Source organism: Heterodontus francisci, chromosome 16 (assembly GCF_036365525.1).
Source record: "Heterodontus francisci isolate sHetFra1 chromosome 16, sHetFra1.hap1, whole genome shotgun sequence".
Classification (NCBI taxonomy): domain Eukaryota; kingdom Metazoa; phylum Chordata; class Chondrichthyes; order Heterodontiformes; family Heterodontidae; genus Heterodontus; species Heterodontus francisci.
The window spans coordinates 54259457-54403635 of NC_090386.1; the positions used below are offsets into that span (position 1 = coordinate 54259457).

General features: G+C 42.5%; 1 protein-coding gene across 4 annotated transcripts; it reads left to right on the plus strand.

Moving 5' to 3' along the window:
* The first annotated feature begins 16202 nt into the window (after positions 1-16202).
* LOC137378109 (beta-1,4-galactosyltransferase 5-like) lies at positions 16203-119596 on the plus strand. 4 transcript variants are annotated; one of them, XM_068048207.1, is made up of 9 exons: positions 16203-16283; positions 75282-75416; positions 83079-83189; positions 91936-92060; positions 95551-95667; positions 102428-102615; positions 103141-103263; positions 113922-114023; positions 116611-119596. In XM_068048207.1, exons 1-9 carry the CDS (start codon positions 16259-16261, stop codon positions 116756-116758), a joined length of 1074 nt encoding a protein of 357 aa, XP_067904308.1. In that variant the 5' UTR covers positions 16203-16258; the 3' UTR covers positions 116759-119596. The 4 variants fall into 4 exon arrangements, with proteins under 4 accessions (XP_067904308.1, XP_067904306.1, XP_067904309.1 ...); XM_068048205.1 differs by lacking the exon at positions 16203-16283 and adding an exon at positions 16352-16810; XM_068048206.1 differs by lacking the exon at positions 16203-16283 and adding an exon at positions 16353-16810 and having other exon boundaries at positions 75282-75410.
* The last annotated feature ends 24583 nt before the right edge of the window (positions 119597-144179 follow it).

Genomic DNA, 144179 nt, shown 5'->3' on the forward strand with positions numbered 1-144179 from the left:
TCATCACAGTTCACTATACTTCCAAGTTTTGTGTCATTTGCAGATTGTGAAATTGTGCCCTGTACACCCAAGTCCAAGTCATTAATTTATATCAAGAAAAGCAGGGGTCCAAACACCAACCCCTGGGGAACCCCAATGTAAATCTCTAGTCTGAGAAACAACTGGTTCCTGGCACTTAGCCAATTTTGAATCCATGCTGCCACTGTCTCTTTTATTCCGTGGGCTTAAACTTCGCTGGCAGGCCGAGTTTAAGGCACTTTACCAACCAACTTTTAGAAGTCCACATACACCCGTCAACTGCATCATCCTTACCAATGTTCTCTGTTTCCTCATTTAAAAAACTAATCAAGTTAGTTAAACAGGTTTTGTATTTAACAAATCTATGCTAGCTTTCCTTAATTATTTCAGCCAAGTGGCTGTTAATTTTGTACTGGAATATCTCTTCTAAAAGCATTTTCACCACCAAGGTTTAACTGACGGGACTATTGTTGCCAGGCTTATCCTTACACCAAAATAAAAGCAAAATACTGCGGATGCTGGAAATCTGAAATAAAAACAAGAAATGCTGGAAATACTCAGCAGGTCTGGCAGCATCTGTGGAGAGAGAAGCAGAGTTAACGTTTCAGGTCAGTGACCCTTCTTCAGAACTGCCGATAGTTTTCAATGAAAAGATCAAGAGCGGGTAAGAGGCCAGGGGGAGGGGTCCAGGTAGAGGGAGAATGTTGGAGGTGGATGAATGGGTCTACTGATCGGGGGAAGGACTCCTGGTCAAAGAAGTGAGCCTGGAGGCAGAGGCGACGGAAGAAGAGCTCAATGTCATGCCTAGATTGAAATTCATTGAAGTGGGAGCATAAGGGAATAAAACTGAGACCTTTTCTGAGTACAGAACATTCAGCGTCAGAGAGGGGGAGGTCAGAGGGTATAGTGAATACACGGCAAGGGGTCAGATCAGAAGGGGTGGGGTCAGAGGGAAGTTCTGAAGAAGGGTCACTGACCTGAAATGTAACTCTGCTTCTCTCTCCACAGATGCTGCCAGACCTGCTGAGTATTTCCAGCATTTCTTGTTTTTATTTCTTATCCTTACACCCATTTTTTGAACAAAGATTTAACATTTACAATTCTCCAGTTGTCTGGCACCATCCCTGTATCTAAGGAGGATTAGAAGATTATGGCCAGTACCTCCACAATTTCCACCCTTCTCTCAGCATTTATCAATTTTTAGCCAGTATCTCAACTGCCTCCTCTTTCACTATGCCTTTGACAGCATCTTCTTCCTTGGTAAAGACAGATGCATAGTACTCGTTTAATGCCTCAGCCATGCCCTCTGCCTCCATGCATAGACCTTTTTGTTCCAATCGACTCCACTCCTCCTCTTACTACCCTTTTACTATTCAAATGCCTATAGAAGACTTTTGAATTCCCTTTATGTTAGCTTTATGTCATACCCTCTCTTTGCCCCTCTCATTTCCTTTTTCACGTCCCCTCTGAGCTTTCTATATTCAGCCTGATTTTCACTTGTATTATCAACTTGACATCTGTCTAAAGCCCTCTTTATCGGCTTCATTTTAGTCTCTACCTCTTTTGTCATCTAGAGAGCTCTGGCTTTGTTTGCTTTACATTTTTCCCTCGTGGGAATGTACCTCGATTGTACCCAAACCATCTCCTCTATAAAGGTCACCCATTGTTCGTCTACAGCTTTGTCTGCCAATCTTTGATACCCATTTACCTAGGCTAGATCAGTTCTGAACTCACTGAAATTGGCCCTCCTCCAATTAAGTATTTTTACTTTAGATTGTTCTTTGTCCTTTTCCATAGCTTATCTAAACGTCATGATACTATGATCATTGTTCCCTAAATGTTCGCCTATTGACACTTGATCCACAGGGATCGAGTGGGCGAGTGGGACTGACTGAATAGCTCCGTGGGGAGCCAGCATGGACTCGATGGGCAGAATGGCCTCCTCCTGTGCTGTAAATGACTCTATGGCACGCTATGACACTTGACGCACCTCATTCCCCAGAACCAGTTCTAGCAATGCCTCTTCATTGGGCCGGAAACAAACTGATCAAGAAAATTCTCCTGAACACTCTTAAGAAACTTTCCCCCCTCTCTCCTCAATAGACTATTCATATCCCAGTCCACAGTAAGACAATTGAAGTCCCTCATTATCACTACTCTAGATTTTGTGCCTTTCTGTAATTTCTCCACAATTTTGCTCCCATATATCTTTCCCACTAGTTAGTGGCCTATAGAATACATTGTTGCTGGGTTTATTGTTACACCCTTTTTTGAACAAGGGTGTAACATTTGCAATTCTCCGGTCCTCTGACATGATCCCCATATCTAGAGAGGATTGAAAGATTGGCACCCTTATTGTTTCTTAACTAACAAAATAAATTAATTCCTAACCCATCTAGGACATCCTCTTTTTCCAGCACAGTAATATTTTCCTTAATCAATCCTGCAAACCCTGCTCTTTTCTGTCCTTCCCTATCTTTCTTGAACACCTTGTATCCAGGAATATTTAGTACCCACTCCTGCCCTTTTGTCAGCCATGTCTCCATTATCGCCACAACATCATATTCCCATGTGGCTATTAGCCCCTGCAGCTTGCCAACCTTATTTGCCATGCTTCATGCATTTACACACATGCACTGTAAACCTAATTTAGACCTTATTGCATTCTCTCTTCGTCTGACCCTATCTAAAACCTTACTATTACTCTAGTGTTATCTGTCTCTCCCAATCCTTGGTGCACTTTGTTTATCCTTTCTAACGCTACATCCTGGTGCCCATCTTCCTGCCAAATTAAATCCTCTTCAATAGTACTAGCAAACTACTCCGCAAGGACATTGGCCCCCGTTCTTTTGAGGTGCAACTCATCTGGCCTGTATAGGTCCCAGCTTCCCCAGAACCGGTCCCAATATCCCAGGAATCTAAAGCCCTCCCTCTCTCCAGCCACACATTCAAGTGCTCTATGCTCCTATTTCTATACTCACTTGCGCCTGACACCAGGAACAATGTAGACATTATTACCTTTGAGGTCCTGCTTCTTAATCTCTTTCCTAGCTTTCTCAAATCTGCCTGCAGGAACTCATCCCCCTTTCTACCTATGCCATTGGTACGGATATGAGCCACAACCTCTGGGTTGTTTATCCTTCTGCTCAGAATGCTCTGCAGCTGCTCAGTAACATCCTTGACGAGAGGATCAGGGAGACAACATATCATCCTAGATTTATGTCTGCAGCCACGAAAATGCCTGTCTGTTCCCATAACTAGTAAATCCCCTACCTCTATTGTTTTCCCAATCTTCTTGCTTTCCCCGCTGCACAGCTGTAGTGCTGTGGACTTGGCTGTGGCTGCACTCCCCAGAGGTACCATCGCCCTCACCAGTATTCAGAACTGAATACCGCTTAGGGAGCGAGATGCTCTCAGAAAACTCTTGGACTACCTGCCTGATCCTACTTGTCAGTCTGGTGGTCACTTGGCCCCTCTCTGCCTCCTCTCTTCTAAGCTGCAGAGTGACCACCTCCTGAAACGTACTATCCACAAAACTCTCAGTTTCACAGATGCACCACAGTGACAGCAGCTGCTGCTCAAGGTTTGAAACCAGCAGCTCAAGCTCTATCACCTGACGACCTACACATGTGTTTGTTCAGGACATGGGAGTGTCATGAAGTTTCCAAATGGAACAAGATGTGCATTCCTGGACTGAGATGCCCTGCCTTGCCTCTATTTATTAGTGTTACAACCAGGTGAGATAGGAGTCTAGGGGTTTCCTCTCAGCCTTTGCCTGGCCTAAACGTAACAGAGTTTAATTTTTATAAACACCGTGTTTTAGTTCCCCCTTAGTGAATCCTTGTTCACTGCTTTCCAATTGCAAGTCACAGAAATCAAATCAGACAGGTTTTCTTAGAATTAAACAAGAAAAGTGGAAGTTTATTAATCTTAAACTCTAATCTGGTTAACGACTACAAATACGCGACGCGACCACGGGAGCATGCATACACGATAAACGCACACGCAGATAGAGACAGAAAAAGTAGAACGAATAAAGGGGAAAAGTTTGAGGCAATATCTGGTAGTTATTTACAGTCCTTTAAGTTCAATGTGGAGTCTTTGGTTGCTGGTAAGTCTTGCTGTTTGTTGGGGCCCAGTGCACGCTTTAACTTGTTTGGATGTAGCAGTCTTTTCTCTCTTGAGGTTTAAGTGACTTCAGTGGGTCTGGAGGCTTGTGAGAAAGAGAGCCAGCCAGGAGAAAGGCTCTCTTGTTCCAGTTTCAGTTGCAATCTGCAGGCAAACCAAACTGTCTTGTGTCTAGTTCAAAAAGCTTGGACCAGCCAGTTAGTCATGTGACCAGCTGGCTTAACCAATCCTACGTTTGTGGATTCCAAAGCTCTCGGTGGGGGGGGGGGGGTGGCGGGGGTGGTGGCGTAGGACTGTCTCTTACCCCGACAAGATATGGATCACCATTGCCCAGCCCAATCTCTGTTAATTGAATCAGTGAGCAATTCTTTTGTCTCTCCAAGCACTGTCTCTCAGTATGCAAATGTCCTCCAGCCAAATGTCTGGTGATCTCTTTTGAAACAAGGAATTTCTTCACTCTAGCAAAAGTTTAAAATTAATGTTCACATGATGAAATTAAACACCTCATTCTTGGCAGGTGCAGGTCTTCATGACACCTCCACACCCAGCAGAATGAAATGCAATTTCTTTTAAAAAAGAGCATTTCATTAAAAGGGACTAGAGAAAAGCTAAGTACAGGAAAACGCACATGCATCTCTCTCATTCATTCAGAAATCCTAACAGTTGTTACAGCTTGTCTTTTCTTTGTAGTGTAGTATCTGTTCTTATCAGTACTTGCTTGGCGGAGGAGAAACCATGATCAGTGGCTTTTGATCCTGGTTATGCTTTGAGTAAAATGGCTATAACCAATCTTCGAGCTTCAGGCCAGGGAGTGCATAACACCGTTCGGGTGGTGGTGAAGGACAAGGAAGAAGATGCACCGGTTGATCGTACCTTCTTCATCAAGAAAATTCTCATCGATTGCTGTGGATTTCAAGCTATGGACATCTTCTGCCTGCAGGATTTCCCCAGCAGTGGGTATTTCGACGTGATGTTCAAGAATGTGGCGGGATGCATGAAGTTCCTGAAGGTGTTCAAGGAGAAAGGGAACCGGACGCCGCTGTCGATCCTCACAGTGGAGCCGCTCTTCACGCTTCCGTCACAACGTGACCGGGTGGTGACGATTCACCTCTACAACCCCCATATTCCTGTGGTGGATGTACTCACCTTTCTAGCCAGGTACGTTGAGGTGGCCGGCAGCAGCACTGATGTCAAGGACCCTTTTGGAATTTGGACCAGCAAGCGGCAGGTCAAGGTAACCTTGAAGGTCGATGCCAATGGAGCCATCATCCACCCTCCCTCCAGCTTCGCTATCGGGGGAAGTCGAGGCTTCTTGGTCTACGCTGGGCAGCCCAGAGTTTGTCGCACCTGTGGCAAATCTGGTCACGTGGCAGCTAACTGCAGCACGGTTGTCTGCAAGAACTGGAAGAAGGAAGGCCATCAGACCAAGGACTGTAAGCAGAGTAAGTGTTGCAACTTGTGCAGTGCGGCAGGCCACCTCTACAAAACCTGCCCCAAACGCTGCCTCAGTTATGCTCAGGCGGCAAGGTCCAAGGAAAGGCCAGGAGAAGGTATGACGAAGGCGTCCGGTACTGGAAAGGAGACAAGCAACCTTCTCAGCAGTGAGGAAAGTCTACCTGAGAAGGAGAAGAAAGGGGAGGCAGCTGAAACCAGCGACCCAGCACCTACCCTACGCCCGGAAACCCCTCCTCCACAGACAGAATCAATGGAGGAGGAGGCAGCAGATGGACAAACAGGTCAGTGGCAAGTGGTACAAAGGAAAACCACAAAGAAAAGACCTCCAAAAGCGGAACAGGCCACCACCCAAACCAGTGGCACGAAGAGGCTACCGTCTGAGACAGACTACAGCAGCTCCTCTTCACTGGACGAGGAAGTGCTGGAACGCCGGCACCTTCAAAAGAGGCGGCAGAAGTCAAAGGAGCTGGAAGATAAAGCCCCCCAACCCCCGAGAACTGGAAGCTGTGATGGGCCCGGCGTGCCCCAACCCCAAAGCGCCACACCTAGCGACATGGCCAGCGCATCCCAGCTCCAGGACACCTAGAGCAAAGACACGTCTGGCACACCTCAGCTCTGGGAAGCCGGGAGCAGTGATGTTTTCGAGGAGGAACAGAGGGGAACAGCAGATGGCAGCCCAATCCTTGCTGCCTACAAGAACCCCCCCCATGTCACCCCAGCGGAACAAACCCTGCATGAAAAAACCAGGAGGGTTGAGCCCAACGAACATGAAACAGCTTGCGTACACTATGGGCATGCAGGAACATCCCGAAGGACTGGGACCAGCAAGGACAAATGGTATGGGAAGCAACAACTAACTTTTTAAAAAATGCGTATAAGGATTGCTTCAATTAATGTGCGTAGCATTAAATGCACTACGCGATGTGTTTCAACCTTGGATTACCTCGCCAAGGTCAAAGCTGACTTACTGTTTCTGCAGGAGTGTGGAATACCACACCTCAGCACCTACAGGCAATGGTTGCGATGGTGGTCCCACGGGCCATTGATCAGGTCGGGGATAATGATTGCCGTTCCTCCGGCCTGGGTATTCTGCTGCGGGGAGGTAACTTCACCATCTCCGAAGTTAAGGAGGTGGTGGGCGGTTGCCTCCTCATAGCAGATGTAATGTACAACAATGTTCTGCTCCGGTTGATCAACGTGTACACCCCGATTCAATGCAGTGAGCGGCTGACCATCTTCCAGCAGCTCCCACTGCTGTCCAGGCTGGTCATCCTAGGCGGTGACTTCAACTGCATCACCGATGCAGCTGGACGATGCGGCAGAGATGACAGCAAGCTGGACGCTACGTCCAGATTCCTAATCGAAACAGTAAAAGATGCCAAACTGCACGATGTCTTCAGCAAACCTGCAGATGGAGCGCAGCGTAGATACACCTGGTCAAGATCGGACGGGTCTGCCTGTTCCAGGATTGACTTCCTGTTTGTGTCCCGTGCTGTCACGGTCAGATCCATCGACGTCAAGTCGGGTTCTTCTCCGACCATTGCCTCTTACTGACCGACTGTCACTTACAGGACAACCAGCGGGTTGGCAGGGGGTTATGGAAGCTCAATGCTACACTGCTAACCCCAGAGAACGTTGAGGGACTCAAAAGGGATTACAAAGGTTGGAGAACCGTGAAAACCCTCTTTGAGTCTCCAGTTCACTGGTGGGACGCGATCAAGGAGAATATCGAGGTTCTTTATCCTCAAAGGTGTTCAGAGGGCGAGAGAGAGACAGAGGGAAATGTCCCGACTCCAGAAAAGTATGCAAAATCTGCTCCCGTTGCAGTCGATGGGGGTCGAGGTCAAGGAGGACCTCCGTGAGGTGAAGAGCCAGCAGGCCTCGCTCTTTGCCATGGAGGCCTCCAAAATCATCTTCCGGTCCAGAGTCCGCTCCATTGAGCAGGATGAGACGTGCTCGCGTTACTTCTTCCAAAAGATACATAGAGAGTGGTCTGTTATCAGCAGCCTGAAGGAAGAGGATGGCTCGGCAAAGTCTTCGCAGTCCGACATACTAAGGATCAGCAAATCCTCTTATGCAGGGCTGTATGACGCGAAGCCCACAGACAGCAGAGCCTCCCAGTCCTTCCTGTCATCTATCACAGAGGTCTTAGATGACAGCAGGAGGGAGAGACTGGACAAGCCGCTAACTCTGGACGAGCTGACAAAGGCCATCAAGTCCTTTGAGACAAGTAAAACTCCCGGAAGTGATGGCTTACCGGTTGAGTTGTATTCGGCACTGTGGGACTGGGTCTGCCCAGACCTGCTGGAAGTATACGAGAGTATGCTCCTGGCCGGCAGCATGTCAGAATCCATGAGTAAAGGCATCATCACCCTCATCTATAAGCGGAAGGGGGAGAGGGCAGAAATCAGACATTGGAGGCCCATCTCACTGCTTAATGTTGACTACAAGATTCTGTCCAAAGTCATAGCCAGTCAAGTCAAGTCTGCTCTGGAGTTGGTGATCTACCCTGATCAGACCTGTACTGTACCCAGCAGGAAGATCTCTGATAGTCTCGCGCTACTCAGGGATACGATCGCCTATGTACGGGACAGGAGGGTGGACACCTGCCTCATCAGGAGAAGGCTTTTGACAGGATATTGCACACCTGCATGATGGATGTCCTTTCCAAAATGGGGTTTGGGGAGGGAATCTGCAATTGGATCAAACTGCTCTACACAAACATAAGTAGCGCAGTCTCAATCAATGGGTGGGAATCAGAAAGTTTCCCGATCCAATCTGGAGTCAGACAGGGCTGTCTTCTCTCCCCTGTCTTGTTTGTTTGCTGTATTGAACCCTTTGCTGAGTCTATTAGGAAGGATGTGAGCATAAGAGGGGTGACAATCCCAGGCAGCGGAGGCACTCAGGTAAAACCTCCCTGTACATGGATGACGTTGCCGTCTTCTGCTCAGATCCGCTGTCTGTGCGCAGACTGCTGAGCATCTGCAACCAGTTCGAACTGGCCTCGGGAGCCAAAGTTAACCATGGCAAGAGCGAGGCCATGTTCTTTGGGAACTGGGCTGACCGATCCTTTGTCCCCTTCACCATCAGGTCAGACTACCTGAAGGTGCTGGGGATATGGTTCGGAAGGGCCGGGTCGTGCACCAAAACCTGAGAGGAGCGAGTAGCCAGGGTACAACACAAGCTGAGCATGTGGGAGCAGCGATCACTCTCCATTGTGGGTAAGAACCTGGTCATCAGCTGCAAGGCGCTCACGTCATTGCTGTACGTGGCGCAGGTCTGGCTACCCCACTCCTGCGCTGTGGCGGTCACCCGAGCCATTTTCCGCTTCATCTGGGGATCCAAAATGGATCGGGTCCGGCGGGACACGATGTTCAAACCTCTGGATAAGGGCGGGAAAAATGTACCCAACATCGCCCTCATCCTGATGATTGCCTTTGTGTGCGGCTGCATCAAGCTGTGTGTAGACCTCCAGTACGCAAACTCCAAGTGTCACTACGTGCTGAGGTTCTATCTGTCCCCGGTGTTGCGAAGGATGGGCCTGGTCACATTGCGGCGGAACGCTCCATCCAGTTGGACTGTGCCACACCACCTATCCTTCGTGGAGCAATTTCTGCGGAAAAACACCTTTGACCACCGATCCATCAGGCAGTGGTCTGCACGGAATGTCCTCAAGGCCCTACGGGAAAAGGAGATGGTGGATCCTGTCGGATGTTTCCCCGAACAGACCACCAAAGTCATTTGGCGGAATGCCTCATCACCAGAACTTTCAAACAAGCACCAAGATGTAGCTTGGCTGGTGGTGAGAAGAGACCTCCCCGTCAGATCCTTCCTGCACGCCCGAAGTCTCACCCCCTCCGCACAATGCCCTCGAGGTGGCTGTGGTGGGGAAGAGATGGTTGCCCACCTCCTTCTGGAATGTGTCTTTGCAAAACAGGTGTGGAAAGAGATGCAGTGGTCGAGGTTCATCCCAAGCAGCTCTGTAACACAGGAGTCTGTGCTCTACGAGCTGTTCCCAGGGACGCACACCGAGATAAACATCAACTGCTGCTGGAGGACTATCAATTCGGTGAAAGAAGCCCTTTGGTCTGCGCAAAACTTGCTGGTCTTCCAGCGCAAAGAGTTGTCCACGACCGAATGTTGCAGACTGGCACATTCCAAGGTCCAGGACTATGTGCTGCGGGATGCACTAAAGCTTGGTGCAGCTGCAGCAAAGGCTCAATGGGGAAAGACCACTGTGTAAGGTCCCCCCACCAAGCTGAACAGAGGGGCTGATCCATGGAAAAGCCCTCGAACTGTATCGGGAACATTTTTGTTTGCTGTAAAATGTATATGGCATGAAAAATGAAATGGAAGGTTTGTGAGGCAACTCACTCCTGTATTGAAGGAAACTGACCTCCTTTGCACTGTTTCTATTTTTTTGACTTGGTGCTGTTTGGAACTGTTTTATTATGTATTTTTTTTTACAGATTTTTATGAATAAAGTATATTTTGGAAATAAAGAAAGTCCTTTCTTTGTAGCATTTCTGCTTTTAACTGCCCTTTGTGGCATCCCAATAAACATGTGATTTTTGGGGGAAGTTTTCCAGTTTGCACATTTGCATGACTGCCTTGGGTGTCTTTGTTCTTGTTGAGGCCTGCAGGGGGAGGGTTAGATTTAATTAGCTCTAACTGGGAGTGCTGCTCATGGGGGTCAGCAGTGGGCGGTTCTACTCTGAACTCTCTTTCAGTGCTTTGATGGGTCATGCAAGGGCTTTTCACCTTATGCGATGGTTGGTTCCCTTTTCTCCTGACTGTGGGGGTGGATTGTTTAATAATCTTCTCTTTGTCCTCTGGGACACTCCTGCTTGCAGGTATTTGTCCAGACTCTGCTGCACTCCCCTGTGGCACCTCAACTAGCTGAGGCATCATTCTCAGTTTCTCGGCCCTCCTGTATACTTTCTTTGTCTCTGCAGATTCCTATAAATGCTGTTAGCCACTCTGGTGGGGTGCTTCTAGTATCTGCATTTACATGGGAGGATGTGGGGTCTAACTTTTCAAATATTTTGGGGTTGGCTGACTGGACAGTAGGGGTTTCCATTTGGGATTCCTCCCAGACTTCCTTTAACCTGTCCTCTTGGTCTCTTTTTCCCCTTTCCTTTCTAACCTTGTGCCTGCCTGTCCCCTTTTGTTCTCGGCTGGGGTCCCTTACAGTTCACCAGCCCTCTGCTGGAGGGTGTTCCAAGACTTAGGGGTGCAGTTTTCACTGTAAGCTGGGGTTTCCCTTCAACTTGGCACCTGTGGCAACTCCTACAGTACTCCACCATATCTTTGTGGAGTTTTGGTTAGTCGAACTTCTGTCTTATGCGGGCTTTGGTTTGTCATATACCGACATGTACAGCTATTGTAGTCTCATGGTCCATTCTTGATATTTCTCTCCAGTACCACTAACTGGTGAACCACTGATCATTCCTTGCTCTCAGGTCTGTGAGGAGAACTCCATTTCCTCATCAGTACCTTATTCTTTAAATAGTAGCAATCAGGGCCTCCCTCTGCTTCACTGTCAGACTGGGCAGCCTGTGCTAGCTCTCTCAATACTGGGTCGGCGTGCTGAGCCTCAGCTAGGGAAAATCCATTTAACTCATTCCCTGGGTCTTCTAACTTTCCAAAGAAAGTCTCAGACAGACAGACCTCCTGGTCATCTGCCTGCAGTGCCAATTCAGTCTCCTCTAGGTTTGATCATGGCCTCATTCATTACAGATTCAGGGAAACTGCAGGGGACCCTATCTTGCCACTGCCCTGTCTCTCTGACCTCCTGTGGTCTCTCTTCCACTACTGGGGAAGCTACCACCTTCATCCCTGCTAGATCATTACCTAGGAGCAGGTCAACCCTGTCCACAGGCAAACTAGGGACAATCCCTACAGTCACCAGTCCTGAAACTAGGTCGCCCTCCAATACCATTCACCACCATTCTGGTATTTATTGCACTCTCTGGGGGAAAGGTCAGGCCTTTTCCCAGTAAAAGGGATCTAGTGACCCCTGTGTCCCTGAGAATTACCATGGGCTTGCTTGCCCCCACTCGAGGGGTATGGAGTTACTCTCCCTTCAGACATAAAATCCTGATAACCTTCGGGAATCCTATGAAATTTTCCTTCACTTTCAGCCGAAAGCTTCCTGGGTCTTACTCTTACTGCAGTTAAAGCCACAGCTTGTTCTGCTATGCTTTCCATTAGGTTCCCATTTCCTTCACTGGGCTGGTGTGACCTGATTAACCCTACAGGTGTTCCTTTTAATTTCCAGCAGTCAGCTCTTAGATGCCCTGCTTTATTACAATGGAAGCACACAGGTCTCCGGGTCTCGCTCCTACTTACAGCACCTTCCTTTTTGGCTGGACGATGGTCCCCTGTGTCTCCTGCTTTTCTTTCCCTCCCAGGACTGCTTGGACTTCTATCACTTTCCCACCCTTTGTTCTTTTCAGATTTGTGGGGTGATTAGGAAAGGTTTTCCTCTGGGAAACTGACTTATAAATGAGAGCAAACTCATCAGCCAGAACTGCTGCCTGCTGGGCTCTATGAACCTTCTGTTTCTGCATATATTTCCAAGTCAAGATGGTGTGTGAACTTGCAGATGGCAGTTTTCCCATGTGTGTGCTGCCGTTGTCCTTCTAGGTGGTTAGGTTTATGGGTATAGAAGGTGCTGCCAAAGAAGTCCTGGCGATTTTCTGCAGTGCATCTTGTAGGTGGAGCACACTGCTACTCCTGTGCGCATAGGTGCCAGGAATTAATGCTTAAGGTGGTGGATGGGGTGCCAATCAAAAACAGACTACTTTGTCCTGGATGTTGTCTGGCTTCTTGTGTGTTGTTGAGCTGCGTCTATCCAGGCAAGTGGGGAGTATTCCATCACATCCTGACTTGTGCCTTGTAGATTGTGGACATTCTTTGGGGAGTCAGAGGGTGAGGCACTCATCACGGAATAACCAACCTTGACCTGCTCTTATATGGTTGGTCCAGTTAAATTTCTGATCAATGGGTGGCACAGTGGCGCAGTGGTTAGCACCACAGTGTCACAGCTCCAGCGACCCGGGTTCAGTTCTGGGTACTGTCTGTGCGGAGTTTGAAAGTTCTCCCTGTGACTGCGTGGGTTTCCGCCGGGTGCTCCGGTTTCCTCCCACAGCCAAAGACTTGCAGGCTGATAGGTAAATTGGCTATTGTAAATTGCCCCTAGTATAGGTAGGTGGTAGGAGCATGGTGGGGATGGGGCAGGGAATATGGGGTTAATGTAGGATTAGTATAAATGGGTGGTTGTTGGTTGGCACAGACTCGGTGGGCCAAAGGGCCTGTTTCAGTCTCTAAATAGAAAAAAAAATAGAAACCCATAGATGTTGATGGTGGGGGTTTGATGATGGCAATCCTGTTAAATGTCAAGGGAGGGTGGTTAGACTCTTTCTTGTTGGAGATGTTCATTGCCTGGCACTTGTGTGGCATGAAGGTTACTTTGCCACTTATCAGCCTATGCCTGAGTGTTCTCTAGGTCTTGCTGCATGCAGGCAAGGGCTGCACCATCATCTGATGAGTTGTGAATGGAACTAAACACTGTGCAATCAACAGCGAATGTTCTCACTTCTATCTTACGATGGAGGGAACGTCATTGACAAAGCTGATAAAGATAATTGGGCCTAGGACACTACCCTGAGGAAATGCCCTTGATATCCTGGGCTGAGATGACTGGCATCCAGCATCCACAACCATCTTCCTTTGTGCTAAGTATGACTCCAACCAGTGGTTTTCCCCCAATTCCCACTGACTTCAATTTTAGTTGGGCTCCATGATGCCACACTCAGTCAAATACTGCCTGGATATCAAGGTCAGTCACTCTCACCTTACCTGTGGACTTCAGCTCTGTTTGGATCAAGGCATAATGAAGTCTGGAGCTGAATGGTCCCGGCAAAACCCAAACTAAACATTGGTGAGCAGGTTATTGGTGAGTAAGTGCCACTTGATAGCACTGTCAACAATCCCTTCCTTTGCTTTGCTGCTGATTGAGAGTAGGCTGACAATGCAGTAATTGGCTCGATTGGATTTGCCCTGCTTTTTGTGGACAGGACAATTTTGCACTTTGCGGCGAGATGCCAGTGTTGTAACTGTACTGGAACAGCTTGACAAGAGGCACAGCTAGTTCTGGAGCACATGTCTTCAGCAATTCAGTCAGGATGTTATGGGGGCCCATAGCCATTGCTCTATCCAGTGCACTCAGCCATTTCTTGATGATATTGTGGGGTGCATCAAATTAACTGAAGACTGGCTTCTAAGGTGCTGGAAACCTTAGGGGAAGGCTGAGATTGATCACCCACTCAGCTCTTCTGGCCGTAGATGGTTGCAAATGCTGCAGCCTTGTCTTTTACACTGAAATGCTTGGCTCCCCCCTAATTGAGGATGGGTATGCTCCTGGAGACACTTCCTCCTCCTGTTAGTTGTTTAATTGACTATAGGATGCTGCTTCTGTTGTTTTGCATGCATGTAGCCCTGTATTATAACTTAATCAGTTGGGCACCTCATTTTAAAGTATGCCTGGTGCTGCTTCTGGCATGCTCTTCTACAATCCTCGATGAACCAGCATTGGTCATCTGTGTTGATGGTAATGGTAGGATGAGGGATATACCAGGTTATGGTGGTATAAAATTCTGCTGCTGCTGATTGCCCACTGTGCTCATGGATGCTCAGATTTGAGCTACTATCTGTTCTGATTTGATCCCATTTAGCACAGTGGCAGTACCACATGACATGATGGATGGTGACCTTAGTGTGAAGAAGGGACTTTGTCTCTGCAAGGACTGCGCGGTGGTCATTCCTACCAATACTGCCACGGACAGATGCATCTGTGACAGGTAGATTGGTTAGGATAAGATCAAGTAGGTCTCATTCTTGTGTTGATTCTCTCACCAACTGCTGCAAGCCCAGTCTGGTAGCTATGTCCGACAGGACTCAGCCAGTTCAGTCATAGTGGTGCTGCTGAGCCACTCTTGGTGATGGACATTGAAGTCTCCCATCCAGAGTACATTCTGTGTCCTTGTTACTCTCAGTGCTTCTTCGAGTTTTGGCACAGGTCCTCAGATGTTCGTGAGGAGGATTTTGCAGCGTTGACTGGGCTGGGTTTGCCTTTGTCGTGTCCAGTGCCTCGGCCAATGCTGGGCGGTCCTTGCTGTTTGATTCTGAATTAGGCTTTTTCATAGCAGTTTGCTACAACTCGGTGGCTTGCTAGGCCATTTCAGAGGGCTGTTCAAGTTAACCGTATTGATCTGGAGTCCCATATCGGACAGACCTACTCCTGGAGCAGCTCTGCCAAAATATGAAGTTTTAAGTATGGAAGTTTTAGTCCTCTGTCTTGCTTGGGTAGTAGTGGTCAAGTATTTCATATAAGCGATCTCTTACCAGCCAATTGGAATTTTCAAGTGTGCACCTTTAGCTATGTGTTTAGTGCCTTTTTAAATGTTATACTACTATGGGCTATTTTTTTTACACAGTCGGAAGAAGTGCATGTTTGGCAGCCCTGTGGAAGGAAGAAGCATATAAAGAGTTGCTGTCCAGCCGACCTTCAAGTGTGACTGGTATTTTGAACTTTTAATCATGTTAATTTTATTGTTAAAGTAAAACAGAGGAGGCCGAGTGGTGGGATATGATCTTGCAGCGCCAGTTTTGTTGTGTTCTAAACCTGTCATTTTAGTGCATTGATACTGAACAAAGATCAAACTTTATCCTGAGTGAGGGATGGGGAAACCTCTGTGATAGGCATGGATGGGCTGTTTCTCTACACTTTCCAGTTTAGTGTGGTTTCAGCAGTGGTCTTTGAAGACCAGTAAGTAGAAATAAGTAAGTGGGCAGCACAGTGGCGCAGTGGTTAGCACTGCAGCCTCACAGCTCTAGGGACCCGGGTTCGATTCTGGGTACTGCCTGTGTGGACTTTGCAAGTTCTCCCTGTGTCTGCGTGGGTTTTCTCCGGGTGCTCCGGTTTCCTCCCACAAGCCAAAAGACTTGCAGGTTGATAGGTAAATTGTCACTAGTATAGGTAGGTGGTAGGGAAATATAAGGACAGGTGGGGATGTTTGGTAGGAATATGGGATTAGTGTAGGATTAGTATAAATGGGTGGTTGATGGTCGGCACAGACTCGGTGGGCCGAAGGGCGTGTTTCAGTGCTGTATCTCTAATCTATCTATTAGGAATGGGCCAAGTGAATAAATAACTCGTGGAAGGTTTTACCAAGTCGGCAATTGTTTTAAATGCTTTCCTTGCGAAACGATTCGTACGTTGCTGATGTTGAGATTATATTGAGACAGACTGAACGTCTGTATCCACTTTCACAAAGTAGATTCAGCCTGAATCACTATCAGGAGAGAGTCACGTTATGGAATGTAATTGTAGCTTGGTCCTGACGCATGGAACCAGAAAGGGCCACACCCGTGCTGTCGAAACAGGACATATTTGCTGGAGGCGCTTGCAGTCTATCAGCGAAATTGCACAAAAACCCTGCCCCACCCCAGGAACTCACTTGAGATCAGGGGAGTCAACCAATATCTTAAAAAAAATCCATGTGAAATAAAGCACGACCGGAACTAAAGCTGTTGCGCGATTTTTTTAAATTGTAGTTGTAGTATTGTCCTTCGTACTGAGTGAGGGAGGGCGATGCCGAGCCTTGAACCTTCAATAGGCAAGTTATATCAAAACAAAGAGTGCGATTTCACCATGGGAGTTGGGGGTTAAACAGAATGAAGGAAATATGTGTGTTTAAAATCAGCAACATTGTCCGAAACAGAATACACATTACTAAGCTGGAAAGTAATAATTCCTCATTTCTCTTTCGCCAAAGAGGGCGGCACCTACTCGGCCGGAAGTTAGCAAAAAAAAAAAAAATTGCTGGAGCAAGAGCTGCAATACCCTCTGCTTAAAGGCTGATTTCTCCTTATTCATGAGTGCGGTGATCAGCTTCCCTTTTGCCGCTATTTTATCGCGGACGCTCTCTTCCCCTCTCTTGAATAAGATCGCTTGGTTTCCCCGACCTCGTCACCATAGTGTGTTTTTTTTTCTCTAACGGGGGCGTCTGTAATTTTTCTACATTTATTTTAAAGCATAATATGAGAATTATACGCATCCCGAACCGCTCAGTGTTTGCTTTGTTATTTCTCTTCTCCTTGTCATCATCATTCCTCTACTTCATATATGTAGCGCCCGGATTAGGTGAGTGTCAGTTTTATTTTCTGTCTATATCTATATTGGTTTTGTCTTTCTGTGTCTCCGAGGTGATGGTGTCATTTGGGAGGTGGTGGGGTAACTGCTTTGCTGTTGTACATTCAGCTGACTGTCACATTCTCAGGCCCAGCGGGAGGGAGCTGGATCTTTTTGAGATGGAGAAAGAGAAATAACAAGACAGTCCCCTATTTGAGATTTTACCGGCAAACGACCAGAGGAGAGAAAGGGAATGAGAATTGAGTTTTTTTTAAAAAAAAGCTTTTTTACCACGGGGAGACTAATGCCGGTTTAGCGGAAGTGCTGCATGAATTGCCCACGAAACGGGAAAAGGCGCCCCAAGCAACAGTTTCACGTGTTGTTGAATGGGTTTATTTCAAAGACGGGTTTCATATAAAAATATACGCAAGTAGTTTTTTTTTAAGTTAGTGCCTGTCTTTATAATCATTCCCGCAAATTCAATTCTATTTTATTTCCACCCCACCGCCTGTGAGTTTTGCTTTTTCACAGTTGTGGATACTTTTTTGTATATTGTATCTACCTTCAGCAAACATTGTAATCAAGCATTCTTGGCTTACGTACGTTTTAAACTGGGAACAGTTGAATCACGTTGTTGAATTTCGCTACTTTCAAGAGACGATTTAGGCCTTTTAAAATGTTTTTAGTGGCTGTTGTGATGGTGCATTGAGTCATTCACAAACTCTGAGCTGCTACGTGAAATTGACTGGCTTAGTCGCTTGTCAGCTAAGAGAAATTTCCAGATCGCAGTTATTTCCTTCAGTAAACCATAGCCTGTAGTTGTACAGTTCTCACGTTTTCCCTGCTGGGATAGTAGCTTGGCTAGACACAACATGGATCATTGTGCAAACCAATACAAAATGTACTTGCAGAAAGGCCTTTCAACCTGCTCAAATCTAAACATTGTGGATATAGAGACATGAAAAGCTGACTTTATTCTGAATTTTAAAATGAGAATTCTTAATTTCATGAGTTCCATTTTAATTATAAGCATGGAATCCATATATGTCGACTGGCTCAGAAATATGCTTTTAAATAAATCATTCATTTTTATTGGAAGGGATATGAGCTGCTTATTTCCTCCTATCTGTTCTGAATTGAAGAACATAAGAAATGAAGAAGCACGAGTAGGCCATTTGGTTCCATGTACCTGCTCCTCTTATTGTGGCCCTAACTCCACTTTCCTGCCTGCTCTCCATAAACCTTAACTCCCTTATGGAACAAAAATGTGTTTAGTTCAGCCTTGAATATATTCAATGACCGAGCTGCCGTTCTCTCTGGGAAAGAGAATTCCAAAGATTAACAACCCTCTGAGAGAAGAAATTCCACCTCATCTCCATCTTAAATGGGAAATCTCCTATTTTGAACCATTGCCCCTAATTCTAGATCCTGTCATGAGGGGAAACATCCTTTCAGCCCCCTCGAATCTTTTATGTTTCAATAAGATCACGTCAGATTCTTCTAAACTCCAATGAATATAGGCCCAACCTGCTCAAACTTTTCTCATAAGGCAACCCCTTCATCCCAGGAATCAACCAAGTGAGCTTTCTCTGAACTGCCTCCAATGCAAATATATCTCTCCTTTAAATAGGGAGACCAAAACAGTACGCAGTATTCTAGTTGTGGTCTCGGCAATGCCCTGTATAGTTGTAGCAATACTTCTGTACTTTTCTACTCCATCACCCTTGCAATAAAGGCCAACATATTTAAAAAGCATATGTTTAGCAATGAGGTAGTATCTGATACAAATGTTGCTATTTAATTGAGGTCAGTCACAAAAGTTTTTATTCCTTATAAGTGTCTCAAATTCAAGGAATAATACAATTTGAATTTCTTTGGGAGAACTACCCATTAATAAACAAAGGAACAATAAAATCAGTTCATTGTAGTAAAACCAGGGAATAGCTGCATAGAGCGGCAAAGACTCATAATAAGGGAGAAGCGGCTTTTTTTTCTTTTTACAATAGCTTTATTTCAGCTTTTTAATTCTTTGTCAAGACTGTCTTTGCCTTTCCTGTTCTTTCTTGCCCCATTGGAGAAACTTCCATTCTGTAAGATGTCCATCTTTTCACTTTGTTTTAGTCATTTGAAATTTCTATCTCCATGATTTTGTGCACAATGCTTTGTTATAGTAATAATGGGGAAGTGTAGAGCTGTTTCATTGGGGGGGGAGGGGTATTAGAATACAATATTTCAACACAGTTGGTTAATGAGACAGACATTGTTCCATAATTAAAAAGAAAAATGGATGTGTATTTCAAAAAGAATACAAAAGAGTACAGAGAAATGGAGTTAGTGGTCAGCTCCAGTTGAAGTTAGAGGCTGTGTGCCAGATGCTGCGACTTGAGTCTCAAGTGTAGCCTGCAAAGGTGTCACCTAGAACTTGATGTGATGAGCTGATGAACTGAGTGACAACTCTTAATGAGCTATGCTTTCAGGTAATAGGATTTATGCTGAGAAATATAGTCATCAACACCTACTCCCACCATTTTATTCCTTACTTTCCTGAAGGTCTAAGGTACAGTTCTATAAGCACCAGCTGCCTGCCAATACTTTTTCAAATGGACAGTCTTCATATGAAGCTGGATCCTGATCAGAATGTTTGATCTTGAATCATTACTGTTTGACTTTGTCCTCGCCTATTATTCACATATTTCCTAAACTGGAGTTGCACCACTAGCTGATTTTATTTTTAAACCTATTTTTTTTTTCGTTTTACCCACCCTACCCTACTATAGAGACAGAGGTCAATTAATGGGTTCCAACAGCTCTTAGCTGCGATCCATTAATTCTACAAAACTAGGGATATTGCATAATGAAGCCTTTAATTATGAGTAAAGTTTCATGTGATTACAGTATACCATGTGTTTTCCATCAGAGATTGTTCCCCACTTAACCCAGTAGTGTTGTTAGCCACAGTGACTGATGAAGTGTGCTAAATTGAAAATGTTTATAGTTCAAAAAGATATTTCCAGCCATATGTTGATGTTGTCTATCATTAGTCTGGCCCTACTGTAGAGGTCCCTTCTCTCTGTTGCCTTCTCTAGCAATATGCCACTGTTTTGGATTTTATTGGGAAAGGTATATGAAAGGAAGCTATGAAGTTTTAAATATCTCCATTTTGTTCCTGCCTTTTTGAGACATAATAGTCAAGATTTTGCTTTGTATCATTGTCTGTTTGTCTTACCCCTGATGGCCATGTTTTGAATCTAGTTTTCATTGTTAATGCCGAGGTTACACCAGCTTTTTTAAAAAAAGGAACGACCAATTGTATCCAGGGCTCTGTTGAAGCAAATTTGCCCTAATGGCCCATTAGGACCGTTTAATAGTTTTCCATGCACTTCAAGAACTTGTATTGTACACCATACAAATGAATTTAACAATTCGATATGTTTGAAATTGTCTCTATAGAGCAACAGATCAAAGAAGTTTAATAGCATTTATTTCATTTTGAAAAGAAATAAATGCAGGGTATGGCAATGTGGGTTCAGTATTCCATTTCAGGCTGATAACATTTGCCTCACTAATTGATCATGCATTTTATTTCAGGGAATCTTTCTAATGTAGATGATGTGATATTCAGGCAGCCACCTAAAGTTGACAATGATATTGACACAGAGGCTGAGTTGGGTAGTGAAAGTATTTATAGGGTCTATGCAATTAATAATGTATGATTTCTTTGAGTTACGAGTTAAAAGTCATGTATCTAGAAAGACTTCTGATTGTATTTATCAAGAATGTTATCCCAATAAGATTATAGTAGTTGCATTTTTTTAAATTAGACTGCTCAGCTTGTCAGTTTAAAAAGCATCCCTAGGATTTGCTGTTCATATGCACAGAAGCCCCACTTATCATGAGCATAGAACTGTGCACTTGGGGCACCATAACTTGTTCCTCCTTAGCTTCACCACCGTCATCATAATCTGTGGTATAACTGCAATAATAGTTTGTGTAAAAAGAAGGGTGAAATGAAGTACCTATGCTTCATTATAAATCAGTTTTTGGAACTGGTGCAGTGGAAAGCTTGTTACTATAAGCATTGTTATTGAATATTCCATTGTACAAAAAGGTGTATCTTGATTCCATAACGCACACAACCCTATTCAAATAATTGTTGATAGTAATACAAAGCAGTTGGTGTTTAATCTTCGTGCCACTTTTTTGAGTTTGATACCAAGTTTTTAATTCCACCTTGTAACACATTGAATCTTGATGGAAGACCGAGCTTTGAGTTGCAGGGAGTGCTAGTGGTGACATTTTAAAATATCTTATTAGCTGGGGAATTGGCATACACCTCTAATCATTATATAGATACTATAGTATAATTCCACACCCATTGCTTTAATAGTCAGATCTACTGAAATTTGGCTAAATTGTGGCGAGTCGAAGAGACTTAGTAGTTGGCAGGAAAAAAGACAGAGGCGCAAGGGGAGAGCCAACTGTGCAACAGCCCCAACAAACAAATTTCTCTGCAGCACCTGTGGAAGAGCCTGTCACTCCAGAATTGGCCTTTATAGCCACTCCAGGCGCTGCTTCACAAACCACTGACCACCTCCAGGCGCGTATCCATTGTCTCTCGAGATAAGGAGGCCCAAAAGAAATTCCACACCCATTGCTTTAATAGTCAGATCTACTGAAATTTATGTTGGTTAGATGAGCCAGCAGAAATGCATCATCCTATAAAATGATATTGAAATGTACATAGCTATATCCTTGGTTTTGAAAATTTACAGTAAATGGGATTGATTTTTTATAAAGTGGAGTTGCAGTGCGAAAGCATACAGGGGGGAAAAGCATGATAAAATGTATTGAAATGTCAAAGCTCTTGCTGTTGCATATGAGCATATGAAAAGACCAACAGGTAAAGACTAGCTGATTTCTCAAGGCTGTCGCAAATAGTCATGACATCGTGACCCCAAACGATCTCTCCCATCTGCAGTCTTGTAAGCTCCTGGGAGAGGCAAGAAACAATATAAGTACCCTAGGTCCCCTCAGGGAAAAGAACGTCTGGAGACCTCACCCCTGCAAAAGGCATTCAAAATAAGCTCAGCAGATCAGTGACCATGATGTATATAACCAACATCTCACCGATCTTTTGTACGCAATATTAGCCATAATAAGGAATTTGTCCAGTTCCTTTTGAACTGTTGCATTGAATCTGTATTTGCCACCAGAAGTGGCAACTTGTTTAGTTCAGTTTAGAGATATAGCACTGAAACAGGCCCTTCGGCCCACCGAGCCTGTGCCGACCATCAACCACCCATTTTATACTAATCCTACACTAATTCCACCTTACTACCACATCCCCACCTCTTCCTATATTTCCCTACCACCTACCTATACTAGGGACAATTTATAAAGGCCAATTAACCTATCAACCAGCAAGTCTTTGGCATGTGGGAGGAAACTGGAGCACCCGGAGGAAACCCACGCAGACACAGGCAGTACCCAGAATTGAACCCGGGTCGCTGGAGCTGTGAGGCTGCGGTGCTAACCACTGCGCCACTGTGCCGTCCACAGTTTTGAATGATAACCTTAAGCATAAAGAAAACACCTTGACAGCTAATCTAGCTGTATGCTTACTGTCATGAAATTGCTTCTGTTTTTGTTAAGTATATTTTTTGAGGAATTCGTAGTCAAACTGAAGAAATGTTGGGCCAGATGTTTTCCAAGAGAGTCATCAAGAGTATTTATTTGACAACAAAAATTACTGGTTCTCACGTGACTCGTTAAAAACAGCAACCCTGGTAACTGGGGAAGATGTGTGCAGAGAAGAGACAGGTCAGAAGGTGGACTTTTCTGTTTCCAGTTTCACTTTTGAATTGTTTGCAGTTGGAGAAGAGAACCTCCAAGAAGAGATAAAATAAAAAGGGAGAGAACTTCCAAGGAGAGAAGAGAATTCCCAAGGAAGGAAAGATGACCATAACCTAGCTCAGCTTTCCAGCACCCCTCTAAAAGACCCTGAGAAGTCCACTGTGTTATCTCATCTCCTCCTGTCTATGAAAAAAAGCCTGCAAAATTAATTCTCATTGCCGCCTGAAAAGAACTGTTCTAAAAGATCCCTGTGACCCATCTACGTGTATTCGGAGGCCAGACTGTTTGTCAGTTTTGGAACACAACATATCTCATCTGCTGTTTTCTTCAAGAATGAGCGAGTATTCAGCCCAAGTGCTTTTTATCTGTAAATGAGCTCTAAAACGCAAATCATTTTTTCCCAGTTAACGTGCGTGCGTGCAAACTTTAATATTTCAATCTGTTTATGCTTTACATCATTACTGGCTAAGACTTTTTTTATAATCCGATAATTTTGTTTAAAGAAACCTGGTTGGTGTGCTGTATTCTGGGGAAAAATGGAGTATATGATTGACTGTATCGGTAAGTGGGAAAATTTAGTTATATGTTATGACCTGTGAAGAAGTGGGACAAGAATAAACAGTGCATTCCTCCCGCCTCGGTTGTAACATTACATAGCGTATCCCCGTGACACTTGCATTTCAGTGCAATCATCAATTTTTATTCTTGTGGTGCATTTATGTTTTGATTGTATGAATCACCATTTTAAAAAAAAAAAGTTGTGTTTTGCAAATTTACTAGGTATTTTCTCAGAAGAATTTTTTTCCTTGGTATTATTTCTCAATGTTAAATTATGGCTTCCAGTATTTGCTCATTCAAGGAATCCAGGACTTTCCCACTTTTGACAACATTGCTTGGCACAGGCCAAACTGCTCCTTTTTAAAGTATATTCCTTAAAAATATAACCGTGGCCCAACTCCATTGTGATTGCATAAGAATTTACATTTATGTAACATATCACAACCTCCAGACATCTGTTTCACTGTTAATGAATTACAGTGTTCTTTGTGGCCATTGCTGTTAAGCAAACAAATGTGGCTGGCAATATGCAGCAAGGTCAAGCAAACAGAATAAATGAGCAGTTAATCTGCTTTCGGGTGGTGTTGGCTGAGGGATGAATGTTGGCCAGAACACTGCAGGAGCACTCTGTTCTTTTGAAGAATGCCGTGGGATCTTTTACATCCAGCTGAATAGTCAAATGGAGCCTCGGTCTAACATCCCATTTAAAGGTTGCTTGTGAAAATCGATTTTTAAGACCGGAAACCGGAATGGGATCATGTTGTGCGATTAAGCTACACCTGTTGCTTCCAATTCAGGCAGCATGCAAATTCTGTGCTTCTTGCTTATTTAAATGATTGTAGCATGTAGCTGATGCTATGCTGACGTGTGACCCCCACAAAATGGGGTGCAAAATGGTAAAGTTAACACAAGTTTAAGCTGGCCTGCAATACTTAGACATCCTGCACCCCTCAAAGTGGCAGTGTACTTTGAAGCAGGTACTGGAAGTCATTTAAAAAAAAAAATGGAGTTTGACCTGAGGAAAACACAAGAATGGCACAATATGGGAGCGAGCAGGCTCCAGGATTTTCCGACGATGCACTGAGGTCGTGGTTGAGAAGGTGAAAAGGTGGAGAGATGTCCTTTTAATCCGCAGGGGCTCAGACAAACTGAGAAGGCAGTGGAACTTGATAGCCGTGGCCATCAATGCTGGGAGTCCAGCCCCGAGGACCTGTATGCAGTGCTGGAAGAAGTTCAATGACCACACGTCTTCAAATGCATATCCCACCAACAACACCATTAGCCTTGCATACTGCTCAATGCATCATACCCTCCATCACTCATCTCATGATCTCTATCAGAACTCAAGCCATTCATAACTTCATGCAAGCACTTGCTGCAAAACTCACGCCCATATCTCGCATTCCACACGCTGCTAGCTAGTCAACTATGGCAGCCACATCTCCCAGATAGTTTGTACCACACACTGACACACTTTCCCCCTTTCGCAGGACATGGTAGCACATAACCAGTAGGGGACAGGCACTGCTTCATCTTCTGTCCGTCAAGAAGACTGTATTTTTATTGGGGCAACTATGTCCTGCGGTGGGACTGAAACCACTGAAGATATGCTCATACCTAATTCTCCTCCTCACTAAAGGTCTGCAAACGAAGCCCGACACATGTTGGGTCGGGTAGCAGGCCTTTACATCAGTACGTGGGTAAAGGCCGGCTACCCGATCCGACCCGACGACATGTAACTTCCGGTTCCGGCATTCGGGCTGGGGTCGGGTTTGCTTTGCAAGCATGCATCTCTTTTTGCGCCCCCAAGACTCACCATGATCCCAGCGTTGTACCTTTTCCCCTTGTCAGATATTCAGTAACTGCTACCTGGCCAGGCAGTGGTAGAAGAGCAGGAGGATAGTAGCACTTTTACTTGCGTATGAATGGAAAAGCTTCTAATGGGATGTCTAGTTTGATTGCCCATTCAATGGCCTGTTGAGATGCTGAGTGGAAAAAATGAGGTGCCTCCCACAACGAGTCTTAGTGGGCAAGTTGACGTGATATGTTCTGTGGTGTGGGACGCAGGTCCACAATCACACTTTGGGTCGTCCTTCATCTTCCATTTATGGAGCAGGTCGTCTCATTGTCCATTCCATGTGTGGATGCAATTGAGCTACCTCCACGGTTTGAGGTCGCTGACCTTAATCTCCTGCTGCTGGGTCAATGATGCAATTGTGTGTTTTCCCCTTTCCCTTTCCCTTTCCCTTTCCCTTCCTTCCGTTCGGATTGTGGGTTGATGTCAGCTGCATGAGTATTACCTACTGTTTCCCAGAGTGGCTGGCACAAGTGTGAACATTTTCCCGTCTTTTTTTTTAAAAGTTTCCTGTGCATGCAGAGGTCGGTGTTGCTCATGACTTTTTCCATCGCACGACACATGATGGCATTGCGTAGGATGGTAGATGAGACAGCACCGGGAATTACTCCATTGGAGTGGACTTAGTGTCTCTGACACTATCCTCCAAGGTGGCTTTTAGCTGCACATCTATGATCTTTGCAGTTGCAGTAAGGAGTCAGAGCAGTAATCCGCAGAAGTATCGGGTAAGGCCACTTCAAATGCGCTCAGCGATAGACTTTTTCAACATCTATGGTGGACATGCCTGGCACCAAATCCTGGAAGTTTGTCTATGCTAATGACATAGCATTGCTGATGCAGGCATCAATGCTGGAGGAAGCAAGGAGGAGGCTCACAAGTGACTGGAATGCTACCTCTGGTCCTGGTGCCTCCCTCACAATCCAGAGGCGATGGAACGTCAGCAGAACAATCTGAACAATAACGCAATGTCAGGAAAGAACTTTTCTTTCTATGGAAAATTACTAACCCCCCGCCCCACCAAACAACCAAAATACCTATCAGCCTCATCTCATCAACACTGGCCAAAAAGGGGAAGTCTGGTCCAGAAACACCTGGAACATTATGGGAGTACAATCAGAAGACTTCCCAGTCATCCTGCTGTGTGGAGAAGAAACAGTCACTCGCTCTCACACTCGCAGCGATCAGCTCAGATATTGACACTGAGGATAGCATAGAGGCAGGTGAGACCCTGGGCATGAGTGGCCTGCAGCCAGGGCAGTGGCGAAGGGTAGCACTAGTGCTAGCTCATAGGGCAGGATTGCATGCAGATTCTGTTGCTATGGAGGTTTGGTATGTACAGAAGGAGGCTGATGGGTATGCACACTGCTTGATGCATTGGCAGGCTTGCCTGAAAGACTAGTCAGTGTCTGAGTGTGGTGTCTGGTACCAACTTGGCTCCAAGCTCTGTGCCATTCTTCCCAGTGTAGAAGTAGTGGCCAACTTCATAAGAATACTTGTGGATCAAATGATGACAGTGTCAAATGGCTATCTCAGCTTCTATCCAGTCACAAGTAGAAGCTACCCATTTTGGGTGCTGCAGTGGAAGCTCCAACTGAAATAAGGCAAGCTCTGTTTTCTGCCATTGTAGCTGTGGATACCAGAGTTCAAAAAGACTTCCAGTGTGTCACAGAATTTTAGTGATCTGCTCTCCCACACATTTGCTCAGATTGCTGAGCCGCTGCCCTGGGGTGTGGCTGCTGCACTGTGCAGCACGAACCTACAGTCCTCTCTCAAAATGAAAGTGTTTGTCCTCTCACCACTGCCACTCTGCCAGTGGCCTTGCTGTTCCCTCTTGCCAGCTAGCCACCCCAGATTGCTGCTATCCTTGCTGAGATGGTGGAATCTAAACCCCAGCTTCTCGGGCCAGAAATGCCCAAGGTTCTCCGACAAGGCCATCTGTAGTCTTTCCCCACACATCTACCAGCCCTGCTCTATCCACTGGGGTAGCACTGCATATGAGAACTCATAGTAGTAAAGGCACAAAGAAGGCAGGATCTTAAGGAGTGTACAAGGGTGATTAGGTGACTTTTTTTTTTGCATACAAGATGGTATATTTAGAAATTTGGTTTGGGATGTTTGTAGTATGGTGTCTTTCATTATCAACATTGTGGCCAACAGGATGCTATGATGTTCAGTAACAAAGAAGGTAAGTTATGCAGCTGTTCAGGAATGGAGAATTGAGCTTGCGCTCACAGGTATTGTAGTCGGATGAGTCAATCGTGGACAGCCAGGCCAGAATTGGGCTGTATTGGTTGTCCTCTTCCTCTTTATTCCTATTTTATAAACTGGTGACGAGAGCTGTGCCTGCATGAAGTGGTGCTGCATGGAGCAGACCATCATGAATCTTGATGTGCGTTCTGCAGAGCTCTCGAGCAGTCCAGGCAGCTGAAGTATTCGTTCAGCACTCGAATGGTTAGCTTGGTCACCTTTTGTGTGTCAGCATAACGTTTGTTATGTGCCCGCTACCCACATATGTGTGGGTTGTGCACCAGAGTCACGAGTCAGGTGGTCAGCAGATAGCCTTTGCTGTCCATGCCTTTTGTCATGGTGGCTCAAATGCACATGATACAGTGGACTACTGCAGAATGAAGGCATCACGACTCCTGCTGGGAAACTGAGCTTTGACCTGCATAATATGCAACATGTGGTTGCATACCAGCTGGATGTTGAGGGAGTGGAATCCCTTATGGTTGCTGTACATTTCAGATTGACATGTAGCACCTGAAAACTGATGATTATGAAATCAATGGCATCTTGTACTGGGGAAGTGTACAATACTCGCAAAGCTAAGTACTTGTTCTGTCTGCTAGTCTCTGGCAAGTGAGCATAAAATTTAAATGGATTCGTTTGAATACGGATCCTCAGTGACTTGTCTTATGCGACGGAGGATGGTGAAAAGGGGGATGTTGCAAATATTGCCCTCTCCAACCTGGAAAGAGTCCGACACACGAGTTCGCGGCTACTGTCGCCTTCACAGTTCCTGGCACACCTGTCCTCCTGAGGCTGCAGTTGTGGCTGCAGCAAGTGGCAGATTTCAGCGAGGCCTTGGTCTGGCACACTGTTTCTCGTTGAGGTTGAGTTAGGAGAATTGCTCCTTGAAAAGTCTGGGCGATTTATGGCCTCCTGCAAAGAGCTTTTCCACCCCCCACCCCCCTCCATTTTTTCATTAACTTGTCCGGCTCTGTGTCACACTCCTCATTCTCCCTGTGTGCTGTAGTCCATGGGGAATACAAACTACTGGTCTCGTGTCTGGGAGCAAGTGGTCTGTGCAGAATACTTGAAGGCAGGACAAAGTTCTTCATGTGCTACGCCAATCCCTGTACACTTGAAAAGTTGCTAAAGAACTCTGATTTGCCCTCCCCTCCCCCCCCACCCCCAGGACCGCGACAGGGTTCCCCTTGTCCTCACTTTCCACCCCATCAGCCTCCATATCCAAAGGATCATCCTCCGCCACTTCCACCACCTCCAGCGTGATGCCACTACCAAACGCATCTTCCCCTCCCTTCCCCTTTCGGCATTCCGAAGGGATCATTCCCTCCGCGACACCCTGGCCCACTCCTCCATTACCCCCACCACCTTGTCCCTGTCCCAGGGCACCTTCCCCTGCAATCGCAGGAGATGTAATACCTGCCCATTTACCTCCTCTCTCCTCACTATCCCAGGCCCCAAACACTCCTTTCAGGTGAAGCAGCGATTTACTTGTACTTCTTTCAATGTAGTATACTGTATTCGCTGCTCACAATGTGGTCCCCTCTACATAGGGGAGAACAAACGCAGACTGGGTGAGGACTTTGCGGAACACCTCCGCTCAGTCCGAAAGCATGACCCTGAGCTTCTGGTGGCTTGCCATTTCAACACTCTCCCCCTCTTTCCCCTCCCCCCCCCCCCCCCCCCCCCCCCCAGCCTGCTCTCATGCTCACATCTCTGTCTTGGGATTGCTGCAGTGTTCCAGTGAACATCAACACAAGCTCGAGGAACAGCATCTCATTTACTGATTAGGCACACTACAGCCTGCTGGACTGAACATTGAATTCAATAATTTCAGAGCATGTTGGGGGCCCCCATTTTACTTTTATTTTTAGTTTTTTTTTGTGTTTATTTCATCTTGGTTTGTTCAGTTTGCCTACCCACTGTTTTTTTTCATGTTTGTACTTGTGGCTGTTCAGTTTTCAGTCCATTAACATCCTATCGGTACTAATGCTTTGTCTTTCAACACACCATTAATAAATTGTTTGCCTTTGCTCCATGACCACCTGATCGGTTATTCTCTGTGACCTTGTCCGATCTACACCTCTTTTGTTATCTCTTGCCCCACCCTGCTTTACTTGCTTTCACATTTCTAATATCTGCTAGTTCTGAAGAAGGGTCACTGACCTGAATGTTAACTCTGCTTCTTTCGCCACAGATGCTGCCAGACCTGCATATTTCCAGCATTTCTTTTTATTTCTGATTTCTACTGGCTGTTCCTGGGATTGTAGTAGTGCTTTGTGGTTTTCAATCAGCAATTAACCTGAAAGCAGTCGATCCTTTTTAAATAGTGCTGGTGGGAGATCCTTCTTGCTGAATGCGTGTTTAGCTGTGCAAGGTTGAGAAGATTTTGCTGGAGCATTGAGCTCCAAAAATGGCGGTGTGGTGTCAAATCTGCCTACCCTGCATGCTTCTGGCCGACGCTCCCTATGTGCCTGCTGACATCCTCAGCAAAATGCTGTCTGGTGCAGCCAGCACCAGAAGTGTGTGTGCTGTTGATTGCTATTTTGGAGGCAAGACAGCATCCGATACCTTCAACAATGCAGCAGTCTCTCAGCACTGGCCGGAATAGTCTGTCCTGGAGTGGAGCTTGGGGCTTGAACTGTGACCTTTTGATGCAGATCAGTAATCTACCAACTGAGCCAAAATAACATGCATTTAATTTTGCACGTTCGTTATCCATATAGCCTCTGAGTAAGCTTTTAAATCCAATACTGTATTACAAACAGCGTTTTGCTGTGGATTGACTGAAAACTCAGACTTTCATATCAAATTCAGTGTAGAATAGAGGGTGAGATAAAGACACAAATCTTGGGCTCGATTCAATCCAAATTGCAACCATTTAAAAGATTATAACACTATAGAGTCATCTGGGAAATTGATAACTATTACGGCTTTAGCAGTGCAAAAAATATTTCTAATGGTTTCAAATATCAAATATTCAAAGCTGATTATAAACCCTGAAGTTGATTTGGCATTAACATCGGATAAGTAGCTGTTTAAACTACTTCACTCTTTTAAATTACCTTTTAATATTGTTTGCAGACTCTAACTTCAGTAATTCAAATGCAGAATTTAAAACTTCAATCTATAATTGAAACCAGCTTGCTCTTTCAAAATGAACTTTGAAAAGCAAAGGTTCCAGTGACTATCGCTGCACAGTCTTGTGGAGATATCCCTGCAAATTATATCTCCAACTTTGCCCAATTCTTTACAGGCCAGTATGTCACCTCCCTGCGATATCTGTCAGCATATCCTAAAGTAACTGGCACTTGATAACGTGTTATGCGATGGTCAATTGGAATTACTGCAAAACTGTTATCTCTTGAAGTCACCATATCACTTGAATGGTGTCCGTATTGGGGAAAAAATAGGGTAACATCTAGTAGAATATATTTTTAACTTCATTTTGCATCCATTGTGAGGCAATTTGATAAATTGTCTCCTAAATTGCTGTTGGTTGTTCAGATGTTTGGCTTGCTCATAGCTCCATGTTCTCTTTAAGCAGAACAAAAGGTGTAAGTTGACCTGAAATAAATGTAAATTCCTCTGCAATTTTTTTTTTTAGAAATTGAAAACTCAGGGCTTTCTTTTAAATCTGAGTATCTCGCTCTCGATTACAGTTGATGAGTGTTATGATGCAGAATTGACAGAAGAACTAGAGGCGCCATGAGGGGAAACCATTTTTACACAATAAATGGCTGGGATTTAGAATGTGCTGCTTGATAGGATGGTGGGTATAGATTCAATAGCAACCTTCAAAAGGTAATTGGGTAAATAATTGAAAGAGAAAAAAATTACAGGGATAGAAAGAAAAAGCAGGACAGTGGACTGAATTAAATTGCTGTTCGAAAGAACTGGCACAGGGCTGGATGACCACCTCCTGTGCTGTGGTATTCTTTAACTGTATAATTGACTAGATGTTATTCCTGCAGGCATTGGACATTAATGCTCTCCAATACTCAGCATTCATTTTATAATAGACTGAAGTATCTGAAATGAATGTTTACTTATGTGGTATTTATCAGTGGCTGATGCATTGTCCATGATATGCTTGATCTTTGGTGATATTTGGCATTTGATTCAAAGGGTATGGAATTTTGTAATGGTGGATACATTGCACTTGATCTCATCTGCCCCAGTCCAGGAAGGAGAAAAAATTGAACAAGTTACCTACACTAATGAGTCTCCAATGTTTCTCTTGGAGTTGCTGCATTGAAGTCGAAATACTGAGTATTACTGTAATATTCCTCATAATATAACTGACTGAGGCTCATTGTCTAAACTCTTTCGTGTAGAATGGGAAACATGTAGTTTGATCTATATATAGGTTTTGAAGTTACTATCAATATTTCCCTGATAGGTGCCTTATTCTAATTGCTCAGTGAAATGGCTAACTTTTAGAATTATATTTTTAAGCATAAGATTAAGCTTATGATAGTGTTTTTAATTTGTGAATACTTTTTATATAAAGGGTAGGAGTCTGATTCTGTCATAACAAGTCACTGCATAATTGATTTGTCGGAGGCTTTTACGACTGTTGCTCTGATTTTCCTTTCCATTATTGAAGGGAGTAACTTGGCACTTTGACACAAGAATCTGATTGGAGCCAGGAGTTCACCATGTCTGTTTTAAGCATCTACTGTTGTCTAGATACTTCAGGGTGGGGGGTCTTGTGGGTAAATTGTCATTCATATCTTTAGTTAAATCCTCATGCCATCATTATTAACTTGAATGCACTATGAATTAAACTGGAGGTTATGTCTTTTTTTTTGTATAAATGCAGTGCTGTGCAAGGGCTATAGTAGTTCATCAAAGAGAAATAAAATCCACTCTAACCTTCAATTTATTATAGCGATTAAAAACTGCGGAGTGCTCTAACACCACCAGCTAAGCTTGGAAATTACAAGACTTTTTTTTTGTCTTGGATATAACTTTTGCTTTTTGTAAGATCAAAGATCCTTCAGATCAGTGAGTCATAATGGTAGTTGAAATGATTTGCGAATCCTACAGTTTTACTTTATTTTAATTCTCCCACACTGAAATGCCTTTTATGTTTTAGAAAAACCCATAGACCAGTTAATGCTAAATCCTGGCTTTCAAGTATTTGTACATAATACCTTCTTGGGATTTATATTTGAATAATTAACACTAAGTAAAAGCAGGAGTGCGCATGTACTGCAGGTACTCTAAATTCGTTGAAACATGAAATTGAAGTATACTTAAATATGATTAGGATAGATTATTGCATAGGTGTGTCGCCACTTGACTTGTTCAGACTCGGTGTTTTTTTCCTAATGTTGCCTCGTCCTATCCTTGCCCAAAATGTATGGGGGATTGGCTTGCTCGTCAGTTTAACAAGTATTTGGATATTGTTAAATGCCTATTCAAACATGCTGTTAGGATAAGAACAGCATTCCATTCTCGTGGAGAGACTCTATGTAAGTGAAGACTCTCTGAAATTAAGTATATACTTAAACTGCCATTGGCTGGGCTATATTAATATATCAACTTGCATCTGTATCAAAGGGAGACAGTGGCGTAGTGGTAATGTCATTGAATTAGTAATCCAGAGGCCCAGGCTAATCCCTTGGGAACACTGGTACAAATCCCACCATGGCAGCTGGTGGAATTTAAATTCAATTGATTAATCAATTCAGGTTAATTAAAATCTGGAATTGAGAACTAGTCTCAGTTTAATAGCACCATTACTATCATTGATTGCTGTAAAGACCCATCTGGTTTACTAATGTCACTCAGGAAAGGAAATCTGCCATCCTTGCTCAGTCTGGCCGACATGTGAGTCCAGACCTACAGCAATGTGGTTGACTTTTAACGGCCTTCTGAAATGGCCTAGCAAACCACTCAGTTGTCAAGGGCAATTAGGAATGGGTAACAAATGCTGGCTTTGCCAGCGACACCTACATCCCATGAAAGAATATTTTTTAAAAATCAAGTAGTCTTGTGTATTATGGCAGGACTAAGGAATTATAATAAACCAATAATTTGGCTTTATTGCACAACTTTTTGATAAACTTTCAAATCTTTATCATAGAGTTTGAAATACTTTAATTATTGAAGTTGTGACAAAAACCACACCTATCAAAAATGGGACATATTAATTTTGTCATATGGAACATTTTGAATTGTTACTGGATTTGAAATAACTTGTTTAAAGAGACCACAGCTGTGGCTGAAAACATGGCTGCTTATTTGCATTCTAAAAGACAGTTGAATAATGGAGACAATGGAACTGCTCCCTGGTTGACGATGGATTTTGATGAAGAGACATTGAATGTGGTAAAGGTGAGCATTCCACCCCCCCCCCCCTCCCCCACAGAGTGTCTGCCAAGCTTGGGGGGGAATCCACAAACCTCCGCTGGGCAGGTTGTTCCAAATAAGGAGCTAGTCACATGGCTCCATGCTGGCCAACATGGAGTTTTTTGAATTGTGCCCCACAGAAAGAGGACAGACTGCGACTGAACTTGAAGAAGAGAGCACTTATCTATTTCCCCCTCTCTCATGCAAAGTTCCAGGGACCCACGGAAGTAACTCTAGCCTCACAGGAGAAGACTCCTGCAGCCTTCTGGTACTAGCTAAATAAGTGAAAGTGTGCACTGTGCCCCAATAAGAACTGCAAGACTTAACTGCAAACAAAGGCTTTACACCGAATCCCAAAACGAGTAACTGAACTCCATATTATTTCAAACCTCACCTCTTTAATTCTTTCTCCTCTGTCTCTATTTGTGTGTGCGTTTGCTGCATACTTTTATAAGTTTTAACTGAATTAGAGTTTTAAAGTTAATAAACTTTTATACCTTTCTTGTTTAAATCTAAGAAAACCTGTCTGGTTGATTTCTTTACTATTACAATTAGAGGGCAGTGAGGGGAAGCTAAAAACATGGCGTTTTAAAAACTAAACCCTGTTACAGCCAAACTATGAATAGGCTGAGAGGGGAACCCTAGTCCCCATCCTCATCTGGTCATAACAATGTCCAATTATTTGTCTTTATCTGCCCCTCCACTTTCCACCTTTATCCCTTCCACAAATAAGTTCTACAGTGAGAAGAAAATTATCTGTGAACCAACTTATTTTTGTTACGTTGAAGTTCTGCTTTAAGCTATTTTTTCAAGTGGATGTTTCAAATAGCTTCCCCATCAGAAAATAGAATTTTCACTTGGGCATAATTGGCAATATTTGCACCCATTTAGAGAAGTTTTTCTTGTGTTTCCCCATACTTTTGCATAGTGCCAAATGCAAAATCTGCCGCGAACCCAGTACAATCGGGCAGTGTTTTAAAACATATTTTTTAATTGCTTTAATAATCTATTCCATAATATGTTTGAGTGGTAACAATGCAGTTTGATACAGCTGAAAATGGTTTTAACACAAAAATAAGGATTTTTAATCCGTGTCAATCCACCACCTGTAAGTAACACTAATTTTCGGTCATATTTTTTTTTTAAATAACAAAATGCCCGTCAATTTGGCATACAGTGGTTAGTTTCTTTTTTAAAAACTGACTTTCAAAAAGATTAAAATGTGACAGTTGCCCCTTATGCCCAAAGACCAGCTTAATTTTTAGAGCTCCCTTTGAAGGGGCCAAATTCCCAATGGTGATTGATTTATCCAGCAGGTGTGGGCAGTTTTGGGGATAGAGTCGGCACTACTAGCGCAAAAGCTGTGAAAACATGCACTGAACGTAACTTGTGCTTAAAATTCACGGTCTTTTGCACAGTTTATGCTACTTTGGGCAAAGTGCACAAAAAGAGTGCAACTGAACTGAAGCTCTACCCCAGAATGTGCGTCTATGTATAATATTTTAATGTAGATTTTTCATTGATTCATTCCAGAAGATTTGCTTTTATAATACTCAATTGCATTAATACTCAAGTCAAAGTAATTTGTTTAATTTTGTTGCTGTACTTGTCACAATTTGAGCATATTATGAGGTTAGGGAGGCATTTAATTGGCTTTCTTCACTAAACTGAAAAAGAACTATTTCCTCTAAAGAGGAAGATTAAGAAATTTGTAAGTATTTTAAAAATATATTTTGTAGCTCCTGAGCTACTGAACCTTTTTTAAAATTGCAGTAGTAAAATCGATGTCCATTGGGATGGGTTGGTGGGGGATGGGGAGGTCCACTGGGTGGAGTCATGTCTAGCACAAAAGAAGATGGTTGTTGGAGGACAATCATCTCATCTTGAAGATAGCTACAAGAGTTCCTTGGCAGTGTCCTGGATCAAACCATCTTCAGCTGCTTCATCAATGAACTTCCCTCCATCATAAAGTTAGAAGTGGGGGATGTTCACTGATTTGTGCAGTGTTGAGGTCCATTCATAACTCCTCATATAATGAAGCAGGTTATTCCTGTATGCAGCAAAATTGGTTCAACATTCAGGCTTGGAATGATGGGTGGCAAGTAACATTCGCCTCACATGTACCAGGAAAGTAACCACCTCCCTTTGACATTCAACAGCATTACCATCATCAAATTTCCTCCCAATAAACATCCTGGGGGGTCACCATTGACCAGAAATGTAACTGGACTAGCGACGTAAATACTGTGGCTGCAAGAGCAGGTCAAACTAGGTATGCTGCAGCAAGTGACTTGCCTCCTGACTCCCAAAGCCTTTCCACCGCATACAAGGCATAAGTCAGGAATGTGATGGAATACTCTCCACTTGCCTGGATGAGTGCAGCTGCAACAACACTCGAGAAGCTCGGCACCATCCAAGACCAAGTTGCTTGCTTGATCGGCACGCCATCCATCTCTTCAAACATTCACTTCACTGCTGCAACCTGGCTGCAATATGTATTATAGAATCTTCTTTGGCCTCCTTATCTCGAGAGACAATGGGTAAACGCCTGGAGGTGGTCAGTGGTGTGTGGAGCAGCGCCTGGAGTGGCTATAAAGGCCAATTCTAGAGTGACAGGCTCTTCCACAGGTGCTGCAGAAAAATTTGTTTGTCGGGGCTGTTACGCAGTTGGCTCTCCCCTTGCGCCTCTGTCTTTTTTCCTGCCAACTGCTAAGCCTCTTCGACTCGCCACACTTTAGCCCCACCTTTATGGCTGCCCGCCAGCTCTGGCGAACGCTGGCAACTGACTCCCACGACTTGTGATCAATGTCACAGGATTTCATGTCGCGTTTGCAGACGTCTTTAAAGCGGAGACATGGACGGCTGGTGGGTCTGATACCAGTGGCGAGCTCGCTGTACAATGTGTCTTTGGGGATCCTGCCATCTTCCATGCGGCTCACATGGCCAAGCCATCTCAAGCGCCGCTGACTCAGTAGTGTGTATAAGCTGGGGATGTTGGCCGCCTCGAGGACTTCTGTGTTGGAGATACGGTCCTGCCACCTGATGCCAAGTATTCTCCTCCGGAGGCAGCGAAGATGGAATGAATTGAGACGTCGCTCTTGGCTGACGTACGTTGTCCAGGCCTCGCTGCCATAGAGCAAGGTACTGAGGACACAGGCTTGATACACTCGGACTTTTGTGTTCCGTGTCAGCTGCAACAACACTCGAGAAGCTCAGCACCATCCAAGACCAAGTTGCCTGCTTGATCGGCACCCCATCCATCTCTTCAAACATTCACTTCACTGCTGCAACCTGGCTGCAATATGTATTACATAGAATACACAGCACAGAAACAGGCCATTTGGCTCAACTACTCCATGCTGCCATTTATGCTTCACTCCAGTCTCCTCCCATCCTTCCTCATCTAACTCTATCAGCATAATGCTTTATTCCCTTTTCCCTCATCTACTTAGCTATCTTCTCTTTAAATGCATCTGTGCTTTTTGCCCCAACTACCCCTGTGGTAGCAAGTTCCGCATTCTTGCAACTCTGGATGAAGAAGTTTCTTCTTGTAACATCTACAAGATGCACAGCAGCAACTTTGATAGCACTTCTTAAACCTGTGACTTCTACCACCTAGAAGGACATTCTCAGCAGGTACGTGGGAAAGCTGCCACTTCCAAGTTTCACACTCCATCCTGTTATGAAAATTTTTGTCCATCATTCCTGCAACTCCTTGCCTGTCAGAATATCTTCATCAAGACCGCAGTTGTTCAACAAGGTGCTTCATCACTTTCTTGAAGGCTATTAGGGATGGGCAATAAATGCTGACACACCCAGTGACACCCACATCCTGTGAATGAAATAATACAGAAATAAAAAGCATTTGAAAAATAGTTCTGTCAGTAGTATAGTTAGCATTTGGACACTTATTGGAAGGAAGATATTTAATTAGATAATTAATAATTCAGTACTGTTTCTTAGGCCAAAAATATTCTCTCATATGGGACTTTCACTTGTATGACTTTTACCCCAAATGTGTTCAAATTAATTCACGCCATACTGCAGGCAGTTGCTGACAGGTTGGCCACTTATTCTTTCTCTCTCCAGCCTCTCTTAATGTTACTGTCAAGCTGAACATTGGGATTGTTTTCACTTGTGGATGAACAGAATTTAACTAGTCATCAGAGTCACCTGTTAATGACTTTTTTTATGGGGGTCCCAATATAAGCAGTTAGTTCATGTAATTATCTGTTGTGATCATGACCTGGAAAAATATTGTCTGGCACATACGTATTTCCTTCCTCATAGGGTAATGGGCGTGTCACCTTTTTTTAAATTTCTTTTTAAAAAGTAATCTTTGCTCCAAAAATTCTAGTTCCCAATATTGCATCATTACCTGAGGGTTAAACTAAAAACAATCATTTTTTTTTTAATCTGCTTGATGCATGCATTTTTTTCCCTTTGGAAGAAAATGGCTGAATATTTGCAAATGATTGTAGTGATCCACTGCCATTTCCCCTTCCCAGTTTTAGCCAACTCTGAGATCCAGCAGTTATTGCTGTGAAATATTGAAAATGAGCATTTGTACTTGATTTTGTCCTGAGTTTTGTTTTTTGGCTCATTGGAGAACTAATTCAGCTGAAATCAAATTTAGAAGACCGATACATTTGAAATGAACTCTTTTTAGGATAAGGCCAGGTGCTTCTATTTTGTGATGTTGAGTAGCTTGCAGGATTGGTCTCTGGTACAAGTGCAAGGTTTATTAAATTTAATCGAATATCCTGAAGAAAAGTAGAGCCTTGACCACTACTTGCTGGTCTATGTGAGTAAGAACATTTGATTCCCTGAATTAGGAATAAAGTGTTAAATCCTCTTGTTAGAAGTTTAGATCTGCCATAAATGATCTCTGTTTAGTGGCATCATTTTCCATAAGCAGTTGGAGTGGCTTATGTTTATGGGACTTGACTCATGCTTTTTGTCTACTTGTATGATGGTGTGACCTGGAGGAGTAACAATGGATGCCCTTGCGACATGAACTTGTATTTCTTGAAACACTCTAACAGCTGATGAGTTTGACTTGGTGTAAATTATTATTAAGTGGGCTACGTTTCTCACAAGTGGCACGGCTTAATCCATAATAAAACACAGAATATTGAGCATCTGCCTTTTTCAAAATATACTGGACTCCTACCTTTTCATTGATTCTACCCTTTTTTAAAAAAGTGTTAAATAATGCTAAACTGATAACCAGAACCTAATTTTTTTTGTTACCATGCCACCTCCAGCCCCCTTTTATCTAATTATATCACGCTAGGCTGCAGCATCTAGCAGTGCACCCGAATTGATACAAAGGACTTTATTGACCTTTTTTATTTTCCAAAGTCCTGATTTTTTTTTTCTCTCAAAAACTGAATATGTTGGCAATACAGAGGCGTGTTTAATATTTTGAAAAAATAAAATTAACATCTTGGGGTGGAGGCTTTGCCATAATTTCATCCTATGTCATTTCAATTACTGCCATTGGGAGAGGGAAATTCGTACGGGGGAGGGAGGAGTGGGGAGAAAGAAATTAAATAATTGGCTTTTACACAGAGCTACAAATGCTGTTGGTTTTCCAACTACTTTTAAAGCTTTAGCATTTTGCATTGTTAGTAGAATGGAAATGACGTCCTACCCTCATTGACCTTCATTCTGCATTTTCTTTGTTTTAAAAAAAAATGTTAGGAATATAAAGTCCGTCAACATTTGAAAAGAGATTAGCAGTTTGGGTGGCAACTTTGTCATACTTTCAACCTGATGTGCTTCGTCTTGCTTTAATTAGCATCTGAATTGGAGATTAAGAAAATTGGCAATCCAACAGTCTACTACTATGGGCCTAGGCCAGATCCTATTTTGTGGTTTAATAAATTACTGGCAGGTATTTTGGGTGTATCAGTCTCCAGAACTCTGATACTGAGTGAAATTTTATCCTTTACTAGGTTTGAGGCTGGGTTCCAGTGTTTCTTCCTCAGGTCTGTTAAATTTTAAACTACTGAAATAATATTTTCCTTTTATTTATGAAGTAGTCATTTGCCTAATTTAACTTTTTTTGACTTTCAGTAGACTTAAATCAACTGCAGTGCCACAGCTCCAGTTCTTGCTTGGATATTTTCCTGTAGATTGGATACTGGTTTCGATAGTGATCCCTTTTTAAAAAATAATGCGACAAGGTGGTGTCAACAGTCAAATGCCCTCCAACTTGCATAACCTCATCTACACTATTTAAAAATGCATGCAGTGAGAGATTGTCTTCCAAGGAAGTGTGAAATCAGATTAATAAATTTCTTTGGCCTCATCTCGAAAGACAATGGGTGAGCGCCTGGAGGTGGTCAGTGATTGTGGAGCAGCGCCTGGAGTGGCTATAAAGGCCAATTCTAGAGTGACAGGCTCTTCCACAGGTGAGGCAGAAACATTTGTTTGTCGGGGCTGTTACGCAGTTGGCTCTCCCCTTGCGCCTCTGTCTTTTTTCCTGCCAACTACTAAGTCTCTTCGACTCGCCACACTTTAGCCCCGCCTTTATGGCTGCTCGCCAGCTCTGGTGAACGCTGGAAACTGACTCCCACGACATGTGATCAATGTCACAGGAATTCATGTCGCGTTTGCAGACGTCTTTAAAGCGGAGACATGGACGGCCGGTGGGTCTGATACCAGTGGCGAGCTCGCTGTACAATGTGTCTTTGGGGATCCTGCCATCTTCCATGCGGCTCACATGGCCAAGCCATCTCAAGTGCCGCTGACTCAGTAGTGTGTATAAGCTGGGGATGTTGGCCACCTCGAGGACTTCTGTGTTGGAGATACGGTCCTGCCACCTGATGCCAAGTATTCTCCGGAGGCAGCGAAGATGGAATGAATTGAGACGTCGCTCTTGGCTGACATACGTTGTCCAGGCCTCACTGCCATAGAGCAAGGTACTGAGGACACAGGCTTGATACACTCGGACTTTTGTGTTCCGTGTCAGTGCGCCATTTTCCCACGCTCTCTTGGCCAGTCTGGACATAGCAGTGGAAGCCTTTCCCATGCGCGTGTTGATTTCTGCATCTAGAGACAGGTTACTGGTGATAGTTGAGCCTAGGTAGGTGAACTCTTGAACCACTTCCAGAGCGTGGTCGCCAATATTGATGGATGGAGCATTTCTGACGTCCTGCCCCATGATGTTCGTTTTACTGAGGCTGATGGTTAGGCCAAATTCATCGCAGGCAGCCGCAAACCTGTCGATGAGACTCTGCAGGCACTCTTCAGTGTGAGATGTTAAAGCAGCATCGTCAGCAAAGAGGAGTTCCCTGATGAGGACTTTCCGTACTTTGGACTTCGCTCTTAGACGGGCAAGGTTGAACAACCTGCCCCCTGATCTTATGTGGAGGAAAATTCCTTCTTCCGAGGACTTGAACGCATGTGAAAGCAGTAGGGAGAAGAAAACCCCCCTCCCTCCACCCCTCCCCCTCGCATCCCCTCCTCCCACCGGCATCATCCTACACCTGTGTAGGGGCCCTCAGATTAACAAATACTTAACAATTATTCATATAACTTGAGGCAAAGTATAGATATTGACTAACAATGCACCAAAATTCTGGGATGCTGTTCAACCTAGATAAAAAGTCACAGGAACTCTTGCAGTGCTTTCACACAATTGGAGTTAATACGTGAAGCTACACTAATTGGAACATTTGAGTGACCATTATTTATGCATTGACATGCTTATTGACCACTATATTTATGCAATGTATAACTTTTACAATCAATTTTATATAAGCGTACTATTTGGGATTGAAAGATTAATTCCTTTTTTCATGGACTCTGGAGAATAAAAACATTAGCTCGTGAATTTTAAGACTGCTTAATGTTTTGTGGTTACTCTAGTTTTTCTCATCTCCTTCATGCCCTCTCTGAGCTCACCTTGTCCTTGAAACCCACCACCTGCTCTTTTGATCCTTTTCCCACTAAACTACTGACCACCCAACTTCCTCTCCTGGTCCCTATGTTAGCTGATATCAGTCCTGTCTCTTCTGGTGTTGTCCCTCTCCTTTAAATCTGTTGTCATCACCCCTCTCCTCAAAAAAAAACTAACCCTTGACCCCACTGTCCTTAAAACTACCGTCCTGTTTCCAACGTCCCTTTCCTCTCCAAAATCCTTGAAAATGTTGCCTCTCAAATCTGTTCCCATCTTTCCCAGAACTCCATGCTTGAATCCCTCAATCAGTTTTCCACCCCTTCCACAGGTAAAAGTTCCCTCCTCATCCTTCTCGACCTGTCTGCAGCCTTTGACACAGTTAACCGTACCATCATCCTCCAACACCTCTTCACTGTTGTCCCACTGAGTGGGACTGCGGGCAACAGTATAAGATTAGGTTCTAATTCAACACACCATTAACATATTGTTTGCCTTTGCTCCGTGACCTTTTGGTCAGCTATGTGGCCTGGTCCAATCTGCACCTTCTTCTTTGTTATCTCTTGTCCCACCCCCACCTCACATGTTTATAATCTGTGACTTTTCTAATATTTGTCAGTTCCGAAGAAGGGTCACTGACCCGAAACGTTAACTCTGCTTCTCTTTCCACAGATGCTGCCAGACCTGCTGAGTGATTCCAGCATTTCTTGTTTTTGTTGTATAAGATTAGTCAGTCTGTTCACAATCTTATTGTTACATTTGACCCAGAGATGACCACCTGATCTCATATTCACGCCATCAGTAAGACTGCCTCTTTCCACCTCTGTAACTTCATCCTGTACTAGCTGCTGAAAGTCTCATTGTGCCTTCGTTACCTCTAGACTGGACTATTCCAATGCACACCTGGCTGTTCTCTCACAATCTACCCTCTGTAAACTTGGTCATTCAAACACTGCTATCAGTGTCTTAACTCATGACAAATCCCGTTCACATATCACTCCTGTGCTTGCTGACCTGCTTTGGCTTCCAGTCAAGCAACATCTTGATTTTTAAAATTCTCGTGCTTGTTTTCAAATCTCTCTATGGTCTCGCCCCTCCTTATCCCTGAAATCTCCTCCAGCCTCACAACCCTCTGATATATGTGCTCCTCTAATTCTGGCTTCTTGTGCATCCTCGATTTTGATCGCTCCACTATTGGTGGCTGTGCCTTCAGTTGCCTAGACCCTAACGTCTGGAATTCCCTCCTTACACCTCACCAACTCTCCACCTTGCTTTCCTCCACTAAGACACTCCTTTAAAATCTACATCTTTGATCAAGCTTTTGGTCATCTGTCCTAATATCTCCTTATGTGGCTCCAGGTCCAGTGAAGCAAGTTAGGGTGTTTTATTACATTAAGAAAACTAGATAAATAAGTTGTTGTCTGGCAGATAAGTTACTGCATCTGCTGCTTCGTTTTTTGATAGCCAGAATTTGAACTGTTATTGTACACTGCAAATAATGGTTTCTCCCTTTCTTCCATCTCTCCTGCCACTCCAAATCTTTGCTATCTTAACTGAGATCAAATTACAAAAACATCAGGTGAAGCAAAACTTTTTAAATTCTCATCCTTGTTTTCAAATCCTTCCATGTCCTGGCCCTTCCCATTCTCTGGAACCTCTTGCTGAGGCCCTAAGCTCTGGCATTCCCTCTCTCTGCCTTTTCTTCCTTGACACTCCTCAAAACCTTCCTCTTTGATTGGGCCTTTGGTCATCTGCCCTAATATCACCTTGTGTGGCTCAGTATCAAATTTTATTAATGCCCCTCTGAAGCACCTTGGGATGTTTTATGGAGTTAAAAGTACTGTATATGCATGTATTTTCCATCTGCAAGCTTTACTGGTGCTGTTCTGCATTTAGCTGAGAAGAGGTGGGTAAGGTGCACTTTGATGCCCTTGAATTGGTGCTTTCAACATATCACATGATTTAACTGTAACTGACCCATTAAGCATTACAATTTCACTAAAGAAAAAAAAGAAAGACTTGCATTTATATAGTACCTTTCACTCCCTCAGTACTGCACTGGAGTGTCAGCATTGATTTTTGTGCTCAAGCCCTGGAGTGGGACTTAAACCCAAAAACTTGTGATTTAGAGGCAAGTAGACTACCAGCTGAGCCACAGCTGACACTATCTATTGCTCTTAATTTACAAATACATTCTGGCTTAATTTTCTTCCACATGATCTACCTTTTGTAGATCATTTTGAATTTAGGTAGATACCTGAGGGAAATACAACTGCTTGCTGCCTCTGCATCTGAAAATTATTCACTGATCAAAATCTCTTTGCTGAGAACCTAAAGGTTCGACTGAAATTTGGAGCTGAGGCTAGGGGGCTATTGTAACCAAAAGAACAAGAATATTAGCCAGTATCTTGCTTCATGCTGGCACTTAAGTCAACGATTCTCATATTACAGGGATCCAAAGTTTGCTCTATACGATACTACTATCCAAAAGTTAGTTTCTCCCCAGCAGCAACTGTGTATAAACTGCTTTGACACAATCTATTTAGAGCAAAGGTAGCTCCATAATTGTAGTGAAACCATATTTTTAGATTGCACTTGAATGTATATTAAATTAAATCTTGCACATACATGCAATTCCTGTCAAGTAACACATCAATACTTTCTCTTGTCAAACTCTGTCTCAATGAAATTCAACTATTTTGTTTTACTTTCTACCCGCGGAGTTCTCCACGGTCATGTTGTTTGTTCGCATCTGAGACCTTCCCTATTGTTAACAATGTGCAAATATATAAGAACAAAAGGCATCCATCCACTCCAACCTGCTGATGGCTGATGTGACTTTCGCCAATGAGAAAACCTAAATTATATATCTATAAATATTGTATTGAGGATTAGATTGGTATTTCCTGTCACCAGTTCTTTCAATAGATATCCTTGTCCTTAATTTATAATGGAGAATGCCTATGTAAACATATAATGTAAATACACTCCTACCAGTGCAGATCCTGCCACCCTACCACTGGCAAGTAAATATGGACACAACAATTTCTAATGGAAATGTAAAAATCAACCAAAGGAAAAACTATTAATGCTGCCTCTTAACATAAGTGAAGATTTTGTTTGTTTGTGGTTGAATTTCTAAGCTCCTGAGAAAAATATTTGAAGCAGAATTTATCTCTGCTTCCTCCACAATACTCGCTGATCTCATTTGGAGAGGAGACTTGTTGTCAAAATAAACAGACATCTTGAGCTGAATGCTAACATAGTTTCTAGTAAATACAAACTACCTGTAAATTGCTGAGCACTCCAACTGTAATCTGCTCCAATCCAGCCCAGTGTTCTGTAGACTTCAAAAATTGTAAAAACAACTTGTCGTTTTCTCCATGGAGATTAATGTTTGTGTTGTGAATCCTTTGCCAGACTGGAAGAGATTTCAGATGAACAGTGTTTAAAAATGAACTAAACAAAGGGAACAGTAAAGAAAATGTATTCTGGCACAGATTCATATGCACAAAAATTAAATAACCTGTAAAATTCTTGTGCAAACATCTCTTGTTTTCTCACTTAAGAGTGATTTAGCATGAGATTAAAGCAATAATAGAAATAAAAGATTCTGCCAAACATGACCTCTTCTGTCTACATGCACAACCCCAAGCTCCCTGTAGCTTAGTATTTCAATGACCCTTCCCTCTTGCGCTCTGAAGATCAACATCAGCTCCAGGACTTCTCTTTATCTTTTCTGTTAGGCACTTTGCAGCTCTCTGACCTTCATATTGACTTCAATAACTTGAGACCTTTGATAGTCTGCCCTTCCCCTTTAGCAGTAGGTGCTGACAGTGTGGTATTTGTGCAGGATTTTGAAGTGGGAGGTGGGACTGTTTGGTGCTCGGGGTTGGGATCCTTGTATATAAACATTGTGCTGAAGTGGCAGCCTGCACTTTGTGCCAACTTGCTTTTTCTCTTCCTGGCTTCTGTAGCCTACCACTTTGCCAGCTTTTTGTGCTTCCATTTCTATCTGCCTCTCATATCGTCATTGACCTACTTTGTTTCAATTCTTAATTTTTCTTGTGATATTTGCACAAGAGATTAGGAATCATATCACACTTGACACGTAACCATTTCCTGTATTCCATGTTTCCACTTTACAGCTCATAATGTTCCCATACATATGAGTGTGTGTGTTTCTCCCCATTCGTTTCGTTTATAAAAAAAAAATGCTGTTTTATCTGTATCTTTCAATTTTGATTGTGTCCGCAGCTGAAATGTTAACTTGCCTGTGTTCTCCAAAGAATCTGGCTGATATGTTGAGTGTCTGCAGCATTTTTTTTTCCTTGATTTTTTTCAACATTGTTCCCCTTTTTTCTTTAAATGAATCTACACAAAATTGTATTGTTACGACCAGGTGAGCAATGTGTCTAGGGGTCTCTTGCTGTCTTCACCTGGTCTTATTGTGACACGGTTTAATTTTAAACACTTGTGTTTTGAGCTCCCCCTTTGTGAATCCTTGTTCACAACTTTCCAATTATAAGTCAAATTAATGAGCACAACAGGCTTTCTTTGGTTTAAAGCAGAAAGAGGAAATTTATTAAACCTTAAACAAAACTCTAATACGGTTCATTCCTATAGATATACGATGCACTCACGTTCGCATGCACACACGATATAAACATGCAAAATAGGGACAGAAAAGAACAGAAGAAAAGATAACTAAAACGGTTTGAGGCAATATCTTGTTACTGTTTCTCGAGCTTGCTGTAGTCCTTGATTGAAGATATGGTCTTGCATTTCATTGGGGCCCAGTATTAGTCGTCTTAAAACCTTGTTTATGTAGGAAACCTTTTCTCTCCGAGTTTACGTGTCTTCAATGGTTTCAGTTCCCTGAGAGATAAGCAGGCAGAAGAGATCTTCTCAGTCCATGAGCACATGGCATTCTCCCTGGCAATTTCTTTGTTATTCTTTCATGGGATGTGGGCATCGCTGGCTAAGCCAGCATTTATTGCCCATTCCTAATTACCCTTGTGAAGGTGGTGGTGGTGGTGAGCTGCCTTCTTGAACAGCTGCAGTCCATGTGAGGTAGGTACACCCACAATGCTGTTAGGAAGGGAGTTCCAGGATTTTAACCCAGTGACAATGAAGGAATGGCAATATAGTTCCAAGTCAGGATGGTGTGTGACTTGGAGGGGAGCTTGCAGGTGGTGGTGTTCCCATGCATTTGCTGCCCTTGTCCTCCCAGTTGGTAGAGGTTGTAGGTTTGGAAGGTGCTGTCTAAGGAGCCTTGGTGCGTAGCTGCAGTGCATCTTGTAGATGACGCACACTGCTACCACTGTCGGTTGGTGGTGGAGGGAGTGAATGTTTTTGGATGGGGTGCCAATCAAGCGGGCTGCTTTGTCCTGGATGGTGTCTAGCTTCTTGAGTGTTGTTGGAGCTGCACTCATCCAGGCAAGAGGAGAGTATTCTATCAAATCCCTGACTTGTGCCTTGTGGATGGTGGACAGGCTTTGGGGAGTCAGGAGGTGAGTTACTCCACAGGATTCCAAGCCTCTGACCTGCTCTTGTAGCCACGGTATTTATATGGCTACTCCAGTTCAGTTTCTGGTCAATGGTAACCCCTAGGATGTTGATAGTGGGGGATTCAGTGATGGTAATGCCATTGAATGTCAAGGGGAGATGGTTAGGTTCTCTCTTGTTGGAGATGGTCATTGCCTGACACTTGTGTGGCGTGGATGTTATCTGCCACTTATCAGCCTAAGCCTGAATATTGTGCAGGTCTTGCTGCATTTCTACACTGACTGCTTCAGTATCTGAGGAGTGGCAAATGGTGCTGAACATTGTGCAATCATCGCACATCCCCACTTCTGACCTTATGATTGAAGGAAGGTCATTGATGAAGCAGCTAAAGATGGTTGGGCCTAGGACACTGCCCTGAGGAACTCCTTCAGTGATGTCCTGGAGCTGAGATGATTAACCTCCAACAATTACAACCATCTTCCTTTTTGCTATGTATGACTTCAACCAGCAGAGTGTTTTCCCCCCGATTCCCATTGACTGATTTCAGTTTTTCTAGGGCTCCTTGATGCCATACTCGGTCAAATGCTGCCTTAATGTCAAGGGCAGTCACTCTCACCTCACCTCTTGAATTCAGCTCTTTTGTCCATGTTTAGACCAAGGCTGTAATGAGGTTAGGAGCTGAGTGGCCCTGGCGGAACCCAAACTGAGCAGGTTAGTGTTAAGCAAGTGCTGCTTGATGACACTGTTGTTGACACCTTCCATCACTTTACTACTGAATGAGAGTAGACTGATGGGGCAGTATTTGGCCGGGTTGGATTTGTCCTGCTTTGTGTACAGGACATACTTGGGCAATTTTCCACATTTCCAGGTAGCTGTACTGGAACAGCTTGGCTAGGGGCATGGCAAGTTCTGGAGCACAGGTCTTCAGTACTATGGCTGGAATATTGTCAGGGCCCATAGCCTTTGCAGTATCTAGTGCCTTCAGTCGTTTCTTGATATCATGTGGCATCTGTGATGCTGGGGACTTCGGGAGGAGGCCGAGATGGATCATCAATTTGGCACTTCTGACTGAAGATTATTGCAGATGCTTCAGCCTTATCTTTCGCACTGATGTGCTGGGCTCCCCCATCATTAAGTATGGTGATATTTGTGGAGCCACCTCCTCCAGTTAGTTGTTTAATTGTCCACCACCATTCACGGTTGGATGTGGCAGGACTATGGAGCTTGGATCTGATCCAGTGGCTATGGGATTGCTTAGCTCTGTCTGTCGCATTCTGCTTATGCAGTTTGGCACAAAAGTCGTCCTGGGTTGTAGCTTCACCAGGTTGACACCTCCATTTTGAGGTATGCCTGGTGCTGCTCCTGGCATGCTCTCCTGCACTCTTCATTGAACCAGGATTGGTCTCCTGGCTTGATGGTAATGGTAGAGTGGGGGATATGCTGGGCCATGAGGTTACAGATTGTGGTTGAGTACCATTCTGCTGCTGATGGCCCACAGCGCCTCATGGATGCCCCATTTTGTATTGTTTAGTTTTAGTTTAGAGATACAGCACTGAAACAGGCCCTTCGGCCCACCGAGTCTGTGCCGACCATCAACCACCCATTTATACTAATCCTACACGAATCCCACATTCTTACCACATCCCCACCTGTCCCTATATTTCCCTACCACCTACCTATACTAGGGGCAATTTATAATGGCCAATTAACCTATCAAACTGCAAGTCTTTGGCATGTGGGAGGAAGCCGGAGCACCCGGAGGAAACCCATGCAGACACAGGGAGAACTTGCAAACTCCACACAGGCAGTACCCAGAATTGAACCCAGATCGCTGGAGCTGCGAGGCTGCGGTGCTAACCACTGTGCCACCCTAGATGTGTGCTAGATCTGTTCGAAATCTATCCCATTTAGCACAGTGGTCGTGCCACACAGCACGATGGAGGGTATCCTCAATGTGAAGGTGGGACTTTGTCTCCACAAGGACTGTGTGCTGGTCACTCCTACCGATTACAGTCGGGGACAGATGCATCTGCAGCAGGTAGGTTCGTGAGGATGAGGTCAAGTATGTTTTTCCCTCTTGGTTCCCTTACCACCTGCCACAGACCCAGTCTCGCAGCTATGTCCTTTAGGGCTCGGTCAGTAGTGATGTTTCCAAGCCACTCTTGGTGATGGACATTGAAGTCCCCTACCCAGAGTACATTCTGCGCTCTTGCCACCCTCAGTGCTTCCTCCAAGTAGTGTTCAACGTGGAGTACTGACTCATCAGCTGAAGGAGGGCGATAGGTGGTAATCAGCAGGAGGTTTCCTTGCCCATGTTTGACCTGATGCCATGAGACTTCATTGGGTCCGGAGTCGATGTTGAGGACTCCCAGGGCAACTCCTTCCCGACTGTATAGCACTGTGCCACCACCTCTGCTGGGTCTGTCCTGTCGGTGGGAAAGGACATACCCGGGGATGGTGATGGCAGTGTCTGGGACATTGTCTGTAAGGTATGATTCCGTGAGTATGACTGTGTCAGGCTGTTGTACCTTAATGTACCTTAAATGCCCCTTAGTTGAGAAGCTTTGTTTGAGGATTTAATGCTTCTAATCTTTGCTTTCAAAACCTCTCATTTTTATACTATTTCTAAGGTGTCATATGACCTCTTAGCATATAGGTGCTATCTTTCTGTGTGTTTTTCTTACTACCAAATATGGATTTTGAAAGCATCATGAACTGACACTCCACTTAATATTTTACTGGAAACACCCTGTTTTTTTTTCAAGTTGTGAACCATTATTTTTTTTAGAACATTACAGCGCAGTACAGGCCCTTCGGCCCTCGATATTGCGCCGACCTGTGAAACCATCTGACCTACACTATTCCATTTTCATCCATATGTCTATCCAATGACCACTTAAATGCCCTTAAAGTTGGCGAGTCTACTACTGTTGCAGGCAGGGCGTTCCACGCCCCTACTACTCTCTGAGTAAAGAAACTACCTCTGACATCTGTCCTATATCTATCACCCCTCAACATAAAGCTATGTCCCCTCGTGTTTGCCATCACCATCCGAGGAAAAAGACTCTCACTATCCACCCTATCTAACCCTCTGATTATCTTATATGTCTCTATTAAGTCACCTCTCCTCCTCCTTCTCTCTAATGAAAACAACCTCAAGTCCCTCAGCCTTTCCTTGTAAGACCTTCCCTCCATACCAGGCAACATCCTAGTAAATCTCCTCTGCACCCTTTCCATAGCTTCCACATCCTTCCTATAATGCGGTGACCAGAACTGCACGCAATACTCCAGGTGCGGTCAAAATGTTTATTATTGTGTTTACTTGACCTCTTCCTGTAACGCCATTTTCATTTATTTTATTTTCTATAATTGCCTTTTTAATGGTACCTTTAAAACAACCTCCGGAGCTGATTTGTCTGCATCAACAACACCATTAAACATTAAGTTTTATTGCTACCTCTTAGTGATGTCACACAGGATATTGTAATGTGTGTGTTTAATTTCCAATTCCCTGGCAACAGAATAGAATTTCTAACAGGGACCTTGAAATATTTAACTCTACCTTCTTAAAGGGGAATTTCAGTGAGTTCTGAAAAAGGACCATTTATTCAATCTTTAATTCTAAAAGGTGTAATATATTAACTATATCTAAATGCTACCTAATTAAGCCTATTATACCTAGATTCCATCACACTCCTGACTCCAAAGCCTGTCCACCATCTACAAGGCATATTCCAGGATTGTTATGGATACACTCCATTTGCGTGGATGAGTGCAGTGCTAGCAACACTCAAGAAGCTCGACAGCATTCAGGACGAAGCAGCCAGCTCGATCAGCACCCCATCTGCAACCTTAAACCTTCACTCCCTCCAACACTGGTGCAATGTGGCACCATCTACAACATGCACTGCAGCAATTCATCAAGGCTTCTTTAAAAACACCTTCCAAACCTGCGTCCTTTACCACCTAGAAGGATAAGGGCAGTAGGACATATGGAAACACCAGCATCTCTAAATTCCCTTTCATGCTGACTTGGAAACCTATCACTGTTCCTTTTATTATCGCTGTTTCAAAACCTTGGAACTCCCTACCTTACAGCGCTGTGGGAGTACCTTCAGTATACGGACTGCTGTATTTTAAGAAGGTTAACACATCATTGCAAACCTTGCTGGCGATTTAAAAACTTTTTTGCAAACCAACAAAATGTAGTGTCATGAAGACCCCACTTGCCAAGAATGAGGCATATTAATTTTGTCATATGAACATTAATTTTAAACTGTTGCTGGAATGAAGAAATCTCTTGTTTTAAAGAGATCAGCAGTGGCTGGAAAAATAATTGCATACTAAGAGACAGTGCCGGGAGACAAGAGAACTGCTCCCTGATCAATTAACCCAAATGGATTTTTGATCCAGACATTGAATGTGTAAGAAAGCCAGCATGCCAGGTGTCTGCTAAGGCTATCTCTCTCAGTCGCGCGCTCTCTGTCGCGCGCTCGCGCTTTCTGTCTTCCTCCCGCGCTGCCTGGTCCCCGAGGGAAAGGACTCCTATATCGAAACAAGTTTTAAAGCGTGCACTGGGGCCCAATGAAATGCCACGACTTAACGGCAATCCACATCCAACTCAAAGTACCTGAAATAAATCTCAGCTATTGCCTCAAACTTTTCCCCTTTATTCTTTCTACTGTTCTGTCTCTATCTGCGTGTGTGTTTATCACATACGCATGCTCGCATGGTCGCTTTGCATGTTCATAGTCATTAACCAAATTAGAGTTTAAGGTTAATAAACTTCCACCTTTCTTGTTTAAATCTAAGAAAACCTGTCTGGTTGATTCCTTTGCCTTACAATTGGAGAGCAGTGAACAAGGATTCACTGAGGGGGAGCTAAAAATACGATGTTAAAACTAAACCCTGTTATGGTCAAACCAGGCAAAGACTGAGAATGAACTCCTCGATCCCTTTCTCACCTGCTCATAACAGTAGGCTGATTTAAAATTTTCCTCTTTTGTTACTTGGCAAATGTCCATAATAGGATCCATGCTATCCAAGTTAATCAGACCAAGACCAACTATGTCGACAGAAAAAAAGTCTGACAGTTCTGTTTTTCTCAACTTCATTGACAATGCCAGCACTAACTCTTCTCAAAACAGTGATTGCCAATGCTGCACACATCCTATGAATTATGGATTAATTGTTTTTTTTAAGTTAAAAACTGAACTGGAGGACTTTTTTTCTTGGTCAGCATAGACCAAAGAGAGGCTCTTTTCAATGCAGGAGCCAAGAGCTTTCTCCTAGTTCAAACTCTGTCTCTACAATTTAAAACTACCCACATTGGCCAGCAGGGTAGTCATGTGACTGTTATAACCAATCCTGGCCTTGTGTATTGGGTGGGTCAGGGAATGGTCCTTTTGTCTACAAATACTGTCTGTTAATATGCAAAAATGTCTTTCCAGCCATGGGGCTTGGCAACCCATTGTATCAGGCCTTCTCCTCTTCCCAGCAACAATTTGAAATTTCATGTCCATGTGGTGAATTTAATGTGCCTCATTCTTGGCAGGTGGGGTTTGCATGACGGGGGTCACTAGAAAGTTTTTAGACTGAGCTTGAAAACAATTACTGGAAGGGACCTGTCTGCAGATAATTCCCCAGCTGGGGTTGATTTTGACTTGGAGATGTTTACAAAGAAGTGACAGGTCAAACTTTCTAGAGGTCAGGAGGCTTGACCTCTGGAATGTTTTTGGTTTCACTTTGAATTGTTACAAAAGGCAGTTGGGGATGAACAGTGGTTTGAAAAGGAGCTGGAGAAAACTTGCCAAGAAGAACAAACCACCCCAACCCAGCCTGTTCCAGCAGTTTGGAAAAACCCTGCCAGTTTTCCATCTTGTGAAGCTGAAAAGCAAGATGAGAAGCAGACTGAAACTGTGGGTGCATTGCTCCTGTAATGCCTGTGTCTGAAAATTCTGTCGCTGTATTTCCTGGAAGCCTAACCAAACTGATCTTCAACGTCGCCTGAAAAGAACTGTTCTAGGAAGATCCCAGTGATAGCCATTTATACACATTTGGAATGCCAAACCAAAACAAAGGACATCTTTCTGTATGTTCAAGAATTAGCAAGTACTTAACCCATTTTTTTTTTTGTCTTTTTGCTGTAACAGAGCTCTAAAACAAAAATCCCTTTATTTTTCTGGTTAACCGGGTGTGTGTGTGTGGCTAAGGTAAAAAGGGAACTTTAATATTTTAATCTGTGTGTTTATGCTTTACTTCATTACTGGTTAAGACTTGTTTTATAATCTGTAATTTTGTTGTTTATTAAAGAAACCTGGTTGGTGTGTTTTATTCTGGAATAAAAATAGAGTCTGTGATTGACCATATCAGTAAGTGGGGAAAAAATTTAAATGTATGGTGTGACCCATGGAGAAGTGGAACTAGAATAAACTGTGTACTCCTCCCTCCTTGGTCGTAACATATAATTGGGGTACTTTGCAGGATAACCCCACGCCGATAACGTATAATTGTAAGTAAAGTAATAATTGAAAAGAGAAAAAAAAAGGTTTCTTGGCAGTAAATTAAAGTTTACTGTACCGGAATGTGTATCAGTTGCTGCGACTTTTCTGTGGAAGGGGGACGTATCCCTGATTGATTTGAGACATTTAGCCATGGTTAAACTAAAGGATTTGGCAGAACTGTTGGTGTTACAGTTAAAACCAGGAGCTAAGAAAGCAGACATAATTGGAGTAATAGCACAACATTTTCAATTGGAAGAAGAAGAAAGCAGTCCAGAGGGTAGAGCAGTTGAATTAGCTAAAATTCAGTTACAGATGAGGCAGCTTGAACTTGACATAGAAAAAGAAATAGAAATGAGAAAACTTGAGCAGAAAAAAAATTGAGAAAACTTGAACTAGAATTTCAAAGAGAAGTAGAAGGGAGGGAATTTGAAGTTTAAAAAGCTGGAACTAAGATAATGAGGTGGCCTTGACTTCAAAGAAAATTCTGGTGAGGAAAGACCTGACTCCAGTCCAGGACTCAGCGGCGAGCTGTTTAAATTTGTGCAAGTTTGAGGAAAGGTGCATAGAAGCAAGATGAAGTGGCCAAAGGAAAGCTGGATACTGCCTATGCAAAGCAGGTTGATGGGCAGAGCTCATGAAGGTTATGCCATGATTTCTGAGGAGGCTTCTGCAGATTGAGATGGCAAAAAAGGCTATTTTGCTGCGTATGAGTTAGTCCCTGAGGTTTACCGGCAGAAGTTCCAGAACCTACAGAGATTGGCTGGACAGATTTGTATAGAATTTGAGAAGGTAAAACTAATTATTTTTGATCATTAGATACGGGCAGTAAAGGTAGAGGCCACTATGAGAATCTTGGGGAACTCATTCTCCTGGAAAAACTTAAAAATTCACTTCCTTCATTAGTAAGAGCCCATGTAGAGAACTAGAAAGTTTCAACAGCCAGACAGGCTGATGATTACGAGTTTGTTAATAAGCCCAAACCCTTTGTCCATCACCCCCACAAACTCCAGATGGATAGAAGATGGGAGGGTGAAAGGATGTCAAGTAGCCAGGAACAAGAAGGGACAGCTGGGAACGCCCCAGGATCTCCTCTTCAGGCCAGAAAGGAAGATGCTGAGGGTGGAAGTGAGGTCCGCAAACTTAATTACCTTTGTCACAAGGTGGGACACCTTTGTGCGGAATGCTTGAAGTTGCGGGGTAAACCCATGGGACTTATTGGAGTACTCAAAGACAATGTAGAGAAAGGGGCCCTGACCAAGAGTACAGCAGATCAGGCTATAGCTCTGACTGCAGCTGTAAGGCTAAATACAAAAACCACTGAGTGAATAAGATACCAGAGAGTTACAGGGAATTCTTGTCAAAAGGAAAAGTAACTCCTTATGTCTCAAGTGAGGCAGATAAGCCTATAATTATACTTGGGGTTACAAGAGCCACCCAAACGCTCTCTTGCTAGGGAAAGGCATAACATTTCCACCAGAGAGTGCACTGAATGCCAAGGTTTTAGTGAATGGCATTGGCGGGGTGTATATCGGGTGCATCTAGAGTGTGACCTAATGTCTGGAATGCTAATTATAGGAGTTGTCCATAGTTTGCCTGTAGATGGAGTTGATCATCTGCTGGGGAATTATTTGGCCGGAGCAAAGGTACTAGCTTCTCCAATAGCCATGGAAAAACCAATGAAATTCAAGAGATAGAACAGTTGCAGTAACCCAAGCAATGGCTAAACAAGTTCCATTGTTGGAGGTAAAGTTGGCACCACAGAGTACCTGAAACTTTCTTTGGGAATTTGGTTAATCCGAAGGAAATGTTTAAAAAGTCTCCTCTGATCAAGGCTCAGCAAGCCGATCCGGAGTTATAGTGGCGCAATCAGCTCTAACTGAAGCTGAGGCAAAAGGGAGTTCACGAAGGCTACTGTATTAAAGATAGGATTCTGATGAGGAAGTGGAGACCTGCAGATGAAGAATGGACCGTAGTTCATCAGATAGTGGTACCGCCAAAGTATTGCTGGGAACTATTTAGGATAGCTCATGAAATTCCTATAGCGGGACATGTGGGGATCCAGAAGACCTAATCATATATAAGTCAACATTTATACTGGCCTGGTATTTCCAAGGATGTGATGCAGTTTTGTAAAAGATGCCATATGTGCCAGATTGTGGGAAAACTACAACCTGCCATAAAACCGGCACACCTCATTCCCATACCAGTTTCTGGGGAACCATTTTAGTAGGATGTTGGATTTGTAGGACCTTTTACTGAAAAGAAAAAAGCCGGACACCAGTATATACTCACTATCAGGGATATGGCTACTCGGCTCCCAGAGGCCATCCCCTTGCGAGCAATTTCTGCTAAGGTAGCGGTAGAGAAGTTAACCCAGTTCTTCGCTAGATATAGATTACCGATTTGAGGTTCAGTCGGATCAAGGTTCCAATTTTGTGTCTTAAAATTTTTCAGGAAGTTATGGGTTATTTGGGTATAACACAGTTCAAATCTTCATTGTACCACCTACAGATACAAGGAACTTCAAAAAGGAACCATCAGACTCTCAAAACAATGATCAGGGCATACTGTTATGAATATCCCTATGATTGGGATAAAGGGCGAGAATTTTTTTTGCCACTAGGGTTTCAGCTAACGAGTCTACAGGTTTTAGTCCTTTTGGAATTAGTTTACAGACAGGAGATTAGAGATCCTCTAAAACTAAAGGGTTTTTTAGAACAGAGGGACCAATGTTCTGTGCTAGATTATGTATCTGTGTTCCAGGAACGGCTCATGAGAGCCTGCAAAGTGACTCAGGAACACCTAAAAGTTTCCCAAACAACCATGAAGAAATGGGCAGACAAGCATGCTAAGACCTGAACATTTCAACCTGGGAATGAGGTGTTCGTATTACTGCCTTTACAGGGTGAACTGTTGGAAGCATGGTTCAGTGGTCCATATAAAGTGGTCAGGAGGGTTGGTGGAGTAAATTATTTGATTGATACCCCAGATCGCCGGCAAAAGAATCAGCTGTGTACAATCAATATGTTGAAACAATATCATTTTCTAAGTCCTGAACTGAAATCACAGTCCCAAACTTGAGATCAGGAAGACTTCGTAAACCAGTTGTTGGACTTGATATATAGATATCATTGGAAGAAAAGTCAGTTGTTTTGCCAAGTGTGCATAATCTCAGAATTGTTTGCTTTTGAAGTCTAGTATACCTGTAAATAGTTTTTTTTTAAAAGGATGAAGCAGCATAATGTATTCTTATGTGATGACATCATTAAACATATGATCTAGCCACCTTGGTGTCTGTGCTACTTTACTAGTTTCTTCCAAAGGATAACCAAGTAGTGATGAGCAATTTTAAATTTGCCCTTGAGAGTGAGGCGAGAGATCGGGAGAAATTGCTTTGTGCAATAGGTTGATAAAGCATTCAAGTTTTTGTTGCTGCAAGAACTGATTGAGAGAGAGATCATTGCAATATGGCTAAAGGCCCTTCCTTTAATAGTGGAGGGTGGGATACAAAGTAGTCCAACTCGAGAATAAAATGGTTGGGCTGGAGTTGGGTGCAGAAAGGCTATGGAAGAGTGATGGCTAGGAGATTGATGTCAATGCGCTGACAAACAGGGACCACTGAGAAGTCATGGCAAATTTCAGCCGAGACACACCAAAAAGCATGCATGGTAGTGGGCTATAGTTCAGAGATTCAAACAGGCAATCCTGCTGATACTTGACGTGGGATTTGAGTCAGCTCAGTGAACCAGCACCGAGTTGGCACACTAAGAAGTTAAGGAGAAAGGTGGAATTGAGCTCAGTTGTGAAAGTTCTGTTGAGAACCAGAAAGACAGCCTCAGTCTTACCAACGTTTACTTGGGAAGAAATCCTGGTTCCTGCATGATTTCAGGTCACCTGTAAATAGAACATTTTTCAAATTTATTTTCTGGATCTGTTGACAATTGCAACATTATATTCTGATACTGAAGCAGGTTTATGATCATCCAGCTCATCTATAATATGCTAATATCTGCATGCACCTCTGTCCACTTTTACTATTATAACTTGCTGTGTCCATACTTGGAATGGAACCTGCCTGTGTAAAACTTATGCTGTAACTACATCCAGCACTATTTGTGATGCTGCAGTGCTTTGGTTTTGCATCTGCCAGCTTCTCAATTTGCACAGTAGAGAAATTCCTATCCTTGACCAATACTACTGCACTTCCTGATTTGACCCTCATTGGTACTTTTGGCCTCAGTTAAGGGAGCTGAATGCTTGCTAAGCTGAACAACCACACTACGATTTTCATTGCCCAGCTTCCACAACATTACACACACGAAGCATTTGATTATTTACTGACACAAATGTAATGTAACAAAGCACCAAATCAATAACTCCTCCCATGTTTGAATATTTCCTGGAATGTGTTTTAATGTTGCCCCACCTCCCAGTTATGAGGCCACCTCAACACATGCTTTGTCAGATTTCTGATCCGCAACCCCTGCATGTGACTCTCCTGTGAATCTAATCTCCTGAAAGAAAACTCCAGATTAAAATGTTCTTTTAAATTGTGCTGAGTCCCCCTTCATAGTAAAATGGGTAAGTTTGCTAAAACATGACATTCGTTTAGATGACCACAATGAACGGGACCCCAATTCTCAATTCCACAAGACATGCAAAGGAATGTCGTTGGATTTTGTCCTTATTTCATATCATGACATTACCCCATTGGTCCAACATGCTTTGCATTATTTCTTTCAGCCTATTCATTCACCACTTCACATACATTGGGGAAATACCCCCTCTTCCCTCCCCAACCACCCCCCTCCCCCATCACCATTTCCATCCCACTGTTCTTCTTGATCTGTATATTCATTCCCTAGCCTTGTCTAATACTGCCTAATATGCCTCATAGAGCCTTAATACAGCCATTTCCATAATCCTGGCCCAGATCTCCAGCTCAGTTTTCTGGTCCTTGCCCTCTCCCAGTATTTTCAAAAACATACTCTCACTGCCAGTTTTTCTCTTTCTTTTACCAGAAGAAATGATAAATGCAATGCACAATGTGATCTGGAAGGTTGAAGAAAGCTGATTCAATCATAACTTTCAAAGAGGAATTGATAAATACTTGAAGGGGAAAAAATGCAGGTTTATGGACAAGAGAGCAGGGTAGCGGGACTAATTGGATATCTCATTCAGAGTCAGCACAGGCATGTGGAGCAAATGGTGGCCTCCTGTGCTGTAAGATGCAATGAAATGGAGGGAGAAAAATTGGTAACAGAACCCAAAATTTGAAGACCCAAATGCAACTATCCGTGCCCAGTGAGGAAATTATGCAATAATTCATTCTAACTGTCTGAGACTGTGCATAAAGCAGTGAGAACAAAAAGTAGCAGTATGCAAGGGGTGCATGTTGTGTGATTGCGTTGAAGAATGATGTCCCTTTTAAAATCTTAGTATGCTAACGAGCTAAGTACCAGGATGTAGTCAGAGGCAACAGTAACAGGTAGAGGCAGGTTCTGTTAATAGAACCTGCACTATATATACTTGTTAGCTGTTAATAAACCTGTTTGAGATCTTCAACCAACTGGACTCCATGCATTTCATTTATGGTGCATCAGACAACATAAAGAACTCATTATATGGTGGCAGCTCCTCATTACAGTTTACACAGTGGGTGAAAGGAGACTAAGGGAAGGAAAAGCTTTCAGGAGAAAAGAAAAAGGGCATAAAGGCAAACTGTGTTCAAGCAGCTTTCGAGACCAAGTGTTAGAACCAAAGCAAGAAAAGGGACAGCAGGAAGTGGACAGCAGCGCACAATCTGAGTTTCAGGAAGATGGAAATTTTAAATTTTGCTTCGAGAAATGTTTTGGGAAATCAATTGATTTTATTAAATGTCTAATATTTGTTTCATTTTATTTTCCTTCTCACCAATGAGGTTGAATTAAGTACATTTCATGCAATGCCTGGCCTCTTGAAGCCTTTAATAATATAAAAATGAAAAACCTGGCCTACTGGAAGTTTCTATTTAAACAAGTCTGTTCTGATTTTAGTTACTGCAATTAATTTTGTAGAAATTGTTCAGGTTGTAGTGATACTGAGTTCAGTTGATAAACTAGAAAATGCTTCAGACATGTGGGTAGAAGTTTTCATTTACATCAGTTATATTGGTGCAATATAGCAGGCAAAATTTGCCAAGCCATCATAAGATCAGGGAATTTTAAACAGAAGTGAATTTCTTGATATATTTTGCAATCTTTTGCATTTGCTCAACATTCAGTTGGTTGGAATTGAGCCCCTCCCCACCCACAAGACTGGATACTCCCCAGCTCAACATTTCGAGATTCAACTGATTGTGCTGGTCAGAGAAGGCTTTTCAAATTGTCCTCATTTTCTTAGGCACACATTTTAAAAGTTTTCGATGCCAAACAATATTTAATTTACGAGTCAATGTTCAAAGTGTGCACAGGGAGAGGAATGGACACTTCTTATCTCCTAAAATAAGCATTGTTACTACCACTGAAAATGCGTTTAATGAAACTGCCAACAGGTTACCACACCTGAATACATCAAGAAATACCTTTTTAGTGGAAAGGCAAAAAAAGAAACTGAATCTATTGCACTACCCAATTGCACTAGTTCATGTAAGATTTTGTTTGTGGTTTTGCAAATAAATTTTCGTGGAAACTTGAGCTGTAACCTAACCAGCACAATTTCAAGTGCACTTTGTGTGTAATTTCCCGATTGCATGTGGTGTTTACTGATCAGTCCATTTCAACTGTGTCTGCCAGAGTGGAAGGAACATGAAAGTTCCTACATTAGACTATGGATAGATATTTTCACTCATGATAGATAATGTCCTGTTCCCATGACTCAATTCTCACTAAATTGCTAAACTTTCCTTCCTGTAAAAATTTCAGGACATTTTAAACACAAATGAATTATATGCAACCACTCTTGTGCTTTTTGAAATCTTTTTACCAATTGAATTTCTCTCCAAGTACTGTCTTCCTCGCCTCAAAAAAAAACCTTAACCTTCGGTTCTATTTTTAAAAATTATTTCATGGGCATGGGTGTCGCTGGCAAGGGCAATTGGGAATGGGCAACAAATGCTGGCCTTGCAAGTGACACCCACATCCCATGAAAGAATAGAAAAAAAATGTATAAATGCAAGTTGTTGTCTGCTTTTAATTATGTACTTAATGCTGCATTAGGAGATTATATGTCTTATTACACAAACTCTGCTGTTTGGTACCATCCCAGTGGTCCTACATGTTTTGATAGTAAAAATTAGAAGGCAAATTGTTTGGAGTTTAGTCGATTGGAAATAATCAACCGGCAGATAATTTTTGTGATGTGCAAAAAAGCTTAACACAAGATTGCTTTAATCAAAAAGGTGTTAGAAATTTTCCAGTCAGTCAGCATTAGGACACTTCTGTCCACTCTAGAATATTGAAAATTGTGTTCATAGTTGAACAAAATGCATTAGAAGCAATTACTTTGCATATTAAATATTTACAGTTTTAAAAGTACATTGAGTATTGCATACTTTTGAGTTATCCAGCAGTTCTGAAGTGATAGGTTAATTTAAAGGAGTAGCAGCTTTGAAACCTTATGGTTGCTTATTGGGTGGTAGAATGTAGAAGAGAAACTAAGGTATGAATAAATTTCCCAAAGATTGTCGTCTTGAGAATTAAATGCAGGAGAAAATTTGCAAGGTATTGATTGTTGCAGAAGACTGAAGACAAATGTTGACAAACATTACTAATCCTTTATTAAGCAGCAAAAAGGTATTTGATGTAGTTTTATCAATCTAAATTTTTAGTGTGTGTATTGCAGGGGCTGAAGAAATGTTGCATGTGTTAGATGTAGTGAGGCAATCTAAGTTTTTCTTTTAGATGTGGAAAGATGGTTTCAGTGGGTTCCATCATTTGAATCTAATGTCTTGTTAAAGACCATATTGGACATAGTTTCCTTGTGCAGCTGAAAAGCACAGCAACAGATTTTAAGGTTGACATCTGATTTTAAAAAAATAAACAATTCTAAGATCCAAGTATTTCTAGATTAAAAATAAAACACAACACCTTACTTGTGAAGCTAGCACTACGGTTAAATTCTCGAATGCTGGAACAGTCAGTAAATGGTGTTAGTTTTTCAGCTCACCAATTTAACAACTTAAGCACAATTAGGTGATTTAGCTAATTGATAGCAATTGCAATCACCTGCAACCAATATGATGGGTATGTTGTGTCTAAGACTTAATATAACACTCGTTACACAGCAAAAAGGGATGACTGACAAGTAGAGTATACCAGTCCAGTTTGGGCAGGATGGCTGACACATCTCGTTTTCTCTCTCCTCAGTATCTCGTGTTTTCATGACTTCTCAAACTATCCAAGAATGTTAACATGGATCTACCCTTTGGAGCTTCCCTCCAATGCCTACCTCAATGGTTCCCTTATACTTTTTTCACGGGTGAACCTGGGTTTTATATTTATAGGACTTGATACAAAATGCCCAATAGTATGTTGAGTTTTTTTTTCTAAAGCCCATCCTTATGTTATCCACTTTCCGTGAGCTTCTAGAGCCTTTGCACATAGCTTCTGTCGTTGATTAACCAGGCCCCAACATCATCATCCCTTATCCCATCCTATACTGTTCCCCATGATCAATTCCACGACTCCCTCAAAATATCCCATCTCAGGCCTTCAAACTGACTTTGTCAGGGGCTTTGTTATTTGTGTTTGCTTGTTAGAAGTTATTTATGGCCTAAGTTATTCATAAGCATGGTTTAAAGAGCTGTTCATAATGGCTATGCAGTCTAACTGTTCTAATTCTTTATCAGACTGTTGAACCATAAGGTGATTCATTCAAGTAATTTCTGTTCTATTTCGACACACTAACTTTAGCTTTTACTTTCAAGCAAGCATATTAATTAGGCAAGGTTAACTGAAAATCTAACATAGCTTTGAAGTATGATTATTTGTTTTAAGTATCTGTCCAGTTTAGGCACTAACCTAATCCTCTATCTATTTCAAGATGATTTTATATATCGTGTGTAGGTGTATACCTACTAGGCATATTAATTTCTAACAATAGAAAATGCTACAACCCGGGGAGAAAGGTATCTAGGGGTCCCTCTCAGCCTTCACCTGGTCTGACCGCAACAGGGTTTAATTTTAACCACACAGTGTTATTTTTAGCGAATTTTTGTGAATTCTTGTTCATCGCTTTCCAATTTATAAGGCAAAGAAGCCAGCACAAACAGGCTTTCTTAAGTTTAAAGAAGAAAGTTGAAATTTATTGAACTTCAACTCTAATTCGGTTAACGTCTACGGATACAAGCCACGCCCCACGCTAGCATGCATATGCGATACACACATGCAAATAGTGACAGAAAAGAGCAGAAGAAAAATAAAGTGGAAAAGTTTGAGGCAATAGCTGAAGATTTGTTGTTATGGTTCTTCGAGCTCACTGTAGAGTCCTTGATTGTTGGTAGATCTTGCTTTTCATTGGGGCCCAGTATTATTCTTAAACCTTGTTTGCTATAGGAGACTTTTCTCTCTTGGAGTTCATGTGTCTTCCGTGGATTCAGAGACTTGTGAGAAAGAGATGGGAGCAGACAGGAGAGATCTTCAGTCCAGCAGCAAACAGCCTTTCTGCCCAAACTGTTGGTTTGTACAAATTCAAAAACTCAGGTTGCCCAACAGGTTAGTCATATGACTAGCTGGTTTGACCATGTCCGTTTGTGTATTTGGCCATCTTAGCAGTCAACCTGGAATGCAAGCTCCCCCACCTTCAATGTCTGGTGATCAAAAGTCCATTGTGGGTTGAATGTCAGGGAATGGCTGCTCTGTCCTTCCAAACACTGTTAATATGCAAATGTCCTTTCCAGCCACAGCTGATCTATTCAAGTCCTCTCTTAACTCCAGTAACAGTTTAAAATCAATGTGCCCTGTTTATGGCAGGTGGGGGCCTAGCGGAATGAAATGCGATTTGAGAAAAGCGCATTTCGTTAAAAAGGTTGCAAAAAAATTTAAGATACAGAAAAACCCATGCATTTCTCTCATTCATTCCAAGTCATTCATAAATCCTAAAACCTATTACAGCCTGTCTTCTCTTGGTGCCAGTACTGCTTTAATTGCTCCCTTTTTGGCATCCCAACAAACATATGGTTTTCTTTGGGAGGTTTCTCTTCCGTTTGTCCATTTCCATGGCTGCCTAGGGTCTTTGTTCCTGCTGAGTTAATAACAAAAAAAGTCAGTAGAGGGTGGGTCTATCCTGAACTCTTTCAGTGCTTTGCTGAGTCATGCAAAGGCTTTTGACTTCAGGGGATGGGCGGTTAGCTTTTTTTCTGACTGTGGAGGAGGATTCTTTGCTAATCTTCCCTTTGTCCTCTGGGATACTCCTGCCTACAGGTATTTGTGCAGTCTCTATTGCACTCCTCTGTGACACTTTGACTAGGTGAAGCATCACCCTCACTGTTTCTGCAGGTTCCTCCTGTAAATGCTGTTAACAACTTTGGTGGAGTCTGCACTTACATAGGGAGATGTGGGGTCTAATTTTTCACATTAGTCGGGGTTGGCTGACGGGACAGTCAGGGTTTCCATCCGGGATTCCTTCCAGACTTCCTTTAACCTGCTCTCTTGGTCAATTTTTCCCCTTCTCTGTCTAACCTTTTGCCAGCCTTGTGCCTGCCTGTCCCTTTTTGTTCCCGGCGGGGATCGCTTACAGTTCACCAGTTCTCTGTTGGAGGGTCCTCCTAACAGTGGTACAGGACTTAGGGGTGCTGGTTTCACTGTATGTTGGGGTTTCCCCTCAACCTGGCACGTATGGCAACTCCTGCAGTACTCCTCCAAATCTTTGTGGAGGTTTGCCCAGTCAAACTGCTGTCTTATGCGGGCTTTGGTTTTTTGTATACCGTCATGTACAGCCACTGTAGTCTGGTGGAGCCCTTCTTAATATTTCTCTCTGGTACCTCTGTGGCACCATTAACAGGTGAATTACTGCCCAGTCCTTGCTCTCAGGTCTGTGAGGAGAACTCCATTTCCTCATCAGTACCTCATTCTTTAAATAGTAGCAATCAGGGACACCCTCTGCTTCACTTTCAGCCCGTTCTAACTCTCTCAATAATGGGTTGGCTCGCTGAGCCTCAGCTAGGGAAAATCCATTTAATTCATTCCCTGGGTCTCCTAACTTTCCAAAGAGAGTCTTGGACAGGCAGACCGCATGGTCATCTGCCTGCAGTGCCAATGCAATCTTCTCTGGGGGGAGCTGGTTTGATCATGGCCTGATCCACTACACATTCAGAGAAACTGCAGGGGTCCGTGGCCTGCCACTGCCCTGTCTCTCGGACCTCCTGCGGTCTTTCTTTCACTACTTGGGGGGGCTATCATCTTCACCCCTGCTAGATCGTTACCTAAGAGCAGGTCAACCCCATCCACAGGCAAACTAGGTCGCCAGTCCCGAAACTAGGTCGCACTCTAGGTGCACCTGTGTACAGGTACAGGCATACACTGCCCTCCAATACCATTCACCACCATTCTGGTGTTCCCTGCACCCCTGTGTCCCTGAGAATTACTATGGGCTTGTTTGCCTCACTCGAGGGGTATGGTGTTACTTTCCCTTCAGATACAAAACTCTGATGGCCTTCAGAAATCCTATTAAATTTTCCTGCACTTGTAGCTGTAAGCTTCCTGGGTCTCGCTCTTAGTGCAGTTAAAGCCACAGCTTGTTCTCCTGTGCTTTCCATCAGGGTCCTGTCTTCACCTGAGTGGGTGTGCCCTGATTAACCCTACCTGTTTTCCCTTTAATTTCCAGCAGTCAGCTTTTAAATGCCCTGCTTTATTACAGTGGAAGCACACAGGTCTCAGGGTCTCACTCTTGCTCATAGCACCTTCATTTTTGGCTAGAGGAGGGCCCTGTGTCTCCTGCTTTCTTTCTCTCCCAGGACTGCTTGGGCTCCTTTCCACTGTTTGTCCTTGTCAGATTTGTGGGGGTGATTAGGAAAGATTTTCCCCTAGGAAACCGACTTATAAGTTAAAGCAAACTCATCGGCCAGAACTGCTGCTTGCCTGGCTCTCTGAATCCACTGCTCCTCTACATGGGTCCTTATGGAGAGTGGGAGAGAGTGTTTAAATTCCTCTAATAGAATTACTTCTCTGAGATTCTCATAACTGAGCTGCACCTTAAGAGCCCTCAGCCACTGGTCAAAAACCAGCTGCTTACTTCTTTCAAACTCCAGATAAGTTTGATTAGCTTGCTTCTTGAGGGTTCTAAACTTTTAGCGATAGGCTTTGGGTGTTAATTCATATGCCCCGAGGATAGCATTTTTGGTCAGTTCATAATTTGATGAACTGTCCTCTGGCAACGGGGAATAAAACTCGTGGGCTTTTCCAGTTAGCTTGCTTTGCAGTAAAAGAGGCCAGATCTCAGCTGGCCACTTTAGCTGCCTTGCCAGTTTGTCAAAAGGACACAAAACATCTTCTACATCCTCCTCATTGAATCTTGGAATTAGTTGAGCTAGTTTGAACAATTTTGTGCCCAGTGCTAAATTATGCTGCTCCATGTTGGCCATGCTTTCACTGCAGTTACTCTGTCGCCCCTTAGTTAACTCAAGCTGCTTCAGCTCTCTTTCTTTGCATTCTTTCTGAAACCCTCTCCCCCCCCCTCTTTCCTCAAATTCAAGTTTCCTCTGTTCCAATTGTACCTTTGCAAACACTACCCTGTCGGAGTCTGCTTCTAACTCTGTTTCTGCTTCTGATTGAATGGAAAAATGGTTGGCCACTAACCTTAGGAGTTCAGACTTCCGAGCCTTGCCACGTACAGTGATCCCACACTGCTCAGCCATTTTCCTCAACTTTTTTTTATTCATTCATGGGATGTATGCGTCACTGGCTAGGCCAGCATTTATTGCCCATCCCTAAGTGATCTTCCGATGGTGGTGGTGAGCTGCCACCTTGAACTGCTGCAGTCCTCCACAGACAGTGCTTTTAACTTATCCCAAGTTACTTCACCCTGGCTTGGAGAGCTACCAGCTTCAGTTGCAGACATGTTAGTATACAATCACACACAACCACAAGAAAACCTGTATTGAAATTATGCTTTTTTTTTTGTTGGGTACAATTTGGCTTCCCACTTCCAAATTTTCTTGTTTGTCTGTGGGTCAATTCCGGATGCTAGCACCCAAATTTCTGTTCCGACACGGTGAGAAAGGTGTCTAGGGGTCCCTCTGACCCTTCACCTGGTTTTACCACAACCGGGTTTAATTTTAAATGCACTGTTTTTTTTAGCTCTCCCCCCCCCTTGGTGAATCCTTGTTCACTGCTTTCCAATTATAAGGCAAAGAAACCAGTACAAACAGGCTTTCTTAGGTTTAAGGGAGAAAAGTTGAAACTTATTAAACTTAAATGCTAATTTGGTTAATGCCTACAGATGCAAGCCACGCCCCACTCTAGCATGCATACGCGATGCACACATGCAAATAGAGACAGAAAAATGAAGTGCAACGGTTTGAGGCAATATCTGAAGAGTTGTTACGGTTCTTTGAGCTCACTGTAGAATCCTTGATTGTAGGTTGATCTTGCTTTACATTGGGGCCCAGTATTCTTCATAAACCTTGCTTGCTGCAGGAGACTTTTTTCTCTTCGGATTTTTTTTATTCATTCATGGGATGTGGGCTTCTCTGGCTAGGCCAGCATTTATTGCCCATCCCTAATTGCCCTTGAGAAAGTGGTGGTGGGCTGCCTTTTTGAACCGTTGCAGTCTATGTGGGGTAGGTACACCCACAGTGCTGTTAAGAAGGGAGTTCCAGAATTTTGACCCAGCGACACTGAAGGAATGGTGATATAGTTCCAAGTCAGGATATTGTGTGTCTTGAAGGGGAACTTGCAGGTGGTGGTGTTCCCATGCTTTTGCTGCCCTTGTCCTTCTAAGTTGTAGAGGTCTCTGGTTTGGAAGTTGCTGTCTAAGGGGTCTTGGTGCGTTGCTGCAGTGCATCTTGTAGATGGTACACACTGCTGCCACTGTGCATCATGGTGAAGGGAGTGAATGGCACCCCACCCACAAACAATTAAGTGGGCTGCTTTGTCCTGTGCTGAGCTTCGAGTGTTGTTGGAGTTGCACCCATCCAGGCAAGTATTCCCTCACACTCCTGACTGTGCCTTGTAGATGGTGGACAGGCTTTGGGGAGAAAGGAAGTGAGCTACTTGCTGCAGGATTCCTAGCCTCTGACCTGCTCTTGCAGCCACGGTATTTATGTGGCTACTCCAGTTCAGTTTCCGGTCAATGGTCACCCCTAGGATGTTGATAGTGGGGGATTCAGCGATCGTAATGCCATTGAATGTCAAGGGGAGATGGTTAGATTCTCTCTCGTTGGAGATGGTCATTGCCTGGCACTTGTGTGGCGCGAATGTTACTTGCTACTTATAAGCCCAAGCCATTGATATTGTCCAGGTCTTGCTGTGTTTCTACACGGACTGCTTCAGTACGTGAGGAGTCGCGAATGGTGCTGAACATTGTGCAGTCATCAGCGAACATCCCCGCTTCTGACATTATGATTGAAGGAAGGTCATTGATGAAGCAGCTGACGATGGTTAGGCCTAGAACACTACCTGAGGAACTCCAACGATGATGTCCTGCAGTTGGGTTGAATGTCATGGAATGGCTGCTTTGTCCTTCCAAGCAGTCTCTGTTAATGTGCAAATGTCCTTTCCAGCCACGGCTGAACTGTTCAACAATCCTTTCTTAACTCCAATAACAGTTTAAAATCAATGTGCCATGTTCTTGGCAGGTGGGGGCCTAGCATGACAAAAAGCTCTTTGGAAAAACTATTGCCTGGATTTTGCAGTAGGAATAACAATGAGGCGATCAGTGCTCACATTTATTAGCGTAAATTGAAAAGCAACTTTTTTTCATCTCCCTTTTTATACATGATTTTACATTGAAGTAAATATTCTAAGTTACACTTCCTAATTTAGACTGAGTGCATCAGTAAGCATTCGTCAATCTGACATGCTGTTGCTTGCACTGTTCACACATGTCCCAGATCCTCTGTAGAGGGCGGTGCCTTCTATCAGACTTGCGAAAGCCCAGAAAAAATTTGCAGGCAGCTGCAAGTGTAATGAATGATTGATCATTTTGCTGCTGACCATAAAATCCAGGCTATAGACTTCATATAGATAGAAATAATTCTAATTTCACAATTGCTAGTACTGTCAGTGGTAATTCAACACGGCTAGTTTTTTTTTAACGGCTGCTTATGGCTTTTAGGTGGTCATTGACAATATGCATTTTTTTTTTACCTCATGAATAGTTAAAGGTGTTTAAGTTTGATCATCTTTCTCTTTATAATTTGCATAATACCTCTAGAAAAAACAATTCTACACAGATATTGTATAAGAAAGGTTTTGATTTTATTCAGCATCTTATCCCAATTTGCCTCAAAATGCTTTACATATAGTCAGTACTCGACATGTGGTGTTTGCAATTAAAGGCAAATGTGGCAGTGTTACAAATTGAGTCTGCATTAGAAATGGGTTCCAATGTCACCAACCATTCTAATTTGGCTAGTAACTTTTTTTTTACCCAATATCTAATTAAATAATGGCATGGCCCAGAGACATGACAATAACACCTGTCATGTGCACTGAAAATTGTAACCTATGCATGCCACCACCTGTACTTCTGCAATAGCACGTTAATGAAACAAGTCCAATTGTAAATTAACTTTTATGAATGAATGCAATACAGTTTTCACAACAAGGTTCAGTAAGTGTTCTGTTGCTCCTTGTATATGAAACACAAAATGTGGTTCTTCCCTTTTAGCATGGGCCACCTTAAAGTTAACAGTTTCTTATTGGCACTTTTCTTCAGAGATCTCTCATTTTCATTACTTGACTCTCAAATCTGCTCAGTTCTTTCAGTGAATAAGAAAGACACAAGTTTGACTTCTGATCCTCAGTCCCATATGTTGGGGATTGGCTTTCTAAGTTGCCAACCAAAGTTATCAAATTGAATGCAAAACACCCTCCTGTTCTTTCTCGTCTCATATGCAGCTAACACGTCCTGTTGAGCGTCACAGATTAAAGTCTGTGCACTGAACAACAGTACCAGAGGTTGTCTTGTACCTATGGAGTCAATATTTTTCCAGTGGTGAAGAGGAAAACTAAGATGTACCTTCAGTACTAGATTTGTTGTATACACAAAATGGGAAATACAATAAAGAATTTGAATGCAAGGTTTCCTTACTATGTTCACCGACGTGCAAATTAGTAGCAGTGTTTTCCTACATCAGAAAGTGACTACACTTAATAGTTAATTGCCTATAAGCAGCTGTGAAAGGGCCTTATCCCCTGCTTTTCCCAAAACCTTTTTACAGCAAACGATACCAATTGCAGTCTGTTTACAGGTACTGGACTGAATAGCAATAGAGATAAATTGAGCTATTTAAAACTTGGCACATAGTTTTATAGCTTAACAATGATGAATTCACTTCTCCCAATTTTAACAGGCTTTACCCTTTATAAAGTGTATTTTTAAACAGGAGATTCTGAAACTGATTTAAATACCATTTTGTGTTTCCTGTTTGGCCTGTATCAGGCAATAGAGTAACCTTCTTCATGTTCCTACCTTTCACTAGTTCAACGTTTCAAATTGAAATCCATACTTTGCACTTGGTGGCAAACTTGCATGCACAAGGTCATGCATGATACTATTTTGAATAGAAGTTGGAAAGCACATGATTTGAGACTTAGCCGGAAATTTGATGGAAATGTGCCACTTATAATAAAAAAAAAAGTGTTATTGTACAAATACATTTTTAAAGATCTAGTAATGGTGAGTCCATTGCAGTACTACCTGTGATATTTCAATAAGTCTGCATTCCATGGAAACAGGCCACATTTTGAAAAGATGCTGTGTGGTAGAGGGGAAAAATCATAAGCTGTAGAGGCAATAGAATGGAATAATGAAGTCACCAGGTCCAGTCCGGTCCACAAATTGGTATCATTATAGTTCACATTTAAGATTTCGTCCAGTGTGCTACAAACTGTATCCTTCAACTCCTCATGAATCTTATCAGCAATCATTCCTAGACTGTAACTTATGAACAAAGCCATGAGGTCAGCATGTTGGTAGAATAGAAACCGTGTCTAAAATTACTTCATGTGTGTTTAGTTAATACAGACATTCTTAAAAAAAAATTTTTATACTTCAGATATTCAAGGTCAGGCATATTAGTACAGACCAATTAAAAACTTTCCACTCTGGAGATCCAGTGTTAATATCAAATTCCCTCTGGTAAGAGCTAAATTCCTTTTGCCATTCTCCACCAATATGCCTCATCATGCATTGCCTGTTTACAACCTTTGTTAGCAAGCATTCTGACTATATTAAATCAAACGCAACTATTAATGCAAGAGCAAAGTATTACAAATGCTGAAAATCTTCAGGTTTAACAACTCTGTTTTTCTCTCAACAGATGCTAATGTTTCTGGTCGGTGACACTTCTTCATTTCTGACAAAGGGTCACTGACCTGAAACATCAGAATTGACTAAGGGTCATCAACATGAAATGTTCACTATTTCCTCCCAACAGATGAACCAGACCTGCTGAGTATTCCCAGCATTTCTGTTTTTTTTTAAAACACAACCATTATTTACTTGCAAGTGCAAAATGTCATCACCATTGTCTATTCTGTTTCAGTACAATAGAGTGCAACAGGAAATATAATTAATTCTATAAAATATTAGTTGTACTTGTGTATGTAATGGCTTCGTTAGCCCTCCTAACTTGGCTGTGTGTTTTTTTTAACTTAATGTAGGTTGCTTTTTATCCGATACCATACTTGGACATTTTTTAACCGTGTTATGTTTTGTAGCATATTGGTGTGACTGGCAAATGCCGCAAGTTAATATGTAAATAGGACTTTGATCACTAGGCCCAGAGCTTTCCACTTCTGCACTGCCATCTCTCAATATTCCTGTCCATTAAAATGTATTAGTCAGAAATTGTGGGCTGGTGAACACACAAATGGGAAAAATCCAGTCAGTATTTGTATCTGCTGATTAACTGTGGTAAATATTTCCTGTTAAGCATGTGTTTGAATAATATGAGGATACTTAGATAAAAGTACTTAATAGCAGTCACTGTATTTGAAGGGTTAGGTTGGAACGCATTCTGCTTTAGCCCTCCAATGGCTGAGAGTTTATCCAACCTCTAGCTGAGCTGGACAGACAAGGTAAAAACAGAGCTTAATTCCTGAATTGTGCTCCATTTGATGACCACAGCCTGGGCAGCAGTTATGGGTGGTACAACTAATCTCTCTGCTCAGGGTTACAGAAGGGGGAAGGTTGCTGAGGAAATCTAGGATAATATAATGGCCTGGATTTTGCATTGGGGGGAGGGGGTGAGGTTGATGGCGAGCTGTTAACGTTCGCTGTGAACCCCTCTGAAACTGACCACAACTCCCAGGATGTATCGCTTGTGCAGATTAGCACGGAAATCTTGTAGCTGCGGTCTGTCACTCAGTGTTCTGCCAAAGGCTGTGCTGTATGTAGCTCCCCTCCCCCCCCCCCCCCACCATCACTGAGCCAGCAATCATTAAAATCAGTGTGAATTTCCCCTTTCTCAGTCTCTTATTGCTGTTAGAAACCCCATAAAAAGTTACATGTTGTTCAATCAGGTGTAACCAGGTTTGTAATTGTGATGTGAGTAATAACTATTGCTGAACAACACAATTAGCCCTGGAAAAATAATTTTATATTCATGGCATGTTAAATGTCTTCACTATGATTTAGTTTTTTAAACTACATTTAACTTTTTTAACTATATTTCAGCTTCTAACTTCACCCCTACATGTATATCTTAATCTTGAAAATAAATTTACTTACAGCAACTTAGTGATTTTATTTTGAAGCGTTTCCTGGCTGGGTGCCTGTGTATAAAAGAAAAAATCCTTTACTATGACTGGCTGTTTGGATAGCTTGATGACATCACATTTCAGCTCCATACTGGGAATCCCCAATAAAGAACCATCTTGGATTGAAGACCAAAGTATGGAAAGTCCTCATCAGGGAGCTCCTCTTTGCTGACGATGCTGCATTAACATCCCATGCTGAAGAGTGTCTGCAGAGACTCATTGACTGGATTGTGGCTGCCTGCAACAAATTTGGCCTAACCATCAGCCTCAAGAAAACGAACATCATGGGACAGGACATCAGAAATGCTCCATCCATCAATATTGGCGACCACGCTCTGGAAGTGGTTCAAGAGTTCACCTACCTAGGCTCAACTATCACCAGTAACCTGTCTCTCAATGCAGAAATCAACAAGTGCATGGCAAAGGCGTCTGCTGCTATGTCCAGACTGGCCAAGACAGTGTGGGAAAATGGTGCACTGACATGGAACGCAAAAGTCCGAGTGTTTCAAGCCTGTGTCCTCAGTACCTTGCTGTATGGCAGCGAGGCCTGGACAACGTATGTCAGCCAAGAGCGACGTCTCAACTCATTCCATCTTCGCTGTCTCCAGAGAATCCTTGGCATCAGGTGGCAGGACTGTATCTCCAACACAGAAGTCCTCGAGGCGGCCAACATCCCCGGCATATACACCCTACTGAGCCAGCGGCGCTTAAGATGGCTTGGCCATGTGAGCTGCATGGAAGATGGCAGGATCTCCAAGGGTGCATTGTATAGCGAGCTTGTCACTGGTATCAGACCCACCGGCCGTCCATATCTCCGCTTTAAAGGCGTCTGCAAACGCGACATGAAGTCCTGTGACATTGACCACAAGTCGTGCGAGTCCGTTGCCAGTGATCGCCAGAGCTGGCGGACAGCCATAAAGGTGGGGCTAAAGAGTGGCGAGTCGAAGAGACTTAGTTGGCAGGAAAAAAGCCAGAAGTGCAAGGAGAGAGCCAACTGTGTAACAGCCCCAACAACCAATTTTATCTGCAGCGCCTGTGGAAGAGTCTGTCGGTCTCTAGAATTGGCCTTTATAGCCACTCCAGGCGCTGCTCCACAAACCACTGACCACCTCTAGGCGCTTACCCATTGTCTCTCGAGACAAGGAGGCCAAAGAAGAAAGAAGTCAGTTGCAGTACCACTGCATGGCAATACAGTTAAAGTTCCTGCTACAGAACTCACTAGATCTCTGGGTGAGGTTTACTTTGAGGTCAGCAGCGAGTGCCTTTGCTTCACCGCTGACTGCAAACTCCAGGCCATTAGAGAATGTAATACCAATGCTGAAACATAAAGCTGATGCACTGCACTGCATTGCTAACCACAACTCTGCATACAAGAACTCTGGCTTGATTGCTAATTATCTGATCTCTGTCTCCTCCGTTTATCAATACTCTTGCCCCTGGAAACAGTTTCTCCCTATCTATGCTATCAAAATCCTTAACTTTTGAGTGCTTATTAAATCTCCTGTTAACCTTCCCTTCTCTTTTAAGGTGTACAAACCCAGCAGCTTCTCCAGTCTCTCCACATAACGAATTCCTTCCTCCTTGGTGACATTCTGATAAATCTCCTCCTCCGCACCCTCCCCAAGGCCTTGACATCCTTTCTAAAGTTCATTGCCTAGAATTGGATACCATGCTCTAGCTGAGGCCTAACCAGTGATTTGTAAAGGTTTGCTATAACTTCCCTTGATTCTTGTTCCTTTTGTTTAATGCATGAGTTGGGTGTTACGTAACCTTTCTCATAAAGATTATTCATTGGCATGGAGAGGCAGTTCCCTTTTATAGTTTGGCCGTATTACCCCACTTTCAGGATGCCATCAGCTGTAGCCATAAATGCCCATTACAAAAATGATATAAACTCACTTAACAGGGAAGTGTTTGTTTCATGTTGATAACTACTGAGCTGATTGGTAATCTTAAACACACTTTTATTTAAGTGAATGCTTGCTGTTCCAAGATTCCTTCATTTTGAGGCAGTCCATCACACTGTATTGTTTTACAGTTAAACTATTCTCTGAGAATGGAGCTACCCTTTGTCCAAATGACTACATATATAATGAGGCTCATGATGCCATCAGATCTATTCTACAGAAAACTATTGGTAATCTGAAGTTATGCTTCTGTACCATGATATTCCAAGTGGAATTATAAGTTACTGTTAGCAGGATGCCTTGTATTGTGCGGACATTTTACTGTTTCAAGAAGTTCCCTGATGCCTGTCCAGAAGGCGGAAGGGGCACGAGGCCAGCAGGGTGATGAGACATCTGCAGAAACATCTCAAAGGATATAATTTTTTAAATATCTGCTTTGGTGACTGCAAGAACATTGCTTCTTGATGCATGCTCTTTTGAACCCTTTCAATCCTAATTTCTTCTCCTTGATGATTCCTTGATGCATTAAGAATTGGTGCCTTTTTCACCCCCTTTTTCTTTGTGCTTGCCTGTTCCTGGGTGTCTGCTCTTCTGTGGTTGCAGTTAGAACAATTGCAGATTCCTTTCCCTACAGCATTCATTTAGTTTGACTGAGATCAGGAATGTAATGTGTAGGGAGTCTGAAACTCAAACTTGCGCCCTGTTAGTCTACCTCTGTTTATGAATCTATTATATTAGATTGGAGTTTGCATCTTATTTTAATGAGGTACTCCATTTATTTCTAAATTCAACACTTGGCTGATTACGTTAATTGAACTGCAATTAACCGTTATGCAGTTTTGGTGAACTGTATTTAATTGTGTGATTTTTTTTTTCTTATCCAGTAAACACATATCTATTTATGATGCAAGCCCAAGGCATCATGATCAGAGAGAGTATGAAAACGATGGGATCCCAAATGTACGAGCAGGTGGTTCGTGGCACGTACGCCAAGATGAACAGCAGCCTTAATGGTACAGGTATTTATGCAGTAGCCATGGTAACATGAATTAAAGTGGAGAAATATATTCTACAAGTGCACGATAACTGGCTTCTGTTTAGCATCTATAAAAACACCTGAAAAAGAAAATTTGTTTAGCAGAATGTGGTATGTAAAATGTGGATATATTTTAATATTTCCCACCTTAGCAACTAATAGTATTTGTATTTAAAATTCAGTGATTTTTTTTTTGTAATCCATTAATATTTTACATATCTGAAGTGTTTCCATTTGTTTTACTTAGCAATTTTGCCTCAAAGTCTATTAAAGTAGTGATTCAAACTAAATACAGGTACATGAGCACCAAATCCAGGATGACACGTCAGAGTTCTGCAGTGTTGGAGGTGCCATCTTTTGGGTGATATGTTAAACCAAAGTGCTCTATGCCTGTTAAGGCTGATGTAAAAGATTCTGTGGCATTATTTGAAGAAGAGCTGCTGGAAGTCTCCATGTGATGGCCAACCAACACCAGTAAAAAAAAAAGTTTATTTTTTTATTTAGAGATACAGCACTGAAACAGGCCCTTCGGCCCACCAAGTCCGTGCCGACCAACAACCACCCATCTATACTAATCCGACATTCCCTACCATATCCCCACCATTCTCCTACCACCTACCTACACCAGGGGCAATTTACAATGACCCATTTACCTATCAACCTGCAAGTCTTTGGCTGTTGGAGGAAACCGGAGCACCCGGCGGAAACCCATGCGGTCACAGGGAGAACTTGCAAACTCCGCACAGGTAGTACTCAGAACTGAACCCGGGTCGCTGGAGCCGTGAGGCTGCAGTGCTCACCACTGTGCCGCCCTTGCTGGTCAGTCATCTCACTTGGCTGTTAATGACATATTGCTGTGTGCAAATGGCTATTGTTTTTGCCTTGATAAGTAACGACACTTCAAAAGTAATTTATTGGATGTAAGTGCTTTTGGAAGTTTGGAGGATGTGATGAGGTGTAAACAAATACAAGGTCAGTTTAGTTGCTCTGCAGAAGAGTTTATTACAGTCTGCTGAAGCTTGTAGTCAGTACTGAAGGGTGGCAGACCATAATGGCACAAATATTTTGTAAATGAAAGATATGCAACACTTCTTAGCACATTATTTCCCTGAGTGTTCTGGTTTTCATCAGCCATGTAATTTACTGGGAGAAGCCAAAAAAACCCTGGGCTAAAAAGGGGAAAAAAACTTTAAAAATTTCCTCTCAACCCCTCAAGTGATCAAAACTAGTCCAAGGGATCACATGGATCAAGTGTTACCTATAAATATATTTGACTTCCATATGATGTAATCTCTGCCCCTGTCAAGAACTGGTGCTACTGCCTCTTAAAGGCATGCAAATTGTCGGCACTTACCACACCAACAAATGCTGTATTTCTGAGGCTCACGACTCTATGGGGAAAAGAATCATTGCCGAACATCCAATTCATATGCCAATGGTTTCGTTACCTAAACCTAGTAGATTTTCTTTGGGCTGTTTTCCAACTTCATGTGAATGTCCACCTTCACTGGAGAAAATCTGAACCTGGATCAAAAAGTTGGCATGTTTATTCTGGTTGCCATCTGTAAACTCTGATGTGGATACTCTGTGGAACTTCTAATTTAATACAAATTACAAATGAAGTTACAGTCTGGAAAGTCATTAATCGAAGTGCTTATTTTTCACAAATAATTTCATTTTAAAACTGCATCCAATATTTCCATGCTCTAATAAAAAAAACATTTCATTGCTCAGTTTGTAAACCAAATTGGGGCGGGGAGTGTGTGTTGGAATTACTAATGCATGGTCTTTGTTGTAAAATGCAGTAGTGCTCCATATATGTTTCCAGGATTTGACCTCATGGCTGTGTATGAAGTTTGATATTGTATATGAATGCACTGTGCACCCAAATATATAAGTTATAATTCAGACATGGGGATTCGTGAACTTTATTGGCTGGTTCTGTATGACACTAAGCACCACCATTTGGCTATGACAAGGCAAAGCAGCCACTAAGTTATGGATTCAATTTCTCAGTATTGTGTTTCACAATTCCTTTTCTCAACTATACTTTAGTTGAGATTTTGCCCATATGCATCTGACAGGAAACATTACTGAAGAGCTTAAGCAAGATGTCACAATCATAGGCAATCCAAACTCTGTCTTTCCATTGATGATGCTGTATCTATTTCAATCCTCATCCTCGCCACAAACCATTCTGTTGGGGTGGGGGTGGGGGTGAGCAAAAATGCCGTTTTCAAGGACTCCAGGTCAATACAGTGAATTGGTTTGCCCACATATAAAAGACCAGGACCAATCAAGAACATGTCTTTTTACGTTAATCTTTCAGAATTGTTCATGCCTAGAAGTGCTGTCACCAGCTACCTAGGAATGCTTTAGAAATCAGTAGTCCTCCTGATCCCAATTCCTCTCTTCCTCAAAAGGTGGTGGAAGCAGAGTCTTTGAATATGTTTAAGGCAGAGGTAGATAGATTCTTGATAAGCAATGGGATGAAAGGTAAGCAAGGGGGTGAAAGGTTATCGGGGGTAGGCGGTAATGTGGAGAAATCAATTCAGCCATGAACTTATTGAATTTCGGAGCAGGCTTGAGAGGCCGAGTGGCCTACTCCTGCTTCTAATTTGTATGTTCGTATTGTATCTTTGAGATGAACTATAAATCCTACCATGTTCTCAACTAGAATGGATCAGTTTCCCCATAGGCACAAATTAATTCCATTTTATCATGTTGTGATTTGTGAACTGACTGGATCCTCTGATCAGATGGCTTTATTTCATATAACTAAGGGATTTCCTGAGGCCTGATGAACTGCCATTCCATTGGGATGATCTTAATTTAATTAACTAACAAACCTATTTGGGGAACAAATGAATTGTATTAATATATCTGCAGGTGGGAATCTTGTCTAGTTTCACACCTGCCAATTGTAATTGAATTAATTTGATTTATATATAAAAACTATTAAATTCTAAAGCTGTGCCTTCTATTAAAATTGAGATATTCAAAGCCACAACATTTGAAAATTCACTGAAATGTTGCATTTAACATCAACACCATTAAATAGCAATAGCTTTGAAAAGAGTTTTGTCCTTTCAAAAACAATTGTTTGAATTGTATGAGGTCTCTGAGAAAAATCCCTATTTGAAGGTAAATGACAATTTGAGAATAAAAATTGACAATTTACTGTTCAGAAACAAAACATGATCACATTTTTAAAAACGGAAATTCTTATCGTTGAAGACAATCTTATGAAGGGTAATTGTTTACAGTCTTGAATGCTTTTATGCTTGAATTTTTGTGGCTCATAACTAATATTTGATTTGGTTTGCAAACTAATTGATGTAGTGATATCCACCTTTTTTTGAGAATTTGGTAGTGTAGTGCGTTACATTCATTAAGCAGATTTCCACAAATGGAGTACTTGTTAATCCCTTGAATAAACAGCTGCAAAGATATAAGGTACTGCTACTGGATCATAAAGTAAAGGCACAATGAGAAAGTCAACAGCAGATTTAATCTCCTGATTAGTTAAGATTGTAAATTTTCTTCTGGAGTTGAAATCTTATCCTAATTCTTTCCGTCTGTTTACCATTCCTCCACTCCCTGAAATTGGTGTAAAAATCTAGGAGGCAAGATCTTGAAGGTAGCCTTGTGATGTGTACTTCCATCTAACATTGTACATTTTGGGGATATAGCTAATATTTTTCCAAGGTCCACCTACAGATGCAGCTATGCTACTCTGCACAATATTCTTAAAGAAGCCTAGCAGAAGGAATGTGACATGAGATATCAGGAAAGGAACTATGTTCCTCTGTTAACACTTCTGGTTGAAAGTCTCTGATAGAGCTATGTATTTGTTCCACTATGAAGGAGTTGTTCTTTATGGTAACCTGTTCAGAGAGTTCTCGCAAAGCATATACAAAAGCAACATAAAGGCTAAAGATCAGTGCAACCAAATCTCTTATGGCATTGGTCACATTCTGTCCCATCTCCAAGATGAAGTTGATGGATTCTGTCTCTGCTGAAACCTCTCATAGATTGAAATTTAACACTATGACTTCTGTACCATTTTAAGTATGCAAAACTGAGCCTTGGTTAACTAGAAATTTAATGTAAGAAGTAGGAGTAATGAACACAAATGCTCTTTGTATGTGGGAAGAGGTTTAAATTGCTTACAATATAACAACAAGCCTGTGATGCCACAATGGAGTAAATACAGCAGCTCAGATGAGCATGCCAACAGAAATCTATTACAGCCTTGCTAATCCTGCAGTCTGCATTTGATGTTCTATTGTGGTGCTGTGTCTGCTCACCTTTTTAGGGACTGGGTAATTGCTGGGTTTCAACCTACATACATCCTTGGTTCAGTCAGGTCTTATTCTGCTCCGTTCTGATGAAGGGTCACTGACCTGAAAATCTGCTACTCTCTCCACAGATGCTGCAAGACCTGCTGAATATTTCCAGCATTTCTTGTTGTTCTTCTGCGCAGAGTCTGTTTTTGTTTTACACACAGTCCAATACCTCCATAGATCAGGAAAAATAAATCTGTGTTGACCTGAATGAATTGTAGAATTGTTTGAAGACATAATGGGTATGAAAATTGAAGCAGAGGCACTCTCATTATTCTTTGCATCGCCTCTTTTTAGCTGACCTTGTTTGATCGGAGGATGTCTCTTTACAACATTTCATGTTAGCTAGGTTTCCCTCGTAGGTTAAAAGCAAAATACTGCAAATGCTGGAAATACTCAGCAGGACTCGCAGCATCTGTGGAGAGAGAAGCAGAGCGAACATTTCAGATCTGATGAAAGGTCACAGGTAGGAACAGAAAGTTACAAAGGGATATAGACAGATTAGTAAGAGAGGAAGTTATTGAAGTTGAATATCGAAGTGTGTGGCCATCCACTTTGGACCAAAGAAAGATGCATTTTCTAAATGGTGAGAAACTAGAAACTGTGGAAGAGCAAAGAAATTTACATGTCGAAGTACACAAATCTCAAAGCTATCTGACAAGTGCAAAAAGATGCTGCCAGACCTGCTGAGTATTTCCAGCACTTTGTTTTTATTCCCTTGTAGGGTTTTGTGTTTGGAATGCATTGTGCCTCCCAGAGATTATATTCCATTGTGATTTTTCACTTAGGCATTTGAGACCTTTTTTGGGTTGTTAATGTATGGACCTGACTTTTCCAAACTGGAGCAGGTCCCTTTTTGTGGTTCATCGAATTCCTTCCCAAGGGGCAACCTGATCAACTGCAGATAGTGGGTCATCAGATGATTCTGCTGCTTGATTTGAGTAGGCTACAAGCTGAATAAATGCAGGGCGTTTTGTTCCAAGGGTTCTGATTTCCAGGAGGTGAATCTATTGAAAGGCTGAACCAATATTTTAGTAAGCTTTCATGATAACTGTTCATGTTCTTGCATTTAAGAGATCTATTTTCTTTCTGACTAGCAAATGTGCCCAACAAAAATGGATTGGAATGGGACTAGGCCATTCAGCCCCTTGAGTTTGTACCACCATTTAGTTAGATCATGGCTGACCTGAACTAACTCCATTTCCCTGCCTTTGACACCCTTACCGAACAAAAAAAAACTATTGATCTCTGTCCTAAAAGTTTCAATTGACCAAGCATCCACAGCCTTTTAGGGGAAGAGTTCCAGATTTCTTTTACTCATTGTGTGAAGAAGTGCTTCCTAATTACACTCTTGAATAGCCTGGCTCTAATTATAAGATTGTTCTCCTTGTTCTGAATTCCTCTACCAGAGGAAATAGATTATTTTTATCTACTCTATCAAATCCTTTTTAGCATTTCAAATGCCTCAACTACATTATGTTACCCCACAATTTTCTATACTGCAGGGAAGAAGTCAAGTTGATATAACCCCTGGTATCATTCTGGTGAAGCTCGGCAGCACCTCCTCTAATGCCCATGCATACTTCCTGTGAAGTGATACCCAGAACTGAATGCAATATCCAGATGCAGTCTGACCAAGGCTTTGTATAAATTAAGTACAACCTCCTCCCCTATTCCAGTCCCCTTAAAGGTCAAAGCCAACTTTCCCTTAGCCACCTTGATTTCTTTTTTCACTTACCAAATAGTTTTGAGATGTGTGTACTTAGACAAGTAAATCTCTTTGCTCTTCCACAGTTTCTAGTTTCTCCCCATTTAGAAAATGCATCTTCCTTTGGTCCAAAGTGGATGAACTTCAATAACAGTTTTTCCTCTCCTAATCTATCTATATGCTTCTGTAACTTCCTGTTCCTACTTGTAATATTTTCTGTGCCTCCGAACTTGGTATCACCTGCAAAATTAGATATACAATTCACTATTCCTTCATGCAAGTCATTGTTTAAATATGGTTTAAAAAGTTGAGGCCCCGATACAGATCGATGGGGAAAACTACTTGTTATGTCCTGCCAATCAAAGTGCATACTCTTTGTCTCTCTCTTTGTCACCACCCAACTAACTTCTAACCCAAGATACAAGGTTGTCTCTGATTCTGTGCACTTTCATTTTTACCAGACTTTTTGTGTGAAGCCTTATTAGATAATACCATAGACACACTTGTATGCACCATATTAATAACCTCTGCAAAAAAAATCAATTCGTCATGTCTTGCCCTTCACAACTGTGCACTGTTTCATTCTAACCAGTTAAGTCACGAATCCCCGAATGACAGAAAATAATGTCCTGACAACTGACATTAGATTGACATCTATAATTGCCTAGCATCTCTCTCGCACTGTTCTTAAGTAATAGAGACATTAGCAATTTTCAAATCCAATGGCACAATTCCCAAATCAAGAGGGCTTTGGAGAGTATACTAATGCATCTGCAATTTCCTCACCACCTACCAATCTGGAGTGGAAACCATCAGATCCTGGGCACTAGATATAGGCAATAATTGTAGTATGTTAACTTGGTAATCAATAAACATCTACTTCGCCTTGCATTTTCCTAACTTAATGTAGAAAGTCCTAGTCCAAGAGTGTTGGAAGGAAAAAGAGAGCTCAACGGATTAGAAAAAAGTTACTGACCCTTTGACAGGATATTGCAGAATTTGAATTCTGTAGTTGGCGACCAGTCTTTGTGCCACCTTGTGAGTTTTATCTCTTCCCCACTCCCCCACACTGCTTACTTCCCCCAAAGAGGACTTGGAACACAGTGGTTTTCAGCATGCATTTGGCTCAGCCTCATCAGTAGAATGTGAATTGGGTGATGATAGTAATATTGCAGGAATAGAATTACCTAAAAATAGACCAATTTCACCATTTACACTCGAATGAGAGTGCCTTTTTGAGGAGCAGATTTATTCCAGACTATCCAAAAAAAAAAGTATTTTTCTCTACTTGTTAGCAAAAGGTCAACATGAACATCAAGCAGGGAAACATTGTTTATACTCGCGCCAAATCTTTGTAAACATAGCAGGTGGAGAAAAATAAACTCTTAATGCATTAGATTTCAAGGATATCAAAAATATCCCTTTCCACTTTCATTAAAACAAGGTATTTTGAATGGCAAGTAACAACATGTTTTAGATTTAATGTAACATTGATGCAATCCTGACTTTTTATACTGAGTATGTCTCTGCTGCAGCTTTTCTTGTGACATACCTGCTGAAAATCTCAAATCTACTGTGCTTTAACTTTTAGATTATCCAGATGATTTAAACCATAGTGAAACTTACCTACAAACCACATTTCTTCCTGAAAATTTTACCTATCAAGCAAACCTCGCCTGTCCTGAAAGACTTCCTTCTATGAGTGAGTATATGCACAAGTCAAGTTAGTGTAAATCCATTGATATATCAAATTACTGTTGGAGCTAACCTAAATAGGAATTATTTAATCCAAAGTTACAGCTGTTTTTCTCTAGTACAAAAGTACAATATCTGAGAATGGATTACAAACCCTTATATAATGGAATATATATGCATTGAAATCTGCAAATTGGTCACTGTATTGGATGTAATTTTAAATATTAACCAAAAAGGTTACATTTGTGTGTCTTGTATTGCTTGTGAAAACAAAATCACAAACTTGCTTCTTCCTTTTTAAGAGCTATTTTGGGCTTCCCTTTGACTGAATAAATTAATGTACCATATCCTATAGTATAAATCTCTACAGAGCAGGAAGCGGTCTAATTTGCTCCAAAAGGTTAGCGCAGCAGTGGTGTGCTGTAGTTGGTCGTGGGTGTTGGTTGGAGAGACAACAAAATTGCACAGGAGACATGCAAAGGTTTCCACTTGTATCTAAATAGTGTGCCTCAAAAGGTCCAAATGTGGCTGTATTTGTACTGGTAAGTAAGTTATATGGTGGTTGCTGCAGCTGTTAGAATGCAATCAAAAAGTCTTAGGCAGTCATTGAACTACCTACTTGGTCTTTCCAGATGCAGAGCAGCAGAATATTAGTTCCATGTTATGATTTTGTACAAAATATATGTCACTATTGGCATAAATGTGGTATAAAAGGTTTACAATGAAAAAGGTATAGATACCATCAACCCAAGCAATCATAGTAAGGGTTTGACTATAATTGGTTTTGATAAATTTATGTTCGCACAAAATGAGACAATTAGTTCATTTGATTTGCATGATTACCAAGTGTTTTTTTTCTTGTGCTATGGATGACACTGCCGAAGCAACATTTTATCTGCTATCCCTACATGCCCAAAGAAGGTGGGAAGCCATCTTTAACGGCTGCAATCCTTGCATTCATGGTAATCCCACATTGGTATCATACTTGAGGATTTTTACTCTGCAACAATGATGCTAATGGTGGTCTATGTCCAAATCTGGATGGTGAGAAATTTGGTGTTCCTGTGATCTTTCTGCTGTTGTCCCTTATTACTTGGAGAGGCTACAGGACTGAGAGGTGCTGTTGATGTGTTGGTGCAATGTATCTTGTAGATAATAGTACTGCAGCACAGCCTGCTATATATTAATGATTTGGACTTAAATGTGGGAGGCATGATTGGGAAATTTTCTGATGACACAAAAATTGGCTGTGTGGTAGATTCTTTCTTTTGGGCCTCCTTATCTCGAGAGACAATGGATACGCGCCTGGAGGTGGTCAGTGGTTTGTGAAGCAGCGCCTGGAGTGGCTATAAAGGCCAATTCTGGAGTGACAGGCTCTTCCACAGGTGCTGCAGAGAAATTTGTTTGTTGGGGCTGTTGCACAGTTGGCTCTCCCCTTGCGCCTCTGTCTTTTTTCCTGCCAACTACTAAGTCTCTTCGACTCGCCACAATTTAGCCCTGTCTTTATGGCTGCCTGCCAGCTCTGGCGAATGCTGGCAACTGACTCCCACGACTTGTGATCAATGTCACACGATTTCATGTCGCGTTTGCAGACGTCTTTATAACGGAGACATGGACGGCCGGTGGGTCTGATACCAGTGGCGAGCTCGCTGTACAATGTGTCTTTGGGGATCCTGCCATCTTCCATGCGGCTCACATGGCCAAGCCATCTCAAGCGCCGCTGACTCAGTAGTGTGTATAAGCTGGGGGTGTTGGCCGCTTCAAGGACTTCTGTGTTGGAGATATAGTCCTGCCACCTGATGCCAAGTATTCTCCGAAGGCAGCGAAGATGGAATGAATTGAGACGTCGCTCTTGGCTGGCATACGTTGTCCAGGCCTCGCTGCCGTAGAGCAAGGTACTGAGGACACAGGCCTGATACACTCGGACTTTTGTGTTCCGTGTCAGTGCGCCATTTTCCCACACTCTCTTGGCCAGTCTGGACATAGCAGTGGAAGCCTTACCCATGCGCTTGTTGATTTCTGCATCTAGAGACAGGTTACTGGTGATAGTTGAGCCTAGGTAGGTGAACTCTTGAACCACTTCCAGAGCGTGGTCGCCAATATTGATGGATGGAGCATTTCTGACATCCTGCCCCATGATGTTCGTTTTCTTGAGGCTGATGGTTAGGCCAAATTCATTGCAGGCAGACGCAAACCTGTCGATGAGACTCTGCAGGCATTCTTCAGTGTGAGATGTTAAAGCAGCATCGTCAGCAAAGAGGAGTTCTCTGATGAGGACTTTCCGTACTTTGGACTTCGCTCTTAGACGGGCAAGGTTGAACAACCTGCCCCCTGATCTTGTGTGGAGGAAAATTCCTTCTTCAGAGGATTTGAACGCATGTGAAAGCAGCAGGGAGAAGAAAATCCCAAAAAGTGTGGGTGCGAGAACACAGCCCTGTTTCACACCACTCAGGATAGGAAAGGGCTCTGATGAGGAGCCACCATGTTGAATTGTGCCTTTCATATTGTCATGGAATGAGGTGATGATACTTAGTAGCTTTGGTGGACATCCGATCTTTTCTAGTAGTCTGAAGAGACCACGTCTGCTGACGAGGTCAAAGGCTTTGGTGAGATCAATGAAAGCAATGTAGAGGGGCATCTGTTGTTCACGGCATTTCTCCTGTATCTGACGAAGGGAGAACAGCATGTCAATAGTCGATCTCTCTGCACGAAAGCCACACTGTGCCTCAGGGTAGACGCGCTCGGCCAGCTTCTGGAGCCTGTTGAGAGCGACTCGAGCAAAGACTTTCCCCACTATGCTGAGCAGGGAGATTCCACGGTAGTTGTTGCAGTCACCGCGGTCACCTTTATTTTTATAGAGGGTGATGATGTTGGCATCGCGCATGTCCTGGGGTACTGCTCCCTCGTCCCAGCACAGGCATAGCAGTTCGTGTAGTGCTGAGAGTATAGCAGGCTTGGCACTCTTGATTATTTCAGGGGTAATGCTGTCCTTCCCAGGGGCTTTTCCGCTGGCTAGGGAATCAATGGCATCACTGAGTTCCGATTTGGTTGGCTGTATGTCCAGCTCATCCATGACTGGTAGAGGCTGGGCTGCATTGAGGGCAGTCTCAGTGACAGCATTCTCCCTGGAGTACAGTTCTAGGTAGTGCTCAACCCAGCGGTCCATCTGTTTGCGTTGGTCAGTGATTATGTCCCCCGATTTAGATTTGAGGGGGGTGATCTTCTTGATGGTTGGCCCAAGAGCTCTCTTCATGCCATCATACATTCCTCTGATGTTTCCGGTGTCTGAGGCCAGCTGAATATGACTGCATAGGTGTTGCCAGTAGTCGTTTGCGCAACGCCTAGCTGTTCTTTGTGCAGTACTTCTGGCTGCTTTAAGTGCTGCGGATGTTAAATTGCTGGGGGCTTTCTTGTAGTTCAAAAGTGCAATGCGCTTAGCGGCTATGACAGGTTCCAGCTCTTCATTATGAGATTGAAACCAGTCTGCATTTCTCTTCGCACTTTTGCCGTAGGTGGTCAAAGCTGACTCATAGATGGCGTCTCTGATGTGGGCCCACTTGGTCTCAGCATCCCCTGTGGGAGTGTTTTGAAGGGCTGTTACAAGTGAATTTAGAAATTTTTGTTACAGCTGTGGGTGAGAAATTCTGCTCGTGTTGATGCGCGGGTGGCCCTTCTGCTTGGAATGATGCAACTTCTTTGGTCTGAGTCTAACCTTGCTGCACACCAGGGAGTGGTCGGTGTCGCAGTCCGCACTGTGGAAGCTGCGTGTGATTTGAACACTGTTTAAGGCGGCTCGCCTTGTGACAATGAGGTCTAGCTGGTGCCAACGACGTGATCTTGGGTGCCTCCATGAAACCTGGTGACAGGGTTTAGTGTGAAAGAACGAGTTGGTGATGCAGAGGTTATGATAGGTACACAACTCAAGCAGTCTCTGCCCGTTCTCATTCATCCTTCCGACGCCATAGCGCCCAAGGCAGGAGGGCCATGAGTCATGGTCGGCCCCAACCCTGGCATTAAAATCCCCCAGCAGGAATAGGTGTTCGGTGTTGGGGATGCTGCTAATGATGTTATGGAGTTGTTCATAGAACTGGTCTTTAGCTTCAGGTGCGGAACAGAGATGCTGAGTAGGTGTACTGGACCAGAGGTGGTGAGCAGTCGGATGGACAGTATGCGTTCCGAGCCATTTGAGGGAGGCTCTATCATGCTGAGCAAGGAGTTTCTGATGGCGAAGCCCACTCCATGCTGTCTTGGTTCTTCAGGATCCCTGCCCTGCCAGAAGAAGGTGTAGTCTTGCTCTGCTAGAGAGCCACTCGCGGGGAGGCGAGTCTCCTGAAGTGCTGCAATGTCCACATTGAGTCTACTGAGCTCGTTGTTAATGATGGCGGTCTTCCGAGAATCGTTGATTTGTGTAAGGTCTTCCGACAGGCCAGGACACATAGTTCTGACGTTCCAGCTTGCAAAGCGAAGGGCTGGTACCTTCTTTCCTTTTTTCATGTTGTTTGGTGCGGTGTATCAGTCCACCTTTCGGGCAATGACCCTGAGCTCCAAGCACCCATTGAAGCAGGCAGACTGTGGCGGGACAGAACCTTATTGACCGGGGGCTGCCCGGTTTGAGGCGGGCGGTAGCTGTCCAGTGAGGTGCAATGACCTCTCCCACCGACAAAGGCAACCCGTGGCGCCCAGTTTCTACGCCAATTTATCTGGACTTATAACCCGTAACTGCTGCCTTCCGTGTTGTTTCAGTCGCTGTGAGGCAACTATGGAGTGACCTCTCCATGGCGCATGCCTGGGCAAATTTATGGAGGTTGAGAGTTGCCCAGTCGTCAAAACCCCCCTCTCGGCCTTTCTGGTGGGGTCCAAAGGAGTGCAGGACACGACGTTTGGCACCAGTATGGCTGCAGGAACTGCCGGAAACATGCCAAAGGTGACACATGACCGCCTACGGGGTTCCGCTCCGGATTTTCTGTTAGGGTTTACTCCCTTAGCCTTGGTCTCTCCCGAGACGCCCACAAGGCAGTGGGGTTGTTGGGGCCCCTACACAGGTGTAGGATGGTGCCGGTGGGAGGAGGGGATGCAAGGGGGAGGGGTAGAGGGAGGGGGTGGGGGGGGGTGCAGGGGAAGGGGGTGCGGGGTGAAGATGGTGCGAGGGGGGGGCGGGCTGGGACGGGGTTGTGAGGGGGTGAGCTGAGAGGGTGGAGCAGGGAAGGGGACGGGGGGTGGAAGGGGGGTAAAGGGGGGGGGGGAGGGGGGGTGGAATCTGGTGCAGGTAATAAGCCATTTCCTCAGTGCCCACCATCGACGTCCGGAAAGCTCATCCACGTCCTTCGGGAGGTGAAGCATCATTTGGCAGACTTAGAGGTGATTACATTTGCTAAGGGTTTTTTTTTGCAGTGGTTTAAATAAAGGCATGCAGCATTGCCGACAGTGCGCTGCAGATGCTCTCCGAGCCATCTCCCGCGGGCGCTTTGAAGTTGCGGCCGGGGGGGCCGTTCGTGGATGTTTTGGGTGTTCGGGGCACCTTTTCACAGGACTTCTCTCGGGTCCCGCAGCTCCTTCTTCACCTCAATGGACTTACCGCATGCCGTGGCTGCAGACACTCTGGACTGTGAAGACAGCAGGATCGGAGATTCAAGTATCGGCAGCTGTGCTCGTCAGTTTCATCCGGATCAATTTCATTGAGAAAACAAAGAGCAGGTGTCGCTGGGGGAGGGCAGTGGGCCCAGGTAACATACACTAAACTAACTGTTAACTTTTAGATAGGGCTAAAATGAACTGATTTAAAGAGCCAGGGGAATTTAAACAGTTTAAGAGGGCAGATTGGGGGAGAAAACGTTAGGGATGGGAGCAGATGGCCATGGATAGAGTTGAACAGCAAGGGAGCTTCCTAGGGAGCTTCCAGCCCAGGAGCCATCTTGAACATCATCTCCTGTGTGGTAGATAGTGAGGAGGATAGCTGTAGACTCCAGAATGGTATCAATGGTTTGGTTGAGTGGGCAGAAAAGTGGCAAATGGAATTCAATCCAGAGAAATGTGAGGTAATGCGTTTGGGGAGGGCAAATAAAGCAAGGGAATACACAATAAATGGAGGATATTGAGAGGGGTAGAAGAAGTGAGAGACCTTGGAGTGCATTTCCGCAGGTCCCTGAAGGTGGAAGGACATGTCAATAGAGTGAAGAAGGCATATGGAATGCTTTCCTTTATTGGCCGAGGTATAGAATACAAAAGCAAGGATGTAATGCTGGAACTGTACAAAATGCTGCTTAGGCCACAGCTGGGGTATTGCGTACAGTTCTGCTCACCACATTACAGGAAAGACATAATTGCTCTGGAGAGAGTACAGAGGAGATTTACAAGAATGTTGCCAGGGCTTGAAAGTTGCAGCTATGAGCAAAGATTTGATAGGCTCGAGTTGTTTTCCTTAGAACAGAGGAGGCTGAGGAGTGACTTAATTGAGGTGTACAAAATTCTGAGGGGCCTTAGGGACATTTAAACGACTCTTGGATAGGTACATGAATGATAGTAGAATGAAGGGTATGTAGGTAGTTTGATCTTAGAGTAGGTTAAAGGTTCGGCACAACATCGTGGGCCGAAGGGCCTGTACTGTGCTGTACTGTTCTATGTTCTATATTCTATGTAACCTGTTCTCCCTAGCAGAGAGGTCAATTACCAGGGTGCACAGATTTAAGGTGATTGGTTGAAGGATTAGAGGGGACATGAGGAAAAGTTTTTGCACCAAAGGCTTGTGGGTGTCTGGAACTCACTGTCAGGGATGGTGGTGGAGGCAGAAACCCTCAATTATTTTAAAAGGTACCTGGACATGCACTTGAAGTGTTGAAAGGTGGGATTAGATCGGGCGGCTAGTTTTATTTTCTGGCACGAACACGACAGGCTGAGTGGCCTCCTTATGTGCCATAATTTTTCTATGGTTCCATGGACTGAGAGGTGCTGTTGATGTGTTGGTGCAATGTATCCTGTAGATAATAGTACTGCAGCACAGTGTGCTGCTGGCAAGAGGGCATGGATATGGAATCCAGTGGCAGAGGTGACAATCAAGTGACTGCTCATTCCTCAATGGTGTCGAGCTTTGAGAGTTTTATTAGAACTGCACTCACTTGGGCAAGTGGTCAATATTCTATTACATTTCTAAGTTGAACATTGTAAATGATTTGATGGGTAGGATGTGCACCACTCATTGCAGAATGCATAGTCTCTTGTCCTGCTCTTGCTATGTTGATGTGCCTAGACCACTTAAATGTCTTGTTAATCCCCAGGATGTCAATGGGAAGCCTGGTAGTAGTGGCTATGTTGAAGACCAACAGAGGTGGTTTCCCTTTTTTGTTGGCGATTGTCATTTCCCGGCACTTGTGTGTCGCTAATGTTGCTTGTCACTTATCCATCCAAACCTGGATGGTGATCAGGTCCTTCTTTAGCCTGACCTGGGCAATTTCATTATGGGAGGATTTGTGAATGAAGCTTGAACACTGTATAATTGTCATTGAATTGTACCACTTCTGGTAGGGTTGGGTGTGAGTGGCGGAAGGCATTGCTAACGCAGTGGAAGATGCTTGGACCGAGAACACCCCCCCAGGAACTCTTGCTGTGATGATTTATCCTTTAATAATCACAACCATATTTTGTGTAAGGTATGAATCCAGCCATTAGAGGACTTCCACAGTGACCCTCATTAGCCTCAACCTTTCTTGGGCTCCTTTTCTACCCATGCTGCCGTGGTATCTAGTACAGTTGCTCTCACCTTCTTTGTTAATCAGTGCTTGTATCCATCATTGATTTAAGGCTCTCTTGAGGTCTGGAGCCAAGCGTTTCTGGCAGAACTGAAACGGAAGGGCAGTGAGCAGATTAATAGTGAGTCGCTGTCACTTGGCATAGTTGCTGATTCTTTTCATCACTTTATTGATTGGGAGGAACCTGATGACATTAATTGCTCAAGTTAGATTTGTCCTTCTTTTTATGAATAGGACATACCCTAAGTAATTTTCTGATGTCAGTAGTGGGTAGGTAGTGTCACATCTGCACTGGAATATTTTGACTATGGAAGTACCTAGTTCTGGTGTGCAAGTCTTTACTATACCTAGGGTATTGTGAAGGTCCATAGTTTTTGTGTCTAGTGCACTTAGCTGCTTCTTGATGTCACATGGAGAGGAGGAAACTGGCAAAACACTGGCATTTATGATTGGCACCTTGGGGAGAAGGAAGAGTCAGATCATCTTGGAACTTTTGGTTGACGATATTTGCAAATGCTTCAGCCTTGTCTCTTCCTTTCACATGGTGTGTTCCACCAGAACTGAGTGTTTATGGAGCTTCCTTCTCACATTAATTACCTGATTGTTCACTCCCATTCTCGACTGGATATGGTAAGGCTATAGAGCTTTCCTCTGATCTGTTAGTCGTTGAACTGTTTAGCCCTGTCTTTTGGTGATTAGTATGTAGATAAGCCCCATGTTGTAGCTTTACCTGCTGGTCTATGCCTGGTAATGCATGTGGCACGCTTTTCTACACACTCCATTGACAAGTTGATAGTGATGGAGGAGTGAGGAATGTGCTGAGCCAGGGGATTAGAGTTTGGTTGTAAACCATTCTTTTGCCTTTATGGATACAGAGCTTTGGGCTTGTAGCTGTGCCCCATTAGGTGTAGTGTGTCATTGCTTCTAGAATTGCTTGCTGCTGTTTATCAACATAGACTGGTGACGACAATTAGAGCAACTTGACCTTTCCTTCCTAATGTTCCCAAACAGCGGGTCCAATCAATGTAAACATGACTGAAATTTCATTGGAGGAGATCCAGGCGTTATTTGCTACAGATCCTTACATCCAGACTGGTGGTCACTGGAAGCCAAGAGATTGCATACCTCGTTGGAAGGTAAGAATTTGGTGAATGATTATGAAACAACGGTACTTTTGCCTTTTTAATAGCTTTAAAAGTTATGAATTTGTATTCTTGCAAAGCTTAACTTGTGAACCTTAGGATTTAAAAGACAAACAGTGATTAATGCTGCAAGCATTGGTATATTGATTGTAGCAGCACTAACCTATTTTAGAAACTGCATAAAGTGCAAAACTAATATATTGATGGGCAAAGTCTATTTCCACATTGTTAGTTGGTGTGAATTAAATACTAACATGGGTGTCTTTTATAATGGAGGTTATTAGTTGTTCCAGAATAAATTCAATTTGGATTTTTAAGGTCTGTGGGCATCCTAAACCATACTTTGTACAACAGCCATCCAGTCAATTTACATCTAATGTTTATGCTATACAATAGTAATGATAATGGAGTGCAAAATGGTATCTTTTAATAACTGATTAGGAGTTGACACAAGCTTCAATCAGGCAATCAGGCACCAACTTTATCGCTGAACATTATGATGCCTTTTTTTTTTAAACACATGATTGCCTGAATTCTCCCTCCTAATTGCAATCTGGTAATCACAATGGAAGGTGCATGCCTGTGTCAACACAGGGTTGAATTTGGCTCTCGGAATGCTGACTTTCACTTATGCAAGAGTAATAAACCAGAGATATACCAGCACCTGTACAAGTTATGTTCTGAAAGCAGTGACTCCTGTCAGGCAAGGTCATCTTGCAGTGAGATGAGTTTTTGAAAAATCAGAGGTCATTAAGCATCAATCAGGTGTTGCATTCCTTTAAGACTTTTTTCTTGAACTCATTTCATAAAATAATGGAACCTTGCATTATTGCAGGCTTGCTGACATCAGTTTTCATTAAACTTTACACAGAAGAAAATCCCTACTGTCTCCTGTATGAAATGGCAGTGCTAGCTTTTTTTTCCCCCTGAGAATCTAATGCTGTTATGTTGTACATGCTCACCCAGCTTCACTATTGCACTTATTTATTTATTGTGCTTAACCCCTGGTGCACAAGAGCCTGCAATAAAAGATTAGATTTTAAATAGAATTCACTGGCAATCAATTATTTACTCAAGGTTAACCCATGTTCAATTCATTGATCCTTTTCTGTCAGTAAAATTGACTCTCATGGTTCGCTGAGTTGGTGCTGAACTTATTTATTTGGTGCTAGAGATGCCACTAAGAAAGCAATGCAGTATCCACATTATATGCATGAGCACTCTTTTTCCATTCACATGATGGATGATTAATATCTCTAGTATTGACAGAATAAATCAAACTCATTTATACCATATTTTATGGACAAATATAAATTAGAATTCTGGCTGCTTCGTTCATTTGTGAAATGTAGCATTCATTCACGTTGGATTTATGTTCCTTGAAGTTAACCTTACAAAGATTTATTTTACCCCTCAACTTGGGAATTTATAGAAGTATTTAAAAGGTTTGCTTCTGAAATTTAACCTCCAGATAATTTCTTTATCACCTCAAACATAGGACCTGCATTTTTCAAACAATGGTATGTTGTTGAACTGAAATCTAGCATGTGGTCATTTAAGCACCTTTTTAATCTAAATTGTGCTCAGTTCTGATCTACAAGGAGATTGTATAATCATGTTGTTTTAGCAGTATAAAAGGCCCCTTCCAATATTGCCTGCCAAGTATCTGTACTTCTATAAATTCAGAATGTATCTCAGTATTGTTTTTATGTACAGTAGACATTGTATTCACTAATAGGGCCCACCCCACCTCTTATTATCCACTTACCATTTACATGCCCGTAGAAGATTTTTGGGTTCCCTTTTCTGTTGACTGCTATTTTATTGTCATATTCTCTCTCTGCCAGTCTTATTTTCCTCTTCACTTCCTCTCTCAACTCATTTGTATTTGGCCTGGTTCTCATTTCAAAAATTTACCTGACATGAATCATACACCCTCCTTTTTTGTTTTTGTTTCATCATATTCTCCATCTCCCTTGTCATCCAAGGAGCCCTGGCTTTGGTTCCCTTAGCATTTCCCCCTTGTTGGAATGTACCCAGCCTGTACCTGAAACATCTCCTTCTTTAAAGATTGTTCTGTTGCAGTTTTTTTCCTCAGTCTTTGGTTCCATTTTACTCTGCCTAGAGCCCCTCTCATTATGTTGAATTTAGCCCTCTTCCAAATTAGAAGTTCTACTTTAGTAATGAAGAACAAGGAACAATCTAATCTAAACCTTATGATACAATGATCACTCTTACCCAAGTGTTCCCCCAAGGACACTTGGTCCATCTTATTTCCCAGCACTAGATCCAGCAATGCTTCCTTCCTAGTTGGAATGAGAACATACTAGTCAACGATGTTCTCATGAATACATTTCAGAAATTCCTCCCTCTCCTTTGCCTTTATTGTAACACTATCCTAATCAATATTTGGTTAGTGAAAGTCCCCAATATTACCACTCTCTGAACACGTTGTATCCGTGAGTATTAAACGTACAGACCTCACCATTTTTAAGCCACATTTGTTATTGCCACATGGATATTTGTGCTTGTAACTCACCAACCTTAGCTCACCACCATACTTTGTACATTTTACATACAAGCATTGTAAACCTGTTTTGCATTCCTCTTAGTGCTTCTTAGTCTGCTCCTATCTAATCATCACCCTCCCCAATGCCATTAGTGAACCTCCCCACCAGGGCATTGGTCCTAATTCTGTTGAGGTGCAACCTGTCCCTTTTAGATATGTGCCTCCTGCCTCAGAACTGGTCCCAGTGTCCCAACAATCTGAAGCCCTCCCTCTTGCACCATGCCTCAAACCACACATTGATCCTCCCTATCTTCCTACTTGTACTCTAGTGAGTGCAGGGCACTGGGAGTAATTCAGAGATTACTACCTTTCAAGGTCCTACTTTTTACCTTCCTCCCTAGCTCCTAAAAGTCTGCCCGTGGAGCATCAATACCTGCCCCCTCTGTGATCGGTACTGAGGTATACCACAACTTCTGTCTCACTTCCTTCCCACTGCAGCACATTCTGCACCCTCTCAGTTATGTCCTTTACCCTGGCACCGGGAAGGCAACACACCATGCAGAACTCCTGATGATGGTTACAGAAATGCCTGTCTGACCCCCAACTATGCAATCTCCTATAACGACTGCATTTCTACTCTTTGCTGTTCCCCACACCCCAAGGCAATTGCCCATTGGTGCCATGGTCTGGACTGCACTCCTTCAAGATGTCATCAGAATACCCTGAAGACTCTCGCACCTCCTTCCTCTTCCAGATTGCCACCCATCTACTATCCTGAACACAGTTTGCCTGAGGGGTGGCCATCTCCTGGAATGTACGATCTAGGAAACTCTGAGTCGCCCTGATATTCCGCAGCATTAGCAGCAATTAATTTTCAGAATACTTGAAAATTTTGAATGAGTCCCTAGAATTGTATCAACTCTGCCTCAATCATCTATTATTGCAAGTTACTTCATTTGAGTTGTAACATTTCAGGTGGCAATTTTGATCCCATTCCGCAATCGTCATGAGCATCTCCCAATCCTGTTGAAACATCTGATGCCAATGCTGCAGCACCAACGCTTGCAGTTTGCTTTTTATGTCATTGAACAGGTGAGTGGCAAAAAATAAGCAAAGACCTGTGTTTAAAGATTCATGGCCTCAATGTAAGGTTTTTAGCATATCCCCTCAAATGTAGAACTAAGATCTACAAGTTGCTTACTGTTGGTCATTATCTAGTACTGCAAAATATGCACCTTCTAGTTAAGTGAGTTGTGCACCGACACTTTCCATCACTGTATTAGTCATAGAGTCGTACAGCATAGAAACAGGCCCTTCGGTCCACCGCATCCATGCCGACCATAATGTCTGTCTATGCTAATCCCACCTGCCTGCATTAATTGCATATCCCTCTATGCCTTGCTCATTCAAGTACCTGTCTAGATGCCTCTTAAATGTTGCTACTGTTCCTGCCTCCACCACCTCCTCAGGCAGCTCATTCCAGATACCCAGTATTCTTTGTGTGAAACATTTACCTCTTTGATGCACTTTAAACCTCCTCCCTCTCACCTTAAATCTATGCCCTCTAGTTTTAATCACCCCTACCATGGGAAACAGACTCTGCTATCTACCCTATCTATGCCTCTCATAATTTTATATACCTCTATCATGTCCCCCTCTCAGCCTCCTTCGCTCCAGGGAAAACAGACCCAGCCTATCCAATCTCTCTTTATAACTCAAGCCCTCCAAACCAGACAACATCCTTGTGAATCTTTTCTGCACCCTCTCTAACTTAATCACATCTTTTCTGTAGTGCGGGACCAGAACTGCACACAGTACTCCAAATGCGGCCTAACCAACGTTACGTACAACTGTAACATGATGTCCCAACTCTTGTACTCAATGCCTCGGCCGATGAAGGCAAGCATGCCATATGCCGCCTTCACCCCCCTGTGTTGCCACTTTCGGGGAACTATGTACTTGCACCCCATGGTTTCTCTGCTCAACAACACTCCCAGGGCCCTGCCATTCACCGTATATGTCCTGCCCTGGTTTAACTTCCCAAAATGCATCACTTCGCACTTGTCTGTGTTAAATTCCACTTGCTGATCCCTTGCCCACTTTCCCAGTTGATCTATATCCTGTTGTAGCCTTAGACAACCTTCTTCACTGTCCACTATACCACCAATTTTGGTGTCATCTGCAAACTTACTAATCATGCCCCTTACATTCACATCCAAGTCATTAATATATATGACAAACAACAGAGGGCCCAGCACCAATCCCTGCGGCACACCACTGGTCATCGGCCTCCAATCTGAAAAACAACCCTCCACTATCACCCTCTGCCTCTCATCGCCAAGCTAATTTTGTATCCAATTTGCTAGCTCACCCTGGATCCCATGTGTTCGAACCTTCTGGACCAGCCTACCATGCGGGATCTTGTCAAAGGCCTTGCGAAAGTCCATGTAGATAACGTCCATCGCCCTGCCCTCCTCAATCCTCTTGGTTACCTCCTCGAAAAACTCAATCAGATTCGTGAGACATGATTTCCCACGCACAAAGCCATGCTGACTATCCCTAATCAGACCATGCCTTTCCAAATGCATATAAATCCTGTCTCTCAGAATCCCTTCCAATAACTTTCTTATTTCTGATGTAAGGCTCACCAGCCTGTAGTTCCCTAGCTTATCCCTGCTGCCCTTCTTAAATAAAGGCACAACGTTAGCTATCCTCCAGTCTTCTGGTACCTCACCCGTGGCTAACGACGATACAAAAATCTCTGCCTGGGCCCCAGCAATCTCCTCCCTAGCTTCCCATAGCATCCTAGGATACACCTGGCCAGGCCTTGGGGATTTATCCACCTTAATGCGCTTCAAAACCTCCGACACCACCTCCTTTGTAATGTTGATAAGCTCCAGGATATCGCTGTTCTCTCCCTTGAACTCACTAGCTTCCATGACTTTCTCCACGGTAAATACTGATGAGAAATATTCATTTAAGGCCTCGCCCATTTCCCGTGGCTGCACACATAGATTGCCACACTGATCCTTAAGGGGACCTACTCTCTCCCTAGCTACCCTTTTACTCTTAATATACTTATAGAATCTTTTAGGATTTTCCTTTATATTATCTGCCAGAGAAATCTCATGGCCCCTTTTTCGCCTTCCTAATTTCCTCCTTAAGTGTACTCCTACATCCCCTATACACGTCGAGGGACTCGCTTGATCCCAGCTGGTACACCTGATATATGCCTCCTTTTTTGTCCTGACCAGACCCTCAATATCCCTCGTTAACCAAGGTTCCCTAAACTTGCCAGCCTTGCCCTTCCATCTAACAGGAACATGCCGGCCCTGAACTCTTCCTATCTCACTTTTAAAAGCCTCCCACTTGCCAGACGTCCCTTTACTTGTAAACAGCCTCTCCCATTCAACTTTTGAGAGTTCCTGTCTGATGCCATTGAAATTAGCCTTCCCCCAATTTAGGACTTCAACTGGAGGACCAGTCCTTTCCTTTTCCATAACTATCTTGAAGCGTATAGAGTTATGGTCACTGGTCCCAAAGTCCTCCCCCACTGACACATCAGGTTAGGCTGTAACTAATTCCACCACTTATCACTGCCATCACAGCTGACCACTAAATATACAGTCAACATACCATTTGAAATTTATTTAAAGGTTGATCATGTGTGAATGTCAAGTGAAGACAGAATCTGTCTCCACTGTGATGTCTGTTTTGTCGAATAGCCCACTGGCTCTCACTTTTGAGGCTCACTAATGATCAAAAGTGAAGAAAATTAAATTATTTTATTTACAGTTACTTAACTGAACACTGAACTGTATCTATTAGACAGCAAGATACCATCACATAATTTTGAAATTTTTATTTTTTTATTTAGAGATACAGCACTGAAACAGGCCCTTCGGCCCACCGAGTCTGTGCCGCCCATTTTCTTTGAGTATAGCTTCTGCAAATGTCCCAAATATTCTTGGCTCTGTAAAAACTTGTTCAGCTTAACAAGACAATTGTGAGAGCTGCTAACCTCCTGTATACTGTCTTTTTCCAGCTATATTTTGCTACTATACCAAGTTCATAAGAAAAATATAAGCTTATTTTCTAACTCTCTTCCCATTTTTTTAATAGAAAAGTTAAGGCTGTTTCCAGGTTAGTGACACTGCCAGCTTGAAGTTTGCATCCCACAAATGCAAACTTTCTAAAACTGGAGCATAAAGGATAGAATTAGTAAAGAGATAACTTATGGCTGTTATCATTGCTCATAATATGTGAATGATCTGGACTTTGGTACGGTGGCACAATATCAAAATTTGAAAACGATACAAAAATAGCACATGTAGTTAACTGAACAGGACTGTGAGTGACAGATTAAAAAATTGGGCAGGTAGGTGTCAGATGAGCTTTAATGCAGAAAAATGAGAGGTGACCTATTTTGGGCAGAAGAAATGCCCTGGTAAAACATTTAAAGGAGCAGAGAAACATCAGATTCCAAGAAAATGTTGACAACTAAGGACTAAAGCTATGTTTTGGATTCTAGGTTCTATAAATCGTGTCAAAGAGTACAAAATCTGAGTAATGTTAACCAGTGTAAATATATTTGGATGCAGTTAGAATACTATGTTCAATTTTGTTACCTTTACTTTTGAAAAGACGTCAAGGCCATGAGAAGCTTCAGAAGAGTTTCACTATCGTTGTAGAGGGATGAGAGGCTTTACTACTTTTTTATTCATTCATGGGATGTGGACGTCCCTGGCTAGGCTAGCATTTATTGCCCATCCCTAATTGCCCTTGAAGGTGGTGGTGAGATGCCTTCTTGAACCGCTGGAGTCCATGTGGGGTAGGTATACCCACAGTGCTGACAGGAAGGGAGTTCCAGGATTTTGACCCAGCGACAGTGAAGGAACGGCGATATAGTTCCAAGTCAGGATGGTGTGTGACTTGGAGGGAAACTTGCATGTGGTGGTGTTCCCATGCATTTGCTGCCCTTGTCCTTCTAGTTGGTAGAAGTTGCGGATTTGGAAGGTGCTGCTGCTACACAGTGCAATTAGAGAAGCTAGGACTATTTTTTTCATTAGAAGCAAGGCGCCTATGATAGACGTGTAAGGCCTTTATTGGGAATACTATTTCCACTAGCTGGTAAGTTAGTAATCGGCGAACAAAAAATTAGGATCATCACAAAAGAATGAGGAGGTTAGGATTTTTTTTTAAATGGGTAGTTAAAACAATAAATGAGGACCAGTGCTGACTGTTCACTTTTCTTAAAAGTTATGAATTATGCTAAGATTTGAAATAGTGCAAAAGTGTATTGGGAATGAGATCAAATGGATAGCTCTCATGTAAATATCCTCTGTCGAGATTCTTACAACAGAAAGAATTGCTCTCCTGTAACTTTTGGTGCAGGAATGCTACAAAGAGGAGTAGCACAACATAATTAAAAACTGAACTGGAAAAGTCCCAAGTAACTGGCCATTTTAATGTGAAAAATAAAGAAGACAGATTCGTAACTAACTGACACACAGCCTGTGGCTGGCTCTGTAAGTTTAAGACTGTGTCCATTTGCAACATAAGTGGGTTGGGCCAGATTTCTGATCTGATCCCTTTTGGAGGACAAGACACACAACAGTTTGTCTGGAATGTGTCATTTGATCCTATCTGCTGTACAGTCATTGAAGGTCTTAGCAATCTATAATTTGATCCAGTCATTCAGATAATTAGGCTACAGTTCAGAGTACAGCTGTGATTGTACAGGATGGCTGAGGAACATGCAAATCATCTGAAAATGTTGATAGGCATAAAGTGCATCTGCAGTTAGCTTGTTGAAGATCCTCTATTATCTAGTGTTCTGCAGTTGTAGATATAGTTCTCCTTGGCTGGTAAAATACAAGGCTTTGTCATTAGTTGGTTAGTTACTTTCTTAGAGGTTTTGTTTTCCCTTTTGGAAATGATTCTTTTTAAGTTCAGGTGAAGGTCAATTTTAAGGCAGAAACATTCACAGCAATCTGTGCAGCACAAGTGCAACCACAGCAGTGAGCAGTTCTTCTGATTCAGCAAGGCTTTCCCTCACCCGCCCGAGTGACAACCAGTGCGTCCACACAGGCGTGCAGCACTTCCTTCCGCTTCCCGGCTTATGGCAAGGGCTTCAAGTTGAGTGCCCTGTGCAAACACCAGCATGTCTACACGGAAGGGAAGGAGTTTAGAAGGATGAAAGGTGATCATCTTGAAACATAAGATTCTGAGGGGATTTGACAGGGTGGATGTTGAAAGGATGTTTCTTTTCGTGGGAGAGACTAAAACAAGGGGCACAGTTTTTTTTAAAATGGGGCCTCCCATTTGAAGACAGAGATAAAGAGAGTTTTTTTTCCTGAGGGTTGTGAGTCTGTGGAACTCTTCCCCGGAGAGTGGTAGAGATAGGGTCATTGAATATTTTTAAGGCAGAGGTAGACAGATTCTTGACAAAAAAGGGAGTCAAAGGGTATTGCGGTGGGGGGAGGGAGGGAGGGAGGGTGGGTGGAGGGGGGGGGGGGGTGGCGTTGGTTAGGCAGGAAAGTGGAGTTGAGATCCCAAGCAGATTATCCATGATCTTGTAGAATGGCGGAGCAGGCTCGAGGGGTCGAATGGCCTCCTCTTGCTCCTGGTTCACATGCATGTAAGTGTTTTTGCTGTGAGGGGTGCTTTCTATGCTCCAACCACTTGGTGGTCCACTGCACCGCACCCCCCCCCCCCCCCCCCCCCCCCCACCCTGTGCATGCACCCACCTGGGCAGGTGGCAGGCAGCAAGCAGCTGCAGGCTCGGCAAGGAAATGTGCTTCAGCAGGCCCCACTTCCAGCTTCCTCTCCAGTTGGCTGTCCAGAGCCTAGGTGCATGCAAAGTCCCAAAACAGTCTGCACGCTCTCTTGTCGGGGTGCACATGCGCAGAAGGACTGGTGTACCTTGCAAGCAATCATCCTGAAGAACAGTAAAAGATATTGCATGTAGAAAACTTAAATTTGTATAACCATTTCAAATTCAGTAATGGAAAAAGAAATATAGCTAATCTAAACTGTTTACTTAGCAGACAAAATTATTTTAAAAGCTGCCTTATAATTACTATAACAAAAACAAGAAATGCTGGATTCACTCAGCAGGTCTGGCAGCATCTGTGGAAAGAGAAGCAGAGTTAACGTTTCGGGTCAGTGACCCTTCTTCGGAACCGGTTCCGAAGAAGGGTCACTGACCCGAAACGTTAACTCTGCTTCTCTTTCCACAGATGCTGCCAGACCTGCTGAGTGAATCCAGCATTTCTTGTTTTTGTTTCAGATTTCCAGCATCCGCAGTATTTTGCTTTTATTATAATTACTATACTTTGTTCTCTAAACTTGCTATGGGTAAAATATAGCTTAAAAAGAGAACGTACCTTGTTTATTGGTTCACTTTCTGTGCATCATGATTGTGCCTTTCTGTATTATTTGCATTTTTTCCCCACTTTTTGCCATCAATTACAATGTGAATTGTACTTTTGCTTATTGGTAAACATTGTCAAATAACTGCATGTTATTTATAGAGGGTTGATTGAAATTTACTATGACTTCAGTAACTTTTTTTCTATCTGATTATCTGTTTTTTAATGCAGCATGTAGATTAAGCTTTTAGTCTAATGGTGAGATGTGTCCATAATTTTGAGATTAGGTGTGTAGAATATGTGCTGTATAGTTGCGATTTTCTTTATGCTTTATATGCAGTGTAATTATAAACACCTTTTATAAGCCAGTTGCAATTCCATTGCATGTAACACAGAAGAATCCTTTTCCCCTTGGCTACTTAAAAATAAATAAATAAGTTTGTGATCAGTGTAGTTAGTTGTTTACTCTTTTTCATCAGGCTGGGTTCCATCCATTTAACCGTGCAATGCTCTTCAACGTTGGATTTATGGAGGCTTTGAAAGACATGGACTGGGATTGCGTAATCTTTCATGATATTGATCACATCCCTGAAAATGATCGCAATTACTATGGTTGTGGGCAGATGCCAAGGCACTTTGCAGCCAAGTTAGATAAATACATGTACTTGTACGTCCTGTTGTTTATCTGCGGTGATCGGTTAATCATAATTAGAAATATGACTGTTGGACAAAAATGTCATTAAGGGCAGTGTTGTGTCTCTTTTAAAACTGTATCACATTCCAGCAAAACTATATTTGAGTGAAGTTTACATTATTTCCATTCTTTTTACTTCTCCCTCCTCTTTGAAGTTTTATGTGCTGCAGCATTCTCAAAGATCTGTAAGCAAGTGACTTGTTCAGATTTCCTTTTTTATGTTTCTGTATGAAATCACTCAGAAGGCCATAAACAGTTTGTAATGACTCTTGTTAATTGCTCCCAACACGTTAGGACCCTGACCCTAACCCACCAACCCCTTAATTAGCACTCACCATGTAGAGCATAAACACTTGTTCTGCCATCCTTTTCCTTGATGCATTGTGGCAACTATACAGTCCCCTCTATCTTCTTTTCCACCCCAGCCACCCAAGGAAATAGAAAAATATTTAAAAGTAATTTTTAATTGGTTATTATAGTTCTGACTTTTTTCTACAGGCTTCCTTACGATGAATTTTTTGGTGGAGTGAGTGGATTAACGGTGGAACAGTTTAGGAAAATCAATGGATTCCCAAATGCATTTTGGGGCTGGGGAGGTGAAGATGATGATCTCTGGAACAGGTTGGTTAAGTTTGATACATTAATTAGTTATATCTAAATTCATTCATGTGTCACTAATTCAATCCATACAAAGAACCTCTGGTTAAAAACTGCTGCACGCAGTCAAATGAATACATGTTTAAAGTAATCTTGCTCAATTTAGTTTCCTGCTGTAAGAAAGAAAGGACCTCCTTAAGACATCGCAAAATGCATCACCACCAATGAAGTATCTTTGAAGTGCAATTATCTGTTAGTATAAGTGGACAGTAATACTATAAATGCTCAACTTTTGTTAAATATATTGGGCCTGAAAATCCTGGTGGGCTGCACTGCTGCTGGAAGTATGGTGGGGGTAGGGTTTCTAACAGGCAGTCTGCCCTGGGATTGACTGCCTTAAATTCTTGGGGACAGGATCATTTGAAAAAGAAGAATGGTGTTTATGCTGTATCCGGGCTGTCTGTCCCACAGCAGACAAAGAATTTCCATGCGGCACCTTCTTTCATGGGAGGCCTGGGGGCAGCCAGTGAACTATTCTGCCCAAAAGTAATGCAAACAAGGTGAAATAAGTGTTGATTTTGAAGTAGCGGCTTTTCCTAATGGCAGTCATTCATATTAAGGAACTGGCAATGTGGATCCTACTTCCGTCAGGAAGAGAGCCTGGCAATGCAAATATGCCTGCACAGTGGGGGCATACTTTGCATTTGGTGGTGGGAGGGTGGTGGGGGATGCGTGGTGGGAGGTTGATGAGAGCATACTGCTGAAGTTAAATGATGGCCGTCTCATCCTGAGTTCACCACCTCTTCTGGCATTAGCATGGTGAGTGTAGCAGATGCACAAAGTATCTGCCCTATTTCTGTCAGAAAATCTCAGCATAACAAAGACAAATCCAGCACTGTGCACTAAATCCTAATCCAAGCTCTGCCCCCCTGTCCACTCCACCCACCGCCGCCCCCACGCCACCACTTGCACCTTGAAGCATTCATCCAGACCTAGGAATTTTCAGGCCGATAATCTTGATTGAAGGGGAGGTTCACTCGTGTGGTTAGGGAGGATTTAAATTAAATTGGTAGGGACACGTGCACCAGCATGTAGAAGTAGAAAAGAGGAATAAGGTGCATAATGCAAGAGTGTTGGACAGTAGTAGAGAAGGAAGTAGTTCCATATTAGAAAGGAGCAGACTGAGGAGCGCTACAAGGAATGCAAAGACAGGATTACAATGCATGTATGTAAATGCACAAAGTGAATAAGGTTGGTGAGCAAGCAAAAATAGCAGTGTGGGAATATGATGTAGTGGTAATAACGGAAAAATGGCTTTAAAATGGTGAGAACTGGGCACTTAATATACAAGCATATAAAGTGTTCAGAAAAGATAGAGAAGGAAGAAACGGAGGTGGGGTGGCAGTATAGATTAGGGAAGACATTGTAGTGTTGGAAAGAGATGTCCTTAAGGGCGCAAAGACAGAATCCATTTGGTTAGAGTTGAGAAGCAAAAAGGGTATGATCGCACTACTAAGGGTATTCTATAGGCCTCCAAATAGTGAGAGGGAGAGATAGAGGAGCAAATCTGCAGGGAAATCACAGGGATATGCAAAAACTATAGAGTGGTGATATTTGGGGGACTTTAATCACCCAAATATCGAGTGGGATAATTTTAGAGTAAAGGGAAAGGAGAACTTCCTTGATCAGTATGTTCTCAGCCCAACTGGAAAGGAGGCATTGCTGGATCTGGTGCTGCAAAACGAGGGCAAGTGGACCAAGTGTCTGCCGGGGAGCACTTTGGTTAGAATGATCATCATATAAGGTTTAGACTCATAATGCAGAAAAGCAAGGAACGGTATAAGGTAGAAGGGCTAGATTGGAAGAGGGATAATTTCAATGTGATGAGAAGGGATCTAGCCAGAATAAAATGGAACCAAAGACTGACAGGAAAATCTGTAATCGAACAATGGGTTATCTTTAAGGAAAGGATGCTTCAGGTACAGGCTAGGTACATTCCAACTTGGGTGGAAGGTAGGGAAACTTTATATTTAAAAAAAAAAAAGAGCTTCTTGGATGACGAGGGAGATGGAAATTATGATGAAACAAAAAAAAGAGGGTGCGGGATGCATATTCGATGCATTCTTGACGTTAGAACCAGGTCAAATACAATAAGTTGAGACGGCAAGTGAAGAAGAAAATAAGACTGGCAAAGAGAGAATATAAGAATAGAATGGTAGTCAACATAAAAGGGAACCCAAAAATCTTCTGGCGTGTAAAAGTGAGCAGTGAGAGGTGGAGTTGGGCCAATTGGGGACTAAGAGGGTAATATATGCTTGGAGGCACAGGGCAAGGCTAGAATACTTAATGAGTACTTTATATCGGTGTTTACTGAGGAAGAGAAATCTGTCAAACTATCAGTAGAAGCAGAGACAGTAGAGGCAATGGATAGGGTAAAAATTGAGTGAGGAGGTACTGGAAAAGCTGGCTATGCATAGGGTAGATAAAGTCACCTGGTCCAGATGGCTTGCATCCCAGGTTGCTAAAGGAAATTGGGGTGAAGATGGTGGAAGGGCTTGTCATAATCTTCCCTAGATATGGGGAGGTGCCAGAGGCTTGGAGAGTGGCAAATGTGACCCCCTTCTTAAAGAAAGGGTGTAAGGACAGTCCTAGCAACTGCAGACCAGTTAGTTTAACATCAGTGGTGGGTAAGGTTTTCGAAATAATCAGGGGAAAAAATCAACAGGCACTTGGAGAGGTTTGAGTTAATTAAGGAGAGCCAGCACAGATTTGTAAAAGGCAGATCACACTTGACTAATCTGATTGAAGTTTTTGATGAAGTAACAGACAAGGTTGATGAAGGGTATGTGGTGGATGTTATCTATATATAAATTTTAAGGAAGCATTTGATAACCAGCCTTATATGTGGTACTTGAACAAAATTGAGGCTCATGGAATAGGATGGTCAGTGTCCAACTGGATAAAAATTTGGCTCAAGGACAGAAAACAGCATGTCATGGTAAATGATTGTTTTTCAGACTGGAGGATGTTAAATAGTGGTGTTCCCAAGGGTCAGTGCTAGGACCACTTTTTTATTTGCGCAATATATAAATGACTTGGATCTTGGAATACAGTAGAATTTGAAAGTTTGCCGATGATACCAAGTTTGGAGGAGTGGCAAACAGTGAGGAGGACACGAACCGCCTGCAATAGGATATAGATGGGCTAGCAGAATGGGCAGACAAGTGGCAGATGGAATTTAATAGAAAATTGTGAGGTGATGTATTTTGGCAGAAGGGATAGAGTGAGGCAATATAGACTTAATGGCGCAGTTCTAAACAGCGTGCAAGAACAGAGGGACCTGTATGTGTATGTGCATCGATCTTTGGCAGGGCGTATTGAGAGAGTGATTAACAAGGCATTTGGGATCTTGAGCTTCATAAATAAAGGCATAGAATACAAAAGCAGGGAAGTTATGCTGAACCTTTATCAATCTCTGGTTAGGCCGCAATTAGAGTTTTGCATCCAGTTCTGATCACACTTTAGGAAGGATGTAAGGGTCCTTGAGATGGTGCAGAGCAGACTTAGCAGAATGGTTCCTGGGATGGGGGATTTTAGTTACAAGATTAGATAGGAAAAGCTGGGGTTGTTCTCCCTGGAGCAAAGGAGATTTAGGGGAGACTTGATAGAGGTGTCTATAATAATGACAGGCTTAGATAAGGTGTGCAAGGCACCATTAACTGATGGTCCAAGGACTGGGACAGATTTAAGACTTTGGGCAAGAGATGCAGGTGAATGTGAGGAAGAACTTTTTGATGCAGCGAGTGGTAATGACCTGGAACTCATTGTCCACAAGGGTGGTGGAAGCGGAGACAACCAATGATTTCAAAAGGAGATTGGATGGGCACGCGGAGGAAATAAATTTGCAGGGCTATGGCGATCGAGTGGGGGAGTGGGGCTGACTGGATTGCTCTGCAGAGTGCGCTGGCATGGACCCGATGGCGAAATGGCCACCTTCTGTGCCGTAAATGATTCCATGGCTCTACAGTAAAAAGTTTAATTGTTTGCACATATGCTGGATTTCCATTATCATTGATGTCTGTTACTACAATGTACAGATATTGAGGTACTATAATTGTGACATTGGTAGCTTTCTAAATGTGGTAGATGAAAATAAAAAAACTGTACAATGAAACTTTTCACAAGAAACTTACACATCTTAGCTAAACACACTCCTGATATACTGGAAGTTTACTCTATCTTCCACATGTATATGCAGGCAAAGGTCACAAAAGGGAAAGCTGTCCTTGCTGAATTGTTAGGAACTCCTGGCCCTAGCCTTTTTTTTGGGTGTTTGCCTAAATTAATGCAAATTTTCATGTGTATGAATAAAGTCTGATATATTTTTAAGAAGGATACTTTAGGCCGCAATTCAGCAACCAGCTACAACCAGGGTGGCACAGTGGTTAGCACCGCAGCCTCACAGCTCCAGCGACCCGGGTTCAGTTCTGGGTACTGCCTGTGCGGAGTTTGCAAGTTCTCCCTGTGACTGCGTGGGTTTTTGCCGGGTGCTCCGGTTTCCCCCCACAGCCAAAGACTTGCAGGTTGATAGGTAAATTGGCCATTGTAAATTGCCCCTAGTGTAGGTGGGTGGTAGGAGAATGGTGGGGATGTGGTAGGGAATATGGGATTAATGTAGGATTAGTATAAATGGGTGGTTGTTGGTTGGCACAGACTCGGTGGGCCGAAGGGCCTGTTTCAGTGCTGTATCTCTAAATAAATAAATAATAAACTTGCTGCCTCTGCCACTACCTTCTCAAACTTTGTCCATTAGATTGTTTTGGGATGCATCATTGGCAGCAATAATGACTTAAATTGATATAGTACCTTTTTAACATAGAGAAGCATCCCTGGTGCTTCACACAGCATGAGGAAAACTGAAGTTTTTCAGAGCGATTCAGAGGGTGATCGAAATGCTTGGTCAACAAGGTGGGTTTTAAGGAGGTGGAGAGGGAGAGTCGAGAGAGGGGATTCCATGAAGTTGGATGTAGGTGGCTGCTACTGAAATTCTCTTGATTCTAGAACGGTCCCAGCAGATTGAAAGTTAGCAAATGTAACTCTACTATTCAGTAGAAGAGGAAGAGAGAAAATGGGACTACGGGCCAATTAACCGAACGTCAGTTGTTGGGAAAATGCTGGCATCTATTATTAAGGAAGTCTTAAAATGCAGTTAGAAAATCATAGTATGATCAGACAGAGTCAGTATGGTTTACGAAAGAGAAATTGTGCTTGTCAAATTTGATTTTTTTTAAGGATGTAACTAGTAAAATAGGTGAAGTTGGAAGCCAGTAGATGTTGTATACTTGGATTTCCAAGAGGCAGTTGGTAAGGTTAATACGCAAGATAAGGGCTCATAGAATTGGGGTTACATATTAGCATGGAGGTTTGGTCAATGGACAGGAAGCAGAAAGTAGGGACAAACAGGACATTGTCAACTTGACAGGCTGTAAATAGTGGAGTGCACAGGATCAGTGTTGGGGCCTCAGCTATTTACAAAATATATTATTGACTTGGACGAACAGACTGAGTGCAATGTATCCAGGTTTGCTGACGATACAAAGCGAGGTAGGGATGTAAGCTGTGAGGAGGATCCAGAGGTTGCAAAGAAATATAGACAGGTTAAGTTAGTGGGCAAGAAGGTGGCAGATGGAGTATAATGTGGGCAAGTGTGAGGTTATTCACTTTGGTAGTAAGAGTAGAAAAGCAGAATATTTTTTAAAAAGCGTGAAGCTTCTAAAATAAAAACAAGAAATCCTGGATATACTCATCAGGTCTGGCAGCATCTGTGGAGAGAGAAGCAGAGTTAACGTTTCAGGTCAGTGACCCTTCAGAACTAGCAAATATTAGATAGGTAAAAGGTTATAAGCAAGTAAAGCGGGGGTGAGGCAAGAGATAACAAAGGAGAAGGTGTAAATAGGACAAGGTCACAGAATAGCTGACCAGAAGGTCATAGAGCAAAGGCAAACAATATGTTAATGGTGTGTTGAAAGACAAAGCATTAGTACAGATAGGGTGTTAACGGACTGAAAATTGAACAGCCGCAAGTACAAACATGATAAACAGTGAGTAAGCAAACTGAACAAACTAAGATGAAATAAAATAAAATGAACACAGAAAAAAAAATAATAAAAGGAAAAAGAAAAAATAACTAAAAATAAAAGTAAAATGGGGGCCCCCATCATGCTCTGAAATTATTGAACTCAATGTTCAGTCCAGCAGGCTGTAGTGTGCCTAATCGGTAAATGAGATGCTGTTCCTCAAGCTTGCGTTGATGTTCACTGGAACACTGCAGCAATCCCAGGACAGAGATGTGAGCATGAGAGCACGGGGGAGTGTTGAAATGGCAAGCAACCGGAAGCTCGGGGTCCTGCTTGCGGATTGAGCGGAGGTGTTCCGCAAAGCGGTCACCCAGTCTGCGTTTGGTCTCCCCAGCGTAGAGGAGACCACGTTAGTATAGTACATTGAAAGAAGTACAAGTAAATCGCTGCCTCACCTGAAAGGAGTGTTTGGGTCCTGGGATAGTGAGGAGAGAGGAGGTAAATGGGCAGGTATTACACCTCTTGTGATTGTAGGGGAAGGTGCCATGGGAAGGGGACGAGGTGGTGGGGGTAATGGAGGAATGGACCAGGGTGTCATGGAGGGAATGATCCCTTCAGAATGCTGACAGGGGAAGGGAGGGTAAGATGTGTTTGGTAGTGGCGTCACGCTGGAGGTGGCGGAAATGGCAGAGGATGATCCTGTGGATATGGAGGCTGATGGAGTGGAAAGTGAGAACAGGGGGGAACCCTGTCATGGTTCTGGGAGGGAGGGGAAGGGGTGAAGTTCGAGGCATGGGAAATGGGCCAGACACGGTTGAGGGCCCTGTCAACCACAGTGGGGGGGAATCCTCGGTTGAGGAAAAAGAAAGACATATCAGAAGTGCTGTCATGGAAGATAGCATCATCAGAGCAGATGCGTTGGAGACGGAGAAACTGGGAGAATGGAATGGAGTCCTTACAGGAGACAGGGTGTGAAGAAGTGTAGTCAAGGTAGCTGTGGGAGTCTGTGGGCTTGTCATGGATATTAGTAGACAGCCTATCCCCAGAGATGGAGACAGAGAAGTCGAGGAAAGGAAGGGAAGTATTGGAGATGGACCATGTAAAGGTGAGAGAAGGGTGGAAACTAGAAGCATCTAAATGTTGATGATCAGAGAGACCCGGGTGTACTCACAAAAGGAACAGAGAATGTTAGCATGCAGGTATTCCAAGCAATTAGGCAGACAAAAGACACATTGGCCTGTATTGCAAGAGGTCTGGAATACAAGGACAAGTAAGTTTCGCTACAATTGTATAGGGCTTTGGTGAGACTGCATCTGGAGTATTCTGTGCAGTTTTGATCTCCATATTTAAGGAAGGATATACTTGCCTTGAAGGTGGTACAGCACAGGTTCACGAGATTGGTTCCTGGGATGAGAGATTGTCCTATTATCAGAGGCTGAGTAAGTTGGCCCTATACTCTCGAGTTTAAAAGAATGAAAGGTGAACTCATTGAAAAAGTACAAAATTCTGAAGGGGCTTGACGGGGTAGACGCTGAGAGGTTGTTTCCCTTGGCTGGGGAGTCCAGAACACAGGGTCCCAGCCTCAAGATAAGATTATTTTAGGACTGAGGTGAGAAATTTCTTCACTGAGGATTGTGAATCTTTGGAATTCCCTCCCTCAGAGCATTGTGGATGCTCCATCGTTGAGTATATTCAAGACTGGGATAGATAGATTTTAGATCTCGTAGGGATAGATAGATTTTGGATCTCGTAGGGAAACAGGGGATGTGGGGAGTGGGCGGGAAGGTGGAGTTGAGGCAGAAGGTTATTCATCCTGTTGAATGGCAGAGCAGGCTGAAAGAGCCATATTACTCCTCCTCCTGTGTACTGATGGGGTGAAGGCAGCAGGGAAGCAAAAGAAGCGAGAGTCAGAAGAGCAGAGTTTGGAAGGGTGGCTGCAGGACTGCAAGCATTAGAAATAGGGTAGGGCAAGGACTTTGCCCTGTTTTATTCCTTTTTCACTTTACTGTAGTGGTTTGGTACAACTGAGTGGCTTGCTAGGTCATGTCAGAAGCTAGTTAAAAGTCCAAACACATTGCTGTGGGTCTAGAGTCAGATCCAGGCCAGACCAGGAAAGGACGGCAGATTTCCTTCCCTAAAGGACATGAATGAACCAGCTGGGTTTTTACGATAATCGATTATTTCATGGCACCATTACTGAGACAAGCTTTCAATTCCAGATATTTTTATTTATTAATTGAGTTTATTAATTGAATTTAAATTCCACTGGCTGCCGTGGTGGGATTTGAACTTGTCCCCAGGGCAGTAATTTGGGCGTCTGGATTACTACTCCAGTGCCACTAGTACACTCATATTGTCAAAATTGACCCCATATGTACAAATGAGGAAGAGGAGGGGGCCAAGTATGCCTCCTTCCGGCTGACTCAGGGCTTTACAAGAGAGATCATTCGTGCCGGTGCTCAGGCCACAGTCAGTTGGTTAAGAGTAGAACAAAATAAGAAGAATATTTCTGAATGAGCTAATTAAAGAGAGACATTAGAAGAGAATGGTGTGATTTACAATACTGAAGGCTGCAGAAAGGACAGCAGCAGCCACTTGCCTTTATATAGCACCTGTAGTAAAACATCCCAAGGTGCTTTGCAGAAGTGATTATCAAGCACTGTGCCACATGAGATCTTAGGACAGGCGATCCAATGCTTGGTCAAAGCAGTGGTTTTAAAGAGTGTCTTAAAGCAGAAGAGAGAGGCAGAAAGCTTTAGGGAGGGAATTCCAGAGCATTGGGCAAAGGAGGGATAATATGCCACAGTATACCTGCAGGAAATGTCATTTGTGAGTTTTGCCAGAGCAATTTTGGAGTTGTGGGAGGAATGGAAACCTAATTGGAGAGATTCAAATAGGGAATTGTGAGAAATGGGCATGGATCCGGAAGGCAACAGGTTCAGGAACCTTGCCGAGGAAAGATGTATGTCAAGGCTCGAATACATTGTGATTTCACAACTTGATAGTATCGAAGAGGTTTTGAAGTTTTAAATCTTGCCTGGGCCACAGAAATGTGAACCAACTATGATAAATCTTTTCCCCATTACTGTAAGGTATCTGGAGCAGCTCAATCACTCTTGCCTTCCAGTGCCTTAATTTTAATACAGTCGCCCTGAAGATAAAACCTCCAGTTGATCCTATAGCTTCACTACAGAGTATGATGTTGTACACTTTAATGCATCTTCTATTTAGGCAAAGTAATTGATAATTAATTGAAGCTATTTAGTGTTCAAGAAAAACAAAGTTCAAAATTTGAAATTTTAAAAGAAGCACTAAGTTCTGAAAAGACTGAGCATGCTAGCATTTCACAAAACTCGAGTTTTTGAATTCTACTGGCGGGTTTTGCCAGGAACATTAGCTTTAGATCTTTTCAGATGCTGACAATCCTGCTGTTTCTCTACAGAATGTTTTAATTTAGATTTCCAACGTTCACAGTTTGATATTAGGATAGCTTGACAAAATTCAGCTGGTTTTCACTGGAAGTTGGGGAATATGATGCTTTTTGCTGCAGTTTCCAGGGAGAGAGGCAGGTTTGGCCTCCCACAGTGTTTAAGTTTTGATTTTGATTAAGCTGCTGTGGAGTAGTGCTGTGCAAAGGCTAGATGATTTTCCTACATACAAGCAGGAACAGCTACTTGGAGAATAAATACTTTCCTGACATTTTGAATTTTTCACAGAGCTGAACAGTAGTAGATCGGTTATGTAGCCACTAAATCCTGCTAATGCCGTGCTGAATAACTAAAGAGTCAGGATAAATATCTTGTTAAGAATGAAGTTGAAGCTTTTCAGGAGTACTATGGCACAAATATTCCAGTGTGCTGGATCAATCAAATTGTCATCACCAATGTAATTGCTGATCTTTTGAGTAGTGTAGATACTAATATATCAGAGCTGTTACTGCACTTTTTACTAGACTACCTTGAAACTCGGCATAGTTAATTTTGGTTCTTTGCTTTTGGGGTTCTAAATGATGCTATTGCCATGATGCACATTTATTTTCACTCGTCTTTGAGGCAGGTTTGATGAAAATTATCGTTACCTAGTAATTGTTCATGACTATGTATCAAATTCTGCATTTTTAAAAAGGAAGGTAGATTCTTTAGTGCACCCTTGTGTTTGTTTGGGTTACTTTAAGATTCTCCACTCAAAAATAGCATATGTTATTAATGGCAATATCATGTCTGGGCCTGAGAAGAGGAAATCATGCTAGCTTAGTCAGTAAAGCCTTTTTTAGGACAAGTTTCTCTAGTTATTCTTTCTTCTCCTCCCCTTCTCACACAAATTGATGGTGTATGGAGGATAATTTAAGTTGAAGAATGAACAACACTACTGCCAAAGGTGAGTAACCTTCTAAACCTTTTTGAGCTGTACTTGTTGACCATTTTGTCAAATTCAACTGGCAAATGTGTTGCTCTTAAAATTTTTTGCAACAAAACTCTTATGACGATGAATAAGCTTTCAAATATTCAAGTTAACCTCTGGATTTACTTCTCATCAAGCGCAGTGATTTATACATAGTGATTGAACTAAGAACCTGTGTTGAGGAATCTGTTTGGCTATTTTTAGGGTTCAGTTTGCTGGCCTTACAGTCACAAGACCGGAGGGTGATTTAGGAAAATACAAATCTGTTCCTCATCACCATCGAGGGGAAGTGCAGTTCTTGGGAAGGTGAGTAAACTTTTACAGTACTACACTTCAACACGCCGTTGAGTTTGGATTCTGAAAAATGAGTAGAAAACATTATTAAAATAGTTTGTCCAAGGTTATGCAATTAAGTAAAATAAACATTTATCATATAACTACTTAGCATCAATTTTGACAAGCCAGATTTTTTAAAAAGTAGAACAAGGTATTGGAATTTCTAGCAGCATATCTAGGAAATATGCAAAAGGTTAGATTATTGGAAGAATTTTGTTCCCCATGTTCCTACACATACAAGTAGGATATTGTCATAATGTCAAATGGTAAGCTGGCTTGAAAAACTCTTCAAGAAATTCTGTCTCAGCAAGGATCAAGATTTTCTAGGATGATTCCAGCACTAGTGCTGAGATGCTTCCTTAAATTTGTCTTCCTAGGCAAAAAAAAGCTTCAGGCAATCTGTCACCAAGCAATATATTGCTCAATAAGTTGGAGAATGTTTATCTTTAGTCTTGATAGGCTGGCTGATAGCTGTCTTTCAAAGCGAGTATTCAGTGAACACATACTGTTGGTGCTTTATGTACTCACTCTAAATCCCATGAGTAAAGTAACCACAGTACATAGAGTAATTATGCATTTACCAAACATTATTATCTGGCTTTTTTGAGATATTGGGCTAGATTTCACAGTCAGCGGTAAAGCAATGGTGCTCACTGTTGACTCTGAAGAAAGCTTCCCACAAAGATCTAGCGATCTCTGTGCTGCAGAGTTCCCCTTTCCCATTGATTGTTTAGATCTGGCGCCAGGTCAAGGGGATTTCCAGGTGTGCAGCAGCAGTGATGTCAGCAAACAGGGTAAACAGCGAATCACATTCAGGTATTCTCAGACAGCAAACCAGGAACTTAAAGTATTTGATCCTTCATTTTTAATTCAAATCTTCAGATTGCAAACTTAATAATTGGATTTAGATAGTAGCTAAAAGTATCAATATAATTTTTTTTTAAAAGTATGTGGAATTTATCATAATGGAGAAATTTGACATTCTACAAATATTAAATTAGCCTTTCAGTTCTATTGAGGGTGTTGAGCAGTAATTATGAAGTTCGTACACCATTAAAAACCCATTCAATAAGGTGTAACTTTTCTAAGGGCTTTTACAACAAGACTAATGGCATACAAGTTAAAGTTCTAGTCAATTGATTGATTGCTTAGGGACTGCACTCCGAGGCTGCAGTGGACCTCAGCAATGCACCTTCTGGAGGAGCGTAAAATCACTGGCAGCAATTTCTGGATTTCTGCATTGTTCTTTGAATGTGAAGATTCCCAAAGTTGCTATCTGTTTCAGTGGAGTAACGATGACGACAGTGACATTTTCACTATCATTACCATTGCGAAATCCAGCCAATTCCTCCTTAGCAGTGCATTGATTATTAAGGCAACTGCAACATCGAATATCTTGGTGACTCCACTATTGTGCACTTAAGCTACAAATAAAGAAAATAAATTACAATAATGTAATAATAAACTCCTCAGTTTTCTTAATTGATTATTTGAATATCATTTAATATTTGACATTGTGTAGCATTTTCCTCGCTACAGATTGCTTCCTTTGAAAAGAACTCAACTTTCCGTAGGAGATAATGTTGGGTAGAATTCTATAAATATAAACTTAAAACTCCTGATAATAGCACTGAACCTTTGGTCTCGACTCAATTCTAACCCCTCATTTGTTCAATGAAGGACAAAGGTCTAAAAGTAAGTAGTAATATGGTCCAAAAGTAGATTGTAGTTTTTTGAGTCACAAATGCATTCATTTAATGGCAAAGGATTGAAGTGCTGCTGATTTTTAAAAGTTGTCAGGTGTACTATGTGAATTCAGAAAAAAAATGTTCGAATTTTCAGCTTATTTAATATCCTTTTAACGGCCCGATCACCCCCTCCACCCCGACTACTACTCCCCAAAACATGCTATCGATCTGTTTAACAGTTGTACTGGTCCTCATATGGTATGCAAAATAAATATTTAGGATAACATTTCCTAGAAATTAGATTTCAATTGCATTCCAGCTGTTATAATTCCAACTCCATTGGTACTGTATTTTTAACTAACTTTTAATTCTGCAAAATTGAACCTATTTATTTTGAATAACCTTCATTATTTTATTTTTTTTATTTGAGATACAGCACTGAAACAGGCCCTTCGACCCACCGAGTCTGTGCCGACCATCAACCACCCATTTATACTAATCCTACATTAATCCCATATTCCTACCGCATCCCCACCTTCCCTCAATTCCCCTACCCCCTACCTATACTAGGGGCAATTTATAATGGCCAATTTACCTATCAACCTGCAAGTCTTTGGCTGTGGGAGGAAACCGGAGCACCCGGCAAAAACCCACGCGGTCACAGGGAGGACTTGCAAACTCCGCACAGGCAGTACCCAGAATCGAACCCGGGTTGCTGGAGCTGTGAGGCTGCGGTGCTAACCACTGTGCCGCCCATTAATTGCATGCGAATTCAAATAGCAGTTGTGAAATGAGATTGTTCCTTAGTTAATTTAACTGATAGAAAACATCAGTAAGCTGAATATTTTGCTGTTCTTTTTTTGCTGCAGATACGCATTATTGAGACATTCTAAAGAGAGGCAACAGCTTGATGGCTTGCAAAACTTGAAATATTTTCCAAATATCTCCGTTGAAGCCTTGTACAAAAACATAACTGTAAACTTGACACCGGAGCTGGCTCCAGTGAGTGACTATTAAGCTGTAATAGGCATAACAGTTTAGTGAGGGTTCAGGTCATTTGCTCAGAGAAAATTGATGGACTTGTAAAACCGACTGGTAAAAATCTGCAGCGATACAACATAAAAGTTCCTTTGCATGGTCTTGAGGAATGGGCCAGCAGTTTGATTTTACTCTTCAACCATGACATTTACCAATGACTATGCAGCAGTGCTGATGAAAATGATAAAATCAGGCTTGAAGTTCATTGTATAATGAACTGTATCATTGTAACCTCTTATTCCCACTTTTCCAACTGGATAATAGTACATCATTGATCATGAGTGGAAAAACAAGAACAGCATCAAGCAATGAATCAAACTGAATTCCAAGACTGCAGCACCATTTGGAAACTATTGTATTGAAATATTTAGGATGCCAAGAGGAACTAAGTGAGCAGTTTCCTTACCAAACACCTTGTGATCAAATATGAAATTAGATGAAAAGCATACTGTTATCATTTCTTTTATTCACTAGCAAATGTTAACGCACTTCTCGTGGATGGAGTTTTTGTAAATAAGCTGTGAATCGCCAGATTTTTTTTATTTATAGTCTACTGAACCACAAGGTTTACGTGTTGAGATCAAAAAATAAGTCTGACACTGTTGCATATGTAAGGTACAGAACACATTGAATATAATCCCCTTAATTTTAAATGTAAGGAGATCTGGTTAGTATTTGTTCCTGTATATATGATTTAATGGGTGTTTTGTTTTAGTCCTCTTTACTGCTACACTCTCGTGCTGCTGAAATTCATGGATTATTCCTAGAAAATTTAACATTTTTACAAATGCCTTAGTTAAAATGTTAAACCCTGGTTGCTTGATTTTATTCCGTGTAACTGGTTATATTTGAATTATCAGCATTTTGTTCAAAGCAAACAAATATGTGCCAATGATACTGTAGCATTTTCCATTAATTCGTAAGATAGTAGACTAGAAGTTGGATTTGTGGCAACATCCAGCACTTGTGAAGCTGTTGAGTTTGTATTTCTTTATCTGGCAGTAATGTTCTGTATCTGGCAGTCCAACTATCTCCTCTGGTCTACGGCATTTAGCTGATAATTTCAGCCTATCTGTCTGAATAAATTGGTGAGTTCCTTTGCCTTTACCCCTTTCATGTTGGTGAACATTAGTAAAATGTCAATCTATTGACTAGGTGCTAAAGCCCATTGTCTATTTAAATTGATAACACTCTTGTTTTTTTTAAAATGTGGTTTATAGTATTAGATGTGGTAGCAGTTCACTGCACCAGAGAGCAGTAAGGTATGAAGCTACACCTAAGCTTCTGCAAAGTCTTTTCCAAGGATGAATGAGGTGTTTGGTTAAAAAACGAATGCGCCTATCTATGCTGCTTTAACACAACTGCTGAAGGTCCATTGTTATACGTGCCAGGAGAAGAGATGGGGGGGAAAGAGAGAGTTTTTTTTAAAAATGGGGTTATATATATCTATATAGAGAGAGAGCTTATGATCCCATCCACCAATGAATGGTAGTGACATGACACAAGCCTTGTTGTTTGCAGTGAGGAACAACCCAAGTGAATAGACATGACATCTTTAGTTGCAAGGTCATGACCGGTCGGTATGAGAGGACATCTAGGGATGAAATTTCTTCTGTTTATTTTTAGCCATATGGTCAGTGAACACAAAATGGAACTCCTATTTTGGACTCTGCCCTTTTTTGCTAAAATTTTCAACGCAAAGAATTTTACTCTCCTAGACTTATTTGTCCTTGAACGGCTGATAGCCTTATCTAGTATTTTTTTCTTGTTTGCATTTAAAGCTGATGAGCATTACATATATTATCATGAACACAGTATGATGCAGTCAGAGCGTATAGCAATAAAGAGAATGCTGATTGTTTCATTTTCAGCTGTCGATGGTAGTTGTTTAAAATGGGAACTTCTGTTTCTATTTCTGAATCTGGTATATTGCTTTAATGCAGAAATAAACTTGTAATTGTATTTTGTTTTGATTATAATATATAACCATATTTTTGTGCCTTTTTTCCTCCCCTTTCCTTCTGTTCCTCCTCAAAATGGCTTTGATGAAGCACTTAAATATGTAATGTTCATGTTTTGGTGATTTCTGAACAATTTGAGTCTTGTATTTGTATAAAGAAGAAAATTGTCATATGCATGTCCCAACGTACCATAGAAAACATTTGGAAAAATGCCACAGTTTAACAGTTGGAAAGCTGCTGTAAGGCAGCACACATTCCAAAATCCTCTTGCTAATATTTCCAATCTTAATTTTTAGTGTCAATTTAAAATAATTCAAACCACATTTTTATTCTATCTTCTAACTTTTCAATATATCTACTTGGTAAAATCCCTTGTCCACTTCACATCAAATATTTTCCATATTGTGGAAATGAAGGATAATTCTGATTTGGTTCGCTTTTACCATGTTGGTGACAAGACCCACAATACCTTTGTACATGTCCCAAATTGCACTGCAAAGAAATTGGTAAAGATACAAGAAACAAGGAATCTATTAAACTTTCTACAGAAAACTAATGCAGGCAGATGTGCAAAAAAACCTTACAATATAAGGCCCTTTTATCAACTGTTGGCATGCATTGTTTATAGAATATTGTTCCTATTTCAATTTTTGTTGTATGGTCTAGTTTTTGCATGTTTCCAAGTAGAGCTGGACAGATTAACAAAGTTCCAGACCTGTGCACTGAGAAGCATCGGAAAGTATTAGAGTTCTCACCTCAAAGCCTTCTGTCCCATCATTTACACCTTTGGTCATTTGTTACTCATTTTTGTATTTAATTTATGGATGATTTTTTCAATAAAAAGTGAAACACACAATGAATTGATGTGGAGATGACAAATAATTCATAAATTAGGATATTTGTTCCTTGAGACAATTTAAAATAAACAATTTAAAATGTTCACATGAATTGCATTGAACTAAGAATAATTGTCTGCAGAATGTTGCAAAAAAGAATGCTCTGGCCAAGCCACATTGATTTGTATGATGTGAATAAATGTGTTTGGATTCTGTGACCTGCAGTCTCCTCCAGCACTGTGAAGAATCCTACTTTGACAATTGGTTCATTGCGCAAACTGGCATCAGACAACAATGTGACCAGAATCAAAAACTAGAAATGCTGGATTCACTCAGCAGGTCTGGCAGCATCTGTGGAAAGAGAAGCAGAGTTAACGTTTCGGGTCGGTGACCCTTCTTCGGAATACTGCATCCGCAGTATTTTGCTTTTATTTTAATGTGACCAGAATGTTTGTCTCACTTATGCCTCAGTAAGTCTGTTGCCTCCGCTCCCACATCTGTCTTCTGTAGAGAAAGAATTGAGGTGCTACTGCAAGATTTTATTTGGATAATTGACCATTCAGGACCATATTGGTTACAGTCTCAACAATGCCAGAAAATATCCTTGCTGCCTTGCTAGTTTCCAAATCTCACTGGCTAATAACATTTGTCCTTTTTTATGGAATTAAGGGACTTTTTGATTCACATGTACCAGCCCCTGAGTATTACATAGAAAATTACCATGATCTGCAGTAACCTTACATTGAATAATGCACCAAAAAGAGAATTGGATATGTACTTAAAAAGGAAAACAAAATACAGGGCTATAGGGAAAGAGCAGGGGAGTGGGAGTAATTGGGTGGTTCTTTCAAAGAGCTGGCTGAAGCTTGAAGGGCCGAATGGCTGCATTCTCTGCTCTCATTCTAATGGTTCCCCCAGGGTGACTTAACCCATTGCCACCTCCAACCATCTTTCCACAAGACTACTAAGGAGCTGCTTAATTTGGTGGCATCGAAACAGAGGATATAATTGATCTATATCTGAAGTAAGCCACTAGCTATTAGTTCATACACCTTTCATGTTCCCTCTTGTAAACAATACTCTTTGATGTATCACCCATTTATTAAATGAGCCTTATTTAGCTATCATCACAACAGCAACTAAGGATGCATTGGCAAAGTTAGTTTAGCATAGATGGGGAAGAGATTTCAGGTTATTCATTTTAGCAAAAAAGGTGTGGAAAGGCAACATGTTTTTTTTTTAGTGTCCAGACTAGTGATAGTTTGAATAAAGCAGCTAAAGACTGTGGTGTACCATTCACACAATTTGCAGATGATGCAATTATAACTATTTGGGTCAAGAAATCATGTGTGCTTTACTGTGGACAGAACTTTAAAAAAAAAAGTGTATGTGTATATATATATATATATTATATATATATATTAAAAGCAAAATACTGCGGATGCTGGAAATCTGAAATAAAAACAAGACCTGCTGAGTGGTTCCAGCATTTCTTATTTATATATATATATTAGTTATAGTTGTACTGCAATCAGAGTATAATGATATTGGTGAGAAGGTACCTTTTCATGTCTCCCCATTTATGTCATTTTGATATTTGGAAGTGGAATTATTTTGCTTCATGTTTATATACTGCCAGTGTTAAATAATGAGTATAACTTCTCCACAGACTATTTTTAAAGAACATCTTATAACACTTGTGATTCTTGCAAATTGAGTTGTTACTCAATGTAGTAAGCATTGAGCCTATTTTTCTTCACAAAAAAGCTTGACAAGTTTGTTGCATAAGGATATAAATTTGACATGGTAATAGAAGTAAGGTTTTAGATAATCAGATGTTTCCATTCAAGATAGAATGTGCATTTTCTCATTCCATAGTTTCTTGTGTTAATTGTCATTCAAAATAGATTAACTTCAATCTGTTCTCTTGAACAAGTAATATATTAGTAGTGTAGTATTACATCTATTCTAGTTAGCCCAGAATATCTAGAAAGATATAAGTATACAGAAAGTGCTTATTTGATATCGAATAAATATGAGATATGCTATTTGGACCATCTTAGCTCATCTCGTAAGTGCGTTTTCATCATCCATCTAAATCTTCTAAATGAATGGGCTTTCTTGGAAGACCAAAGTGTTGATCAGTCTTCACAGTTTAAATGAAGTTTAAACTCATCCCCTAGCTCCTTCCACCCTCCCCTCCAACAAGAAGTGCCAGGAGCTCATTGACCTCTTTGTCATTAAGATTGGAACTATCTGTTCAGTTCCCTATTTTTCTTGCCTGTCAAGATTACACTTCATTCTAGCCCTGATTCTGTAGCTTTCAATAGCTTCTGTGTTGTGCCTCCTTATGCTGCCTCTGAGTTTAGCTTGCCCATCAGACCCACCTGCTCTCTTGATCCTATTCCCACTAAATTGCTGGTCCTCCTACTTCCCTTCCTGGCCCCTATGATAACTGACATTCTAAACTGTTAGCTGTCAGCAGGTACTTTCCTTTTTTAAAATCTGCCATCATCACCCACAAAAAAAAAATAGCATTGACCATCTACCTCGATGACCAAGGTTTTAGTCACTCCTTCGAGTATCTCCTCTTATGGCTTGGTGTCAATTTTTGTCTGACTAAACTTCTGTAAAGCACCTTAGGGCATTTTCCTATGTTAAAAGTGACAAATATATATGTTCTTAGAGGATGAATTGATAATCTGGGATTGTAAGAAGATTATTGGAAAATTCATCCATATTTATATTCTTGTGATAGAGCCCCTTCAACTATTGGATCAGTTCAAGTTATCACTTTAACCAAGAATTCTATCACAGTACATAGGCAAAATCAAATTGAATACCAGGAATTTAATTTTAAAAAAAGTATTAAAATCCACTCCTATGTGTGAAATTCATACGTCTAATAGAATGGTTTTACTGCAAAATATGAGTCTTTATTAGTTCCTTTTTCTCTATAAAAGAATAGTTTGCCAGACAATCTGTAAGCAAGAATCTTACTATTTACATGTTGCTAACCCATTTCTTCACGAAACTGGTTTGAGTATTGATAAAATTGTTGGTTGTGTTCTAATGTTTACAGGAAGAGTCTGTTTCTTTAATGAATTGTTAAGATATATTAATGCTTTAAATTTATATAAAAGTGTGTGGGAAATGTTGAATGATGGCATGCAAAATAGAATATAAATGACTGCCTAGAGAGATAAATAAAATGACAATGTTGCACCAAAGAGGAATGATTGTGATGTGCACAGTGAGAATTCTCTTACGAGTATCATGAATCATAAGAGGAGAAAAAAATAATCTGCAGTAAATAGTCCTGATGAATTATCCAAGCGATTAAAAATATCAAAAGGATGTAAATAGTGGAAGAGCAGAAATGGGGAAGAATCCCCATGGAGTATACAGGCACACATGATCTGAACAAATGGTTTGAACAGCAGTAAACCAAGATCAGTAATTCTACTGGACAATTCAGTCATTAGATATGTAGCACATGTCAAAATACAAATCTGTAATAATTAACAATTTTCCTTTAAGTACATCTATCTTTACAAACTACCTTTTATTTCAACAGCACCTTTTAAATTCTAACAGTGTAAATACCAGCCGTTGCCCCTGAATGGTGCTGCTCCTGCCAAAATGACTTTTGAGGGCAGTCCTTTTACAATCTCTCCATTCTTCGCAGGAACAAGCAATATATATTGCCTCTGTGTATCCTTTGATATTTATAGTCTGTATTTTGGCTAATTCTAGTTTTCTCTAGAGCTAAGTTGGAACAAATATGTAGAATTCTAATTCAGTCCAGAGTGATTCATTCAAAGCAACAGCCAGGTAAATTATGTGAGTCCCTTAAACTCTAAATGGGAAAAAAAGTAGAAAATTAATTATTGCAAGTTGGCAACATTTATCTGTTGCATCATTATTCATTATTACGTGTATTTCTTTCCAACTTTTTTTGAGGTTACAAAACAGAGCATGAGACATTATATAGAATAATAGAATCCTACAGATTTATAACATAAGGAAGCAATTTGGCCCATCGTGTCTGTCCTGGTTGAAAAATATCTATCCAGCCTAATTCTACTTTACAGCTCTTGGCCCTTAGCTTTGTAGGTTATAGCGCTTCTAATACTTATCTAAGTACTTTCAAAATGAAATGAGGGTTTCTGCCTCTACCACCCTTGCAGGCAGTGAGCTCCAGACCCCAGGTGAAAAAAATTCTCAACGTCCCCCTAATTCTTCTACCAATTACTTTAACTCTATGACCCCTGGTTAATCATCTCGCTACTAAGAGTAATAGGTCCTTCCTATCCAATCTATTTAGGCCCCTCATAATTTAATTCACATCATGGAAGATTAAAACAAAAATATGTTTGAAATTTGAAAAGGAAGCATGAGCAGAGTTAAATGCTCAAATATTTCCTTTTTCATTTAAAATAGTTTGAATTTGTGTGGAATTAATATTATAATACAGCTCTCTTGATGAGTAATTTTATTACTGTGATGCAAGGGTTTGTTCCAACATTGGCCCAGACTTTGCAATCAGTGGCAAAGGAATGGTGCTTGCCATTCACATCACTGACAACTTTCAAGGTTTTTGCAGACTTGCTCTAATCAAGTGTCTGATCCTGTGTGGCATCCTCTATAAGGGATCTGTGGTGCCTATTAGACCAAGAAACAGCGAGGCTCTTCAACCAAATTGAAGAATCCTCAGAGTTATAACTTGGAAGTATAAAGAAGGAAATAAATATTGGGAAATACAGATGAGGTTAGGAGTAATAGAGACAGAAAAGGTTAAAAAAATCTTTAACACAAATTTTCTTCTGAGTGAATGAGTCTCCACATTTGTAAAATTAAACTTACAGGGCCAGAGAGGAGTTTCATTAATTATCCCATCATGCCATTAAAACTCACTCCAGGAAGCATCTGTGTGGATCAGAAAAAGAGTGCATATGACAGATATCAACTTGATAACATAAGAACCTGACTGAACATAGAACGTTCAGAGGCGAAGTGAAAAAAAGAAATAAAAGCAGTATAGAGAGTTTGGGAAGAGACTGGCAGTCAACTTAAAAGGGAATCCAAAAGCATTCTATTGGTGCATAAGTAGTTAAAGGAGGAGTAGGGACAAATTAAGGGGCTTGCCCATGGAAGCAGAGGGAATATCTAATGTACTAAATGAGTACTTTGTATTTGTCTTTGCCAAGGAAGATGATGCTGCCTGTCATGAAAGCATGCTATGCTGAATTATTTTTATTCCATTGGCTGGAAATCTGTATGAAATGTTTTAAAAAGGAACAGATAAAAGATGCCTGCTAGCAGCTAAAATGGCCACTGCAGTTTGCATCACTATATCCTACATTCTAATGCATTGAGGTCGAGACGTAGTGTCTGCTGAGTCCCCAGCAAGAACAATGACTTAAGGCATTTTGAGTGAATTACCTGTCCTGTTCCCATTAACGGAACATTAAGGTAATCACTTGGGACATTAAGCTAGTGGAGGCGAACAACTCAAACCTGATCACTTGAACACTGGGACCCTGGTTGCAAAGGGAATTCTTAGACATGAACTAATTAAGTTGTCAGAGGAAATACATACTGGGTTCCGGTTGTGACAGGGCCACCAGCTGTTTTTTCTGTCTGTCTTCCTCCCTCCCTCCATTCCTCCCATCACCTAGGCCTATCTCTGCTGCCAAACCAGCTGGCCACATCTGCAAGTGAGAAGCCTCAGGACCAAGTTCAGCCAGAAGACAATTGAGTCATCAAATTCCATAGACTGTATACCCCTTTTTATTGCTTTGGACTCTAATCTCACCAAGCTGCCCTTCCCCACTCTATAGCCTTTTTGTGTGTGGGTGAATGAGTGAAAGTTGGAGCATAGTTTATTATTTTACTTAGATCAGGTTAAGTACAGTATAGCTAACCTCTTTGTTAAACCCAAGAAAACCTATCCAATTGGTTCTTTTTATGATTGTGGCATGTAAATAGTGAAAAACTCACTGAATTGGAAAGCATATCCACATTAAAAAAAGAAATAAACCGTGTTGCAGTCAAAAAAGGAGAGGGTCTATAGGGGAACCCGTTGACCCCCTCCTCACCTGATTATAACACTACCAAAGTCATAAGTGAAAGAGGAGATAGTTGAGACATTGGGCTAAAGGTTGATACAGGGGACACTGCAAAGGCTGTCTTTACTTAAAGTTGATAAGTCACCAGGACCAGATGGGATGCATCTGAGGATACTGAGGAAAGTAAGGGTAGAAATTGCAGAGGCACTGGCCATAATCTTCCACTCCTCCTTAGATGCGAGGGTAGCGTGAAAGGACTGGAGAATTGTAAGTTGCCCTTGTTCAAAAAAAAAAGTGTAAATATCAACCCAGAAACTACAGGCCAGTCAGTTTAACCTTGATGGTGGGAAAGCTTTTAAAATGAGACTCTGGGACAAAATTCAGTCACAAATGCAGATTAGTTGAGGAAAGTTAGTGCTGCTATATTAAGAATAAATTGTGTTTAATTTGATTGAGTTTTTCAATGAGGTTACAGAGAGTTGATGAGGGTAGTGCCAGTTGATGTGGTGTACACGGACTTCCAAAAGCCGTTTGATAAAGTGCCACATAACAGGGTTGTAAGCAAAGTTGAAGCCCATGGAATAAAAGGGACAGAGGCAGCATGGATACAAAGTTGGATGAGTGACAGGAAACAGACAGTAGTTGTGAATAGTTGTTTTTTGGACTGGAGGAAGGTTCCTCAGGGGTTGGTATTAGGACCTCTGCTTTTCTTGATCTACATTCATGGTCTAGACTTGGCTGTGCAGTGTACAATTTCAAAAATTTCAGATGAGACAAAACTTGGAAGTATTGTCAACTGTGAGGAGGATAGTGATGGAATTCAAGACAGCATAGACAGGCTGGTGGAATGGGTGGCCACGTAGCAGATGAAATTTAGTGCAGAGAAGTGTGAAGTAATGCATTTTGGTAGGAGGAATGAGGAAAGGGAAAATAAAGGATACAAATCTAAAGAGGGTGCAGGAGCAGAAGAAAAATAAAGTGGAAAAGTTTGAGGCAATATCTGAAGAGTTTTTGTTATGGTTCTTTGAGCTCACTGTAGAGTCCTTGATTGTAGATCGATCTTGCTTTAGGTTGGGGCCTAAACCTTGTTCCTTGTCGGAGACTTTTCTCTCTTGGGGTTCATGTGTCTTCAGTGGATTCAGAGGTTTGTGAGAAAGAGATGGGAGCAGGCACACAGGAGAGATCTTCTCAGTCCAGGAGCATTCTGCTTTCTGCCCAAACTGTGTACACAAATTCGAAAAACTCAGGTTGTCCAGCAGGTTTGTCATTTGAGTAGCTGGTTTGACTGTGTCCGTTTGTGTATTCGGCCATCTTAGCATTCAAGTTGGAATGCGAGCACCCCCACCTTCAACGTTTGGTGGTCAAAAGTCTGTTGTGGGTTGAGTGGCGCAGTGGTTAGCACCGCAGCCTCACAGCTCCAGGGACCCAGGTTCGATTCTGGGTACTGCCTGTGCGGAGTTTGCAAGTTCTCCCTGTGACCGAGTGGGTTTTTGCCGGGTGCTCCGGTTTCCTCCCACCGCCAAAGATTTGCAGGTGATAGGTAAATTGGCCGTTGTAAATTGCCCCTAGTGTAGGTAGGTGGTAGGGAATATGAGATTACTGTAGGGTTAGTATAAATGGGTGGTTGTTGGTCGGCACAGACTCGGTGGGCCGAAGGGCCTGTTTCAGTGCTGTATCTCTAAATATAAAATATAATAATGGTCCTTTGTCCTTTCCAAGCACTGTCTGTTAAATGCAAATGCATTTCCAGCCAAGGGTCCATTGTTTGTTGAATGTGTCAGGGAATGGCTGCTTTGTCCTTCCAAACACACTATTAATAGGCAAATGTCTTTCCAGACAAGATCTGGCAATTTTTTAAAGCAAGTCCTTTCTTCACTTCAAACCAGTCTGAAATTTAATGTCCATGTGGTGCAATTAATATGCCTCATGCTTGGCAGGTGGGGGCCTGCATGACAGATAAAAAGAAAGTAATGAGATGCAAAAAGGAATGTGGCAAAATGCTTGCAACAGATAGCTAAGCGAACCGCGAAGGTTTATGAATACATTAAGAGGAGTGGTAAAGGGAAAAGTGGGCCCATTAAAGATGAATGTAGGTGAGATAAAAATGGCTAATAAGAAAATAGATTTTTAAACTGAATGCTTTCATGGTGGAGGAAGAAGACAAAATACCAGGGAACTTGAAAGTAAGTCAAGGAGAGGAACTTAGCAAGTTTAATACAAAGTTTTTTTTATAAAATGGAGAAGGTAACAACTTAAGATGGACAAATATTCAGGACCTGATGGTTTTCACCTTAGAAATTTTCTCATCTATTTAATACACTATCATTAGACATAATTTTTCAAAGCTCCTCACTAAGTTTGGTAATTGTGCTATTGGATTGGGAAATTGCAAATGGCACCCACTATTTAAATATGAAGGGAGAGAGAAAATAGCTAACAGATCTGTCAGTTTAACATAATTTATGGGGAAGATACTGGAATCCATCATCAGAAACGGTGACTGAGCACGAGGACAAATATAACTTGATAAAAGCATGGATTTGTGAAGGTTAGGTGTTTTCTGACTAGTTGAATATTTTGAGGAGGTCACCAGTGTAGTATAAGGGTTTGAAAGGATTAATGTCTGGGACAGTATGAGTAACATGCGCCACTATGATGATGTAAGAGATTATGAGAGAGAGACTTGAAGGAGAAGAAGTAGCATGACATCAGAGGACTAAAAACAAGAAATGCTGGAAATACTCAGCAGGTCTGGCAGCATCTGTGGAGAGAGAAGCAGAATTAACGTTGCTGAGTATTTCCAGCATTTCTTGTTTTTATTTCAGATTTCCAGCATCCGCAGTATTTTGCTTTTATTTTATGACAGAGGAGTTAGACAGACTTGAGTGAACTTGTATATAGTACTTTAATATGTAATGAACTAATTATCATTAAAACTTACTGAAGACTCCGTAATCTCTCCTATCTAGACTATCCAAACATACAATATGGTGAACAGTGGTGGTTCTTGCCACACAAGACACAGAAAACTTTGGGGAAAAAAAAAGGAAAGTCAAACCTGAGAAAAGTGGCGGCTAAAACTGCAGAGCTCGAAGAGGCTGTGAGGAGCTGCAGAGCAGCTTGGGATGAAATGGAGGCTAGGGGAGTCAGCTTGCAGAGGCATTCAGGCTGCACCACAGAAGTGTGGTGGGCTGTGAGAAAAAATCCCAGTCTGGCAGAAGTTGGAGAACCAAGCAATGGTCAGCATATCTGGTGAGCAACCCTTTAAAAGGATCATTTTTTTTTTTTAAACAGTGTACTCGGCAGGCAGCACCGGGAAGACTAAATCCCTAGCGAGGGCAAATCCAAGGTCAGCTCCATTACGCTTGGTGACTGTGAGGCAGAATAAAAGACTGAAAATACTCGATGCTCTAGGGGAAGGGAGTGAGATTATTCAAATAATGCTGCAAAGCTGTGCTCTAGAAATAAATACTTGTTTCGCAGAGAGATTTCCCAGGGAAAGACAGTGACTGCAGCAGGAGTCTGTGTGAGGCTGAGAAGCATGGGAAAACTTCCAATTTTGGAAGAAAATTTTAAAACAGAAAATAAACTACCTAGAAAGCTTAAAAAAGCTAAGGATCTTATATTTATACTACCAGAGAGGTTTGGACACATGGAAGGACCAAATCAAACTCAAAACTGGTCACTTTAGAGAAAAAGACTGTCCAGGTACAGAACTGCTTCAAAATTAGAAGGACAACAAGTCAACATATTACTTCATTCCATAGGAGCAACAGTTGACGATGTTATTGCAAGAGAAGGCATTAAAGCAACATCAGATAAATTTGAAGAAGTCTTAAAAGCCTTTGATAATTATTTCAACCTGAAGAGCAACAAGATTCTAATAAGGGCCAAATTCAACAGAGGGGTTGCAAAATCAGATGAACTGATAGATGCTTTTATTAATGACCTTTTACAGGCTGGTTGAAGGATGCAAATATGGAGATTTAAAATTAGAATTGATACGGGACTGCATTATAATAGGTATTACTGATTAATCCCTATCAGATTTATTGCAGTCTAAGGAAGACCTCACCCTAGAATAAGCAATACAGCTGGCGAGACAAACAGAGGTCCAAAAGCAGAACGAAGCAATCCTGAGGTGAAGAAAACCTTGGTTCAGGAAACCTCCAATGACCATACAGTTCCTTAAGCATAGGACTGTAAAAGTAGCACAAGAAGGTACAATTGGGAGGGAAAGTGCAAGACACCATGAAATCCCACCAGCGCTGTTGTGCCAATAAGACCCACAGACATGAACAGTGTCCTGCAAAGAAATCAGAATGCTTTCACTGCAAGAAAATTGGTCACTTTGGGAAGATATGCCAAAGTAAAACCTCTACTTTCACAGGCTGTAAAGGTAAAGTCTTCACGCATAGAGCTATTAATAAAGTTGAACAATTTCCATCAGAAGAGAAATCAGAAAACTTCCTTGGTGAGATCAATGATCCTAATCGTGCATTCTGGACTGTAGATATATATGTCAACGTTCATATCATCAACTTTAAACTACACACTGGAGCAAGCGTAACAGTTTTACCAGACAATGAACCATGGTTATCAATGCATTGCCTGAAACCAACAGAAACTCAGTTGCCCAGTTCTGGAGAGGTTGAACTGAAAGTCAAGAGAAAACTACAAGCAACACAACACTCCAGTACAAGGGAAAGCAGATATTGGAAACACTATGTTCCACAGAATCAAGAATTCTCTCTCTCGAGCTGAAGAGCTTGTATTGATCTTCATTTTATCAGGACAGTGGAAGCAGATGCATTGTCGAAAGCTACTGTTGATCATCCTACACAACAAGATCTTAACTTCATTAATGAGATTGAATCATATTCTCAGTTCACTGTATCACAATGTCCGGCAAGCTCAAAACAGCTCCAAGAAATTCATCATGCTCAGATGCAAGATGAGGAATGCATCAGTATCCACAAATATTGAGCACAAGGTTGGCCACAACAGCATCCCAGTGGTACGGTGATGAAAATCATCTTTACGTACAGAAAGCACTTTACTACTGTGGATGATTTACTGATGTATGACGAGAGGCTGGTGATTCTGGTCTCACTGCATGCAAACATCTTGGAGAAAATACACCAGGACCAGATGGGTATCATGAAACTGAGAGCATGGGTTCAGTCATCCATGTGGTGGCAGGGAACAGAAAGATATAGAAGAAATGATTTCTGAGTGCTAGGTATGTGTAGTGCACAGATCAGACCAGAGGGAACCCTTTATCTTGATCCAATTTCCAACCAGACCATGGGAATGTCTGGGGATGGGTCTATTCTTTAATGGGAAATCCTACCTGATTGTCATTGAATTTGATCTACCTGGAAAAATAATAAAACATTTGTACACAATAACTACTGGGAGAGTCATTTGAGCTTTAACGGAGATCTTTGCAACACATGGCATTCCTGACCAGCTTGTTTCCAATAATGGTCCACAATTTGCAAACGACTACTTTATGCACTTTGCATAAAACTGTAGATTTGTACGACTTACAAGTTCCTCTAGATATTGTCAATCAAATGGTGAAGCTGAAAGAGGAGTCCGAACTATTAAAGCACTGTTAAAGAAGAATAAAGACTTTCGAACAGCGCTTCTAAACTACAGATCTACTCCATTGCTATGTGGATTAGCACCATCAGAACTGTTGATGGGAAGGAAGTACAAAACACAATTTCCCATCCTACCCAAACAATTACATCCAGGGATAGAAGTCCAGGATTATCAAAGGGTTCAAGACAGAGAAAAGTCTTAACGAAAACAACAAGCTTATAACTATAATAGGAAATATCGTGCCAGGAACCTACCCAAGCTGATGGAAGGAGAAAAGGTATGGGTACAAGACCAAGGCAGAGAAGGGGTAATTGTCCAGAGAGATGATAATCAACAGAGATCTTATAGTACCTTCTGAAGTATGTACTAAATAAGAAGAAACGTGAGAAATCTTATTTCTGTTCATCAAAGACGTCAATCAGCCATTCACTTGAATGAACCAGATGTTGAACCTGAAATTCAGAAAGGACCAGATACCACAAACCTCAATGAAGGTCGTCCAAGTCAAGAAACAAGAGTTCAGAGAATGACGACTGATCATCTGAGTCTGACAATATGATCAGGGAGAGTTGTGAAACCTCCTAATGGATTGAATCTATGATGTCAGAGATTTGGTGGGGGGGATGTTGGTGGTGCGGGGGAGATGAGGTAGTATGCAAAAGCCAAAATTAATGTACAAAAAAAAGAATGGACAAAGACTTAGGGGGAAATGTTTGAGCTTGAAAGGGTTCATGTCTGGGACAGTGACTGTTACGACCAGGTAAGAAATGTGTATCGGGGTCTTTTGCTTTCTTTACCTGGTCTTATTGTAACAGGGTTTAATTTTAAACTTGCTGTTTTTTGAGTTCCCCCTTTGTGAATCCTTGTTCATAACTTTCCGATTATAAGGCAAAGAAATGAGCACAAAACAAAGGCTTTCTTTGGTTTAAAGACGAAAGATTACATTTATTAAACCTTAAACTTAAACCCTAATAAGGTTCCTGCTTGTGGATATATGGCACACCCATGCTAGCATGCACAAGCAATATAAACGTGCAGATGGGGAAAAGAGAAGAAAAGATAAGTAGAACAGTTTGAGGCAATATCTTGTTATTGTTTCTCAAGCTAGCTGTGGTCCTTGATTGAAGATATGGTCTTGCATATTGTTGGGGCCCAGCAGTCATCTTAAAACCTTGTTGATGTAGGAAACCTTTCTCTCTGCGCTTCACGTATTTTCACAAGGTTCAGTTCCTTGGGAAGAGATGAAGGCAAGCAGAGAGAGTTCAGCTTCAGTTCCAGGAGCACAGCCTTTTTCACCCCATGAGCACACGGCTTGCTTTCTTTTTTTCAAATCCGTTGGGAGTTCAAATTGGGAAAAAAAAACTCCCATGTTGCCCAGCAGGTTAGTCATGTGACTAGCGCCTTATATGGAACATTCTTCAACATCTTTTGTTGGAATTCTTTGCAACAGCCAGTTAGTCATGTGGCTAAAACTGGTCTGACCACTTCTGTGTATTGGGAAAGCGATTGCTGGGTCCCCATTGTTTCAATGGGGGTTTGCCTGATAGTGAGTAACACCTCCCATTATGATGATGTAAGAAATAACGTAAGAGAGAGACTTGCAGGAGAAGAAGCAGCATGGCATGAGAGGAGTTATACATAAGTGAAGTTGCATATAATTCTTTAATGTGTTTCAACTATAACTAGTTTATTACTTACCAAAGACCCAGTAATCTCTCCTAGCTAGACTAACCAAACATACAACAACAAGTGTAGTGGATAGGGGAAAGTCTGTCAATGTTATCTATATGCACTTCCAGGAGAAATTTGTTGATGTTCCACATGGACTAGCAGCAAAGAATGAGAATGCATGGAATTGGAGATAATTTTGTGACATGGGTTGGCGATTGGTTGAATACAGTGTATGAATAAAATGTTTGGTCTATGGGATGTGGCAAATGGTGTTCCCAGGGATCTGTACTGGGGCCTCACCTTTTCACCATGTTTCTTGATGACTGGTTGAAGGAAGAGTGAACTGTGTATATCCAAGGCTACTGATGACACTAAGTTCGGAGGCATATTAACTTGTGTGGATGTGAGCAGAAAGTTACAAAGGGACACGGAGTGAGTGAGTGGACAGAATTATGATGTCCAGATCAATGTGGGCAAGTGAGGTCATCGACTTTAGATCTGAGAAAGATATGTTTGAATATTTTCTAAATGGTTAGAAATTAGGAGCTATGGAGGAACAACGGGATATAGGTGTCCATGTACTAGCTAGCAGATACAATAGGTAATCAAAAAGGCTAATAGCTTTATCTCAAGTTGGAATTCAAAAGTTAAGAAGTAATGTTTCTGTTGTGGAGGGTCTACGTTGTATCCCATCTGGGTACAATCTAACTGATGGAACAGGTTTGAGGGACTGAATGAGTTCCCTCCTGTCCCTGTATTTGAGCACTTTAAGGACTGCTGTATATTCAGAAAATATTGTAACTACTTCATAATATACCATTGTAAATTAACAGTAGTTATTTTTCTCAAGCTTTGGGCTGAATCTGTAGTACAATATTTAGAAAGCTGTAAAGTTATGTGCAATGTTACAATCCCACACTTTTAATAGATGTATTGTGCCATCTGCTGGTGGCCCTTATTACATTTCAATAGCTTAACATTTATTTGAGATTGTCATCCATTTCATAGTTCTTCAGATACTTTATTATAATGACAATATTTTAGTAATTTAGTTTTCTTCCACATAAAACTGATTTGGATCAATCCTCTATTTGGGGAAGTTACATCGATATACCTGTGCATTGTTTCTTGCATCTGGTATCCAAAAGAGAGAGTGTTTCTCAGGCAATGGAAGCTGAGTGTTTGGATTTTCTTGACATTTCTTTGCATACAAAGATTTTGGGAAGGTTGGAGTCATCGATTGCAGGCCATCTGGTGGCTAGTCAGGCCTATCTATGACCGGCAGATTCTCTTGTACCCGCTGTGGGAGAAGGTGTAGTCGCTGCTGGAGGCAATTGGATCTATTTTTCTCCTCCTTTTCACTTTCACGCTGGTTCTTCGCTCAGTCTCAAAGATGTCTGTAGCCCTCCTGATGTAGCATCTCCAGGCAGCATGATCTGTGACCTGCACTTCCCACTGGTGATGGTCGATGTGGCACACAGAGAGGGACTTCTTCAGGGAGTCCTTGGAGTGTTTGGATACAGCACCAATATTTGGAAATAAATTTTGGGACTAATATGAAATATACTGAAGCATGTCTTTCTTAAATGTTGACAACTTACAGTAATTTGTATATTAAAATATTAATTTTGCAAACTTCAGTTTAAACAAAAGAAGTAGGAGTAGAGGCCAATTATTGGCATGCTTTGTGTAATGTTTATAGCCCATTTTCTTAGCCCATTTTGGTTAAATTGAGTAATCCATACAAAAGATTTATATTTAATGGTCTCTCATCCTGGTCATGTCGGTTCTCTGGTTCTTCTGTTACTTCCACCTTATTTGTGAACTGATGACTGGGATGAGAAGTTCAGACAAAGTACACTTTGTGATGCCAATTGAAATGCCGAAGGATAGGATGGGGACACCAGACGGAAGGGCTCAGTTACTCAAGATGTTCATTGATGCTCGGGGGCTAGCATGTAATCAGCTTCTTGAGATTAGGGATGAGAAAAATGAAGCATTTTCTTCCTGATTTATCAGTGGATTAATTTTGACTTTTCTGTCACATATGGAGTTAAAAGCCAGGTATGTTCTTTGGAAATAACCCACTGTTGTTCGACGCATGAGTCAGAATAAACATTTTAGCCCTCACAGTTTGTAGGCTGCGGCCTGTGCAGTTATACAAGGATTACATCTGCCAGACCAATGTTCTTCAGCACTAACACTGCCAGCATTAATGGGATCAATGTAACAGCGGCTCCTATACATGGGCTGGTTGATTCCCAGGTCACGAAGAACACATTCCTAGTGCATGCCTGCTCCATGCTGATACCTCCATACCTGGCTGCCATCAGGAAGGGGTGCCCACTTCCAGGAGATGCAATGCATTTCTATCTTCCCGATCCCCACTTAGCCTCCAGTGCAAATAGGACAATCCATAAAGGTTTTTTTTTAAAACAAAAAAAGTCCTTGCCCTCCTATGGGGGTCCAAGCTGTTTCCCTGATGTGCACTGCCATAGTTTGCCCTTCTGAAGGCTGGTATGCCCCACCTTACTGGAGTACATGCCCCAGTCTTGCATTAAGGTCCCTTGTGGACTGGGGAAGCAGGAATTCCCAGTATAAGGAGTCCATAACTCTCATGTAATTAGCCTTGTATGTGTGGGAAAAGGCTTTTCCCCCTTAAAACCAAATCAGATCTTGGAGTAAATGGGTGCTGATCTTTGTCAATGTTGTTCCACAGGACCTGCACTTATGGAGAGAATCCAGCAGAATAGCTAAGAACATTTGAAGTCTTTTGGGTATTACAAGAACACAAGAAATAGGAGAGGAAGTAAACCACATGGCCCATCGACCCTGCTCTGCCATTCAATACGATCATGGCTGATCTTGGGCTTCAATTCCACTTCCTGCCCGCTCCCCATTTCCTTTTGATTCACTGCAAGACCAAAAATCTGTCTATCCCAGCCTCAAATGTATTCAATGATGGAGCATCCACAACCCTCTGGAGTAGAGAATTCCAAAGATTCACAACCCTTTGAGTGAAGTAATTTCTCCTCATCTCAGTCCTGAATGATTGACCCCTTATCCTGAGACTGTGTCCCCGTGTTCTAGATTCCCTGACCAGTGGGAACAATCTCTCAGCTTCTACCCTATCAAACCCTTTCAGGATCTTGTATGTCTCAATTAGATCGCCTCTCATTCTTCTAAACTCCAGAGAATATAGGCCCAATTTACTCAGCCTCTCATCGTAAGACAACCCCCTCATCCCAGGGACCAATTTAGTAAATCTTCGCTGCACTGCCTCCGGTGCAAGTATCTAATTTCTTAAATGTGGAGACCAAAACTGCACACAGTATTCCAGGTACGGTCTCACCAAAACCTGTACAATTTTAGTAAGACGACTTTATTCCTGTACTCCAATGTTATGCATCTATGTTGGCAGCAGAGGGCCTTACCTCCTTGCAACACAGCTCATGAATTTGGGCATGCACTGCCTATAAATGGCAGACTGTGTGTATCCATGTTTCTGATCTGTGCTGTTGATGAGGCTCACTTCTGGTTGTGGGTTTTATTGCTGGCAGTGCAGACTTGTAAAATGACCCCTGATGCCTACAAGTACCTGAATTAAGGGCATGACATTCCTTTTAAATATAAGCGTCTTGTAGGTTTTGTTTGTATACTTGCTTATTTGGCAGTAATTTTTAAGAAACATGTTTACGTTTTCTTTGTCCTGTTCTGTTTTCCTAAGTGATATCTATTAGCCTGTGGAATGGGGGCAGGTGACCAACCCATTCCCAAGAGGTGGGTTGCTCATTTAAATATTTTCATGAGGCTGCATGCTTCATGTTTTACCTCCATTTTAAATTTTATGCTGGCTATCTAGCTGGGTTTTCCAGGCCTCGGGAATCCAGCAACTAAAGGGAGGTGCGTGAGCATTAGGGATTTGATCCTGACAAGCAGATGGTAAATAGCTATCCAAGAAATGAAAGGTGAAGATTCTCCGGCTTGGAAGCTGGAACATCAGGACTGTGGGTCCTGGCATGCATGAGGACTTGCAGTCAACAGACAATGTATGTAAGACTGCATTGATTGACCGTGAGCTACACACATTCAACATCGAACTTGAACAACGCAAAACTGCCCAAACACAACCGCCTCCCCCACTTCACATCGCTTCATTGCTGCCTACCTCTAAATGCCTGCATGCTTTACTTTCTATCTTCCTAAGGGGTGCAGAGGATGAACAATTATATTGGGCCAGAATTTACTATAGCTAGACTTACCCTTGCATATTTAATTTCTATAAGATTTTACACTGCAAGTTGATTGAAATGGCTACAGGTCACAGTCAACAATTGTGTGTCTCCTTAACCAATCCAATTGAAGGATACTGAATTGAACAGTGTAGAGTTTGAACCTGGAATTGTAAATTAGTGTAGTGTCATGCCCAATAAAGGCATGTCCTATTCATAACTTTAAATATGGACCACATTCAGCATAGAATCTTCTGAAATTGAATTTTCCTATTTTTTTAAATGAAGCACAATGGACATTAAAAGGCTACATAAGATGGCTGCTGAACAGCAGGTGCCATTTGCAATTTTGGCCCAGACTCTGAAGTATCTCAAGTATCTGGAACATCCCTAATGACTATAGGTGGAGTGCTTCCCTTGAATGGACCACCAAGATGAAATCATGGGCTGAATCATCTTGTCCCGCCGCTGGGAGAGACGGGGCAGACAAAATGGTGGCTGGCACGCATGGGCCATGTGCTGCCACGTTCTTGTGTCTGGCGACTCATTAACATATGCATGGCAAACGCTTCCCCAATCATGTGGTGGGGGCAGCACTGATGATGCCATGAATGGCGTCACCTGAGACTGGAGTAGGTGCTGGCACCATCTTTCAAAGGCTGCCAGCCTTGTATTCACTCTCTCCCTGCAGTGCAGTGACAATTCTGGCAGCAGTACTGTAGGAATGTGGAAAACATCACAAACTCAGCAAGGGGCTCCACTGATCAACCTTTGTCTGATAGCTGAGTTCCGACCAAGGGTAGCCCCAGGGTTCAGTGATGCCTTCCTGCTGATTCTCCTCCAAGCTTCAAGGGAAAGGCAGGAGGTCCTTTTTCCCCAGCGCTGGCAAGAAGAGGTCCTCCCACCTGACCAAGCAAGCCTGAACGGAGGTTGCAGAGGAGGTTAGCAGCCGTGGGGTCATCAGATGAGACTGGGTACAGGGCTGTAAGAGGGTCAATGACCTCTTTCATTCAGCAAAGGTAAGTGGCATATTTCCACATTGCTCTGTGTGATCTGGTTATCTCCACACGGTATGCCACATGGTGCCACTGCTATTTCAGAGTCAGGGAGGTCAGGGAAGGTTTTTGGCACATGAGTGGTAGCATATGTGAAGCAAGTCTCCCTCGTTAGCACCTCGGAGCAAGTCAGACCCATGGCAGGGTGAGTCCGTATGCCAGACCAAGCAGCTCCCAGGTGTTGCTGATGTGCCCGTGTTGGTACAACCATCATGTTGATGCTTAGCAATGTTCAATATCTGCACCCTTGATTTTCAGGAGAAGAGGCCCATAACAGCAGGGAGTCAGCCAGGACTGGTGGTGGGGTGGCTGACATCGGGCTGCAGTTGCAGTCCAAAGAGGAGGTGCTGGAGCTAGCCGGGAGACAAGGAGCACATGCCATTTCGGATGTGGAGCTCGGTCCCAGATGACGTGCGAGTATCGCCAAACACAGAATATTTTGAAATTTCATCTCGTATGCTGTCCTCATTGCGACATGTGAACCTTAACACGTAAATGTCTGTTCTTCTCATTGTATCTTTCAGGGTGACGCTTGCCAACACCCCCAGGGAATGTGCCAACCTCTGATGATGAGCCATACTTAGAGGATGCACCAATGATTCTGCTGCATCTTCCACCAGCGCTGATACTCTCGCCTCGGTGGTTATCTGATCGGCAGTAGAATCAGGGTCACAAGCTGGTGAGAGCACAATACACACGCCCGAGCAGCTGGCTGAGGCTCAGACAGCCGAGGCCTCTGATAGTTGGAGGACTGTGGGTGTCCAGGCCCATGCTGAACCCCAGACTGATGATGAGCCTCTGGTGTCGGCAGTTCAGGACATACTGGAGTTACAGAGAGAGGTAAGGCAACATCTGGTGGAGATGCCAGAGGCCATGCACAGCCTTAAGCGGATGATGGCGGAGTCCATCCATGTCATGACTGCTGCCTTGTCCCAGGCATGTGAGCACATGGCTCTCTGCATGGAGAGGTTGGCGACGCTCATGGAGAACCACATTCCACAGATGCTGAATCACCTACAAATCATTGCCTCAGGCATGACTGCAATGCAGTATTGGCTGGGTGAGCGATGGACCAGGAGCATGGAGAGTGTTCCGGCTCCTAGTACGTGTCTGGTGAGCAGGGAGACTTCAACGAGCCTTGAGAGGGAGGAGGAGAGGCTGTGCTCCACATCTGGGGTCTCTCCCCAGGGTGATTCGAGTGCGGACGCCGGCTCTTCAGCCCCTCCGTCAGTGAGTCCAGCTCCAGCAGCCGCGATGCCTGAGGACGGCCCTGTGCTGGTGCAGGAGACCCTCCGGCAGCCAGGGCCCTCCAGGCCTCAGGCACCCAGTGGATGACTGCCGAAGTCAGCGCAGGCCAAGGGGCATCCTGATCAGCCTGCCACCAGTCTAGCTGCCAGCGCACAGGTCACACCACGAAGGAGCACCCACTCCTATTAAAAAGACACCTTGACGCAAATGGGTATTCACAGGTGAAATGAATATGTCATTTGCACTTTAAATGTTTTGTCCTGCCAATTATCAGCTTTTATTGTCTGAATAACTCACGCCACCATGGGTTGATTGTATCTTTCTATTACATCTGAAGCCTGACGGTACTACCAATGTAAGCAATAACATCCACGTGCATATTGGCATGGCAATGTGACACTGCATGGATTAAGTCACATGGCTCAGTTAGCTGCTGCCAGTCATGCTGGAAAGATGACGTTATAGAGGCAGAAAACTTCAGACGAGATGCATGATGGCGCTTTGTACTATGAGGAACATGTGTGGAACTTCAGGGATTGTGGAACCACTCAGTTATCAGTCGTTGCCTTGCCTCCCTTGCTCACTGCTCACTATGTCAGCCCTCCATCACTGCTCTCTCTGCTCCCATGAGTGGTTGTTCTTGGGTGGCCTCTGTGTCCTTATCCTCAGAGGATGTGTCCTGCTCCTGTAACCTCTTCATCCTGCAAGGCCCCCCGCCTCGGGACGGCGATGTTGTGCAGAACACAGCAGACTACAATGATGTGCCCAACCCTGTCTGATGCATACTGCAGGACTCCACCAGACCTATCGAGGCAGTGGAAGCACATCTTCAGCATACCGATGGCCTGCTCAATGGTCGCTCGGGTGGAGCCGTGGCACGCGTTGTAACACTCTTCAGCATCATTGGTGGCGTTCCTCACTGGCGTCAGAAGCCATATTATTAAGGTTGTAGCCCTTATCGCTAAGAATCCACCCCGAAGCTGAGCGAGGGGAGTGAACAACAACGGCACCTAGGACTGGCGCAGTATAACAAGTCGTGGCAGCTGCCTGGGAAGTGGGCACACACTAGCAGGAAGCACTTCCTGTGGTCACACAAGAGTTGGACATTGATGGAATGAAAGCCCTTTCTCTTTATGAAGGCGGCTGGTTGTTCCCTGGGAGCCTTGATAGTCACATGTACAGTCGATGACATCCTGCACCTGTGGGAATCCTGCAGCAGCCCCAAATCCCATGGTCCCCTCAGCCTGACTTTCAGGGTCTGTCCTGAAGTGAACATAATCGCCGGTCCTCCTGTGCAAAGCATCAGTGATCTTTATGCAGTCTTGCACTGCAGATTGAGAGACCCCACACATGTCGCCGGTGGATACCTGAAATGATCCAATGGCATAGAAGTTTAGGGTCACAGTAACTTTGACAGCCACAGGCATAAGGTGTCCACCAAAGTCCAGTGGCTGTCGGTCAGTATTCAGCAGTGCACAGAGGTGTGTGACTGCCTCTCTGGTTATCCGCAGTCGTCTCTGACACTGGTGCTCAGACATCTGTAGGTAAGTCATGCAAGGCCTATAGACTTGCGTGTGTGGGTGACTCTGCGCCTTGGTGGTAGCGGCTGCTGCTGCTCGTGTCTGGGAAGTTACTATGGGCTGCACCTGCCTCTTGGCCCATTTCTGGCAGAGATGCCTCATAACGGAAGGGGATCCAGGAAGACAGGGTGGATCATACCCATCTCTATACTCTTCGTAACATTGGGTTCCTTCATTAGGTCAGTTTCACCTATCTGTGCAGAGATTTGTGTTAATTCCTGTTTCAGCAGTATTCCAGCATGAGCTCTATGGTATGGCAGGAAGTTGCATAAACAAATTGTAAATAAGTGTAAGGCAATCATCGCAGTTGCCTGCACTGGACCACCAGCAACAGCAACCTATACAGTTTCCCAGTTGCCCCCACCCGCCAAACAGTTTATCTACTTGCAAAATTCACCCCTTTCACCACAACCCTTCCCCCCCCACCCCCCCCCCCCCAACCTTGCCAATACATGATTAATGGATGCAGAGTTTCAAACTCCCTCTCATTTCTGGCAACTTAAATTTAACGCAAATGTCCAAGTTCACTGCAAAAACGAATAAGAGCAGGGTATTACCTATCAATCTTTTCAGGCACCAAGGACTCTCACCTCGGTGGGGCCAACTTTTCAAGAATGGGAACGTGAAGGCAAGCAAATGCCACACGTCCAGCTGAAGATTGGAAAAGGCTGGTAGGATCGTGGCAAATTGCATTAAAATGTATTCCAACAGGCAATTTCAATATTTAAAGCATAGTCCTGCCACAGAGTGGCGGAGGTGCCGCTGCAGAGCTTCCTCGCTGTCGGTAAGATCGGGTCCAGATCTTCCGGGCACCCACCCCCAGCCACAGATCACGGCATCGGGAGGAGAACAAGATCCCGGTCCATTTGTGGAATTCACACCTCCTATTGTTTGTGCTGTAGCCGAAAACTCAATATCTATGGGCTCCTAGACTCACTGTCTCTGAGCTTGAAACTTAACAAAGAGAGCTGTAAGAAAACAGTTCAATTACAAGTAGGTGTGAATGAGCACCATCCATCTCCACTGTGTAGCAATGGCTTTGACTTTAAAATCATTCTGGGACAATAAAAATATTTATCAGGTGGCCACCTGACCAAAATTAATAACACATAATGAATCTTATTATTCCAAGCACCAGGGAGAAACTGGTCAGTTTGCAAACAGCTGGAGAGACAGCAACAAAGGCAAAACACCTATGTCTTAAAACTGGAGACTACAACATTCTAAGGTCTCCAAACCTGTTCCTTTTCAAATCCACCAGTACAGAAAACTGGCCTAATAATGACACTATAAGCAACTAACTTCATGACCTGTTGAAAGTCCACCTCTTGGAGAGAATATTGCAACAATTTTGATTTGCGACTCTGGCTATTGAATCCACCTAACCACACTTCAGGAGTGAAAACACCTTCTTCACAGGCCTGCCATGCATGCCTTTTCCCAGGACAAGCCAAAATCATGTGATTTACGAACTGGTCCTTAGTTTGTAATTGGTAAAAGTGCACTATCCTCTTTAATGGCTTTCTTTCTTGTGTTTGAGTGTATTTGTGAGAGTGGTGAGTGAGTTATGTAGCATTAGACTTTCGTGATGAACATATAAATAAAAAACTCCCCTTTATTTAAACCCATGAAAAGTGTGCTGCTGGTTATTCAAATTAGCCATGTATTTAGGGATTAAGAAACAGTGTCCTTGTCAAAAACACACCGATTATGGACAGTAAAGGGAAGGGAACTGGGGTTTCAGTTCTCTCTCAATTCTGTCCATAACAATAGGGAATTCAATCTTAATTCAGTTATACAAATGGTTCTATTCTAGGTAGTCAGCTGGTAAAGGATGGAATTAGAGCCCAATCTTTGCACACTTTAAAAGCTTTTAATTACAGAGACACACATTACAAACATGCACCTCCAAACCCAACAACCACAGTTTGTTTGCTCCGATCTGTGAGCACAAGTGAATCTGCAGTTCATTCCTGTCACTTGAATACAATTAAACACTCAATTCATATACAATTAACACAAAGCAAATTGAAGAGAGGGAAATGAAGATTTAGTTGACAGAGAGAGAAACAAGGCAAAGAAAATGTTCAATATACTTTTTAAATGGGCTCCGTTTGACATTGCAACCACTAGGTGGCAGCAAAGTCAATGAGCACACTGCATCAAGGACAGCAGCTTCTGGGTTTTCGTACTTAATTATAGTCATAGAGTCAAAGAGTCATACAGCATAGAAACAAGCCCTTCGGCCCACCGCATCCATGCCGACCATAATGCCTATCTATACTAATCCCACCTGCCTGCATTAATTCCATATCCCTCTACGCCTTACTCATTCAAGTACCTTCCAGATGCATCTGAAATGTTGCTACTGTTCCTGCCTCCGCCACCTCCTCAGGCAGCTCATTCCAGATACCCGCTATTCTTTGTGTGAAAAATTTACCCCTTTGATCCCCTTTAAACCTCCTCCCTCTCACCTTAAATCTATGCCCTCTAGTTTCAGTCACCACTACTATGGGAAACAGACTCTGGCTATCTACCCTATAGAGGTATATTTTATATACCTCTATCATGTCCCCCTCTCAGCCTCCTTCGCTCCAGGGAAAACAGACCCAGCCTATCCAATCTCTCTTTATAACTCAAACCCTCCAAACCAGGCAACATCCTTGTGAATCATTTCTGCACCCTCTCTAGCTTAATCACATCTTCCCAGCGTGGCGACCAGAACTGCACACAGTACACCAAATGCGGCCTAACCAACGTTACGTACAACTGTAACATGATGTCCCAACTCTTGTACTCAGTGCCTCGGCCGATGAAGGCAAGCATGCCATATGCCTTCTTCACCACCCTGTCTACCTGTGTTGCCACTTTCATGGAACTATGTACTTGCACCCCAAGGTCTCTCTGCTCAACAACACTCCCCAGGTCCCTGCCATTCACTGTATATGTCCTGCCCTAGTTTAACTTCCCAAAATGCATCACTTCGCACTCGTCTGCATTAAATTCCATTTGCCACTCCCTTGCCCACTTTCCCAGTTTATCTATATTCTGTTGTAACCTTAGACAATCTTCTTCACTTTCCAATATATCACCAATTTTTGGTATCATCTGCAAACTTACTAATCATGCTCCCTAC

What these genes read in the sequence shown, in the direction of transcription:
- LOC137378109 (XM_068048205.1), top strand. Translation starts at nt 16,708, where the DNA reads ATGAGAATTATACGCATCCCGAACCGCTCAGTGTTTGCTTTGTTATTT. An exon ending in TGAAAGACTTCCTTCTATGA is followed by an intron (nt 83,190 to 91,935) that starts GTGAGTATATGC and finishes GTTCCCAAACAG; the next exon opens with CGGGTCCAATCAATGTAAAC. An exon ending in GAAGTGCAGTTCTTGGGAAG is followed by an intron (nt 114,024 to 116,610) that starts GTGAGTAAACTT and finishes TTTTTGCTGCAG; the next exon opens with ATACGCATTATTGAGACATT.